The following is a 140,843-nucleotide window of genomic DNA, read 5'->3' as shown; positions in this document are numbered from 1 at the left end:
ACATGAGGTTGGAGTAAGTTCTGATTCCTTTCTTGCCTTAAAGAAGTCCTCTAACCTTCAAAATAAGAAAGAGATGAATTACCACGAGAGGAAAGAATTAGAGTATCAGAGAAATATTCTGTTAAAAAAAAACACTACGTACACCATAGTCTTCTTTTTTTAATTCACCTTTCTGTTAGGTTAAATTTCTCTTAAAGCAAAGTAGTCTAGATCTTAGGAAGGAAAACAAATACACACTAATAATTTTGTTTGTGAGAATTCTTTTTTTAATATAAGTGTTTAAAATTGAATTTAAATATTTAAATGTAATAAATTTTATAACAAATTTTAAGCTCAAGTAAATGTATCTGTATCAAATATTTAGAAGTGTTTTGTTACTTATAGTGTCTTACTCAATTTAAATAAAACTATCTTCAATAAAAAAATATGTGTGATATATATATATATATATATAATATTTTATTAAAATATTAGTTAAATTAAAGATTAAAAACATAATAAAATAAAATTTCATTATTATTAATTACTTAAACAAAAATTTAAATTGGCGTAGATCTTCTTTTTAAAGTTATAATAACAATTATGGAAATTTATTTATTTACTATGTATACGATTTTATTTACAGTAAAACCTATATCAGTTGGCAAAAGGAGTTTTACTACATAATACTTTTATGATATTCAACTTCAATTAATAAAAAAAATCAAATAAGCTCAGTTATTTATTTGATCTTTATATTTTCGCTAGAAGTAATGACAAGGGCTTATGTTTCATGATATCCTTGCTCTTAAAATTATAAGGACTCGTGTTTCATAGGAGGTAGGTAAGATTGTAAATTGTTGCTGATTGCTAAAAATTACCGGTGAAATCCAAATTTGGCATTTACTTGAATTTTGTTGAATCCAAGCATATATATATATCATCTACAATTATATTATAATTTTCTTGCCATTTTAAATGCATAAACATTGTTATTTGACAAAAAAAAAGGTCAAGATTTTACATTAGAAATGCAATCTAAACATATTCCTGAAGATAATAATGATTCCTGTTAACATTCAAAAATGGAATTATTATAATACAAGTAGGTAAAAAAAAATACTCATTCTAATTTATTGATAATAAATTTTATATTTTTCTCTTCTAACTTTTTTCTTTTTCTTTCTCAGCTCTTCCCAATTCTTAGTCTTTAGTCCTGTTCTTTTTCTTTCAGTTTCATGCATTTCCTCCTATTTTCTCATTCTTTATTCATTTTTATTTTTTTATAATATTTTTTAAAATGTTTAATTTTTATTTAAATAAAAATAAATTTGACTGTTTAATTTTCATGCATATCAATAAATCTGACTAAAGTTAGTTGTTGATCATCATAAGATTAATTAGTGTTCACAAGAGTACTAAGTTTAATTATTAAAAAAAAGAGGTATAAGTATTTCATAGAATAATTTTCAATTGTCATCTCTTTTTTTTTTAAATCTTATTAATTATTAAATAAAGAAGATATTAACTATGTTTTATATTCTAAAAAATAAATAATTTTTTTATTTAATAATATTTATAAAAATAAAAATATTTAAAAATAAATAAGAGAATATATCAAAACTCATTATTATAAAATATTCCTATCACTTGTACATTTATTTAGCCACGATAAAAAATATTTTTTAATGATTTAAATACAAAATTTATAAAGGTGTCAAATTCAAGTTAACAGCCAACTAGTTAAACCCACTAAAAATAGTAAGTTAAGCTAAATATTTTGTACCTCTAACTTGCTTAACATGTTATATTTTAGTTTACCAAAATATGGTTAATGGTAGGATGACTCATCATGTCAAACCTTTATTTTTATGTGTGTGTGTGTATTTCCTTCAATTGGCAAGGCAATAGTTTGATTACATGCATTAAAATGAAAATGAAATATATGATTGCATAGCTACTGAGTAAAAACTATGCATTTAGTGTTGTGCGGTTGCTTCTCGCCTAAGTAAGATCTCTTCTTGCTTGAATGAGAAAATAGTTAGAACAGTCTTATTTTATCTTGCTTGAGCGAGATCGCTCTAAAATGCCCAATTCAGCACAATTTAGTCTCACTTGAGCAAGAAACCTTACAGTAGAAACCTCATTTTTTCCAAAATAAAGGCAATACAAATCATCTGCTATAATCCCTATGTTAGCACACATAGAAAATGAAACATGTGAACTGTATAGCTGCTTAGTAAGAATTGTGCATTTAGTACTATGTGGTTGCTTTGTTTTATGTAATTAACGAGGGGGTTGTGATCAATCATTAGGTGTTTTCTACATGTGCTAACATAGGGATTATAGTAGAGGATTTGCACTGCCTTTATTATGGAAAAAATGGGATTTCTACTGCAAGGTTTATTGCTCAAGTAAGATTAAGTCGTGCTAAATTGGGTATTCTGGAACGATCTCGCTAAAGCAAAATAAGATAAGATTATTCTAACTGTCCTCTCGTCTAAGCAAGAAGCAACCTTGCTCAGGTGAGAAGTCGCAAGAAAAATAAAGAACTCTCTAAACTCATTCTTGCCCAGACGAGAATGTTTCTTACTCAAGTGAGAATAGCAAAAATCTGGGTAGACGCTACTGTCTAGTTTTCTTGCCTAGGCAAGGATGGTCTCACTCAGGCGAGAGTAGAGCTTGCTCAAGTGAGAATGCACGGATCTAAAGGAGTATTTAAGGAATCTCAACATAGAAAACATCAATTTCTCACCAAACAACTTTCCTCTTTCATTTTTTCTCTATCCTCTCACCTTCTACCCTTAGGGAAAACCTTCTCAAAGTCAAACTCCTTCCCAATTTAAGTATGAACGTTTATTTTATCAAGATCTATGTGAGTTTCTAGAGCTCAACTCTCTGTCTTCACTACTTGTTTCTTGATTTCTTTTCTTAAGAGTTTTCTATTTTGTAATAATAAGGAGATCTGAGTTTTTTGGGTGTTGTATATCTCTTTAGGACTCATAAAGAGTAAGATTTGAAGAAAACATAGTTCAAGGTAAGGAGAGTTTACCCTATATAACCGTTATTATTTATTTGGACAAATCTTAAGGTAGAACCCAGAGTATGCATGATTTGTGGGATTATCTATTATTTGTAAATGATATAAAAATCTTGCTTGAGATGAATGTTTGGAATGTTGTGATAGAACATAACATGTTGAGTGTCATGATATAATGTGCTGAAAAGATTTAATATATACTGCAAATCTATAATGCTGAGGTAAGCTGATAAATATTACAAAGTATATATATGACTGTCATGCATTATGCTAATTTGCATCATTCTAGAGTTGAGTTACATGTTAAGTGATTAGACGTATAACAATAAGAAAATGTTGACCTATGTTGTGTTGTGTCTAAATCTAGATATCAGATAGGTCGCTCTAAGACCAGAAAATTGTAGGTTACTTTTAGATTATTTGAGTTATAAAAGCAGTTAAAACTAAGGTATTGCATTATATTAGATGGACTGAGAATAGGTTAAATATACTGCATTGATTTACTAAAAAAAATTTATATATTAAGTTATATAAATAATTATATTATATTTTACATATAATGACTATGATTATTTGTTGAGTAAACTCACTTTTACATTTATTTATGTTGACGTGTGTGCTACAATATTTTAAATTTTCTTTTCTTTTCTTTTTTCTTTTCTTTCTTACCTATTCTGCTATCTTACTTTAGTTCGGGTAATTTGTCATTTTTTCTCAAAATAAAATTATCTTATCGATTTGTCATGTCATTTCAAGTTTTTATATTATTCAAATCACAACCAACCAGTATTACAAGATCAGGTAAAATGACCCTTACCATAGTAAGTACAACCAATGCCATATCCAAAACATGATTGATGGGTTGTGTCAAATCTTTTGAAATGGTTCACGTGTTTCGCGTTGGAAATAAACTTGCTAAATTGATTGCTAAAGTTGAAATTCTTTTAAATAAATAGAGGTTTTGTTGTTAAGATATTAGCTTGCTGTCATTTTCTTGTATAAGTTTTTGTTAATTTCCTTTGTCGTTGATTTTTAATTTTTCTCTCACCCAAAGAAAAAAATACGGCAATAAAAGTTTTTGTTTTCCAAAATTTAGGTTAACAAAACATGCAGTACAAAGTTGAAACTAACTAAAACCTTAAAAATATTCAGCACACTAATTCTCTTTTGTTGCTGCTCACCGTTCCCCAATTTATCAGGAGGAAAAACATTAATCCATGCCTACAACATAGCAACAGACAATGACGCATGATTCCCACTACAAGAGAGTCTATCCACCTTTACCACAATTAGATCACACAGCACAGTAAACACAAAGGGACAGTTGTCATGGAAGAGAACCCATTCCGTCTATTCCCCTTGTTCTTTCACATATACATAAAAAAAAAAAAAAGCAATTCTCTTTTCTTTCACGTCAGAGCTTACCTGCTGGCCTCAATATCAAGATGAATGTGTTTGAGCAGCACTGGAATAACGATATCCGGCGAGCTTAATTGCGGTAAATGACCATCAGTTGTCATGACCTCTACGATGGACTCAGCACCAAGGTGTTGGTGCAGGTACTCGGAGATCACCACTGGAACCGCCATGTCTTTCTTAGCTTGTATGATATGGCAGGGGACAGTGACAAAGCCCAAAATCTGCCTCATATCGCTTTGAAAAATAGTCCGTGACACAGTTAGCGCTATGTCTGGTCTCATGTTGAACAAAGTTCGACTAAACTCTTGCACTGCAATTGATTCCATGTCCCCACCCACAGCCAGTGGAGCAAACCCAGAGCACCATGCTTTGTAATTTGCTGCCATTGCATCGAATAACTGGTTCAGATCTTCCTGCTCAAACCCTCCATAGTAATCCACGTCGTTCAAATACCTTGCGCAGAGGAAATTCGGGTCAGTTGTTTGCTTCTAATTATCATTAATAGAAGTCGAAGTCATTACAATAACAGTTTAGAAGTTATAGCTTGAATTAGTTAATTAATTTTTACCTGGGGGAAGCGGAGACCATAATGAGCTTGGTGAATAGATCAGGGCGAGAGATAGAAGCAATAGCACCAATCATTGCGGAAACAGAGTGGCCAACAAATATGCAAGATTCAATATTAAGCTCTTCCAAAATGGCAAGCAAATCGGATGCATAGCCTTCTAAGCTTGAGTGGCGTTCGAAATCGAAATAGTCAGGGTTGGTGGTTCCAGCGCCCATGTTATCGTAAAGAATGACACGAAAATCATCGATGAGATATGGTACAAAGTGTTTCCACACGGATTGGTCCGTGCCAAATCCGTGAGCCAGAACTATATACTCAGTGCCTGACCCCAAAATTTTCACGTTATGAGCTTCGGCTGCTATCCCCATTTTGTGACTAGCTAGTTCAATTTCCTCCTTTCTCTTCCGATTTTTTGCACTGTGAAATAATGCCACCTCTCTATCTATATCTTTAATTTTTGCTTCAACTACCATCGCTGTGTGAAAGCGTGACTTTCAGGCATAGAGGCCCCGCCGTTATATTTGGACTTGCATAAAGCCACGGGGAACAAATAGAACCACACCCAGAGAGATATATAATATAATAATAATACAAAAACTCGACCAAGAATAGAGATAGTGCAATTTCATTGGTCACCAAAAAGAGATTTAGGAATTAGGATTCTTTGTTGTTCGTTGGATAAAATATGACTCCCTAGTTAAAAACTCGTGAAGGCCACCCCAATAATGGTAACTTGGCATTATCCTTGCAAATTGCAATGAACATACCATAGGCATCAAACTTTAACGGAGACTCGAAGGCAACTGGTCAAGGCCAACTGCTTATAAACAAAAAATAGTTATCAATGATGGGGCCGGGAGCAATCGTACGTACTGAAACCGGGCTGTGATTTTGATTCAACTGATCGCGACCAAAGACAAAATGACGACATGGAAAACTAGGCAAGAAAATGAAACATTGGGGGTGAACTTCGGGAGAGAAAGTAAATTGAATTTTTATTTTATTTATTTAAAATATAATACTATTTTGTTTTCACACTACTTTTTAATTAAAGGAATTTTTATATTTTTGAAAAAGAGAAATTTAAATAAAGAAAGATTAAAAAATTATGAAACAAAATGAATGATGCGATAAAATGAACTAAAATAAACATTAGAAAAATTTAAAGTATGAACAATATTATTTTTGTAATAAATAAAGATACTTTTTACTTGAGAAAATATTTTTTATATGCTTGAAAATATCGTTGATTAAAAATTATATAAGAAAGTTGAATTGAAATACCTAGCGACCACGGCATCCCTGGTCCCCTTCCCTGACCTTTGTCGGAATATAGATTTTTTTTTTCTTTTTGAGAAAGTAGAGTGGACATTTTGTAGTTTAACTATTATATTTTTACATTTTTTACATTTATTTTTTTATCATTTTATTTTATATATATATATATATTATCTCTCTTTCTTTGTGCCTATATGATAATTAGGTGAAAAAAATAATTTTTCATCTCTCAGGCAGCCTTTTATTTAAAGGATGACAGAAAAGGAAATAACTTTTAATAGAAAAAAATATTTCCTTTAGTTTATAAAAAAATAAAAAAATAAAATAAATAACTTTAGTGTTGTATATATATTTAAGATCTATTCAAAAAGAGCTTATAAATACTTTATAATAATTATTTTTAGTTTATTTTAATAAATTGAATGTGTTTATGATTACTTTTAAAATTTTGTTTGAGTTTGGAGGGAAAAAGAGAAGAGATTAAAAAGTTTGAAGAAGAGAAGAAGAGAAAGAAAGGAAAAAAAATGTTAACAATTATTTTTTAATTTATAAAAACTTAAAAATATATATTTTTTAAAAGTTTTGAAATATTTAATCAAAATTATCTCTCATATTTACAAATTTTTAAATAAATATTATTATTAATAAATCTTTTTCTTCTTTCTCTTTCCACCCTCCATTTAACTCTAAATAAAAATTAAATATTTTTATTACTTTCTTTTTAAATTAATTTTGTCTAAAATATCATTTTCTCTCTCTTAAAATCGTATGAATAAAAAAAATATTTTACATAAAAATAAATTGAAGTGACAATAAATATATTAGTGCAATAGATATTCCTATAATTTTTTTGGTATAACTTATCAAAATAAATTATTTTTTATTTTAATAATTTTTATTTTTAAATTTATAGTATAAATCATTATTTAAAAATAATTTATTAAATTAATGTTTAAATAAAATTTATATTTAAATGCAACTGTAAGTTTATCAAATTTAAAATAATTTTAAGTATTAACATAAAAAAAATTTCTTTAATTTTTTTAAACTTTGAAGGATAGATAATATATTTAAGAATTTTTGGCTCATCTTTCCTAAAAGAAAATGAAAATTTCATCTTCTCTCTCTTCTCTTTTATTTTGTTCTAATCCAACACTGAGTGTATTTAATACAAATTTATCATTGATCTAGAAGATTATAATTTATTTTTTATTAATAAATTAACAAATTTATTTACTAATTACAAAATAAAAAATATATAATTTTTAAAAAATAACTTTTGAAAAACTTGTTAAAATAGCATTCAACTTATAACTACTAATATTTTCATCTCATCTTTATTCTTATGGTTTTAAATAAATTATATGTTGGTACAAATTTTAAATTATTCTTTTCTCATTTAATTATATTATTATATATTTTATAATTATTTATTTAATATATTTTAGTTAGTTTACTAAACAGCTCTAATATAATCAACTAATTATAAATTCTTAACTAATTTTATCAAATAAATATATAGTAAATTTACATTAAAAATAAATAAGCAAGAGAAAAATTAATAAAGAGAACAGATAATTAGTAGGGAGCAGAGACTTGATGTCATATTCTTCTGTCGTTCCGCTTTAAAAAAAATAGTTTAATATATATTATTTGTCATTTAATTTTAAAATTTTAAAATTTTAATTTTAATATTTTATACTTATCTTTTAATATTCTATTGAGTAAAATGGAGTATAAATATAATAAGAAAAATATTTTTATTAATCTATTTAAAATAATTTTGTTCTAAATTACATATATTTTGTTTACTTAAACTTAAAATTACAAATTAAGTTGAAATAACTTCTTATTAATTGATTTATAAGCTCAATAATAAATAATAATTATTTGAAAATATAACTAAAAATATTTAACATTGTTAATTTTAAAATATATTTTTTAACTATATATTATCTCTTGTTACAATGAAACTCTACCAACCAAATTACATTGTCTCAAGTAAAGTTGGGCTAATGAGTTTCATTTCATAAATCAGTTTGTAAAATATGCAACTAGCTTGATCTTATTTTATTTTAGAGATGGCAATGGGTAGAGCACTGTAGCACAAATCTCCACACTCGTATTTTAAAAAAATACACTTACTTAAACCCATACTCGTGTGGTTATGAACATTAATCCCGTACCTGTACCCTTTGGACACTTATATATCTATCTTGTATTCATTACCTGCACTTGTTTGAGAAAAAAAAATATTTACAAAGAAAAATATGTTTATATAACTTCACATAAATAACATAATAATACAAAAATTTAATAAGTAGTTGTCGAACAAGGTACAAACATAGATGAAAAAATAAATATTCAAATATCACAAGTGTTAATTGTATCTTAATACAATAATTTTCTAAACTAAAATTCTTAAAAAAAGTAAACAAAACTAAACACACAAAATATTTGTCAGCAATGACCCTATCTTGTGTGAGATTCGATCGATAGGCAACATTATAGCTATAACGAAATAGATCTGTATAATGAATGGCCCTTCGTGTGGGATCACTTGATGACCTCTTGTGGCGACATTGACAACTAACTCTAATGAATAATGTTTCATAGTTGCTAAGTTTTAATGAAGTAAACATTAAGAATGAGAATAGAGTTAGAGCAGAGAAGTTCAAGTACTGAACGACAATAAAAAGTGGATACATAAAATATTTTTTTAATTTTTGAATTTAAAATTGTAAGAAAAATAACGGATTTAATTAAAATAATATATATATATATATATATATATTAATACTAGTATTTTTAACTATAAATTTTTGAAAATTTGTTTTAATAAATTAAATATTTATAATGTATATAAATTTTAAAAGAAAGAATTCGAATAAAAGATAAATGGTCACAATAAAATTTTATAATAAGAAATATACGTGTATATAAAAAAAAATTATACTTTTTTATCTGAAGAAAAAATTAATAATATTTTTTTATATTTTATATCTTTTCAAAAACTTCTTTGAACGTAAGTAAATGGTAAAAATAATATTATTTAGATTCAATAGATTATAGTTGTACTTGTAATGTACATGTTGCATAGAAAAATATTATTTTAAATTGAAATATAAAATAAAATTTAAATATTATCAATAAATAATAAGCTTACGATAATAATAAGTGATTGTAAAATTTATAAAATATTTACAATATGTTTATTATTTATCATTCACTTTATGATTTAAATATCAATATGATTTATTAATAAAAATATTTGTGTGAAAAATATTTTATATGTGTGTTATATATAAATAATATTTTAAAATAAAGTCAATCTCATATCAAATATATAATAATTAAATTGTATTAACTTAATTAAACCTTATAAAATAATTAATAATTTTTTTATTAAAAATATAAACTAAAATAATTTTTTTGATTTACTTTATTATTAAATATATTTTTATATTAATTTTATATAACTATAATAATATAAAAATTTAATATATAGTTATAAAATAAAGTTGAAGCATATATATGTCTAATGAATAAATATCTTATTCATTGTAAAAAAAATTTGTGGATGTCCATAAGGCACTTTTCTGACCATCGTCATCCCAATTCCATTTAGATGTGAGCTTATGCTAAACGAGTTTGGTTTCCAAACCTGCACACCAACCTACAAACTGATCACTTTAAATGTTCAAAAAATTAATCCAAATAAAGAATAAAGGGGATAACTCATAAACCCCAGTTAGCAGTTACCCTCATTAATTATTTGCTTTAGTCCTTCTTGGTCAATCACTCCACTCACAAAGTCCCCCACCATCCTACCATTTTTTTTTTCTCTTCTTGCCATGTATAATAGTGATAGAAATAGAATGCCACCCACCAACACATTCTTCTCCCTCATTTCTCCACACCTTGACGCCCATTTCATAGGTCGTTGTCATCGCACGAAATGATATATTGCAACCCAGTGATACAACACAACTTCTCGTTAAAGTCCTAAGGAGCATCATCTATTACCTATGCTTTTGGACTTTTAGTAATTCTCGTTGACATCGTCGTTGGATGCATGCCTCTCATTCCAACCTTTGCCCCAAAAATACTCCCGCTTATCCTAATGAACATGGCACACCTTGTTGATACATTATTTTTAGTTTTAAGTTGTTTTTAAAATATTTTTCGAGTCATTTGCAAGTCTAAGAAGAAGAAAATGTAAGATTGTGAAAATTTTGTTTCATTGAACATGATAACATTGTTAGAATAGAGTTTGGTATTTGACAGTGGAGTTGCAATATATATAGCTTGATATTAGGTAATGGGGTTGGAATAGGATTTGTGAAAAAATTGTTCCATTGTATATATGTCGCATAAATTGTTTAATTTAAAATCATATGCAAGCTTAAGCGCAAAATAGACCTTTTATAGTTAGTTTGATTGTCTGCGAGCCTACACGAACTACGTCTACGAGAGATGATGCAAACTTAACTATAAGTGGAACCTTGTCCTTAGATATAGATTAAGTGAGGTAAACATGAATGAGGTCAATTTAGGAATTTGGATCTTCTATACTTTTGGCGAGAAGTGGAATCCGGAGTCTAAATTCACTTAAGGCTATGTTTGTATATTAGGAGAGGGAAAGGAATGAATTAGTGAAGTTTAACTTCTATTTGAACTTTAATTAACCGGGAGAGAAATGGTGATGGGTCTTCCTAAACCTCTAAAAAATCCTATTAACTTTAGTTTTTTGAGTTTTATTATAGGGATTTTTTTCTCTCCTACTCTCTAGTGTTTGTTTATGATTAAAATTTTATTTTTATTCAAAATATATTGATTTTTAAAGTAAGAAGTTTTTAAAAAAATTATAAAATAATAATAATAATTTTTAGAGAAATAAAATTATTTAATTTAAAAAAAAAATATGAATAAAAGATATAAAAGATAATAACATTATTTATGATTAAATCCTTTGTTACCCTTTCCTCTCAATATTAAATATTCAAACAAAATAGGATTTAACCTCTCTTCCTCTCCTCTTTTTCCTCTTTCAAACTCTTTCCTTCTCTTTTTCTTTACATCTAAACAAAGTCTAAAAAAAATAATTTGCTTAAATAAATTTAACGAAAAAGTAATTTTGGTTTAAGAAAAATATTTGCTTAAATTAATTTAGTAAAAAATTAATTTTAACTTAAGTTAAAATTGTGAAAAATTCAAAACTCCATCTCTTCTTATATAAACTACAGATAATTTGAAGAACCTTTGTGAGGTATAAATGACTTCATTTTTAAAGAGTCTGCTTAGTAAATGAAACGTAACAAAAACACAAGTATAATAAGAATTTATTAAGATTATATTTGGAAATTGTGTTTAGGAGAGGAGGGGAGGGGAAGGAGGGGGTTAGAAGAGATTAATTATTGTTTGAGAGTTGCTTAATTAGGAGAGAAAAGTTTTGAGAGTTTCTCTAAACCCTCATAATCCTTATTTGTTGAGTTCTTCTATTTTGAGGATTCTCACTCTCTAATACTCTTTCACAAATAGAATTCCAACTTAAAAAAAGTGTTAATTTTTCAAGTGATAATTTTTTAAAAAATTATAAAAAATAAAAATAGTAAATTTAAAAATATTAATTTTAGAGAAAGAAAAATATTTATTTTTTATTTTTTGTAAAAAAAATATAAATAAAAGATATAAAATATAATATCATTTAATATAATTAAACTCCTTATCACCCTCCTCTTTCAATATTAAACATCCAATAAGGTAGAGATTTAACCTCCTTCACATTCCCTTCCTTTCCCCTCTTTCTCCTTTCAAACCCTTCACCTCCTTTCCCCTCCAAACTCTCAAACAAAACTTAATACTCCTAGTTTCATTATATCTTAAAAAAAAATAAAATTCGTCAAAGTAAAAATTATCATATTACAAAGACATAAGAATCCAAGATCGTGTAATACTATAACAGTTTTTCAACTCATTTTTCAAAGTCATCATCCTTATAATTATTATCATCTTTCTTAACTATTTAACTCAATTCTAAATGGTTATATCTTACCAATGCTTAATACAAGTAGCATAATAGACAATATATTTAAAATATTTTGTGGAATAACATGTACAAAGATCTTTGATAATTAGATAGTTATTGACAAGAAATAAAAGTTTATTAAAAAATTTTGTAATTAAAAAAATAAATTTTAAAATTTTTCACAATTTTAACTTAAATAAAAATTATTTTTTTTGTTAAATTCGTGTAAATAAATTTAAACTGTAAAATACAATTTTTACCAAAACTGAAGAAAACTCAAATTAAAAAGGGAATGAATAAAAATTCTATGAACCTTTTTTCTTCAAAGACTTTCTCAATGAGTTAAAAAATAATTATTGCTCTTTTTAAAAAAACTAATACTCATGCAATATGAAGTATGATTTTCAAAAGCGTTCTCTCTTCACTGAGAAAGAGAGAAGTGAAGTAGCTGATTAAATATATTTTCTATTTTTATAAAAATTTAATAATATTCTTAACTTGATTGCTCTTCTCTATTTTGATTGATGCGCTATTTACTGACTTTAGTCGCTCTATATTGGTTTGACTGAATTAATCACACTTTTCCAGTCACTGTAATAAAGTCTGTTTTTCAATTTTTCGCAAACCAAAATCCTCAAGTCATCACATCTTATATTTAAAACAACTATAAACTAAATTGATTAAATTATCTTTATAACACTGACGAATTAAAACATCATATTTTACTTAAAAGCAGAAAAAATTCAAATTTCATCTCTTTTAAAAAAAAATCACAATATCACTTTTTATTAAAAAAATCCCTCAAAATATATAAATATTTTACAACCAATTTATTATAAAATTTTTGAACCATTCAAAATTTCTTTATCATTCTAAATTCATCCTAAATTCTCAATTCTTTGAATAAAATGAAGATTGTTTGGTAAAAATAATAAGAAAACTTGACTGAAGTGTTTTAAAAGAATTAAATATAACATAATAGAAAAACTGAAAGAATGCATTAATCGGCACAAATAAAAAAAATAATTAAGTCAAATTCCTGTAAATAAACTATAACCAATTTATAAAATAAACTAATTAACAAAAAAGACTAAAAAGAGGTTGAAAACGAAAATAACAAAGTATTATATGACTAATGATAACTATTTTTCTAAAATTTATGTATTTATTATTGTAATTATATAAAATTAATGGATCAGATCCCCTCATTTTTTAGTGTGAATATGACATTAATATGAGAGTCATGTTATTGGAGAGAATCCTGATTTAAGATTGACTCGATAAATATGTGAAATTCAAAGCTTAAGCAGACTAACTTTATTCGAATCCATAAGTTTTTATTTTTCTTTCAATTGTGAGTTATATATAGGTGTGATTAAACGATATTAAATGTTAAATTTAATTAAATATTTTTTATTAGTTAAATCATTAAATTTAAGGTTCTCATCAATCTCATGGCAAACATGAAGTATATAAAATCAATTCAATTACCTTATATTTTTCTTTTGTTTGTTATAAAAACAAATTAAAAAAATTCTATAGATGCAATTTTTCTTGTGTGTAAGGTTGGTACCAATGCTTCGTGCTCAATTGCCCGGCCCTATGCCTAAACGCGTTGCAAGAAGTTTGAAGTTTAGGTTGTCTCCAGCCTCTCCAATCATAATTTTTTTTCATTCAAAATCTCAACCATACACAAGACATTGTTTCTCATTTTTAGCCTAAAAGTATTATCATCACCAATTTAAGGGTCATGATTGTATTTCTTTATGAAGGAATATATTTTTGTACTTCTAAAATATCCAACCACAGCCACCACCATGTTAATAATACTGACTTTGGATATTTTCAATTTATCCTCGTATTCTTTCGTCCAACTATTAAAATTATTATAATATAAATTTTATTTTAAAATCATTAATACATTCAAAACTTTCAATGAACAGAATTTTATCAATTTTCCTTGAGAAATGAAAAGGATACCATCAATATAAAAGATGACCACTCTTTTACAGCACCACATTGTCAGCATCGTTAATCAGCAATTGCCAATTTACATCACATTTACAACCTCTTCGATCCGGCCACGCTGATTACTATCATTTTATATTTGACCAATTTCTAGGTAAAAAGAAGTCAAGACTCTAGTGCTAGTAGCTTATTGAGTTCACCGGTCAGTTTCATCTGATTTCAGCGAGAAGACATCGACAGGAGTATCAATGCAACCATGGACTCCTTGATGGCTTGACCTCCCCTTCAGAGATTCTTGTGAATGATCCAGGTATAGAACGATCACTGTAATATCATCATGAAAATGACGCCTTAGACCTTTCTCAACTTTCTTTAAATCCTCATATCTCATTTCTCTTTTCTTTGCAGCCTCTTCCAATGCAGCTCTCACCAACCGTTTTGCTATTCCCTACAATGGAATTTCACACCTTTTAATATCAATCGAATCTCTAGGTCAGGAATACATGTCCAACTAATGGGAGGGAGGGGCATTAAAGCTGGCTCCAAAATTCAGGTACTAAACGCCTATTAGCACAAAAAAAAATCTATTTACTAAGAGTAAAAAATGTAAGCATTAAAATTATATTTTTTAATATATTTTTTATTAACAGAAATTTTATTAATAATTGATATATTAGAAAATTATAAGAAGAGTATGATACATTATAGTCATACATTTTTATTAAAAATTGATGTATTAATAATATATATTAACAAAGTAATATTATATTTTGTACAATATCTTTTTATTAATTCACTTTTTTTTTTAAAAAAAAAACGTAATTACTATATTGAAAACAAAAAATTTTAGATATCTTTTTTTTTTCATTTAATAAATGAGAAGATAAGATGTCATAAGAAGATTTGAAAGTATTCGTATCAATAATCTATATCAATGGACTCATAATATAGTATATCATATTATCAGTAAAGCTTAACAATTTATTATTTGTTTAAAAAATATTATATCACCAGAGATCAATCCGTTAATATATGTTATATGGCTATTTTTTTAGTGTAGGGATGTACATATGTAATATTAGTAAAAAAAATTTTGCATGGATGCTTACTGTTCTGGGACTTCTGAATATTATTTCAACAGCTGCTTCATCAGTTAAATGCTCCCAAAGTCCGTCTGATGCAAAGATCAAAAACAGATCTTCTGCCTTCAATTTTCGCGTCAATATCGATGGTTCTGCTGTCATTACAGGTCTCTTCAAAGATAGCGGACATACAAATTGTTGGAACAGAGGATTGTTGTCAAACTCTGGTTTTTTTAGGTAAACATCTCCAATGGATCTTGAGACCTATAAGGCAAAAGCAGTTAAAGAATTTACCACTTTTATATTATCTAAAATATATTTAATATTTTTTATTTAATAATTAAGAAATTTTGTAAGAATAAATGTAAGAGTATTTAGATTTATTCTAATTTAAAATGTAACATACGGTTTGGAAATTTTAGCTCCCTGAAAAAGGTCAAGCTGGCAAAACATGCGAAAGTTGATGACCATCCATCATAAAAGAATGCATATCAATTTTACACCACGAGTTTGACCACCAAAGATTCACAAATGATGATCCATTCTACATTTCGTACTCACCGACTGCGGAGAAATGCTGTACGATTTTTTTTTTCAAAGTATAATTCTTCAAAAATACAGCGTGATTACTGGTTACAGAATCAGACCACGAAGGTCCATTGAGAAACCAATAACACGCTCCACTCAGAATTGTCCTAAAATGCAGACATATTTAATATCAAGATAAGATCAGGAACAGTAACTCAGCATAAAATCACATCATTGATTCACGCAACACATCATGCCACGAAAACAGAAGATGAAAGCATGTGACATGACTCAAAACACGGAAGGGAGAAGAAATATTGAGCATAACACTCACTTTTAAGAACATTTGCTTCCTTAGGCGGAATCGTTTAGGACGAAAGCTAAAACAACGCACTCCTTATCTCTCAAAATCATAATCACATTAAATGAAGAACAGAGATTAAACTAAGTAAGAATTTATGTTTATTTCCCAATCCAAAAGAGAAAAAGTTCTTTTGATTTGTCTTGAAGGTATATGTTATAGAGAAAAGAAAATCACATCCATTTAATTGTGTACCCCTGTTTAGTGAGATAAAGCTAAGAAACAAGCTAAAAGAAGGAGCAAAATAAATACAAGCTTAAATTTCGCCCCCATTTATTGATTTCTAACGTCAGAGTTGAATATAATGCGTGGTAAAGTTGAATTGCCTAATGACCTTACCGAATGGCAAGGTATACTATAATTCCAAGAAGCTCAAACACGCCAAATTGAAACTAGAAATTATTTTAAAAAATTACATGAAGAAGATAAGCAAACTTCTAAAGAGAAATCACTTAAATAGTGCTAATGAAGCTGAAGTTAGCTGATCTTGTTTATTCCCGTCACTCACTAAGCTCATTTATAAAGAGAAAACAGAGACTGACAATTATTTTAAGTAAATTGATTTGCAAACACTAAGCAACTGAACAGAATACCGAAGGAGGAAGAATAAAATTTTTGAAAGAAGTTCAATCAATTAATATTTATACCTGAATAATGCCCTTGATTCGCCAAACTCCACGAGTGCAAACCACAATGTGTGCATCGTCAGGGTGAAGAGCCTCAACCTCCTTTCTGACCTCTTCCACTCCAACATTATGATCAGTGGACAAACGCTCTGCCACCACAGGACCACAATTCACCTTTCCTTTCAATGCTTTACGACCCAAAACCGCTCTCGAATCCCCCAAATTAGCAACGTAAAGAACGTTATTCGAAATCGCTCCCAGAAGGCAACACGAACCCACTGAAGCAATCTGTGGCCGTGCAATCCACGATTGCCTCACTAAACGCAAAAACGCCTCTTCAGTTGCCTCGAAAGCCTTCTTTATCACTTCCTCCGACAAACCACCTTCCTCTGTCGCAAACTCTGCCAGGAAGAATAATCACTTTCAGCATTTTATGTCAAAAATTTAAAATTATATGGTTATGAGGACAACCCTAAACCACTAATAGATAGAAAAAAAAAAAAATATATATATATATATATATATATATTTATTTATTTATTTATTTATTTATTTATTTATTTATTTATTTATTTATTTACTGCTAAGGAAGTTGAAAAGATGGTTGGTGATGAAACGCGAAGCTTCGGGTCCACCGTGGCCGTCGTATACGCCAACATAGGTTGCGGAGGGAGAGGTAAAGACTTGGGCTTGGTCTTCCAAGGAGGAATTGGCTTGAACCACTGCAATTGAATAGTCCCTTGAAGCATGGGGCTTTGACTCGTTGTGCCAGAGGAGATCATCGTCGTTGCCTTCACCACCAAAGCACATCTCAAGTTGCCTGCGGCACAGCTCCAACATCTTTTTTTCTCTCTGTTTCTCTGTGTCGTTGGGTGTGGTCACTGTGGTCCACGGTACTTGAACAAACGAGGAAGTGAGATTTGGGTTGGGGAAGAAACTATGATTTCTTGACCGATGGAGAGAGAAAATGGAAGAGAAGAACGTGTGAATTCCGCGTTTAAATGTAGAAATATATGCAGACGATACTGTGGGGTGATAGACTGAAATTCTTAATGGGGCAATTCTTGGTGACTAAGAATTTTCGTATTATTTTTTATTATTTTATTTTCCTCTTTCTTTTTTATAAGATTGCTGCTGCTTTTTTTATGTGTAGAGGTAGTCATAAAGTATGAAAAGGGTTAGTCTTGGGTTTTTTTAATCTGAAAATATTCTGTGGTCTCTTACTTTAAACAAAAAAAATGCATGTTTTATCACATATCTCTTTGAACTTTTATTTACACCATGATATTTAACTAGATAGAAATGGGAAAAAAAAAAGAGAATTAAAAAAATACATCATTTTATATTTTCTTTAAAGTTTTTAAAAAAAATATTATTTATTTTAGTTTTCTTCCATAAAATATAAAAAATTAAAAGCTAATAAAACTTTTTAAATTGAGTAAGAAAATTTATTTTTAATTTAATAATTTTATTTAATCATCTTAAATATATAATAAAATTTTAATTTTTTTCTTTTTTCTTTGATTAAAGTCTTTTTCTTTGTTCCTTTAAATTAAACAATGCATTACTTATGAAATTTCTGTAAAGAAAATTACTTTTTTTTGGTCAAAAGTAAATAAAAGGCTACCCCGCCCTAAGGAGACCAAGAGTAATGGGTGGGCCCCTTATTAAAATTAACTGAAAGTAATAGGTGATAAGTGATAAGTGAGGTAGTCCATGGCCGTATTGCATGTTGGCGTGATAAGTGATAAGGTTAGAAGTCAAAAGAGAGATAACGGTGCTAGAATTTATATATATTTTTTGGGAGTGCATTATTGTAAAATTGGTATAGTACATTTAGTAATTATTTATAACGAGTATTAGTGTTAAATATTATACAAACAACTATGTACGAATAATGTTATTAAACTTTATCGGACAACATATTTTATACACCGTTTTCTTATACATTTTTTCGTATAATTAGTTCAAGTCCAAATATATCCAAAACTATTAAAGATCCGATGGAAGACTTTTTCTAAGAACCAGTCGGAAACGTAGATAATGTGATAACAGTATGGTTAGAAATTAACCGTTTTTTAGATTACTTAATGACAGAAAAATATTATGTATTGAACCTGTTGGTCAAATTTTCCTTGCTAAAACAATTTTTAAGTCATTCAAGTGTGAGCATTGCATTACTTAAAACAATTTTTAACAATATTGTTTGCTTGTCCTTTAATTTAAACAAAATGGTAGTTTTTTATGTGCTTCTTAGACAAAAATTATTTAACCGAAAATTCTAGGATGAATGTGGCTGGATATTTGGATATATCCTGAGAAAATAAAAGGATATAGTATGCCCAAATAGTTTACATCAAGGGGCTAGGCACTGTGATGCAAGTTCTCTGCGCGGGGTTTAGGTGTTTAGCACGTTTTGGAACATGTATCTGATGGCAACGTATAATGTCATCCATAACACTTGTTTTGGAATTTGGATAATCAGTACCCCCATATATATTATGGCTACATAATAAATGGATATCTGTAATTAATTTAGTTTTACTATTATATACCCATTTTGTAAGAAAGTGAGAAACTTGTACTGAAACAAGCACTGAGCAATATAAAATGTATTTACGTCATGTTTATAATAATAATTAAATATTAAAATCTTATTTTATATTAGACTTACAGTGTAGTAATAATATTAAATAAATAGTGTCATCGTAAAAACTTGTGAAAAATAATTTTGAAATGTACTGTGTTATAATAATAGTTATTTGACAAGATATTAAAATAATTCTCATTAAAAAAAAACTATTAATAATTGTAATTTTTTTTGCCTTTTCTATTTAACTAAATAACTGAAAATAAAAGTAAACTATATTTCTTTTTTTCTTCTTCTTTTTTTTTTTGTTTCCCTCAATCTAAATAACCAAAAAAAATTAGTTATACATTTTATCTTTCCTCATACTTTTATTTTTAATTTCTTCTTACCTTAAAATTAAACACAAAAGCTTGTCGACAAATCTATGACTGTGATTTGAAATTATTGTTTTCTGCTCATTATACTTGACAAACTCCTATTTTTCTTGGTGAACTCTTTTTGTCAACATGACTTGATAAACTTGATAAATATGTTTTCCCCAAATTGTTCGATCTTTCACTTCCAGTTAATTTTTTGTATCCTTTTAGGCCCTCCAATGTTTTTGTCAACTGGCCCTCCAACGTATGTATCCCGGAAAGTTATCCTGAACCCTTGATATTTGGGCTGGGCTTCAGTGAATAAGACTTGAGCTGACCTCCCATTCCAACCGGGAGTTACCTTCTGTATTTTTTTTCCCCTTTTCATATTCCTATTAAAAATATAAAAATTTTCTCTTCAAAATACCCTCAGACAACAAAAAATATTCTCAAATAAGTTTTGACATATTTAGATCAATTTTCATAATTATAAATTATTTTCGGAAATATATAGCATTAAAATTTTATAATTGCAGAAATAAGTTTTTAAAATTAAAATTTTACACTTCCAAAAATATAGAATCTTAATTCTTAAAATTTATTTTTGGAAATTTTTAATTTTTATGAAAGTGAATATTTAAATGTGTAAATATTTAATTCCAAAAATGTATTTTTAAAAGTGTAAAATTATAATTTCAAAATATATTTTTAAAATGATTAATAATTTTGAAAATTAATTTTTTAAAATATAAAAACCTAATTTTGCAAACTTGGTTTTAGAATTATATAATGTTAATTTAAAAAGTTCAGTGTTCATAGTCGATAATAAACATGTCATTTTTTATAATAAACCAAACTTTTAATATTATATTCAAAATAATGGATGTATGTAATAAGTAACTCAGCTTTAAATACACTTGAAAAAAGTAATAATAGAAGAATAATGAAACTTAAAATAGTAAACAAATAAAAATAAAATGTCAATAAAAATGAAAGGTAGAATTTCAAAAGAGAATAATACTAGTTAGTTAACAAATAAATTTAATTTAAATTTATTAAAGATAAAAAACGAAATTAAAAATAAAATGAGAAGGTAACTCATCCCAACCTTTCTGTCGTACATCAGCTGCCACACTGGCGGATGAAATCTTCTTGGCTTTGCTATCTTGCAATCTATGAACTTTGAAAAAAAAAAAAAAACTATCTGGCAAATTGTCTAAAATAATAATAATAATTTGATTTATAAAGTGTTTAGCTATGCGTCACATTCGTCTGCAAGTTATAAATCACATTAAAATTTAGTTTAACGTGATTTTAAGTGGATTTGAAATATACACTTACTAGGTGTACTAAATTCAGATATTTGTAATTAGTTTGGAACAAAAATTTTAAAAAACAATTAAAGTAATAATGACATATACTTTTAGAGTGAGAATTTAGTACGAATAGAATTATGAATAAAAAATTAAATAAAATAAAAAATATTTTTTAATTAAGTTATTTAAATTTGTTTATTTTATGTAAAAATATTTATTTAAAATTTCGTATTATTTTAAAATTATTTTTTTATTGTCAAAATATATGAGTTCACCACTTTAGCCTTTTAATCTTTTGGACCTTTATTTATCGAAAAATGTGATCGGTTGAAAAAAATATATACTTGTGCATCATTATAATTGGGATTGTAAACGTTTTGGTCGTTACGAATACCAATTGTAAATATTACTATTGTTTTAAAATAAATTTATGAGACAATTTGCATATATTTTTTTAAAAAATATTTACGCATAAAATATTTAATTTATCGGAATTATAATTATTCAAGATTAAAATAAAGTATTGAAATGTTTTTTATTATTAAAAAATAAAAAGGAATAAACTTTTAAATATGTAAATATTTTTTATTTATATTTTTAATACATATGCAAAGATACATAATAATATTTATAAAATAAATTTTAGAAAATTATACAATATCATCAAATTTAATATATTAATAATATTATTTATTATATTTTTTATAAAAATTTTATCATTTTTTTAACATACATTAAAAAATTCGATCATTATTTCACGTCATAAAGCATCGAAGTTCCTTCAATCATGACAAGCACAAGCAACAAACTGTCACCGCTTATGCGTGGCCTTATCACTCGCTAAAGATGTCACCCGACCAATCATCGTCAGTCATAAAGGGAAATGAAAAGGGAAATCTATCATTCTCACGAGAGTAAGAAATTTTGATTACAGTCTCCACAACGATATTATAATTTAATTAAAAATAAAGGAAACAAAAGACAGCGGCTATAAAGGCAATCTAATCTAAAATCAAAACTAAATTACAAGCATGCGACCAACCACACTATTCAAGGGTTAGATAACAAAGCCTCCTCATCGGAATAGCTTGCATGCGAAAGCTCCTTTACCCATTCAAATGTTCTACGACGTGACATGGTCCCCTTTTCTTGCTTTTGTCTGTGTTTCTGCCTCTTCAATTCGAGCACTTTTTCTTTCATGGCGTGCGTTGTGCTTTCTGCCTTGTTTGCGCTTTTAATATCACTCTTAATCATGACTATGTTCGATTGCACTGTTTCAACAGAACACTTGCAGCCACTCCATAAACCACTACCTTTGCCAACAAACTGTTTGAAAACATGATTTATCTTACCTCTGTGATTAGTGTTATAACTCATTTTGACGCTTTTAGCATTGATATTTGCATCTATATTATTATTATTATTATTGCGGCTGCCGTTACTACTAGTACGACGAACCTTAAGACCTTGCAATCCTATCTCGGGTGCAGGCGCCACACCCAGACGGAAAAATTCCCATGCTGATGATTTTCTTCCACCGAAGTTTGATTGTCTTGGAACGGTTACCTTCAGTTGAGGTTGGGGATTTGGATGCGTGTGAATTCTGAGTTTGGAAATTCTTGGGTTTGTAGTGGCGGTGGAGCAGCTGCTACTAGACGAATTCTGACTTCTGAGGCTGCTGCTTCTGCTGCTATTGCTTCGAAACTCACTCGCTGAAACAGAACCGTTGTAAAATGATTCGCATCGCTTAAATTGCTGGCTATCACGTTGGAAGGAAGGGGTTGTTAGTGAAAGACGCAAGGGAAGAATTTGGCCTTGAAAGAAAACTTCATCTGCAACACACATTTCGGATTCTTTGGAGCAGGGGCCACCCCATGAAGGAAAATCGAATTCTTCTTGGGTTTCAATGAGCTGAGAAGCTGGTTTTGATTTTGAATGATCCTCGTGGGCTGTTAGATTAACAGGAAGATCGCAAAGTGACAATGCTTCTTCTTCTTCCTCTTCCTCCTCTTCTCTTAGGTGTTCTAGTTTTTCTTCGGCACTATTATTTGTGGCCATTGTGAGAAAGGTACGGGTTGGGTTAAAACTGTTGTGAATGGGAGGGGAAGGGGTAAGATATAAGATTAGGATATGTAGTGAGAATGTAAGTGGAGATATTTGAAGAGTGAGTGGATAATGGGATGTGTGAGAGAGTTGAGTGACAGAGGGAGTTTGGAATATAAAGGGCAATAAAGCGGAGTATTGACGTGCACTAAAGTGGGGAATGGTGTTTGGTTTAGAGAAGTGAAGTAATCGGTGAAGTGCAGTGCAGGCGACCTAAGATAATGTCTTTTACTTGTTGGAGGGTGAAGAAAGGAAGTGTGTCTGTGTGTGATGTTTTGGGCCACTACCAGGGACAAGGCGTCTCTACAGTCGCTTTTGATGTTAATGTTGTGGATGATGCCTCACGGGGTGGGGTCCAGTGGGGTATTTTAAAGCGAATATCGATGTGGACAAAGCGTTAGCATGGAACATTTGTGTCAGTTTGCTTTGGGCCCAAAGGGTGGTGCCCGAGCCTAATGATTTTGTAATTGTACACTGAGGATGTTTGTTTGGGTATAAAATAAGGCTCTTAAATGTTCAAGAGAAGATTGACATAAAAAAAAAAAAAAGGAGCAGTAAAAGAAGAACATAAAATTAAATGATTATTTAGCTTGATAAATTCAATTTTTACTCTTATGTATTTTCAAGTACAATAAATAAGTTAAAGTCAGTTTTTAAAAATGGATTTGTAAAAGCTATAGAAAGTATCTTTTATTAAAAAAAATAATTTTAACTTTAACATTTCAGAAATATTTTTGTCCTTGTGAAAGGACTAATTTAAAGGATGTATGATGAAATATTATTTGAAAATATTGATTTTGAATTTGGGGTAAAAAAATAATATTTCATTTTTGCAAAATATTAGTTTTTAATTTTGAGAAATACATTTTTAAATATTATTTTTAAAAATATTAAATTTAAAATAGAAAAAAATTTATTCCTAATATTATTTTAAATTAAAAATTATGAAGAGTTTTGATTCTTAAATTTCAAGAAATAAAATTTTTATTTTTAAAAATTTGCATATAATATTTTTTTTATTAAAAATCATATAATCTAGCATATCTACTACATTTAATATTATATATATATTATTACCAAATAAATATTATATTTTTTATAAAAAATATTATTTAATGATTTATTATTGCATACGTCATGAAAAAATTCCATAATTTCAACGAAATTTGTTTTTTTTGTTGGATTAATTTATTTTTAAAGCAAGAAAAACTTTTGATCAGATCAAATTAGTTTGGAATGTGAGATACAGAAATTCTATTCTATTATATTTAACTCTAACATTCGTTTTATTTTGTTAATTAAACAAAGGTAAAATTTCTAATGATATATTTAAGTTTAATTTGTTTTTTTTTAAGAAACTGAAGTGTGTCTCCTACTTTTTCTTCCCTCCACTCAGTATGGAGAAAGTATATAGGAAAGAGAGAAAACAAAATGTTTTTTAATATTTTTTCTTCTACAAAGACATTATCAACGGTAAAAGTAATTTTTAATTTTTTATATTTCTGTTATCAATTCAAATAATAATAAATTATATTTTGTTTTCAAAATTTAATATTTTTTTCTGTTAATTTCCTTGCATTTTTCTTTTTTGCTCTTATTTGCAAGCCAAACAGTGTTGATGACAATTATAGTGTGATTTTTGGTTTGAAATGGTGAAATAAATAAACATCTTACCTTTAACATATTTACAATACTTTTAGTTTATTGTCCACAAAACAGTTTAGTGTAAAAATATATTCCAAATTAAATAAAATTTCCGCTACAAACCTTTATGATCGTAATCACAGTAAGCTTACATACAGAATTTCACAGTTATACGGGTACGAATAATTCAGCCAAAAAAAAAACAACATACCAAAGACCCCAAACATGGGAAGAAAACATATATATATATATATATATATATATATATATATATATATATATATATATATTATTTGTTATCTCATATGTAAATTTGAGAAAATATTTTATTTTTTTAAATTAATCGGCATACTTCTTTATTATTTAAAAATTAAAAAATTATATTTTTTAAATAGATCATTAACTTTTCACTTCTATTATACATATTTAATATAAAATTAATAATAATGATTAATACACAGGTAAAAAAATAAAATATCTTCATTATAAAGATCCGGTAGAAATTAATTATATTTTTGTCTTTTTACTGAAAAGGAATACGTATTTCTGACTTGTTGTAAACTAAAATAAACCAGGAAACACCGAAATCTACCCATTTCAACCATGAAAAGAAACATATCTATCTGTGTTTTTCTGGTTTTTGTCAACACATCTGTTTAGGTAAATGAAAACAAGACAGCGCAGACTCATAAAGCCCAACAACTTTCGGCAAGATAACAAAGATTCATAAAGCCCAAGGGAAATCGACCGATACTGAGGGGCTAGGATTGCTTGGCTCCTTAAATAAGTTTCTTATAACCCGACCAAGAACTAAGAAGTAAAGTTTCTTATAAGAATTAAACCCGGATTTTTTAAAAATAAAATAAAAAATAATTTTATCGTTAATTATTTTAATTATTATTTTAATATTAAAGTTATTCTCACTGTTTAAGTAATAATTTTTTTAATATTTTTCTGAATACATTATTTATTTTATATTAAACATCTCACATTTTGTTATTCTTTTCAAATACTATTATTTAAATTCAATTTCTGATTTATCTAGTTATTAATTAAATATTTCTATATATGAATTTCTAATTATTATGACAAATAATATTATTTTAATAATTGATTCATACGATTATTTTCTCTCTTTATTTTTATATTATTGAATAAATCCTTTATCTGTAGCTATAAAGTGTTTTTAATTTATAATTCTTTCCTTATTAATTTGTATATAACGATGATATTTTCCATTTATAATTTTGTAACACACTTTTAAATTCAAAAAATTCCCTCTTATTTAAAAACTTAAATTGGTTACAGTTTTTACAGCAACAGTCAAAGATGGGTACGTTCAAGAGTTGACTGCGTTGTACACTCGTAATTAACAGATGCGATGCAAAGATGATGATGATTCCACGGTGCTTTGTTGTTTGGTTTGTACAAGTTTGATTCGATGACTACTTCTAAGTTCTAACTACAAATATGTTTATGGCTCAGTGAAGCTTTTGGTTACGGATATATATATACACACATATATTTAGAGGAGCGATAAAATTTTAAACAAATTAAATAAAATCATTTTTAACTTAACTGGTATAATGTAATAATCTTAAATATATAATAGTCCCTTATTTACTTCTTTTCCTATTTTCTTATCTACCAAACAGTAGTCTATAAAAAAAGACAAGTAAAAATGACATGTACTCTTAATTATGATACTTTGTAGCTTAATTTTATTATTTGAATTACTAAATAATAACATCATGTATAATTATTTTTATCTCTTATTTTTTAAATACACACATTCTAAAAAAAATTCTAAAACTAATAAAACGTTTATAAGGGTCTCTGTCAAAGTATTCCAACATTGTTTTTCCTTGCTGCTTTGGGCTGGGGCTTGCGGCTCGGATTGACATAGAAATTAATAAATCGAATTAAATAAACTTTCTATCTGTATGTATATAGAGTCAAACTCTGTTTTATAGAACTGAAAAAATCCACTTTAAAAAAAATACATTGTAAATACTAAATTGTATTTCTGTATTGAAAAGTGTTTACTTTTCGTCAACAATGTTAAACAAATTAACTCTTTAACGTGCACTTACAAATTTTTAACGCATCCAAATAAATGATTTAAGTTAAATTAATTCGATACTACTTAGTAAATATCGAAATTGAATATTTATATTTGTAAAAAAAATTTAGTAATAAATCTGAATTAAATCAGATAGAAAATAAAAAAAATAATTAAAATAATAACTAAAAATTAAATTAATATTTTAATTTTTTTAATTTTAATTTGATATTTTTATTCTTTATTTTAATCTTCTATTTTATTTGTTTATTAATTGGAATGATTTTAAGGATCATTAAAACCAATTCCTTAGATAAAAAGGACAAACCTAACAAGAGATGAATGATTAAAATATCGATAATAAATAAAATATAAATGAATATAAAATATAGAAATATAACTTTTCTTAATTTTTCAAAATATTTTGTTTCATCTATGAATGTACGAACAACTAAGACACTCGGGTATAAAGACCTGTCAATGGTAACTGTTTTAACTTAACTCGATCTTGAATTCCAATTCTGAAAATAGTCAAAAGTGCATTGGTATTATGCCACGTCAGCACTCTTACCCCAACTCGAATTTGAATGTTTTGGGTAAAAAATTATTGTAATTCTTTTTTAAAATGCTAATTTTAATACCTGTAATTAATTTTAAATATCGAATAATATTATTATTTTATTATATAGAATATAAAAGTATAACAAATATTTTATTTATTAATAAAAAACACGATCTTATATGTTTAAAATCATTATTTTGGATTGGTATTAATTTTATATTTTCAATTATTCAATTCTTAATAAATGTCTCTCTTAAAATATGTGTATTTATCTTTAAAAAATTTAAAATATTGAATTTTTAATACTTATTATATACTTTCTTTTATTTGTTTAAAATTTTTAAATATTAAATGATTCTTTAAAATATCTTGTTTTTATTTGAATTATTTACCATTTGATATTATATGTAAAAAAAGAACGTAAGATATTGTTATTTTTATTTGTCAATAAAAATACTATATACGTTATATGTTTAAGATAATTATTAAGACTTGATATTAGTTTAATATTTTAAATTCTTGAAACCCTAATAAATGTCTTGTTGAAAATATGAATAAATGTCTTAAAAAAATTTAAATATTAACTGCTATAAAATTTCTTAGTTTTTTTTTTATGTGAAAGGCTTCTTTAAAATCTCTTATCGTTATTTGAATTATTAAATACTGACGTTATATATAAAACAATTTTCTAAAAGCATTTTCCGAAAATAAATAAAACTTCTCTTCCAAAATATACAAACTTTGCTTTGCTGTTTATCACTGTTTGGTTGGGGCTTGCAGCACGGATTGAAATAGAGATTAATAAGTACAAAATAAAACAAACTTTCTATCTGTTGTATACAAAATAAAATTATATTTTACAGAATTTAAAAAATATAATCATAAATTGTATTTTATATTTAAAAATATATAATATTCGTTAACAATATTATACAGATATATTGGCCCTTCTACGTACACTCACGTTCTCAATAATTTCAATTCTAAAATAGTCAAAGTACAGTCGTACTGTGTCATCTCACCCTAACTCAAAATTTGAATATTACGGGTAAAAAATTACCTGTAATTATTTATATTTTAAACAAATATTAGCGTTAAAATTTTAATTTTATTATAAAAATTTAATAATTTTAAAATAAAATTATTTATTGTATAAAAATATTAGAGTAGAATACATATTTTTTAATAAAATTTTATTGTTTTATACATTTGAAATCACTATTAAGATTTATATTAATTTAATATTTTTAATTTTTGAATCCCCAATAAATGCCTTGTTGAAAATATTAAAAAATTAATATTATTATGTTCAATATTGCATATAATAAAAATTTATATATGATAAATTTTTATTAAAAAAAAGTATTTAATAGTGTTAATATATTAAATTTTGTAATTTTTAATAAAATTTATATATATAGAAGAATGATCTTTAAAATTTTTTACACATTTATTTAACTTATATCTAACGATTAATAAAATAATAAATTATAATTTATTATGTGTAAGTTAAATAAAAGATTTATATTAATTGTAAGAATTTTTAGATTTATTGTGATAAAATTCTTCTCATATATATATATATATATATATATGATTTATTATTTATTATATGTGTTATATTGCATAAGTTTTAAAAAAATTCTTATTTTCTTTAAAAATCTTAAATATTAAATGCTTTTTTGAAAACTCTTAAATACTTTATTTTTTTTATTCAAAGACACTTGAAATAAATCCCCAAGAGATGAGCGTAGTCAACAGTAACGCTCACCCTAGGCAAGCAAATCTGGTTTTGTATGCTGCATGAGAAGAGAAGGGTGCAACGTGCACTGAATTGCTTGCTTTACTCCCCGATTCTACGCTGTTCCTTTACTCTATTTTTGTCTCAAATGTAACAACTCAATTAACCAGGCCAGACAAGTGACAACTACCACCCACTTTCTTTGTTCTCTTCTCATTTTTCCTCCACACTTGGCTTGCAACAGTTTCATACTCTGCATTAAACAACCTCTTTATTAAGCCAACCTTACTATTACATTGCTCTCATAGTCTCGCTCAGTCAAAGCTGGTTAGCATGGAGACGTTAAACAAACACCTCGTTGCAATTCTTTGTCTTTTGTTTCTGCTTCTCTCCGACGTATCCCTGGCGACGTTGAAGGAGGATAATGGTCCTTACATAGTCTATGTTGCCAAATCAGAAATGCCAGCAGTCTTTAACCACCATTCATTCTGGTATAAATCGATTCTGCAATCGGTATCCAACTCAGCAGAAATGCTCTACATCTATGACAACATCCATGGATTCTCAACAACCCTAACATCTAAAGAAGCTAGATTACTGGAAACCCGAACGGGGGTTCTAAAGGTGCAGCCAGAGCAAACGTTCGTGAAACACACAACTCGAACGCCGCACTTTCTCGGACTCGATAAAATCTCTGATATGTTCGTTGACGACTCAAACGCTGGAAGTGACGTTGTTATTGGACTCCTCGACACTGGGGTTTGGCCCGAAAGCAAGAGCTTCGACGATACAGGACTGGGACCCATCCCCAGCACTTGGAAGGGGGAGTGTGAATCAGGTGCCAATTTCACTGCCGCAAACTGCAATAAGAAATTGATAGGAGCCAGGTACTTCCTAAAGGGCTACGAAAAATCCGTGGGTGTTATCAACCAACAGTCAAAATCGCCGCGAGACGATGACGGCCACGGCACCCACACTGCGAGCACAGCCGCAGGGTCACCAGTGGATGGCGCGAGCCTTTTCGGCTTCGCCTCCGGAACGGCACGTGGCATGGCCTCGCACGCTAGAGTCGCTGTCTACAAGGTTTGCTGGAGCGAGGCTTGTGCTATGTCTGATATAATTGCAGCAATGGACAAGGCCATCTCAGACAACGTCAATGTCATTTCAATATCACTCGGAGGTGGATTACCCGCTTACGACCAAGACGGTCTCGCAATTGGAGCCTTTGTGGCAATGGAAAAAGGGATTATAGTTTCTGCATCCGCAGGAAACTCGGGTCCTGATCTCGGTTCTGTTTTGAACCAAGCACCATGGATGATCAACGTGGGAGCTGGCACACTGGATCGCCGTTTCCCGTCGTACATTACACTTGGGGATGGAAAAAAATATTCCGGAGAGTCAATTTTTAGCAGCAATGATTTGCCCAATACCCCTTTGTCGTTTATATACGGAGGGGAACTAGGATCGAGCGAGTGTCAACCGGGTAGCTTGGATCCGAAAAAGGTTAAGGGGAAGATCGTGCTGTGTGATCGCGGTTTGGGTTCTAGAACCGATAAAGGATTTGCGGTGAAATCCGCTGGTGGTGCGGCCATGGTGTTGGCTAACTCGGAAGCCAACGGAGAGGACTTGATTGTTGATGCTCATCTTTTGCCCACAATTGTGGTGGGTTTCCAGGCAGGAAAAGCCCTCAAGAAGTACTTGTTGTCCGATCCAAAACCGACGGCTACGATTGTGTTTCAGGGAACTCAGGTTGGGTTCCAGCCGTCACCGGTTGTTGCGGCGTTCAGCTCGCGGGGCCCAAGTCTTCTCGTACCAGAGATACTGAAGCCTGATGTCATTGCACCAGGTGTCAACATCTTAGCGGCATGGTCGAAGCTTGTGGGTCCTACTGACGTAGAGGAAGATACTAGGCGCGTGGACTTCAACATCCTCTCTGGCACGTCCATGTCATGCCCTCACGTGAGTGGGATAGCGGCTCTGATTAAGTCGGCTCGTCCAGCCTGGAGCCCAGCCGCGATTCGATCCGCGCTGATGACCACGGCTTATACGGCTTACAGCAACGGTAAGAAGTTACTGGACGGTGCCACAGGTAAACCGGCTACACTGTTTGAGCTTGGCGCTGGACATGTGAACCCCGCCGCCGCGCTTAATCCAGGACTTATCTATGATTTGACGGTGGATGATTACCTAAACTTCCTCTGTGCGTTGAACTACACACCCGAAAGGATCGAAACCGTGACGAAGAGAAAGGTCAAGTGCGACCCAGCCAAACACTACAGGGTATCAGACCTAAATTACCCTTCATTTGGTGCGGTGTTTCAACCAGCAGCAGCACGTGGGTCCGCTGCACCGGTTGTTAAACACACGCGGACTCTGACTAATGTGGGAGCTGCATCAACGTACAAGGCGTCGGTTACGTCGGAAATCTCGTCCGTTAAGATCACGGTTGAGCCAGACGTGTTGAGCTTCAAGGAAAATGAGAAAAAATCGTTTACGTTGACGATCACGGCATCAAGTTCAAAACCGACGAATCGATTTGGTTTTGGACGATTAGAATGGTCGAATGGAAAGACCATTGTTGGAAGTCCTATCGCACTTTTGTGGAACACCACCACAGGGAATGACTGATCCAAGAAGGTTGACCAAAGTCTCTTCACTAACTCCAAAAGGATCGTCTAGATTGCCTAAGGTTATTTATGGTTTATAAGTAGATTTGAATGTAGCAAAATATTGTATTTGTATTGGCATAGTTGGAGACTGATGAAAGCAGTGAAGGGAATTAGATTGGCTTATATTGCATCCTTCTATCGTATATGTGCATTGTTAGCTATAACTTCTGTTATTATATTGCGCCGCATTTTATTTTTCAAGGAATTAAATTTTGACTTGATATCTATTACTAATTATAAATCACAATGATAAATATAAGTTTTATGAAATACACTCATGTTAATGGATCCTTACACAATTCGTATTTCTTTTTAAATGATACAATTATATGGATTCATGAGTTATGATAAGTATATTTACTTTTATACTATTAAATATTCACTCCATTTTAAAGTAAGAGTCATTTTTAGAAAAATATTTTTTATATTAAGTGACTTTTTAAATTCATTAAAATGTTTTTTATTTTAACTTTATCTCAAATAAATAATGAATATTAAGTGTTGTGTAAGCTATTCTTTAATAATAATAATAATAATAATAATAAAAATCAGTTGATAAATTATATTATTAATTAAGGTATTTATTAATCAGTTTAAAACAAAGGGAGAAATTTTTCCGTGAAAAAAGTAAAATTTATATTAAAATATCAAATTAAAATTCTCTTCAATTTTGAAAAAACATGCTTTCGAAGTCTAAATTAGTTTAAAAGAATTTCCTCTCTTTGGCAAGTACTTCCTTCCTTTTCTCACTTGTAGATTTCCCTTTTTAAATGAATTTATAGATGAATTAGGAATATTCAACAAGTCTAATTTTATAAACTCAATCCATAACTAATGTCAAATTAGATTTAAAAATCTAGATTCATATTAAATTAATTTTTTATTTATATTTGTGTAACAAGTTTAGTTTCTAAATCTATTTTTTAAAACTTCTTTTAGTTATTCAAATCTATATATATAAAGCAATCTTATATATTTATTTATTAAATTTCAGCATTACATTAGTTTACAAAATTTTATTATAATTATAATTTACCACTGTTTTTTTATTAATCTTAATTCTTATAATTAAAATTAAATATTTAAAATAATTAAATTATTAAAATATAACAAATATTTTTAAATTAATTACTACTTTTATTTTTATATTTATGTTTTTTTTAATTTTTAAATATTATAACAAAAAAATTTATCATTTATATTATTAATTTTTATTTTTATAGATTTTAATTTAAATTTTTACTATAAACTTTGTTTATTAAAAATCAGTTAAAAATAATATTAAATATTTTATATACTTCGATAAAATATAAGATAGTAATAAATATTGTTAAAATCTTTATGAAATATACTAATTTAATGTAATATTTTATATCATAAATTTGTTTTATCTTAAAAATATAATTAAAAAATATATTAAAAATTAATTTTGTGTTAAAAATTAAATTTAAAATTAGATTTAAAACTAATACAACATAAAACTAAATTTAAAATTGATTTTAAACTAAATTTAAATTTGAAAACTATTTTTAAATCGATTAAACAAATAAATAAAATAATTTAAAATTTAACTCATATAATTAATTTGTGTGAAATATCTAAATATTTATTACTTTAATAAAAAATAAAAAAAAAATATTATTAATAAATTAAAATATACATAAATATTTTTTGGACATAATGTAATAAACTAGAGTATTCCTTGTATTCATATTTTATCTTTAATAAATATTGATATTTAATAAATATATATATAATGTTATATTATTTATTATAAAATTTAAATATTTTTAATATAATAATTTAATAATAATTAAACAAATTATAGTATATTTTTACTATATGTAAAAACAGTTTAAAACTGATTTTAAACTAAATTCAAATTTTAAAACTAAATTTAAACTAATTTAAAAAAAATTAAAATAAATTAGTTTATAATCTAATCTATATAATTAGATTTTAAATAAATTTAAATTAATTTTTTAAAAATTTAATCTATGAACACTCCTAATAATAATCATTTTTGTGACGAAATAGATATTATAGACCTATCAGCAAAGTAAGTGGCATAAATAAAAGGAAGAATTTCAGCAAATTCATGCACCGTCCCTGCTCTGCAGTAAATTTGTATAAGATTATTAATTAAATATTTCTAGATATGAATTTCTAATTATTATGATAAATAATATTATTTTAATAATTGATTCATACGATTATTTTCTCTCTTTATTTTTATATTATTGAATAAATCCTTTATCTGTAGCTATAAAGTGTTTTTAATTTATAATTCTTTCCTTATTAATTTGTATATAACAATGATATTTTCCATTTAAAATTTTGTAACACACTTTTAAATTCAAAAAATACCCTCTTATTTAAAAACTTAAATTGGTTACGGTTTTTACAGAAAGAGGCAAAGACAGGGGTACGTTCGGGAGTTGACTGGGTTGTATACTCGTAATTAACAGATGCGATGCAAAGATGATGATGATTCCACGGTGTTTTGTTGTTTGGTTTGTACAAGTTTGATTCGATGGCAACTTCTAAGTTCTAATTACACATATGTTTATGGCTCAGTGAAGCTTTTGGTTTCTTATGATAATGTTTATGAGAGATCAATAAAAGTTTTACGGGTCCCCTTTTAGTTCCTCAATTTTATACTTATAAATATAGGAAAATGTTTAAAATGAATTTTATATATTCTGCTTTTGTCATTGGGTTACAGTAGTATAAATATACAAATTGATTATGTAAATTTGAAAGAGTCACAGAAACAAACTCTACCAGTTTAACACTAACAGTTAGCCTAAATAAAGGAAAAACAGATATGCAAAAGCTGGCTAATAAAAACTAATTATTATAATTGATATCCTCCCGCAAGTTGGATGATCTGGAAGAGAGACACAACTTGGACAGTAAGGAATCAAATCGAGGGCGAAGCAGAGGCTTTGTGAGTATATCAGCAAGCTGATCATCAGTAGACACAAAAGACACTCGAAACTTGCCTTTTTGAACATTTTCACGAACAAAATGATAGGCTAAGGCTATATGTTTCATCCGAGAGTGGAAAATAGGATTAGCGCTGAGAGTTGTGGCACCAAGATTGTCACAATAGATAACCAGATTGGCTGTGGGCAGGTGACCAAGTTCAGTGAACAAGGATAGGACCCATAGAAGCTCAGTGGCTGTGTCAGCCAAGGCTTTGTATTCTACTTCGGTTGAGGAACGAGCAACAGAGCGTTGTTTCCGGGAGCTCCAAGAGATGGGAGTGCTACCGAGATACAACAAGTAACCAGTGGTGGAGATATAATCATCCTTATCACCCGCCCAATCTGCATCTGAGTAAGCATGAAGGGTTAGCGGAGTAGTTGTTGAGATGAAGATGCCTTTGTCGCAAGAGCTCGCCAAATAACGAAGCACCCGTTTGAGGGCAGACCAATGGGCCGTTCTGGGGTGGTGCATGAACTGCACAAGTTTGTTGGTGTTGAAGGCGATGTCCGGGTGAGTAATACTTAAGTATTGAAGACTTCCCACAAGTGCGCGATACTCAGTTGGGGACGGTAGGAGATCACCGGAATCCTTGAGTAATTGAGCACTGGCGGACAAGGGAGTGGATGCTGATTTGGTGTTAGCCATGCCTGATTTATGTAGTAGATCAGTGATGTATTTCCTTTGTGAAAGAAAGAGTCTTGTAGCGGAAGGAATTACTTCGACGCCCAAGAAATAGGTAAGACATCTAAGGTCTTTCAGTGAAAATCGAGCAACGAGTGTGGAAATAAGGTTGGACAGCTCTGTAGAGGAACTCCTAGTGACAATGATATCATCAACATATACTAATAAATATAGTGTGGAACCTGATTTTTGGTAGATGAAGAGAGAGGCATCTGCAGTTGAATTGACAAAGCCAAGAGAAAGGAGAAACGCGCGAAGCTCCGTATACCAGGCGCGGGTGCTTGCTTTAGCCCATAGATTGCCTTTTTGAGGCGGCAAACATGATCAGGGAAACTTTTGTTGACAAAACCAGGGGCCTGGAGCATGAATACAGCCTCTTTAAGCGTCCCTTGAAGAAAGGCATTGTTGACATTAAGTTGGCGGATGGACCATCCTTGATGACTGCAAGTGTGAGGACAATGCGAATGGTGACCGGTTTAACAACCGGACTGAATGTCTCTGTATAGTCCTAACCAGGGCGTTGGTGAAAACCTTTGGCGACTAGTCGAGCCTTGTACCGACCAATCGAGCCATCCAGGTGGCGTTTGATTCAAAAAACCCATTTGCAGCCAACCAAGTTTTGAGCAGAGGACTGACTGACAAGTTCCCAAGTGCTGTTGCGGTGTAAGGCGTCAAACTCAGCTTGCATAGCTGAGCGCCAATCAGGGTCGCGAAGAGCTTGGGTGATGGTGCTGGGTTCAAGTGGAAGAGAGGGTTGGACATGGAGGTTAAGCTTCTTGAGGGTTTTGACAATGTTGTTTTTAGACCGGGTGATGATGCCACCCCCATTGGGTTGGGGTTGCCTGTGAAGGTTGACAGCGGGTTGAGATGGTGGCACAGAACATTGTGGGAATGGTGAGGGAGGCGACTCGGAGTGGCCAGTGGAGGGTGGGGCCAAGGTCGGGGAGGGTGGGGCTGAGACCTCCTCCGGTGGGTTTAGAGTGGTACTGACCATGGGTTGGTTTATGGGATGGAGTATGGAGAGCTGAAGTGGGCCTTGTTGTTGCTCTGCACTCAGACTGGCTTGAGGGACTAGGGAGCTGTACGGAAATTCAGATTCAACGAACTTGACATGGTGAGAGGTGTAGATCCTTCTAGTGGTTGGATCGAGACACAATTATGCATGTTGATCAGCCGAGTAACCTACAAAAACACACATAGCAGACTTTGGTGCAAGTTTATAGTTAGCATATGGTTTAATCCAGGGAAAACACAAACAACCAAAACACTTTAACTTATGATAATCCGGACTGATTTTAAGTAATTTGGAATAGGGTGACTGGTACCCAAGAATTGGTGTTGGGAGCCGATTGATGAGATAGGCGGCTGTTGTCATGGCGTGAGGCCAATATATGAGGGGCAAACCCAAGTGATGGAGAAGAGAGAGACCGGTTTCAGCAATGTGCCGATTCTGGCGTTCAGAAATTCCGTTGTGTTCAGGTGTATGAGGTGGGGTGGTGTGATGACTTATGCCATGAGTACTTAAAAAGGGACGAAGACCAATATATTCACCACCATTATCCGTGTAAAGAATTTGATGTTGTGATGAAAGAAATTTTCAACAAGGGATTTAAATTTCGAGAACAGAGTTTGCACATTATATTTGCGTTTTATCGGATATAGCCAAGTATAGCGAGTAAAATGATCAACAAACATACAATAGTAGTGAAGACCATCAATTGATAAAACAGGGGAAGTCCATACATCAGAGAAAATTATTTCCAAAGGATAAGATGATTTGAGAGTGGATTCACGGAAAGGAAGTTTATGACTTTTGCTAATTTGACATGAGTTACAATCTGATTGCTGGAATTTATTTGAACCCAAAAAAAAAAATGCTGCTGAATAAATGTGAAGATAGAAGAGGAGGGATGCCCAAGTTTATGGTGCCATGAAGCAGAGGAGTCTGTGCGGGCAGAGTGGACAGACGGAGAGTTAGCTGGCCAGAGATAGAGTCCATCCACACATGAGCCTTTATGGGTTGTTTGACTCGTCTGCAAGTTCTTCACATGAAAAGAGGTTGGCAAGAAAACAACAGCAGAGTTAGTTTGTTTGGTAAGCTGAGAGACAGAAAGAATTTTCTGTTGCATGGAAGGAACGTACAAAGTATTTGAGAGGGATAAATCATTAAGTAAAGGTGTTCCAGAATGAGAGATGTTTAAACTTGAACCGTTACCCATAAACAGTGAGTCTGGACCCGTGTACGGATGATGAAGAGCTAGATTGGCAAGATCATTGGTGACGTGATGCGTCGCGCCACTGTCAACCGAAAAATTAGGTTGGGATGTGCCAGCAGTTGTAGTATGGACCTGAACCTGTCCAGGGTTAGCAGAAGAGTAACGAGGAGGTGGCGGGACACCAGGGTGCTGCTGCTTGAAGGTGTGACAATAAGACAGAACATGACCCTTGACATTGCACCACTGACAGCGGCCAAGAAACGGTTTGCGATTGCTAGGGCGTGAAGTGAATGATGCAGAAAATTGCCCAGACCAAGTTTTGTCAGAGTGGTTGGGTCGAGCCTGTGCATTCAAGGCTGTCATGGGAGCAGGAACCTGCCGTTGAGCAACAACAAGGGAGAGTTCTTGAATGAGAAGCTTCTCGAGGAGGTCATAAAAAAGAATGGCAGTGTCTCTTGCATTGACGCTGTCAATGACAGCTCTGTAGCCGTCGTCGAGGCCACGCAAGACATGGTCAGTCATGTCTTCAACGGAGACAGGAGAGCCAAGTGAGGCAAGGAGATCTGCAGTTTGCTTCAGAGAATGCATGTAGGTGGTGATGGATTGGGTACCTTTGGACGCCGTGTGGAGACGCTCCTTTAACTGCTTGAGGTGGCTACGGGGATGCCTTGGCATAGGTGCACTGGAGAAGAGTCCAGAGATCATGTGATGTCTTTGTTTGAGACACCAGGGATGCCACTTCAAGGGAGAGTGTGGTGAGGAGAGCACCGTATATAAGACGGTCCTGTCGACGCTAGGTTTGATAAGCAAGATTTGGAGTTGTCACCGAAGGTTCAGTGGTGGAGACCGTTGTCACCAGCGCAGGAAAGGATCCATTTGGATATTTGAGAAGATCATAGCCATCGAGGAGAGCTTCAACTTGAAGTTTCCAGGTGAGGTAGTTAGAAGGAAGAAGCTTGGTGACACTGTTGAGGGTGATGCAAGTGAAGGGTTTTGATGGCTCATGAGGGTTACTAATAGAGGAAGAGTTATCGTTGGCCATGGGAGGCAAAAAAAGAAAGGAAGGAGCAGCGTCCTGTGTTGAAAAAAAAAAGGAGAAGAGGATCGTGTATTAGGCTGATACCATATAGGAAAATGTTTAAAATGAATTTTATATATTCTGCTCAGGGTGATGCAAGTGAAGGGTTTTGATGGCTCATGAGGGTTACTAATAGAGGAAGAGTTATCATTGGCCATGGGAGGCAAAAAAAGAAAGGAAAGAGCGGCGTCCTATGTTGGAAAAAAAAGGAGAAGAGGATTGTGTATTAGGCTGATACCATATAGGAAAATGTTTAAAATGAATTTTATATATTCTGCTTTTGTCATTGAGTTATAGTAGTATAAATATACAAATTGATAACGTAAATTGGAAAGAGTCACAGAAATAAACTCCACCAGTTTAGCACTAACAGTTAGCCTAAATAAAGGGAAAATAGATATGCAAAAGCTGGGTAATAAAAACTAATTATTATAATTGATAATAAATGTATAATATATATATATATATATAATTTTATTTTTTCAGCTTAGGTTTCCTTTAACAATGAAGGAAAAATTTTAGAGGAGTGATAAAATTTTAAACAAATTAAATAAAATCATTTTTAACTTAACTGGTATAATGTAATAATATTAAGTATATAATAGTCCATTATCTACTTCTGTTCCTATTTCCTTACCTACCAAACAGTAGTCTATAAAAAAAGACAAGTAAAAATGACATGTACTCTTAATTATGATACTTTGTAGCTTAATTTTATTTTTTGAATCACTAAATAATAACATAATGTATAATTATTTTTATCTCTTATTTTTTAAATAGACGCATTCTAAAACTAATTAAACGTTTATAAGTGTCTCTGTTAGAGTACTCCAACATTGTTTTCCCTTGCTGCTTATCACTGTCAGTGTTGGGCTGGAGCTTGCGGCTCGTCTTGACACAGAAATTAATAAATCGAATTAAATAAACTTTCTATCTGTTTGTATAGAGTCAAACTCTGTTTTGAACTGAAAAAATCCACTTGAAAAAATTATATATTGTAAATACTAAATTGTATTTCTGTGTTGAAAAGTGTTTATTTTTCGTTAACAGTGTTAAACAAATTAACTCTTTAATGTACACTTACAAATTTTTATGACATTTAAATAAATAATTTAAGTTAAATTAACTCAGTATTGTTTAAGTAAATTTTAAATTTAAATTTTTATATATATAAAAAAATTTTAAGTGATAAATTAACCTATCACATTCAGGAGTCATATTGAATTCTAATTAAAATAAATAGAAAACTAAAAAAATAAATAATTTAAGTTAAAATAATAACTAAAAATTAAATTAATACTTTAATTTTTTAATTTTAATTTGATATTTTTATTCTTTATTTTAATCTTCTATTTTTTATTTTATTTGTTTATTAATTGGAATGATTTTAATGATCATTAAAACCAATTCCTTAGATAAAAGGACAAACCTAACAAGAGATGAATGATTAAAAGATCGATAACAAATAAAACATAAATGAATATAAAATATAGAAATATAACTTTTCTTAATTTTTTAAAATAATTTGTTTCATCTATGAATGTACGAACTACGAAGACACTCGGGTATAAAGACCTGTCAATGGTAACTGTTTTAACTTAAATACGATCTTGAATTCCAATTCTGAAAGTAGTCAAAAGTGCATTGGTATTATGCCGTGTCAGCACTCTTACCCCAACTCGAATTTGAATGTTTTGGGTAAAAAATTGTTGTAATTCTTTTTTAAAATGCTAATTTTAATACCTGTAATTAATTTTAAATATCGAATAATATTATTATTTTATTATATAGAATATAAAAGTATAACAAATATTTTATTTTTTAATAAAAACCACGATCTTATATGTTTAAAATCATTATTTAGGATTGGTATTAATTTTATATTTTCAATTATTCAATTCTTAATAAATGTCTCGCTTAAAATATGTGTATTTATCTTTAAAAAATTTAAAATATTGAATTTTTAATACTTATTATATATTTTTCTTTTATTTGTTTAAAATTTTTAAATATTAAATGATTCTTTAAAATGTCTTGTTTTTATTTGAATTATTTACCATTTGATATTATATGTAAAAAAATAACGTAAGATATTGTTGTTTTTATTTGTCAATAAAAATACTATATACGTTATATGTTTAAGATAATTATTAAGACTTGATATTAGTTTAATATTTTAAATTCTTGAAACCCTAATAAATGTCTTGTTGAAAATATGAATAAATGTCTTAAAAAAAATTTAAATATTAACTGCTATAAAATTTCTTAGTTTTTTTTTTAATGTGAAAGGCTTTTTAAAAATCTCTTATCGTTATTTGAATTATTAAATACTGACGTTATATATAAAACAATTTTCTAAAAACATTTTCCGAAAATAAATAAAACTTCTCTCCCAAAATATACAAACTTTGCTTTGCTGTTTATCACTGTTTGGTTGGGGCTTGCAGCACGGATTGAAATAGAGATTAATAAGTACAAAATAAAACAAACTTTCTATCTGTTGTATACAAAATAAAATTATATTTTACAGAATTTTAAAAATATAATCATAAATTGTATTTTTGTATTTAAAAATATATAATATTCGTTAACAATATTATACAGATATATAGGCCTTTTTACGTACACTAACGTTCTCAATAATTCCAATTCTAAAATAAGTCAAAGTACAGTCGTACTGTGTCATCTCACCCTAACTCAAAATTTGAATATTACGGGTAAAAAATTATCTGTAATTATTTATATTTTAAACAAATATTAGCGTTAAAATTTTAATTTTATTATACAAATTTAATAATTTTAAAATAAAATTATTTATTGTATAAAAATATAAGAGTAGAATACATATATTTTTAATAAAATTTTATTGTTTTATACATTTAAAATCACTATTAAGATTTATATCAATTTAATATTTTTAATTTTTGAGTCTCGAATAAATGCTTGTTGAAAATATTAAAAATTAATATTATTATGTGCAACATTGCATATAATAAATTTTTATAAAAAAAAATTTAGTATTTAATAGTGTTAATACATTAAATTTTGTAATTTTTAATAAAATTTATATATATAGGAGAATGAGAAACTTATACATTTTTATCAAGCTTCTATATTTAACGGTTAATAAAATAATAAATTCTAATTTATTATATATAAATTAAATAAAAAATTCATGTCAATTGTATGAATTTTATGAATTTTTAGATTTATTGTAATAAGATTCTTCTCGTATATATATATATATAATTTATTATTTATTATGTGTTACTTTGCATAAGTTTTAAAAAAATTCTTATTTTCTTTAAAAATCTTAAATATTAAATACTTCTTTTTGAAAATTCTTAAATCCTTTATTTTTTTTATTCAAAGACACTTTAAATAACTCACCTAGAGAAGAGCGTAGTCAACAGTAACGCTCACCCTAGGCAAGCAAATCTGGTTTTGTATGCTGCATGAGAAGAGAAGGGTGCAACGTGCACTGAACTGCTTGCTTTACTCCCCGATTCTACTCTGTTCCTTTATTTTTTTCTCAAATGTAACAACTCAATTAACCAGGCCAGACAAGTGACAACTACCACCCACTTTCTTTGTTCTCTTCTCATTTTTCCTCCACACTTGGCTTGCAACAGTTTCATACTCTGCATTAAACAACCTCTTTATTAAGCCAACCTTACTATTACATTGCTCTCATAGTCTCGCTCAGTCAAAGCTGGTTAGCATGGAGACGTTAAACAAACACCTCGTTGCAATTCTTTGTCTTTTGTTTCTGCTTCTCTCCGACGTATCCCTGGCGACGTTGAAGGAGGATAATGGTCCTTACATAGTCTATGTTGCCAAATCAGAAATGCCAGCAGTCTTTAACCACCATTCATTCTGGTATAAATCGATTCTGCAATCGGTATCCAACTCAGCAGAAATGCTCTACATCTATGACAACATCCATGGATTCTCAACAACCCTAACATCTAAAGAAGCTAGATTACTGGAAACCCGAACGGGGGTTCTAAAGGTGCAGCCAGAGCAAACGTTCGTGAAACACACAACTCGAACGCCGCACTTTCTCGGACTCGATAAAATCTCTGATATGTTCGTTGACGACTCAAACGCTGGAAGTGACGTTGTTATTGGACTCCTCGACACTGGGGTTTGGCCCGAAAGCAAGAGCTTCGACGATACAGGACTGGGACCCATCCCCAGCACTTGGAAGGGGGAGTGTGAATCAGGTGCCAATTTCACTGCCGCAAACTGCAATAAGAAATTGATAGGAGCCAGGTACTTCCTAAAGGGCTACGAAAAATCCGTGGGTGTTATCAACCAACAGTCAAAATCGCCGCGAGACGATGACGGCCACGGCACCCACACTGCGAGCACAGCCGCAGGGTCACCAGTGGATGGCGCGAGCCTTTTCGGCTTCGCCTCCGGAACGGCACGTGGCATGGCCTCGCACGCTAGAGTCGCTGTCTACAAGGTTTGCTGGAGCGAGGCTTGTGCTATGTCTGATATAATTGCAGCAATGGACAAGGCCATCTCAGACAACGTCAATGTCATTTCAATATCACTCGGAGGTGGATTACCCGCTTACGACCAAGACGGTCTCGCAATTGGAGCCTTTGTGGCAATGGAAAAAGGGATTATAGTTTCTGCATCCGCAGGAAACTCGGGTCCTGATCTCGGTTCTGTTTTGAACCAAGCACCATGGATGATCAACGTGGGAGCTGGCACACTGGATCGCCGTTTCCCGTCGTACATTACACTTGGGGATGGAAAAAAATATTCCGGAGAGTCAATTTTTAGCAGCAATGATTTGCCCAATACCCCTTTGTCGTTTATATACGGAGGGGAACTAGGATCGAGCGAGTGTCAACCGGGTAGCTTGGATCCGAAAAAGGTTAAGGGGAAGATCGTGCTGTGTGATCGCGGTTTGGGTTCTAGAACCGATAAAGGATTTGCGGTGAAATCCGCTGGTGGTGCGGCCATGGTGTTGGCTAACTCGGAAGCCAACGGAGAGGACTTGATTGTTGATGCTCATCTTTTGCCCACAATTGTGGTGGGTTTCCAGGCAGGAAAAGCCCTCAAGAAGTACTTGTTGTCCGATCCAAAACCGACGGCTACGATTGTGTTTCAGGGAACTCAGGTTGGGTTCCAGCCGTCACCGGTTGTTGCGGCGTTCAGCTCGCGGGGCCCAAGTCTTCTCGTACCAGAGATACTGAAGCCTGATGTCATTGCACCAGGTGTCAACATCTTAGCGGCATGGTCGAAGCTTGTGGGTCCTACTGACGTAGAGGAAGATACTAGGCGCGTGGACTTCAACATCCTCTCTGGCACGTCCATGTCATGCCCTCACGTGAGTGGGATAGCGGCTCTGATTAAGTCGGCTCGTCCAGCCTGGAGCCCAGCCGCGATTCGATCCGCGCTGATGACCACGGCTTATACGGCTTACAGCAACGGTAAGAAGTTACTGGACGGTGCCACAGGTAAACCGGCTACACTGTTTGAGCTTGGCGCTGGACATGTGAACCCCGCCGCCGCGCTTAATCCAGGACTTATCTATGATTTGACGGTGGATGATTACCTAAACTTCCTCTGTGCGTTGAACTACACACCCGAAAGGATCGAAACCGTGACGAAGAGAAAGGTCAAGTGCGACCCAGCCAAACACTACAGGGTATCAGACCTAAATTACCCTTCATTTGGTGCGGTGTTTCAACCAGCAGCAGCACGTGGGTCCGCTGCACCGGTTGTTAAACACACGCGGACTCTGACTAATGTGGGAGCTGCATCAACGTACAAGGCGTCGGTTACGTCGGAAATCTCGTCCGTTAAGATCACGGTTGAGCCAGACGTGTTGAGCTTCAAGGAAAATGAGAAAAAATCGTTTACGTTGACGATCACGGCATCAAGTTCAAAACCGACGAATCGATTTGGTTTTGGACGATTAGAATGGTCGAATGGAAAGACCATTGTTGGAAGTCCTATCGCACTTTTGTGGAACACCACCACAGGGAATGACTGATCCAAGAAGGTTGACCAAAGTCTCTTCACTAACTCCAAAAGGATCGTCTAGATTGCCTAAGGTTATTTATGGTTTATAAGTAGATTTGAATGTAGCAAAATATTGTATTTGTATTGGCATAGTTGGAGACTGATGAAAGCAGTGAAGGGAATTAGATTGGCTTATATTGCATCCTTCTATCGTATATGTGCATTGTTAGCTATAACTTCTGTTATTATATTGCGCCGCATTTTATTTTTCAAGGAATTAAATTTTGACTTGATATCTATTACTAATTATAAATCACAATGATAAATATAAGTTTTATGAAATACACTCATGTTAATGGATCCTTACACAATTCGTATTTCTTTTTAAATGATACAATTATATGGATTCATGAGTTATGATAAGTATATTTACTTTTATACTATTAAATATTCACTCCATTTTAAAGTAAGAGTCATTTTTAGAAAAATATTTTTTATATTAAGTGACTTTTTAAATTCATTAAAATGTTTTTTATTTTAACTTTATCTCAAATAAATAATGAATATTAAGTGTTGTGTAAGCTATTCTTTAATAATCAAAAAACAAATAATAGAAATCAGTTGATAAATTATATTATTAATTAAGGTATTTATTAATCAATTTAAAATAAAGGGAGAAATTTTTCCGTGAAAAAAGTAAAATATATATTAAAATATCAAATTAAAATCCTCTTTAATTTTGAGACAAGATGCCTGCAAAGTCTAAAAGAATTTCATCTCTTTGGCAAGTACTTCCTTGCTTTTCTCACTTGTAGTTAAGTGAATTTATACAGGAATCATGTTTGCGATGAAATAGATATCATAGACCTATCAGCAAAGTAAGTGGCAGAAATAAAAGGAGGAATTTCAGCAAATTCATGCACCCCCCTGCTATGCAGTACAATTTGGGCCCATCTCAGCCTACATATCGGCTACATTATCAAATTTTCTTTTAATTACAATAGATTAATATTTAGAAGAAAAAAAAAACTCCCAATTTTCGTAATAGTTTATAAAAACTTCACCGCCAAACTAATTTCATAAAAATTGTTAATATATTTATTTTTACAGGACAATAAAATAAGGATAATATTTGAGATATTAACATGAAAATTTATCATTTTCAAGGAACTAAATGAAAAAAAAAATGCTATATTAAGAAGTTAAAAATAATTTAATAAAAAATATTATATTACTTTCATTTGAATTAATTCTTAAAATTTACCTTCTCACATAAAAATTTCATAATTTTTTTTTCATCTCAATTGTTCTTTTGTTTTTTATTTTAAAATTTAATTTTATCCCAATTAAGTAAAAATTTATTTATTTTTACAAAAATACCTTTAATTAAGTTGAAGTTAAATTATAAACGTAGAAGAAATTAAAATAATTTATTTATTTTATTCAAAGATCTATCATTCTTTAATGTTTTTAATTATAATTCATTTTTCAAACATTAAAATATAATATTCTTAATTCAAGAAAGACAGAGTAAAAACAATAAAAGAATTTTCCAAACTTTGTTAATTTTTTATGTTTATAAAAAACATTTTATAAAAAATTAAATGCTTAAAATTTAAGATAGTTAATTTTTAAAAATAATTTTCCATTAGTAATTTAACCTAAAATTAACTAAATGGACTATTTGAAAAAAAGAAGAAGAGAAATACAAGGATTAATTAAAATTTAAAGTTGTTGTTTGTAAAAATAAGATTTAATGAAAATTTCAGATAATATCAAGGTTTAAAATATTTAGTTATAATAACAAATTTTAAAATGAATTGAAACAAACATAAAATTCAAAACATTTAGGTACGAAAATGAATAAATTAAGTTTAAGAATTTGATAACATTTTTCCATAATTTTACAGTGGTTATATCGAAAGGATCTTTCCTACCAACAGGTAGAACATGTATACGTTCTTCATATAGCGTAACAGTTATTTATCCGCTCGTCGCGGGTGCTGTTTTTGTAAGGTGATTCTGCAATTACGTATTCTTTTTCCACTCACAGCTTTAACACAGAAAAGAGGGGGAAAATTATGATTTATCTAGTCGGTGCCGGATACAGCACAGTCGTTGGAATCATTCACCGGAGGCCAATTTTTTTTATCTCAATTATTCCAAACAACACCAATTCAACGCTCTACGTCGTCGTATCTCTGTGTCGGAATTGCAGACAGCACGGCTTCAGTAGCGCTTCTGAATCAGCTTGGACAGATTTTCCAGTAGAGAACGCGTACGAGCTGTTAGAAGTGTCGGAGACCAGCTCCTCCGCTGAGATCAAAGCGTCGTTTCACAAATTGGCCAAAGAAACTCACCCGGATCTCGCTGAGTCAAGGAAGGATTCCACTGCGTCACGACGATTTGTGCAAATCCTGGCCGCATACGAGGTTCGTGCAAACCGTGTTCAGGTTTATGATTGTTGAGCCTCAGTGTCAGAAGTGTAGGGGTAATTTTATTCCTGACCAAGATTTTTGAGATAGCTTAAATTATAACTTGAATGAAAATGATATCAACGAAGTTTCGCTCATTTAAGAATGCTCTAAAATTATGCTTAGGGGATATTTTCTTTACGATTGTGTTTAATAGACTGATAATTGGTTTTCCATGAATATTCAGGGTACGACGAATTTATATTGAAGTCGATAATTAAATGGCTATAAAATGGAGAAATAACGCGTTCAAGAGTCATAACAACTTTCGATAGACTATTTTGTTTCTCCATTGAGTAACGTGTTTATTTAGCTCTTAATCACAGAAAATTTGTCAAATTGATGCAATGAGTTCGAAGAAGCTCCCCTGGAGATTAATATTAGTAATGTGAAAAGCTTTTTATTGCCCTTGAAGGATATTCCGCACCCAATAGTTCGATTAAAAGAAAAACTAGATTGGAGGTTTCTTAATAGCTGTCCGGTTCATTTTTGATAGTTTGTATTGCCCAAAGTGTGAATGAATAGCGTCATTCTGATAAATTTGCATCTGCCGATTGATTTTGGTACTGTTTGCATTGGTGGCTTTATTGGAACACCAAACATGTATTAAGGTAGTGGTGGGGACAAACTGATTATCCATGGAATTTATGCTGTACATGGTCTAATAAATATTCTTTTGGCTTGGTGTTTTCTGCTGATGTATTGGCTATATTCGTCCTATTAATTCATTCATGACTTAAACTGTTGGAAGCATGGAGTCTGTGCGGGTAACTAGAATGAGGTTTTACCTTGGTTTACAGGGAATATTGACTTAACAGAATAATTCATAATGCATTGCAGATTCTTTCAGATTCTCAAAAGAGAGCCCATTATGACATGTACCTGTTGGCTCAGAAAAAGCTTATGCAACATTATCCTGGGCAGGGTTCAAAATTGCATATTTACAAATCACAAGCTACAACGTTCAGGGAAATGGAGGTTGTTGAATGGTTAAAGTGGTACAGATTAGCTATAAATAACATTTTGTCAGAGAAGAAGGTGGTGGTTGGAACAGGCTATTTTGATGTACTTGAAAGAGATTTTTATTCAGCTATTCATGCAGCATACTATGGTCCTGAAATTGATTCTGTGCCCATGGAACTTCTTCCTGACTGCTTTGAGGCTGAGGAGAGGTCCTCTTACGAAACTCCTGAGGTTTTGCATTTGGTTTCAGGACGTGATCTTTTTGGAATGGTTTGCCTAGTCAACAAGGTTCCAGAGATATCAACTACTAACAATGAAAAAATAACTGCTTTTAGATCCTTCCATTCTGGCTTGTGTCAATCTTTAACAAATGTGAACGTCCACAATGCAGAAAGACCAGATGATTTTGAAACTGACCAAGTTCACAGTTCTAAAACTTCAAGTATTGTATCAGATGCATATGGAGATCTAGAATTGCATATCTCTGGAAGAGTGGTTGCTACGGCATCTAGGGCCCAACGAAAACGCTATTCTGGTGTGGTGCAGACAGAAGATGCTGATGATCACATTCACGTGTTCCTTAACGTAGATGAAGATCCCAAACATATCAGCGGTGGTTTTTGGAATGATTACTTTGCAAATGGTGCAGTTGAAAGAAGAATTCGTTTGGGAACCATATCTGGACTTGGGAGCAGTCCAGATGAAGGTTGTTGTTATGTCTATAATGACAAGGGTACAAAGACCCATGTGCTTATGAAGCATAGAACATTGATGGTATGTAAAATGCTCTTCCATGGTCTTGCTGGTTTAACAATTAGAACTAAAAGGGGTTTTTACTTCTGCATCAGTACTAGATTTCGTTTGCTTCCAATTTTCATATTTTTAAATGAGAAGAAATATGGTCTGGGTTTTGGGATCTTGTTAGAAATTCGGTTTTATATATAACTTTAAATAGCTAAATGCTTATAATTATGTAATGTTATTATGATAAAATTTTCAGGTGAAGCATATGCACTGGTATCACGTAGGTGAGAAGGTTTCAGTTTGTGAGTGTAGATGCACTAGAGCACGTTTACCCCCAAGCAAGTAAATCTCTGACATCTCTCTATAATAGTATTAATGTTTGAGTTAGCACAACAATCTCTTTGGGGTCATTAATGCATATGTCCTGCTGCTGCCTTCTCTGTTATCGTTATATAACTTACTAGTGTATTTTTTTTTAACTTTTTTGGTGAATGTTGTATCGTTTCCTAGTAAGTAAGCAAACAAATTCTGTGTTAATCTCTTCCTTTGTTAGAACTTGTTGTGGTCATATTGTACATACCAATCTTCTCTTTCTATGTTTGCTCATCCCTTCTTTCGGTGTTGATGTTATTGGCTAGTCAGTGGTTCTATTAAAGGTTAAAAGAATGTGGTCATTGGGTTAATTTACTTATGTTAAACTTTCAGTTATCTGGAAGATGGTGTTGCTACACCTTCACGGGTAAGAATCAGAATGATGGAATAATATTGTTTTTTGAGGATTTATTGCTCAGAACTCTTGATTAACTGTAGTGCTTCTAACTGAAAAATGGACTTATTGCTGTATTCTCAAATTTATGTGAATTTATTATGGTACCACAACTTGTTATTTATTAAGATCATCTGTTGCTCCCTCATTGCTGTTTGTAATACTTACATTTTAATTCTTTAATTATACAGATTTTGGCTATTTGAGCCTCGTTGTGGCTTCCATGACATTGGGGGTTGGTATGTTGAAACATATGGCAAAAATAAGAATGGTCGTACAATGCCATCACATAGGTTCTGGGATGGCATGGATTATAGGGAGCAAGCTGACAAGTAAGTACTTATGTTAGTTGTTATTTCTTGTCTTCTTTTAACTTTGTGAAAAACTATTTAATGTTAGCAACATAATTTTTTCTTTCAAAAAAGTATGGTATAAAATGGTTATTATAGACTGGTGTATAACTAATACTGTGGATCTTGGGTGAAACTATGTATTTTTCACAGAAATCAAAAGTTAAAATCGGTATTTTGGAATTTGTACTTCATCAGTATTTTGTTTGATCTTTTGTTGAAATTATTGAACTCTGTTTGACAGTCGTATCGGCTTGGTAAACCGCAAACAGGACCCAGCCACATATAATGTGTTTTTTAACAAGAGTTATCTGATTGGCTCTTAATTGTAAAATTGTGTGGAATAATTTATATAAAAGATAAGTAGTTCAGAATTATAAACCTGCTACATAACAACTTGATCTTAGCTCTGTTTACAGAGTTCTGAAACGTTCTGGCTAATTTTTTCTGTCAGTAAGAAACAAAAATCTCATTTTGAGCTGAAGTTTGTTTCATCTTGGACATTTAAAAGCAGTTAAAGTTAATTGATATTTTAGAAATTATCTCCCAAAGATCCAACCCAAGTAATTACTTTGTGGAGTATACTGACAGTCTCAGTTCTGCAATCTGCAGAAGACTTCATCCAGCAATGTATCTGTTTGCTCTTGCATATCGGACACTTGATCTTGAATATGCCAAAGCAAGAAAGAAATCATTTAGGAATGTTGTTGGAGCACAAATGTTTCGAATTCTGCACTGGTGCAGGAAACTTGTTCAATAAGTATATCCGTTGGGCTTATGACGCTGTCACCGAATTTTTGTATCATTGGTAGAACAATTTGGACAGACCAACAGATTCTTTACTAATTTCTATTTAGTAATTTTAGAAGATTTTCCCTGTCCATTTACATTGCAAAATGACTTTTGGGAGGAATGACCTGTAAGTACTGAAAGGAAAACTCATTAGAAGCTGTTTTATTTACTTGGCGAGAGCAAATTCAACTTTTGATCTGCCCGGTGATGGATTATAGGCCAAATACTGAATTCACGTCACTTAAGGAACCACGATCATGCCTGAGCTGATTTGCCTCTGTATTGATTTGTCAAAAATATTCTGTTGTGCTACTTGTATCAAAGTTGTCGTGCAACCAGAATGTTTACGGATATACATCTATCGATTTCTGTGTGTGGAACATACCTCTGCAGTTGCCTATCTGTCATTGAAACAATATTCTTTATTTTGGTCAGTATTATGGAAGCTAGTTGTTTCACTGCACAAGGAGTTTTGTCCCCTTACTGGAAAGATCATGGAGCTAAAGACTTCCTGTAATTTACTTGATCATCATAACTAATGGAACATCACATACAACTTCTGCTTGCATAGACTTTCCCCATGGGCATGTGAGTCTTACATGTGTCCACTTGTGTATAGTATATATCAATATATTTAATCCTGTTTTTCTTATTCACATTTCCCCCCTCTTAAACATGTTACTCTTCCTTCTGCATTTATATGCAAATAGTAATATGACATGTAGTTTCATACTGTCAAGTCATTGTCAGATTTGATCTTTTCTTTTTGTTTCTTCACCGTCTATTTCAGGCTTTGCTTTTGCTTTGAATGAGTTAAACAGTTTTCTTAACTAACGGAATATGGCCTTGGGTCAGTCATACAGTCACCACAAATCACAAACTACATTTAGAAAATGAAATTGATTTACTCATGCCTCTTTTTCATCCTTCATTTGAGCAGATCTTCCCATTTGCAGTACTGCCCTCCAGCTAATGCTCGATAAAACCTATCCCTACAGTATACAGGTCTTCCATCAGCAGCCTCAGCAGCAGCTGCTGCTAAATCATCATCAGTTATCACCTCCACAGGCAATTTAAGCAACTCCTCCTTTCTGCAACATGCATTATAAAATTGCAATGACTTGGTGGAAAAACTCTGGAAGATAGTCAATAATTTTTTTGTCTATTCTTACCTTAGGTTGAACTTTGTGTTAACCTTGGGAGCTTGAACAATTGACTTACTTTCTTCTGTGGTAAAGGTGGTTCGAAGAAAATTCTCCACTGGTGTAGCAAAGATAAATAGCATAACCCCTGTAACAAGTAATGCTCCTGTTCCAACTAGAGTTTGCTTCAGCAGTTTAACTACTGGTTTAACCTGCAGACATGGAATATACATGAATGGTGCTGCAAAGAAAATTTAACGTATTGCTTGTATCCAAAATCTTTCTTCATAGTGAATTCATGCAATGCTGTGATACTTTGCAATGTCCGGTACCTTGTAAGAGCCCAACAACCTATCACGAGCTAGGATCTGCAAAGAAACTAAGTTTTCAGTTTATATTGCCTGAAGTGAGAGAAATGAATCATGTCATTGGTTCTTTTAGTAGAAGTAACATTCGTTAGCACATTTCAACTACACTTGATTCCATTTCTTTCAGTTTCACTAATTCTGAACAGACTGCTTGTTGCTTAATCAGTAAGTATCCTTTATAATTTGAAAGGCAATAACAGTTGCTAACCTATTATCTGTTCTCCTTTAGGCTGACTAATCTTTTGCCTCTCAATTTAGCCTTTACCATGACCCTGTCTTTCGCTAAAAAGGCCAGTAGTGGATATTATCCAAGTAAACAGAGGCAAATTGCAAGCAACGTCAAATTGGCTACTTTTCCATTTATCAAGGGCGGCATATTTTACTGTCAAAATATCCCGCTGTTGATGGAATCATAAACTTATCAGTTATATATATCTTATGGCCCACATAATATACCGCCTTCAATATGATTTTACACGTGATGTCTTCAGGGGTACTTTGTTCTGTTCTCTATGTAAGGAAGAATGTGTAAGAGGCTAACCTCGGGCGGCTTGACCCACATCTGTCCGTCATACCATCCACTTTCTTCATAAGGAATGACCGCTGATAGAAGTCTATCACCAACATAACTCCAACCCTGCAGTATAATTCAATTACCTTATCTGCAACAGTTATTTATGTGTGAAGGTGCAGCCACAGTTCAGCCTCTTGATCATTGGACAGACGCATAGTTCATGTGAACGACAAACAGATAACATGCAATTGAAAAACTCTGTGCACTTTGGCAACAATATAAACAGTATGCATGACTACGAAAGGGAGTTTGGACTGAACTCCTAATCCTTGTTCGACAAATGCAATACGGTTTTTATTTTTTTAATTCAAGATATGCTACACCAGGACAAATTTGTCTTGCATTCTCTGCCTTACCCCATCTTCCCCCGTCCCCAGTAATGAAATAAGTCAATAACTGTGTCACGAAGAACAAAAAAGATCATTAGAACGCACCAGATAAATCCTCAAGACAATCAAAGACACAATGAAGAGTGTTCCTGTTCCAGCAGCTAGTATAAATCTTAGAGGCTCCTGCAATGCTGTGAACATTAACGCAGGCCGAAGGATTTTTTAAATTTTATTAGCCACTTTATAAATGTTTTGTTTGTGTGTAGCTTGGACGTATTCTTCTGTGTGCATCAAAATTTCTAGTTGATTACTTGATTAGATGACCCAATAATCATGTAAATATACTTTTAAATTCTTCCTTACTCTAGAAGGATTAAAGCTTGCAGCTGCAATTGGAGCTCCAAGAACCGTAAACACTGCCAACCAGAGACCTCCAAGGCGAAGGAAGAACGACCCCGGACCCAGTTCACCCCATGAATACAACATTCCATTCTTCAAAGATGAATACTCATTTACCTATTACACCGTGAGAGAGTTGGGATTAGCTAAAATGAAAAGTGAGAAGTGAAACAGGTTGTTGTAGTGGAACAATCCTGATAAGAACAACTAATTATCAATTTTAATCCCCCTTGTTCCAGTTTATATATGTGGGTGCAGGGATACGAAATTCACTAGCTGGCACCGCAATTTCTGATGGCTGGGTTCATCCCAGAAATTCATACACTAATATTACATCATGCAACATCATGTTGATTTCGAAAATCATCCAAGGAAAACAGTTATTACCACAGTTGCTAAGTTGTTTTTACACGTACCGGCCTCTGCTCAAAAGGGACCTCAATTTCCAACCCAGGATCCCAGCTACGTCCTGAAGATCCGCTTGTTTCTCCGTTCATCTCGTCTTTTATAGCCTTAACTTTGATGGAAATCCGATGAGAAAAATTTGAGGCTTTGAAATTACGGACGATCAGTGAGCCATAGTTGCTGCTTGGTCTGGCTTGTCGTGCACTTGCAGTGGGAATTGGTGAGCAATAGACATTTAATCTAATCATTTAATTGTTGAATTTAAACTATCACCAACACAGAAAAGTTGCCTATGGTTTTAAATTCCGGTTCAATTTTTGACTTGGAAGGAAGAAGGATATGATATTTTGCTAGCTGATTAAATTGCAAACAATGGTTTTTGTGTCTTCGTTTCAGGGACCATATATTATTTACGTGGAGGAGGACAAGAAGCAAATAATGTTTGTGGACAAGCTTTCTGTCCACGTGGGCTTCTTATGCACCGTCTATCTCATGCACTTAATGCCAACAGGACGCAGATTATCCGAACCAAATGCACTTTGTGCTTTTATATTTTTGTGGTCTGAGAGCTGCTGATGGAGCAACGTGGCAGCTGTTCCCTTGCACGCATATTGGAATCTATTTCTGTTGCCTGCACGCAGTGGGAACGAGCATGATCAGTTGGCGAAGTAAAGGAGGAGTTCCGTGCTGTCCATTTACATTTGTTTTATTTTATTTAGATTGTTTTTTATATTACTTCACGAATGAACCTGGCCATATTTGTCACCAAGGCTAGTAGCCAACCAGGCAACCACGGGATAAGCTAGCTAAACAGTGCCCACATGGGATGGCCTTGAACTTCCGAAAGTGATTATTTAACCTTAACATGAGTAAATTATATGGATATTTGTTATTTATCTAAGTGATAAGAATTTATTTAAAAGTTTATTTTTATCCATTCAAACGATATATATATATATATATATATATACACACACAATTTCCTATTAAAAAATGTTACAGCAAATTCTTTTATGATTGTTATAAATATTTTTAGCACAATTTACTTGTTTTTTTTTACTGATTTGAAAAAGTAAATAGTTTATTATTTGTTATATTTTTACTCATTGAAATATTTTTTTATTTGTATTTTATTTCTCACTCTACTTAATTTTTTTCTACTTTACAAGGAAAGTAATATATATATATATAAAATCTAAAAAAATATGAAAAAAATTCAATGGTTTCTTTATTTAGTATATTGAAAGTTTTTAAAGGTGTAGGATGATTTAAAATTATTACTATGTATATCAGTTATAGTTACTCATCTTTGTATTAGATTTTTTTTTTCTGGTTATATTTATAAGAAATCATTATCACTTTTTTAAATATAAAAAATAAATATTCATTTTCAAATACATTAATTGTTAAATTATTTTATATACAATTATTTTATTGTGTTATATTGATATACATTCATTACCACATATATATATATATATATATATATATATATATTCATTTAATGTATGAATTACTAAATTGACCATTTGTTATTATTGATATTTTAAAAATATACTACAAAATTAATAATATATAATTATTTTTTATTTATATTAATAAATTTAATATTTATTATTTATAAAAAGAATCGAAAGAATAAATTATAATCTTCATTCTCAAATGAGAATATTTTTATTTTCATTAAGTCACATATTTTTTTAAAAATATTTATTATGGTGCATTATATTAAAATGAAATAATAATATTTTTAAGTAAATTTTTTTTTTAAATTTATTATAATTTTAATAAATCTGAAATTTTTTCTAAAAGGTTAATATACTATATCAATAAAAATTTTATGTCCTAATTTTTATATTTAATTTTATATTTTTATCTCTCTAATTTATGAACATTTAATCTAATCATGTATTTCTATAAACAACAAAAAACATTTATTATTCTATTTATTTCATGCATCATACGAATTTTTTAAAAACAAACTCTATCATGTGTCTATGGATATATTATAAGAATTTAAATTAGAAAAAATATTTCTCGTATAAAAAATAAAAGTATTTTATATTTGTTACTTAAATAATTTAACATATTTGACATGCTGTATTTGAATTTTTTGCATCACATATTTACATATACACAATGGGTAATACTTTTATCATAAAATATGAAAAATATAAATTTCAAAAATTAAAATTTATTTTATTAGTGAGAAAAATAACATTAAAATTTATAATTTAAAAAATTTAAAAAATATTCTGGTTAATATAATATTATTTTAATAATAGTTATAAATATTTCATTATATTTAACCTTAATAGAAGAAATTTGAATATTAATAAAAATACAAATTCCTTTAATTAAAATGAAAATTATTAATATAAATTTCATTATATATATATATATATATATATATATATATGTATGTGTATATATATATATGAATGTAAAATAAATAGATAACATAAATTAATGAAAAAATTTATAAAAATAATTATATCTTTAAAGATGAATATTCGATTTTACAGTACATTGTGAATGCTAATAATGATTTTTATTTTTATTTTTTCTTTTTACATATTTCGTACATATGTCTGGCTATACATTAATTGCGGTATCTTATATATCTAATATATAAAACTATAACTCTTAATAAGTATTGGATTTGCATCGCAAGTTCGAATAAGCGGGCGCACACAGACAAGATGAACGAGCTGGAAATCCGTTAGAAAAAGGCTAATCCACTACGAGAGACGCATTAGTCAACTTCTTTAAATTCAGAGTTGCTTGGCACTTAGCAGTTGATCCGAAACTTGAAGAACGAAAAACAGAAAAAAAAAAAAAAAAACATTCTGCACAATCTAAATGAAAACCAAAGCGGTTAAGGGAAATTGGAGTTTGAGGACGAACAAGTTCGGCTTACCTTCTGTCTTCCTTTTTTGCATCTTCTTCTTTCTCGCTGGATTCTTTGTTTCCACTCTCTTCTCTCACTCTCAGGTTTTCCTTCTCAATAATCCTAATCATGTTCTTCCGTATTTTCAACTTGTTTTTCGTTGATTTTTGTTTTCTTTCACTGGAAAATATTCTAAGTAACGGATCGGTGAGAATTTGCAGGAACATGAATATGACCTGAGGCTGATGGCGAGACCGAGAGCGAGATTACTTGAAAAATCGACGAAGGAGCAGACAGAGTACGATTTGTTGCAAACTGGAGATTCCGGTGACGATTTTATTACATTGATTCCTTTCCAGGTGCACGATTTCGTTTCTTCAAGCTTTCGCAAATTTTCGCTGAAATGTTCTGCTCGGTTAGTTAAAATCAGCTTTTCATCTGTACAGATGATCGTGACTTTTTACGATTCCTTTCCTGTTTGAAATATTGCAATATTTACGAATTAGTTTATTTCACGGAACTTGCGTTGGTGTTTTGATTTCATATATGTTAATAAGAAGGATTTCATATAGTTTATTACTAATCTCTAATTTTTTATGTCATTGTTACTTGAATATGAACAATTATCGATGTTAAGCATGCGGTACTATTGGAAGATTGACTTGAGTTTTGACTCTTGGTTAAATGTATCTTTGATTTGTGTCCTTTAGGTTTTGAGCTGGTACCCTCGCGCTCTGTATTTTCCTAATTTTGCAAGCACGGAACAATGTGAACGCATAGTTGATATGGCAAAGAGAGGACTCAAACCATCAACTTTGGCGTTACGCAAGGGAGAAACGGAAGAGAATACGAAGGGAATCAGAACAAGGTAGCGTATACGTTAATATGAGTCTGTGCAATAATTAACTGTCTGGCGTTGTTATAAACTGCACAAAGTAGAATGTTGACTGTTATTTTAACACAAACTGGGAGAAAAGGTCATTAAGACTTACATGCTTAAATCAAATGTCAGAAGAAATAATTTATTGTTGGAATGAATAAGATAACAAACTAATAAATGCATGGTGGGTTCTGATTGGGCTTATGGTGAACCAGACAAAGATTTTCAGCAACTGAGAAATTAAGATGCAGTCTATTTGATTCCTTTATGTTTTCTCTTCTATTCCTTGATTCTAACCTAAACAGTGAACTTTTTGACCAAGACATTTACACATCTTGTTTGACTTCCTGATTTGTGACCTCTTTTCTTCTAGAATTGAAGTTGCCATAGCTGCTTGATGACAGAATTGAAAGCATCATGCAGACATGTTCTTAGATGACAGGCTTTGGAAAATTCTTTTAACTAAATTTCCTGAAAAAAAAAAATTTGTCCTCAAGTAATCCATAGGAGTTTCAATTCCTGTGGTTTTGATGATATGATGCTATTTTCTACACCTTTGTATGGTGCATATACAACCCAAGATAAATGTTCTGGTCCATGGGAGTATTAGTGATTAACTAATTATGGTTATGAGGACCTTCTCATAAAATCTGAAGGTGCACATTCTGTCACACAAAGTCATATTGCAAGCTTATATTTACACCTTTTTTGAACAGCTCTGGTGTGTTCATAAGTGCTTCTGAGGATAAAACAGGAGTTTTAGATGCCATTGAGGAGAAAATTGCCAAAGCAACAAAAATTCCGAGTACTCATGGAGAGGTAATATCTCTACTAAACTATCTTGCTCTTTCTATAGAATGGGTATTTTGGAAGAGCTTGTCAATTTGATTTGCTAAAAACATTTCTTTTTTGTTTTTGCTTTAGTTAGTTGATTATTCGAATTTGTATCTGCAATAGAGAGTAAAAATTGTTTACAGTTTCTTCACAGTTTTTTCCTTTCTAGTGAAACTAGCATTATGTTCATTACTTATGCATTGCACTTAGGAAAAAGGAAAGGGCTTTTACCATAAGTGGCAAATGGAAGAACCGAAGAAGTTGTCTTACTTTATGAAGGGATAGGATTAGATGTTAAATCTTAGTCAGTTTTTGTTGTTTGATGCAGAACACATCTATTTAACAGGGAACTTATTATGTGATTCAGATTTTCCCCAATGATAATATTTTTATCTGTCTTTTCAATACTAAGAGGTCACTTTAATATCATAGATTCCCGTGCAAGGAAGACCTGTCTGTTAATGGAAATGGTGCATGAAAATAAACACATTGGTGAGGATGGGCTAATTGAAATCAGAAAATCATTTTGAACAGTGAATTTGTTCCTCATGATTGGCAAGAAATTTTATTGTCTGATATTTAATGGCTGTGATGTTTGATTTCTTACATTGTACAAAGGAATCTTCCATGGTTCAATTTACGCACTTGTGCTGTGATATGAACACACTAAAATTCCTTGAATTCGAGGTCAAGGTTCCTCCAAACAAAACAAATAAACTGAAATTTCTCTTTTCTCTCCTCTCATTTATTACTTTGCTTGCCTAGGCTCAATACAGCAAGAGAAATCTGCAAAAACAAAAAATGCAAATAACAGATGTGGCAAAACAAACTAATAAAAATGTAATTCCTATTCTGAATGAAAATCTTCAATCCCTATAGTGAATGGTCTTAACAATTGTTCTTTTGGACCTACTTTCAACTGCATTCAAGTTAACTTTCACTTGTGTATTCTTTTCTTTATCATGCTGCCACTAACATGATATGAGATGGTGCCTTCCTTCCTTCTCTAACAGAGTAATAGTCCTCATGTTTCTCATGAGCTTGGACTATTTTCTACGTTGTCTTCCATATTTTCAGGGCCCAAACCACCAGTTGACATTGGTATTGAGATAAAAATAATACGGCCGCCGATGCTGAGAAAATAATGTCGCCTACTATGTTTTTTGCTAATTTAATCTTCGATTTTGATTCTGATAAGTGAAATCAAATCTTCCATCTAGGATAAAAATTTTGTTTAGAGCACTTGCCTTCCCCTTTTACTAACCATAATTAATTTTTAACTACAACGAAGAAAGGTGAAAATGAATATAGACACCCTTAAAATCAATGCTATTGTACGCTAAGACTATGAATTATATTAGCTTCCCTTGCTGAGCTTTATATTCTCTGCAATTCTGGTGCCTCGATCTTGTTGAATTTGTAAATCTCTTATTTTTCTGGATTTTTTTAAAAAATCATCTGAGTAATAATCATGTTTCAGGCATTTAATATCCTCCGCTATGAGGTTGGACAGAGATACAATTCTCATTATGATGCATTCAATCCTACTGAATATGGCCCACAAAAGAGTCAAAGGGTACGTATAAAGTAAAACTCGCACATTCTCGGTTGCTAGTTGTTCTGATCATGGAATTGGTGGATAGTGGTAAAGCAAATAGTTTTTGTGCTCTAGCACCGTCAACAACAGCCTGGATGCTTATTGGATTTATTTTTGTTTTCTTTCATTATGTAGTCGAAGTGGGAGTTTTTAATCAACATTATGCTTATGCTTAGATAAAATATGTCCTTCACTGCATCCCTAATTAACTCCATGCCATATTTTAGTATTTCTAGTCGCTTTTTTTCTTTACATTTTTAGATCTTGAACTCGCTAAGTTGTTTAAGTTTGATGAGTTTGATTCTTGACTCAGTTTTAATTAACCATGCAGTTGGCTTCCTTTTTGCTGTATTTAACTGATGTTCCGGAAGGTGGGAAGACCATGTTTCCGTTTGAGGTAAACCAAGTTTGACAATACATCTTGATTCACGCAGTTCCCATTTTCTAATCTATTTAGGTAATTAGCGCATTAATAATTTATTACTCCGCAGAATGGCTTGAACATGGACGGTAGCTATGGTTACGAGGACTGTATTGGTTTGAGAGTAAGGCCACGCAAGGGGGATGGACTTCTATTTTATTCATTATTCCCTAATGGTACAATTGATCCGGTTAGTATTTTTTTCTTATCATCTATCAGTTTTTCAAACATCCATTAACAACACGTTTTTGTTTTTGTTTTTTAAGAAAACTTTTAAAAATTAATGATTTTTTTAAAAAAAATCCTTTCCAGGCATGCACTAAATTTACCACAACTAGATTTTTTTTTTACCAAAGTGTTTTAAGTCATGGATGTTTTATAAATAACTTTTGTACTGGATTGATTAACAAACGGGCGAACACATGAGTATAAAGGAAGACAAGGGAATAATCAAATTATATCGTTTGTAACTTTTTATTGAACAATTTAATTTTAAAATTAATCATTAGATTAAAATTTTTAATCATGTAAATTATTTATGTAAGATTTTAAACTATTAAAAGATGTTTGGTGTAATTTACTCTCTTTTTCTCTATATATAGAGAGAGTTGAATTTAAATACTAACATTATTTAATAATTTTTTTAATAAAATGTAAAATTAATCAATATATTTTCTTTAAATGTTATATCATTGTTATGATGTTTAATTTTATATAATTTAGACATTTAAAAGTATGTTATTTAAAGTTTTATATTTTAAAAAAATATTATTTGTCAAAATAAAGTAATTTAATCAAGTACTTATTAATTTTATTTTGTATAAGATTTTACAAAGTTAATAAACTTGATAAAAACTTTTTTGCATTTTACATAAAGTTATTAAGTAGTATAAGTGTTTAAATTTAATCTCTAGTATTAACAGATCTTGACTCATTTATTTTTCTCAACATACATGGTTGAATAAGTATAAATTACGTTAAGATATATTTGAATAAATTTAATTAAGTACTTATTTAATATTCTTATGAAAGTTTAGGGTATAAGTTTTACATAAGTGTTTGTTATGATACTTGCAAACTTAAAATGACATTGTATATTCTCTTTATTTTAATGGTTAAGAATCTGTTAATATCTTAAAAAATTAGAAATATTTATATCTTTTTTAAAATAAACTACTAACTATATATAAAATATTTTCTTGATTTATAAGTCATTGTAGAAATTATCTTTAAATAATTATTAAAATAAGTTTTAAAAAATCTTGAAAATCATAAGTTAATTTATAAGCTTCTCACAAACTTTTTCAAATACTCCCTGTAGATTATAAATTGTAGAATATAGAATGGGCCTCAAGACCAAACCCTATAACGAGAGAATACCGGTCCACGAATGGACCACTTAACAAAGGTTGTAATCTTATATTTTCACGTTAATTACTCTATGTCAAATGTGAATTTAATTTATCTGATTATCTTGATAAATTTTACGCCGGCATTAATTTTGATGATTATTGTGCTAAATTTTCAAGATATACTTCTGAACTCGATGTGCCCATTATGTGATTCTTCCTGTGTATTCTTTGTTAGACATCGCTCCACGGAAGCTGCCCCGTGCTAAAAGGGGAGAAGTGGGTGGCTACAAAGTGGATAAGGGATCAAGTACAGAACGATTAGATAAATGTTACCAGCAATTTATTTTCAAATTCTTACAACGACAATAGTATTTATGCCATTTTAGTGGTCATTAAGAATTTTGTGGTACAGTAGATGTACATCGTCAGGTGAATAATCCGGGCTAAACTTTGATGAGTTGCAGAAATTTTAAAGCAAGATTGCATATTGCACGTTAAGAAAGTATGCCATTCAATCACAATCAATAAACATTTTAACGAGTGCCGTCATCCATAAGTCAATTGGCAAAAATAATTTCGACTAAATGTTTTAACACCATCTTAATCTCTAAAACCCATCTTTGCATTTCAAAATAAAAATGGGTTTTCAATGCTGTACATTGATTTCATCTATAGAAAAATGCTCACAATACTGACTCTAACATTGTTCCACTAAATGATAAATGAGATTTATTGAATAAGAAAGACGCCTATCCTTTAAAAGGTTCCACGTTGCATGAATTTTATCTGATAGTAAAGTGTATTGAAAGAATGCAATTCTCTTCATGAGGTAAATAATTTGTTCAGCTTAAATTCCAGTTAGATAGCAAGTCTTTGTGATTATGATGCGATAAATTTAAAACCTTTTAAAGGTTTTTAATTTTTAATTTTTGACTACTCATTCTTCCTTGTGAATAATGAAACACAAAAGCAGCTTTAAGGGATGGTCATATTGGTTTCAAGATTGGACGAAAGTTGGAGCATTGGCCAATAAGATAAATTTTGTCCACATTTCGGACAATATGATGATAGTGAAAATTTTGTGGGATGGAGCCAATTGAGACTTCATAAGAATGGCTACACTAATACCTGATCAAGTGGGCCGCATTATATCGAATTTGTTAAGACCTATAGGAGGTGAAGATACGTGGACCTGGACGAGTAGCACAAACAAAGCTTATATAGCTTGTGGGGGCTATACGTGGTTGAGATGGCAGCAGGGTGCCGAGCTTAATAGCAATGAATGGAAAGCTCTTTAGCAAGCAGGATACCGAGCTTAATAGCAACGAATGGAAAGCTCTTTGGAAGTTGTCAATTGAGAAAAAGGTGAAGTACTTCTTATGGTTAGTTCATTGGAAAGCTCTTCCAACTAATTATCTACGTTGGATTAGAGGGCTTAGTGACATCAATCATTGTCTTAAAAATTGTCCATTGACAATGAAAGTTTGGTTAAGGATTGGGATTTTGAACTTTATTCTATTCTTTCAAGCTAACTTTATTGGTTGGATCACGCTCTTATTCAAAGAAGAGATGCTATCCACTATTGTGCTATTATGTGGAATTTGTGGTTGTGGCACAATAATCTTGTCTTTGAGAATGAAATTTAGAGTATCCAACACGTACTTGATCGCATTCATAATGCCAAAGATAGTTGGTCTCACCTAGACTTTAATAATATGCATGGGCGTTTCGTCTTGTTTCATATGATCAAATGGGAGCCCACATATTTGAGATAAGCAAGAAGATTAGTTAGTTAGTTTTTCGTCTTGAGAGGGGCATGAAGAGCCACACTTAGCAGAGTTATATGCCATTTAGAGAGGAATCCAACTAGCTCATGAGGAGGGATATCAATGTGTTATCCTTGAATCATACTGCCAAAATATGATCAGTTATGGGGAATTACAATCAAACCGGCACGTTAGAAGAGAGAATTAAGAGGTGCATTCACAATCTTTTACCTATGTTCAACCATGTGCTTCTTTGTCATACTAACAAGGAATCCAATACTATTGTGGACAGGCTTACTGCCCTTGCACTGTCAAAACTCCAGGTTATGCAGGTCAGAAGGTCCTGTCCTTCTGAGGAGCACCGTTTGTTCCTAGTTGATAAGTTAACTAGTAGTTAGTCTTTCTTATTTTATTTCTTGTGCACCAAAAAAAAAAAAAAAAAACACAAAAGCAGCTTTATTTTACATAGTTTTAGCTTCTTTTTCCCAAAAAAACAATTATCTGAAATTTTTTCAGGCATACATTTTAATTTAAAAAAATCCCTAAAAAAAGAAAAAGAGAGGCCCTATGTTGCATAAGAATAAGTAAACTAACTTATTACTAACTGAATTGTGTCTCGATCAAATTGATAAAAATAACATTACCAGAGCTTCGATTATTTCGTCGGGGCTTCGTAAAAACCTTCTTAGCATGTTCGAGGTTGGTCATATGTTATGGTTTATGCTAATAAAATTGGTATGAACTATCCATCCCAGCCCGTAACACATGACTAAACATGATACGCTTAACAAAAGCAAAATGATAAGAATCAATTTTCACCTCATGATCTTTCGGTGCTTTTTTTCGGGAGAAACTGGCATATGTCACCCCATACAGATTCTGATAGCAGCTAACAAAGCTTGTACGGTCGAATATATCTTCCAAGCTACAATAATATAAGGAGAATTAGAAACCTGTTAGTCCTGCGTACTTAAAATGACTGACACACTCAAATGATAAGAGAATTTGGTCTCGCCGACTAATAATTTAAAGAAAGAATTGAACTTTTAAGTTTCCTTATTCAGTCTCTTTGTCCTTACATAAAAACCCCAATGTCAGTCCAGCTCAGCGCCCACTAGTAGTTGATGTTCATATTTTTTTGAAATTTATTTCCCCTTGCCTGCATTGACATCATCTAAGTTCTTCATCTCTTTACTCCTTGTTGCATTCAATAAAAGAGACAAACATCCACCACTAACAAAGCCTGCAAAAAGGGATTATGCATTCACTGTTTATGCCAGTTGTTATATGGTTGCTTCCCCCATTGCTTCAGGGCATGCATGCAACCAGCTCCTAGCAATAAACCAATCACACCAAATGCCATTAATGCTGCATTGTCAACATTCCGATAATAGCCACCCTGCAACAATAGAGGGAGTCAAGATATATACAACAGCAAATACACATGAACCAGTTGAACGCAAGAAACACACAATTTGTCTTTCATCAAAATCATTTTAGACGGAAGTCGATGCATTGAGAATATTGCAAAGAAACATTTAAATGTAGCAAATTACATCAGTACCTATCATTTTTTAAAGGGTACCAATACCAAAGATGCACTATCAAACATTTGTTTGCTGATTACATTTAATAGTTTCAAGCTTAAATAACTAAACGGACAACCACTACATGCTAGACAACTCACCTCAGTTATAATACCTCGCAGGGTACCATACATAGCCACTCCCTCAAAAGGTATATTACATCCAAAATATTGTATTCCATTAATTTAACCCGTCTCCATGAGTTGTATGAGCAAGCAATGTCACCCTACCTTGACAATCAACTACAAGGACTACTTATGGCAGTCAAGAAGGTAAATCCATATTCAAAAAGTTGTGTCTATTTTCAATGCAGTGGCAGCTTTTAAGCAAGTTGACAAGCACAAACAGAATGAAAACAAGGATTTGTATCTACTACTTTAGTACAACCGTGGAGGAATTTAAAGCACTAACAAGAACACAGACACTCTTGAATAGCAATTTTTTATGCCACCCTCCATGATTACAGTATTGTAACTTCAAAACTTCACACAAAAAAAAAATTCTTTCATCACATGGTTCATGTTAACTCATGTTAATAATGCTTTATTTTGCTAATTATATTCTTTTCTTCCCACGATTTTAGATAACTTCACACAACAAAAATTATCTTTCATCAAATGGTTCATGTTAACAATGCTTCCCACAACTTTAGATACATGCACAAATACATACTTGCACCAAAGAAAGCAGAATTATGGCATTTGCAGGGGCAAGAGAGAGGCCCACCATCCCTCCACGCAATTCATTAGGAACATACCTGCAAGCAAAGTAAATAAAACTATTAAATCCAAGATTGAGCAAATGAATAAGTACAACTCTTGTTAACAAGATTACATGGTCCTCAATCTGGCAAGTGATGGTAAAATGAAACCAACGCAAGCGTGGAACAAGCAAAATAGTGTCACCAGAACCCCAATTTCCTGCACATGATAAGTAATGAGAGCAGACTCAAGACTTCCAGCACAAATATCTAACCAAAAGTATATTTGAGTCTGTCTAAATATAAAAATAACTGCACCTGATAGTCATAGGCCACAATAGACAGGAGAAGAGCCAGTATGGTGTATGCAAATACTAGGCAGTCCTCAGTCCTAAATGATGATGGCCCACTAGTAAGACATGGAAATGCAGTGCTCCCTAGCATCCTTGAGCCCAGAAAGCATGGATATATTAATCCCAGTTGCACTTCTCGCCCATCAGCCTAAAATGACATGCGTTATGAATATATATGAGACTTAGACTGATAATATAACAGATTCATAACTTAAAAGCCTCTTTCATACTGACTCGTCCATGGAGAGAGACATTTTCCCATGGACCGAAACAAAATTCTTTCTAAATTTGTTCAATTAAGTCCATTTCTAGATTCACCAATACAGAGAAGCCTGAAGAAGAAGAGGAAACCAATAACACATCTATTTAATGCAATATGGTCATAATGTTTTAAATATTCTTCATATACATTGATGTCTCAGCATATAATAAGCTGTGCTCTAAATTTTGACGTCATACCACTACTGTAGGTGCCCAAAGGATCCAAAAAATTCCAATGGAGAAGTGAAGGCAAGTTTGTGCCCATGCCAACAGCCATACCCTTTTATCTGGGGATTATAAAATTACAATCAGTACATAATCAGAATGTTACTTAAAATTTTCATTACATTGATGTAAAATTGAATAATGCATTTCTCTCCTACCAACTCCTAACGACATCTAACCTAAGAAAATATAATATCATGACAGACTGAACCTAGAGCTTGACTTTACCATGCATAGCTTTGGCCTAACATGTCATGAGAGTGAAACTAAAATAAAAGTAGATCAAACTATTGACATGGGATGTATAAAAAGATTACAAGTAGATCAAGTTGTTAATCATCAGAAACTTAGAAATTTTTAAAAAATAATCAATAGCAACTTGATATGAGCAACTGCGAATTTCATTATATATTTTCCTGCTGCCAGAGAAGTCAATTCTCAAAGCATGAGATCCAAACTTAATACAGTTAAGCCTCTGCATGTGTATTATTTCCTCTCTTACTGTATTTTCATTAAATTCTTTTTGTAGTTTATCTTGCAAGAAAGGAATAAATGCTGGATCATTTATTTATGAAAAAAAGTAATGCAAAAAATGTCACAAAAAGGATATTACATATGTAGTGCCCATTAAAGAAAGGGAATGGGCCAGCTATAAAAGTAAAGGAAATCAACAAGAAAAGCAAAGTCTAGGCATATAGGAGGAAAATAAAAAGAAAGGAACTCTTAAAAGTAGTTTCATCCTGAGTTAGTCATGGTAGTAGAAGGGTGCACATATTCTGAGGACAAGATAGCAACTATTATCTATTAGAAATATAATAAAAGGGACTAGTTGTCTTTGAAATTCCAGAAAGTCTAAGCTTATTACTAAGTTATCTGATTGCCAAACAAATGTTAAGTACTGCATTCTTAATAGCATTGTTGATCATAAAATGAAGAAAAAAAAAAAAAGTAAAGAAAAACAAGAAAAGCATGTGAACTTACCACCAAAAATATATGCATAGAAGGACAGACTATACTCCTTAAGAGATGCTGCTCCTGGAGTTTCTGTCCATCCTCTGGAGATAAAAGTAAAACATATGGTTGCAAAGAAGATAATTGCTGATGAAGGAGCAGTGCTTTTTTCCATATTATTATTACCAATCAGCCAATTTGCAAAAATTTGGCTGGCAATAAAACATGCAGACTCAAAGAAAGTCATTAACCAATATGTATCATTAAGTGAATCTAGCCTGTGCCCTTGCTGCAAACAAAAAACAAAATTTCAAATTAACATTAAATTCTAAATATTTTACGCATCCTTGTGCTCTTTCCTAGGCAGCCACATACTTTCCATATAAAGGTGAAAAGAAAAGAAAATCTGGGCAAGTTATTCAACTGGGAAGAAATAAACTCCTGTAGTTTCATTTTCCTGTGGCTATGTGGAAATCAAGATAAGGATATTCAGATTGAAATCTGGGTCTAGGTGGAAATCAAGATAAAAGGATAAGACTTTTGAATTACCTTTTCATGTTGAGTGATCATCCAAGTCTCAAAACTGACTGAATATATTGTATTGGCCACAGAGAGACATATGCTGGTCATGAACATGTTTGGTTGCTCTGCAATCTTCTTCCACACGCCAACAAATAAGTGTAGGATGCAAAAGATTAAGCTAACTTTCTTGTGACCTCTATACCAATAACAAATTGTAAGTTAGGTTAATATAATGACTAATCATCTGAAACTTCAATACAAAAAAAAAAAAATATGTCTCGATCTTGAGTATGCATAGTTTAGCAGTAATGCTTCTGAAATACCCAAGATGCTTCATATAATCATATCTAACATAGCACACCCTGCCTCACAGTTGAAATCACACGTAGAAAGATATCATGACCAAATCGACATAAATATTGAAGAGTAGTGCAATACACTGGAAAATGGGATTGACAACTCAAAATATATAAGTTCAAAGATTGATCATATTCTTCCTCAACATTTGAAAATGCAAAGGTCTTGGAAGGATACATTTGAAAAAAACAAAAATTCACTCCTAATATTATCTAAAATAGCAACTAACCAACAGAAAATACTTAGTAAGTTGCAAACATCATAAATCACTCAGAGGATTATTAATTCTTCCACGTGGAAGGAATTTCATGCTATACTTTGGATGATGTACATTATTGCAACATAAATAATTAAATAAGCAAAACATATCTACTGTGACAAATTTCATAATATGGTGTCACTTCAACATCAAAATTGCATAGACTGGTTATTCTATACTTAATGTTGAATTACTAAAACTTAATAAGCTTTAAACAAGTTAAGCTAGAGGCTCACATCAAATCTGAAAGCACACCAACGAAAGGAGCCGCAAAGAGAGCTGTTGTATATCCATAACAGAGAGACGTTACCATATTTTCCCTCCCAATTCCATAGGAAGCTAACTCATACTCCCCGAACGCTGACCACATACCTTCCATTACTGAGAAGACGAAAGTCACAATAAACGAAATCATCATTCACGATTGCACTTCACCGATCTAAAGCTCAATTGACTTAACCAATCATTACAAACAAAAAACGAGTTTCGGAATTTAGTTTAAAAAACAGAACAGATTAAAAAAATAAATATATAAATATATTTTCATGACAAAAATTAAGATCGCAATGAATGTTCAGCTAAAGTTACTCAGAGACGTTTTCTGCTTTCTTTAGGTTTCAATTCTGCCTTCATAAACTAAAAAACTTCGTAGTTTCAAAGGCTGATCGCGCGCATTTTCTAGGAAATCGAACAGTCTTATAATGAATAAGAAAATGTAGTGAGAGCCAACCTGATGCGAAAGAATAGATGAAGAGGAAGTTCCGCTGGAAACGAAGAAATGAAGAAGAGATTCCATGGTCGAAGATTGTGCAAGTTCTGTTGAGATTAGAGGCATGAGGGAAAATAAAGATCGAGAAGCAGCAACAGATAAAGAGGAAGATGTATATGGATGGATTCGGTTCCCAAACGGAACTCTCAATGACTACTCCCATTGCCTTTTTATAATTTCGGTTTGAAGACACAGAAAAAGAAAATGCAGGAAACTTCACGTTCCGTTCGAATCTAAGGTCAACCCTAGATCGTTGTTCGCGACAATATATGAGAGCACGTGAAGACACAAGCAGATACTGAGACTGAGGGAGGAGAGATAGTTTTAATCGACGACGGATGATTCGGTTATTGTTATGGAGTCCGGTGGCTTTTAAGGGTGGATGGAACTAACAAGTGAAAACGAAGAGTGAAACGACGTCGCCTACGCTGAAATATGTTTCCTTTGTATTGTTGTAAGAAGAGGAGAGGACATTCTTCCTGTTATTATAAATACTAATAATATAAATGATAAAATTATAATGCTGAATTACATTATGTGTCTATGTTATAGAGTGGTTTTGAAAAGCTAATAATTTCGACTTGAATATTTTTAACTTTTAATTATTTTAATTAAATCTTTTAGTTTTTCCCCGTAAATTTTTAAACTTTTATTAAAAAAAAACTTGATAAGTTAAATGATTAAATTGTTTCATTTAATTTCAATAATTAAGATTTTAATTACTGAACCATTGGAATAATTTCTTATACTAAAGTCTCAAATTCTTAATTCTATAAGTATAAATAATCTGAGTTTTTTTTAAATTTCAAATTAAACTTATTAAATAAATTTCCAAACTTATTTTGTAATTAAATAAATATGCTTAAATATAAACTTAAGTTTAATTATTTAAATGAGTTAAATTTAAATTTTATAAACTTAATATTAATAGCTTGAAAATAAATCACATATATGTTAATAAAAAATTCAAATTGTATTTACTATATTTACTTAAAAATCATAACTTTATTATATATATATATATATTCTCTAATTTTTAATTCATATTTTAAAGAATGATCATACTCTTTTTAAAAAAACATTTTTAATATTATTAATTTTATTTATAATATTCATCGTTATGAATACAAATTTATATATTATTAAAAAAATAAAATAAAAATAAGTAAATTATAAATAAACTAATGAATGAAATTCAAGCCGTAAATAAGCCATCTCAAGTTTAATCTTGCAACAAGATCTTGAAGTTAATTTTAGCGGGACGCATTTAATATTTGTTCATGTAAATGAAATTGTGGAAAGTAGTGAATATGACATAGATTTTATGGTCGAGACATAATTCATACTGCGTCCGAATTTTAGTCGCGGTTCTTTGTTTATGCAAGTCAAAGATTTTGTGAAATAATTTCCTTCTATAAACAATCGTTCCCACGCAGCTTCACACATGCGTACAGGACACAAAAATCTTGCCCTACGCCAGCGGAAATTTAATGGGAGTAGACATTATATTGCATTATCGTATACGACTAATTCCTTAACTGGGGAAGATACAGAATTACTTGATAACGTGGCCTACAAGTCTACAACTACAAATCAATAATCATAATTTCACGCGTGAAATTTGCACCTTCAATTACTCAATCTCAGGGATCTGTAGTGATATCAAATAAGGTATCATTGTGCAGGTAACAAAATGCAGAGCGCACACGGTTACGCTTTATAATGTTCAGCTCTTTTTTTTGTTATAGTAGCTACGCCTTAAAATCATGTAGTTAATTTGCAGAAGCTGCCCTAGCGTTATCCTGTAATAAAGGGAAACACGAAAATTTAACCACGGTCGGATCCGTAGATAGTTAGCATAATTATAAAGCCTAAAGGCTCTATCTGATAGATCTAATAAATAAATTATTTATCCACCAAATTTGGGGGGCTTAAGGGAACTAAGGAAAGTACGGGCTTCCTTCCAGTATACATAGGACGATTGAGAAAATGGATAAAACTGGCCAAGAAGGAACCAAATATACGCAATATCTTATTGTTTATAGAAAAGGGGAACAAAATAGTATTGTAAAACCATATACTTACATAAGGGTAATCTGCCATCCAATTGGGAATGTTTTCTGAAAGAAGGGCGATATACTGCTCCATGGCCAGCTCTGGACTCATAATCCCAAGTTGTCGCCTTGCAATCCTTGCGCAAAATAATCAAGTTAAATGCATCTAAGAATCTAATAAAACAGCTGAATTTCTAAGCAACTCGAACAAAAATTAGCTAGAGGGAAAAAAAAGTTCTAAAATTTTAAAATATTGGGATAGAATAAATAAGCAGGGTTAATCAACTACCACTTAGCTCGAGCAGAGAAGTTCAGTGCCATTGGCTGAGGTTCCTGGCATGGACCATGGGTAGCAATTCTGTGATAACCATGAAGCTTCATCTTCACATCATTACAAAGATTCGCTACTAGATTAGCGTTGCTTTTAGAACCGACAAATACCACTGCAGCACCAAAACGCTGCTCCAACTCGCTACTTTCTATACCCTCCCAATCATCTTCATCCACCACCATTGCCTTGTTTTCACCAACTTCCTCGCTCCTACTAAATTCATCAATCTCGTTATAATTTCTTTCGCACTGAGAGATCTCAATCTCTTCAACTTTTTCTACCTCTAATTCGTTAATTTTATTAATACCTTGATTACTCTCATTTTTCACAACAGGATCCTCCACGAAATCCACGAGTTTAATTTCATTGTAAACTCTGTTCTCATCAGTGTTCCCTGAATTGCGTATCTTGGGCGATCCACAACTCACATCCACGATTTCTGGGACCATTAATTTTCCCAGTATCGGTTTCTCTCTAAATTCGTCAATTTCCCCCACAATTCGAACAACTTCCTCTGTTTCCCATCCCTGGGAATCAGATTTGACACCACGATCACGATCACGATCACGATCACGCCCAATAACAGCTACTTTCTCATTTGCTTCGAAGTTTGGGGTCACGGACAAGAGCTTAAGGAAAACCAATGGAAGTAGAAGAGAAAGAGCTATGGTGAGGGCAAGCTCCCATAAGAGCTCCATGTGTTGCTATTAGTGAGAGAATTTATGAGTTTGTGTGTATATGGGTCTGTGAGGAGTGTTTTGTGATGATAACGTTACCAATAGGAAGAAAGTGGATTTAGCATTTGAAGAGGAAGGTATATTTTCCTTTGCATATCATACTTACGTTAGGTGTAACAACATGTACATCTTTTACTCAAGCGATAAACAAGTCGGTGTTGGAAAATGACTACTCCACTACCCCGAATACACACTGGGGCGAGGAACTTTGAAGAGAAAATACAGTTTTGAAAACGATTTAGATATTATCAAATTAGTTAATCTCAATGCACAACGGCGAAGGCCTATTTCTATTCCTGATTTTGACTTGAATAAAAAAAATTTAGCCCTGATGTTGAAACAAAAATATAGTTTTAGCTCTATTACCATTTATTGGATCAAATGCCTAACACTACATAAATATAATATTTAGTGCGTACTTTTCATTCTAGGGATAATTAATAGTTAAGATGTAACTTTTTTTTTATTGGCAGTCCAAGTGCCATAGATAATAACTTACTTATAGTTTTAATTTTGTTGCCATCTTAATAAGTTCACCGATTACCAAGTGAACCTTTTTTCATGGGTATAATTATAGCAGTAAAGTTTAAATTTATAACTCTGTTCAAGCTAGAATTTTTTACAGAAAAAATATTAAAAAATAAAAAAAATACACAAATAGACCTAACAATAAAATATTTACCAAAATAATCATGATTACTGTAGTAAGAATGCTCAGCCAGAATTCGGTTTATTCGGACTGAATTTTTTATTTTTTTCATTTTCAAATTTTGTTTTATATTTTTATATAATAAAATAAATATTATTATTTAAATTATATTTATATATTTATATTTTGTTAAAATGAATATTTATAATATGTTATTCTAATAAATATTTATTTATTTTGAGATATTAATCTTTATTAAAATTTATACATAATTATTTATTTAAAAAAATATGTTATTAATATTAATAAACATTATTAAATAATATTATGTAGATATATATAATTATATATTTAATATAAATTACAAATACTAAAAATTTATAAGTTGTAATGATATTCATAAAATTAAAAATGATATTAAGAAAATTTGAAAGTAATAACAACATAAATCAATGGCGGGAACTAGAAGCTTGAGCGATATTTGAATATGTCTTCCTTGTGTGACAAGGAGTGTGACAATAAGAACAATTTTTTGTCTGACTTTGTCGTTCTCTAATGTTCATCTCTGTTTTTATCCTACTGGATTTAGGTCAACCCTTTGAAGTTCTTTTCAGTTATGGATTTGGACACAAAGTTGGGCCTGTGTAAGTTGGCCAATAGTCTTCATGTCTGAGTTCTTCAAATTGACCTTCGTATACCTTAAAAACTTGTTGTAAGGTATACACGAGAGATATGTAGATGTCAAAGTTGTGGTGTGTGTGTAAGTATGGAATGTGAACTTTTTGAAACTTGCCACAATCACACCACATTTTATTTAATCATACTATAAATCTTCTTACGGGTCGAATTTTTGTCAAATGTTGCGTTTCTTCAACTAAAAATCTAGTGCTTGTTCTGTCAAAAGTGATGACTCTATGAGTGTTCGCATTTGAGTGTGCATCTTGAATTGCTTTAGTTGCAACCTCTGATTACATATGTCCAGCATTAATCATTGCATCTACTTTCTTGCCTCTCTCACTGAAGAACTTATTGTAACGAGTATATGTTGCCATGACCATAGAGCAAATTAGCAGGTTTCTGATTTATTTCAAGACCGAATTGATTGACTTCGCTAGGGTTATTGTCATGTCCTTAGCGTCGTCTGTTGTCCCATGCCAGCATCCATTTTTCCCTTAAGATGTTGTCCAACCATTGTGCAGCTTCAGAATTATTATCTTTTACTATGTTGTAATAGTAAAATAATCTCGATTTAGTCATCCCATATGCTAGAAAAAAAGATTATAAATTAAATTAATATAACTAGTTAAACAATTATATAAAATATTAATGATAATATAGAGTACGTAAAAAATTAAAATGACCCATATTGATGACATCTTTCTTCAGTGCAACATTTTCGAATCGTTGAAAAAAGTTTTGTGCAATGGGTCTAATGCAATAGGCATAGACAGAATTGTTTTCTGTCCAACCACTTCCATTTCTGAAATACGTACTTCTTATGACCTCATAACGATCCGAAATGAGGCACAACCCCTCTTGCGGTGTTACGTACCTCCTTAAGTTTCTAAAAAAAAGGAATCACTGCATTGCTTGTTTTACCTTCAACCACAACAAAGGCAATGGGAGACCCACAACAACATGTTCTTTGATTGAGAGACCCGCAACAGTATGTTCTTTGTTTGGCTAATTCTAAGGTGAACGTGACTCCTTCATTAGGATATTGGTTAATGGCACCATCAGAGTGAACAACGACATAGCTTGAAGACATTTTTAGATTACCGAAAGTGAATAATGAATAAGTTTAGAAGGAGAAGGTTCACAAGAATAAGAAACAAGCTTAGAAGGTTGAATGAAGAAAATAAACATGAATATGACTATTTATAATGGTAATATTGGATTCTCAGTCATTTAATGTTTCACCACTTTTTACGAGTGGTGGTGATCTCTCCATGATACCATTATATATTTTACAATAAAAATGTCTTCTGACACTCATGTAGACCAAGAAATAGTGACTTCTCAGTCACACCGAGTATTGGATTCTTTTCTCATTCAAGCCATCCCATATACTACCAAATAAGCTTTATCTCCTTCCAAACAAAGATGCTTTCTAACATTCACGTAGACCAAGAAATACAAAGATGTCTTTTGATATTCACGTAGACCAAGAGATAGTGACTTTTCAAGAATCCAATGCTACTTTGATGTACCAAAGTTTATCTATAAATATGTCCATCTAAGGCCCCATGTTTTTATTCAAACTTGCATCCATCTTTATTCTTTGTTTCTCTTTATCTTTGCTCTCATTACTAAAAATGTTGTTGTAGAAGCAAAACAAATACAAGTTTGCCTTTATTGGAAGAACGGTAGGTTTTACACATTACTATTATTTATTGAATATGTAAATTAATATCTACGTATAATGTTACTAATTTGTTAATAACTGCAAGAAACTGAAAACATGATTTCATCTTTCTGTCATTCAATGCCAGAACCTAGTCCTCTAATTGTTCCTATACTTGAACAACTTAGTTTTGCTGGAGTAGTAAAGTTAAGGCATCTTAAGGTGAATCACCCATTGATAATAGCTTTGGTCAAGAGGTAGAGACATGAAACTCACACATTCTATTTTTCAATAGGAGAGTGCACCATAACCCTGGAGGATGTTACACTTCAACTCGGGCTAAGAGTTGATGGATTACTAGTCATTGCTCCAACAATGTTTGACTGAGATAAAATGTGTGACACATATCTTGGTATGGTGCCAATCAAGAGAGAGTCACTTATTGGCTTTATGCTGAAACTGAAGTGGCTGAACGACAACATGTTGTCATTACCAGAAGAACCATTTGAAACAGAAGTTCAAGTTCATTGTAGGGCTTATATACTAGGTTTAATTGGAGTTGTTTTAATGCCTGACAAAACAGGCAACAAAGTACATCTTATAGATTTAGCTTTATTAACTAATCTTAGAAGAACAAGATGATATAGTTGGGGTTCTATTTGTTTAGCTATGTTGTACAGAGAAATGTGCAGAACCACAGAAGTTGGTAGCAAAACAATGGGTGGTTACTCATCACTGTTAATGTCCTGAGCATAGTATCGCATGCCATATATTGCGCCATTTTCTAATAATCTACCAATATACCCTCTTGTGTGCTTATGGAGCATGGGTAGAGTACTAAACTTTCGAAATAAATCTCACAATGATGTTGTGGGGTACAGATCAATGTTTAATCACATTCAAGCTAATCAAGTAACTCTTCATAACAAAAATTTGAATTCATATTTATTCTCTTATCTTTTACACATCATCTTAAGTAACAAATTTAAATTTATTTGTAGTTTTTATGGGCGCCATATTAAGACTTGCAAACATCAATACCTATGAAAGCATATAGAGATGTTCAATTGTGAACTTCATGTACTGCCATCATTTGTTTTGTAATTGTTGAATGACACCAAATAAATAGAGTCAAATTACAGTTTTGTCTCTTCCAAGAAGTTTCTTCTTCATTGAATAATTTGAATAACTTCCACAAAATTGACATGAGAGAAAGACAGAATAAAAATTGGGCTACAAAACATGCTCAATGGATCAAGATATAGAGCAACAGACGTGAACTAACAATAACGGGCCATTCAATGCAATGCCCATTGTGTCACACACAAGAATACATGGAATGGTACATTGCCAATTCCATTTATTTTCATCTGTTCCACCACTACTACAAGATCCAAAGAGGAGCCACCAACAACTAAGGACTACCAACACATTTGAAATCGGTACAACTTCCACACCGTCGTACCACGAGACTACATCAATTCTTCCGAATATTACGTCAAAAGCAAATATAATTAACACAAGATATTTGTTTGCAACAACATCGGAATATTTTTTTACAAACTTATTTGGAGTTGATTTTACAACTCCATCGTTAGCACAAACTTACATGCAGTCTCTTTACCAATCGAATTTTGCTAATGAACCTGGTCATTCATCAACTGCATTCCAACAACTAGACCTTCATAATGATCCAAATCCTCCATAAGTTCATCCTAAAATATCAGAGCAACAACCACAACGACAAAACTCAGTACCCCAAAGACATCGCCCTTGTTGTAGAAGTAGCCACAATTACGTAGATAGTTAATTATTAATGTTGTTATGAATTTGTTATGATTTTTACCAATGTACTCTGTCTTCATCAATATTACCTTATGAAAACGTTAATTTTAAAATATTTGTCTGAAGTATAAATAATTAACTTATAATTTATTTTTTAATTTATTTTTTAAAAATAAATTTTTATTCTCAAATAAATTTTATTAAAAATTATTTTAGAATAGGTTTAGGGTATTAAACATTGGGTATTATGATTTATGGTTTAGGGTATAAAAAATTATAATATTAAATAATGTAATTTAAAAAAAGTAATTTAATTAAAATAAATTTTTATTCAAAATATCATTTTATCATACTAATATTTAAAAATATTAACTCAAAATTACATATTTAAATAAATAAATAAACAGAATAATATTTATTTAATTTTTAAAATATTATTATTATTTTTTAAGTATAAATAATTTAAGCATTAACATTACTATATAAAATAATATACTTATTATTTAAATATTTTAATTAGTTTTTAAAAAATACCTAAAATAATATACTTATTATTTAATTATTTTAATTAGTTTTTAAAAATATAATTATTGTTGTTATCTAAAAATATTATTTATTATCATAAATATGTAAAATAGAATTTAATAAACATATAAAATAAATATTATTTATTATTTTTATTCATTTTCACAATATAAACATAATTTAAATAATAAAACTTATTTTATTATATATAATTAACACAATATTTATAAATATTTATTAAAATAATATATTATAAATATTTATTTTAAAAAATATAAATATATAAATATAATTTAAATAATAACATTTATTTTATTATATAAAAATATAAAATAAAATTTGAAAATAAAAAATTCAGTCTAAAATTCGGTTCCCAGAAACTGAATTTCATTGGGCATTCTTGCTACAGTAATTAGGTTCATTTTAGTAAATATTTAATTGTTGAGTCTATTTGTGTATTTCTTTATTTTTTAAATATTTTTTCTGTAAAAAATTTGTTCAAGTTACTCAAATGTTTTACCGTCAATATAATCTTTAACTAATTAGAAATGGTCATAAGTAAAATTATATTGAATTTGACTGAAAAGAAATCTCATTTAATAATAATGACATAAAGGTCACAATTGCTTGAAAGAATGGTGGAGGCGGGATATTAATCACCGGTAATGACAGTCACATTAGTTATGATAATAGAAGTAATAATGAATTAGCGCTAAAAAAATAGCAATAAATATTAGTATAAATAATAATAATAATAATAATAATATTGAATCTTATAACATTAGAAATAATATAGTAAAAATAATAATAAAAGCGATATAAATATGAGGTTAGCAGTTTTAATTTAGAGGATTTAAATTTTTAAAAAAACAATTTTGATTATATTAAAATTTTATAAAATAAGACTAACAAATTATAATTATAATTTTTAATATTTTAATATCTTTAATTATAATATGAAAATATAATTCTATTTTTAAATTTTAATTTTATATCAAATTTCATAAATATATCCAAGAAAATAAAAACTATTAACTAAAAAAGAATACTAATTATAAAAAATACATATAATTTTAACTTCACAGAACATAAATTAAGATTTTAGAAAATTAAATTTTAAAATTATAATTTTAACTTTAAAAAAATCCAATATATATAATATCAACTGGCAGATTTTTTCTAACTTAACCTCCAGATCGAGTAAATATAGCTGTATTAAGTAGTAGTGGTAATATAAGATTATCTTTAATAAATAATACGATTGGTGTAGTCTAAAAAAATTGAATGTTTAATTCTATATATAAATTTTAATTTTATATCTAATTTTATAAGTATATCTCGAGAAACTAAAAACTATTAATTAAAAAAAATTGTTATACAAGATATTCCATTCAAGCCCACAAATCATAAATTACTGAACACCCCCCCCCCCCCAAAAAAAAAAAAGAAATAAAATTGGGAGAACTTGGTGCGACCAAATAATTAGCGAGGAGCCTCGGGCCTTGACTCTTAGCCATAAATCGCCATTCGAGTTTTCCTTCAGCTCTTGCTCCCGTGACCCGAGAAAAAATTAGTGTGGTGGGTTTCATCCTGTGCGGTATCAGACATGGGAGGAGGCAATGGGCAAAAATCAAAGATGGCTCGTGAGAAGAATCTCGAGAAGAATAAGGCCGCAAAGGGTAAGCTTTCCGTTCGCCCCTTTCTCCAACTAATCATTTTCCATTCGTCTTTTTTTTTTTGGCTCAATCATTCATCGTCTATTTAATTGACGACGATGGTTGGGCATTACAATCCATACTAAAGCCTTCAATTGTTTATGCTGAAAAAGAAAACACTTGTGAAAGAAAAAAAAGATAGATTCTGAAAATCGTGACGGTGTGTGCTAGATCTGGCTTCGTTTCGTATTTTTGTAATTTTTTTTATATGCGCAGGAAGCCAGCTGGAATCAAACAAGAAAGCAATGACGATCCAGGTAATATGGTGTTTGTAATCTCAACCCAGCTTGTGATTCTCCTTACTCCGCTCCTTTTATTTTTCTTCGCATATGTTGAATTTCTTGCACGGTTTCTTGTATAGAATAATGAAGTTCGATAATTAATATTGCTGTGCATTGTTTTGGATGGAAATTGCTGTATAGATTTATTAATTGAGCAGGATTTCTGTTATGACTAAAATTGTTCATTGTTTTGCGTTTGCCATTCATCTTTTGCGGCTAGTGCTCGTTGTTTGGTTTTTTCTTCATTTCTGGGATTTCTTCTGCATTTACATTTCATGCTCATGGAAAAGGGGGTAAAATGCTATTACTAGGTTGGAGTAGAGAATAGTGAAAGTGTGATTGCTTCATACCAGGCCAATTCTCGCCAGTTCTAAATACGAGGGAAATTGTTAAATATCACTTCAATTTCATGAATTTTGTTTTGTCTGAACTTAAATACTAAAACTAATTAGAACAAAAAGGAAAACCTAACAAGGAAAAGACCAAGACTGTAACTATTAGTTCAATTTTTTTTGTTAATATACGCATTTTGGTCCTTATAGTTAACACTCATTTGCCAATTAGTTTTTATACCTAAGAAATTTAGGTTTTGTCTTTGTATAGGTGTTTCATTATATTTTGGTCTTTGCCATTTTAATACTGTTAGAAAAATGTTGACGTAACTTGATAATTTTAACTTATTAAACAGTAACTTTTTCCAACGATATTAAATTAGTAGGGAGATTAAAAGATAATGAATCATTCATATAGGGACTAATTTGTAAATGAGTATCAACTATTTAATTCGTAAATGTGTACTTTATTTGCATCAAAGCCATGGTTTATTTTTGGGCTTGGGGGGATGACATGTTCTAGTCTTACTCTGTACCACATGATTGAAGCAGTATGATGCTGAGTTTGGTTTTTTAATTTGCTATGTCATATAAACTCTTCTGTGTACGCATTCAATGTGTTCACTTATGTTCTCCTTGTAAGATTATTGAAATATACACGTTGCTGACGATGTTACATCACAGATTTAAAATCTTTACAAACTTTGCAGGTTTGATTTTGATAAGTGATATCCTATTTTACTGATCAACTTGAATCCCCTATAAGCTGTGGATGGCATGAATACCTTTAATTGGAGAGAAACAAAAAGTGAACCCTACTTTTATTATCTTGTTCTCTCTCTAACTGCTTTGCTGTAGTGACTGCAACAGAATTGCAAGTCTTTACTGATCATCGATAATGTTGTGATTGATGAATGCAGTGCAAGGTGTGCATGCAAACATTTATGTGCACCACATCGGAAGTGAAGTGTAGGGAGCATGCTGGAGCCAAACATCCTAAATCTGATGTTACTGCTTGTTTTCCGCATCTTAAAAAGTGAACATATTGGGGAGTGCAAGTGGACAAAACTTGATATCATCATGGCCTCTTCCTTAAACCATTTCACAGGGATCTTCCTCAACTTCTATTTAAATCAAATGTGTCTTTCTGTGTTTGTGCCTTGGGAATTGGGAGGGACAATGAGGGGAGCGTGTATATTATGATTTTCCCCTTGATACGAGAGGGGAAGAAACTGTGGTGCTTTCTCTTTTTGTCTAGCTGTAATTGGTTAATGATCGTTTGTGTTAATATAAAAGTGCGTTACAGAAGTATTTGACTATCAATAATGGCCTTCAGAAATCTGGAAGCAAAGTGGAATTTTTGGTGTCATAAGCTCAAGAATACTTGAGTACGTAGGTGCCTCCGTTCGACCGGCGTGGATTCGATGTATCCCTAACGAATACCAGTAAAATATGACTATTAATTTTAATTTCTGCACCCCAAGTCCTTGTTGAGAGGAAGGAAAATATTGAGGACGACTTTATTTTTGTTTGTTTAAGGAGAAAATAAAAGTGTTTTTTTTCTTAAGTTTTTTTCAAATTTATTTTTACACACACTTTCCTCTTAAATTACTAGAGGGTAAGAGTGCAAGCATTTTTTCAACTCGTAAGTGGCCTTTTTTTGGGGTAAGATTCCAGTTTTGAAGGCTCAAAAGGTAGAATTATATTTTAACTTATTTTGGTTTTTTATACATTTTAAAAAGTTTAGTTAAATTAAATATACTATTTGATTAAAAAGTGTCGGGACTGATGTCAGTATACTTTGGATATTGTCTCGAGAAGAATTTTAAAATTGAAGAATTCTTTTAAACTTTCTTGAATTGAATAAGCAACCATTATTTTCTTTTATTTATTTATTTATTATCCTATCTTCGACATTTGCAGTGTATGTGCCTTGCTTGGCGTGGTGAGACATCACAATAGTATATAAATATTAACTAACGAGGGAGGAGAGGGGAACATCTGCCGGCTGCCACTATTCGTGCTCATTCCCTCTAGGAGTATCCCAAGATCTCAAATCATTTATTTGCAATTAGAACCCCACCACAACAGAAATAATAGACATAAAATTAAAGCCGGTATGCACAAGTTCTTTTGCAAACGAACCCGTCAACCCTACCAGAGAATACATAATTAAGGATCCAGATTGTTTTCACTTTGTCTTTCAAAAAACATTGGACTCTGAGTGTCTGCTCTTTTGAGCATGAGCGCATCTACTCTGTGCCCTCATTTAAACTATTTAAAGCTCTTATAAAAGACTCTGCACCATCATCCAAAGGTCATAGAAGCCATCCAGAGTATTGAAATTGTTGAGGGAAATGGTAACCCCAGAACCATCAAGAAGCTCACTGTTGTTGAAGCAAAGTTGAAGCAACCGATGAATTAACTTGGATACAACTATAGCACAATTGGAGGAACTGGATTAGAGGAAATTTTTAAAAAGGTAGAACTCGAGACCAATATATTGGCGGGGCCCAATGGTGGATCCTTGGCAAAGGCTAGCGTCAAATACCATCCAAAGGTGACACACCGGTTTCGGACAAGCTACGTAGGAATACAAAGGCAAAGGGAATTAGACTCTTCAACGTGGTTGAGGACTATGTTTTCACAAATCCTGATTACAAGACTCATACAATTAAGGGGACTTACTATTTATTATGCTAATAAATAAGTTGTTTGTTAGTTCCTAAACCGTGTTCCACCCCTTTATGAATACATGTAGCAGCTTGAGTACCATGTCTTTTAAATTCGCTTATGCGATGTTTTAAGTAATTTTTTTTTCTTAAACCATTTAAAATTGTTTAAGGAAAAAAAAAAAAACAGAACTGAATATCCAGTCTCCACACAATTGAAGGTGAGTAGAATAACGGCAGATGAGGGTAGGGGTGGGGTGGTGGGGTTGACATCCCAAGTTAATTAAGCACAAATATAATCACAATTTTCATAAACTTACAATAACATTATTTCTCAACTGAAACATATAAATATCGATACACTCCACAAGAATATTCAACTCTATTATAATAAACAGAAGGTAACCAAAGTGCACGTTAGGGTATTATAAAGCAATAAGTTTATCGATCCACATGTGATCTAGTTACTGTGTCCTCATTCTGCTACTCTCTGCTGCCCTTACCTGAGAGAAATATGGATGTGCCTGCGGGATATACACCAAGATGACAGCAAAAAGTTAGCGCATCCAAAAGCAGCTAAACAAAAACACGAAAAATAATACCACTACAATCTCAGGTCTTCTAAATTTAATTTAGATTTTGGTTTAGTCTTTTATTTTTTTTTTATTTAGTTTTTAGCCCTTTACGTTTTTGTTTCTGTTTGTCAATATTTTCCCTTAACTTTTTTAATTCGGTCTAATATCTTAAGTGATTTTTTCGTGTCAACTTTTGGTGCTTAATATGGATACAAGTTCACAATGAAGATAGTTAATGGTGGTGGTAGTTAATTTAAATTTAAATATTTAAATTATATTGATTGTTGGATGTCTAAAATGGAGAACAAAATAAGGATAGGGTGGCTGGATAGGTTTCTGATGGCAGTTGGAGTTTTGGATGGTGGTTGAACATTGAAGTGCTGAAGAAGAAACTTCAATAAAAAAAAAGTTAGGGGACTAAACTAAAAGCCAAATGCAACTTAGAGGACAAAAATTATGATTTTGTAAAAAAATAAATTTGTTAAACCAAAAGATTATAAAGTATACGCAACATAAGAAACATGTTACAGCAAATTAAAAAAAAAAAAAAAACTACACATTAATGAGCTCTTTTATCATTACCATAGCTTCTCTAGCTGTTAGCCTGTCCTGGTGATCATATCGAAGGAGCTTATCAAGAAAATCAATTGCCTGCATGACATCCAAGAATTGTTAAATTGCAGTACAAACGGGAGGTAATGCAGGATAGAAAAATTGCGTAAGTCACCTCGGGAGACACAAGATGCTGATTATCTGGATTGACAAATTTAGACCAGGGCTTTCGACTGTGCCTGCAAAAGAAAATATCAATACATAATAAATAGACATGTTAGGTCAATAATACCCCTTCATTTATTTACCAAGAGAAAATAAAGTCAAAATAAAAGCAGTATAATTCTAGGAGACCTTGGAGAGGAATTAGTAATGTTACATCCCTATGGAAGATATTTATCATAAACAGTTGATAATAACTAAATGAATCTGGCTATGAAATATGTGGAAATTTAAATGGAAGATGATACCTTCCAACAAGTGCATCAAGTTGAGGATCAAGTTCCAGATGATACTTGTTAAGATATGCATTCAGTTCATCAGTCCCAAGCACCTGCAGATGACAAATAAGTAACTAATATAATAATGATAACTTTTTTAAAAAGTAATTGTTTTAACATGCTAAGCAATGATCAATGATTTTATACTTAGACAACCGACATTAATTTGTACGGCATCAGCAAAATAATCAAGAATTTATAAATAATACCAAATACAGTCGATGTTACCTTAGCTATTTTGACAAGCTGATCATGGTTGTCATGACCATAAAAGAAAGGTTCTTTGCGAAATATCTACACAACGAACAATGAACAAATCATAACAAGAATTACACGGTTTTAATCATGGGTGGTCAAATTTAGACTATCTGCATAAATGACGTCAAGTGTATGCAATATATATAACCAGTAACTCGTAGCTATAATTCACACCATTCCAGCAAACATGCAACCAAGGCTCCACATGTCTAATGAGTAGTCATAATCTTGCAAATCAACTAGAAGTTCAGGCCCCTTAAAGTATCTGAGAGACAAAAGGAGAGCACGTAATAATATTTTTTGGTCAGTGACATTTAAATGTAAATATTAGAAAATTTAGATCATCGTTTTTCCTTGTCAAGTTTTATGACTATAAAAAAAAATTTTAAGAAATGAAAACAAAAAATCAAATAAAGGAAGCTGTGACAGCAATAATAGAATGCTTGACAAGAAATAAGCTAGCCATTGTCTTTTGATTTGACTACAAACCAATGGAAGATTACAAACTTTCAATATGTTTCCAATAGTGTTAATAGAAGTTTAGAGGGTGGAGTTTGGGATTGAGTCACCATACAAAAGGACAGGAGTTAGTTTCAGCTAGAAAAGACAAAAAAGAGGGAGGGTAGCACAATACAACTACGCTCACATCAAACCCTCAGTTAATTTAACATTACTTAGGAAACATTGTAGGACCGTTAGTTATAAGAAGCTAGAAAACCACAGAATAAAAGCCTAGGGAAAAGGACCATAAAACAATCAATGGTGCTTTATAAGCCAGGAGAATTTGTAAGATGTATATAACATTTATCTTGCATAAATTGGAGAAAGTAGTTTACCATATAACCTTTTTTGTGAGTCTTTTGTGCCACTATGTTAGTAGCAAGAAAGGTCACATCTCAATTAACCAAAAATCCCTTCTAGAACAGTACTGGTTCAAAATTTTGTATATGTGATGCACTCTCTGTTCATGCTTCCACAACTTCAAAATTACTTTTGTGGCTACACCAAACTTGGCACAAAAATGATTTAGACAATTTTCCAGCAATTTTTCCATTTTAAAAAACTAAGCTTGAGTCAGTTGTTAGCTGGTTTCAATTTATGTAACATATTAAAACACTCATTTAGGCTGTTCTATACCATGTCTGCACTTTGAAACTATGGTCTATTGGTCAGAGAACAGTACCTTGAAGCCACACGAACATTATATTCCTTTCCTGGATGATAAAATTCAGCAAGGCCCCAATCTATCAATCGAAGTTTCCTTAACTCATGATCTATCATTACATTATGAGGCTTGACATCTCTATGCATTATGCCTTGAGAGTGGCAATAATCCAAGGCCTGTAATACAAAACTAAAGCATTTGGGTAACAAGGAAGGGTTCTCAACACATTTGCTCAAATATTTAGGAATAATTTTCATGATAAATAAGTACAAGCCTATAGGCCTTATATACACATAAACCAAGTGCAGAAATCATGTAATGGAGCCTTACTTGAGGTGATACTTCTTAAGAAAAAATGATATGTTGATTATGGAGAGGACACAAATAATGGCAGTCCCAAGTATAATATAGGAGATGAAGGATACATTACCTTAAGGAGCTCATATATGTAGTAGCGTATGTCATAATCAGTCAAGGTTGGATACAAAATTTTGAAATCTGTACTGTTGACATACTCAAATATCAAGCTAGGAGTTTTTGAATGTTGATCTCTAACAATATCAAGAAGCTTGACGATATTAGGGCCTCCACAAAGATTCTGAAGTATTTTTATCTCTCTTTTAATCTGCAAAATGATGTTCAAGAGCTCAAAAGGTAAGAAAAAAAATCTCAGAAGAATCGAATTGGCATAGTACATGAAACAAAATAAAATTTAAAAACAAACAAGAATTAAAGCTGGAAAGTGTATTATAAAATTAAAAAATATGGAGATGCTCTCCCTGGCCAAAAAAGGGGAACCAAAGTTGTCTTTGTTCTTAGCTTAAATGATTAACATCATAAGGTGGACTACTGGTTTGACCAGAGCAGTTCTAAGGATTCACAGAATGGGATTTGCAGAACCATGTTGCAGGTGCAGCAGAGAGGGATCAACTAACATCAGTGTATGACTTGACATTCTTATACCACTCAATAACTTGAAAAAAAAACATTATTTTTATCAGTGTAACCACCATGGGAATTATAACTATCCATTACCTTAATTATTTATGTCAAACCTTGTAAAAATTGAACAAAAATAAAAATATAATCAAATGATTTTAATTTTCACATATTTCAAAAGTATGTATTATGCTAATCTTGATGTGTAATAGTACATTAATGAATTAAAAAACAATTTTGGATTAATGAAAAAATATATAAATATGATCTATATGTTATGATTTTTCAATGTAATGGTGGATTTTGTAGTAAAATGATCCAGTAAGAACTTGCTTAATGGTGTAATAGTGATTTTGATCTACATTTGTGTGTGTATAGAATAAGTTGGTCCTCTGGATATTTTACAATGGCACTTTCCTTTTTTCAAGAAAAATTATCGAGCTTGAAGCTCCAATTCTCACCTGAAACGCTATATGGCAGTCTCTGCAGCCATGCAATATAATTAAATTATTACCCTATCAATGTTGTCGCATATCATGCCATTATCCCACACAAAAATGATTGTCGTACAATACAGAGCAACAATGATCAATACCACACAAAATTCATCACAAGAAGTGTGTGAGAAATTTGTTAGTGTAAATAACATTATTCATTATGCAGAAGATTTTAGGAGAATAGTTTTGATAAAGCATCCCTAGCTGGCTTGATTCATAGCTGCAGGTTCCCAAGTAAGGATAAAAGCAGGACAAACAAAAACAGGAGCACCTTTTTTTTCTTGACAGGCTTCAGAATCTTGATTATACAGCGCTCATTGCTATTAACATTTATGCCTTCAAAAACTTCACTATATTTCCCCCTTCCCACTTTTCGCACAACCTCATAATCATCTTGATCACTGAAAAAAAGAAGGCATATGGCAAATTTATAATTATTATTGGAACGAAAAATGTAAAAAGAAGGAGGGTTTAGAGGGTACTTAGACATTGGCCTCATATGGATAAACATTGAGAAGAATTCATTAAAAGGTCCCAAAACCACCCATTCCATTTAAACAAAATAATGAGCCAAGAACTAATACATCTAATGCAGGCAAACCTTGGTAAATTAAAAAAAATGGTATAAGAATTATAGAGAACAAATTCGATCAATCAACTCTGCTGTACAAGGTGATTCTCGATCAGCTTCCGTCACTGGTGCTAAAACAAAAGCTAACCAAAAGCACGGGATTGAATCAAAAGCATATCATTGCAACATAAATGGCATAATCCCACGTCCATAAAAAAATGCGAGATAAAAGTGTTGAAACTACTCGATTTCACGAGGAATGGGGAAGAATACAACAAAACAGCATATAAGAAACTATGCACACACTCTAACGTCATACCACAACAAAATTCTCCTTCATTGGGGATTACACTCCTTGGAATCAGAAACAATAACACAGAAACAGAGATATTAGGGTTCGAAACATTACCCCCATTGAAGGGCGAGAGACTCGTAATCCCAATACTCTTTGGGGCGAAGAACATTGACATCGGTGTAGACACGCGCCTTGGACATGGCTTGGCGCGTGGAATCTGAGATCCCGAGTTTGGAGTGAGTGTTTTGGGTGCGACGGTGGTGATGTAAGTTTCGATACGCACGGTAGGAGGTTGAGGACCCTAACCAGCAAGTAGCGGAGCTGTAGTATTAGTAGTGTGATTTGTTTGCATATCTCTATGTGCCCATGTCATCCTCTGCTTATCTACGCTTCGCAACAAATGCAATAAGACTGCGTTTGGTCTGGTGTTCGTTTAAAATATCCCCAAATGGGGGATTCTTCTGTATTATTCTTGGACCAATCCTGCAGGTCCGCGTCAAGAATCCATCGACGTGGCAATTAGTGACTTGTCTCCAAAATATCTTTCAGCAACCCAATTAGAGTCCGTTACAAAGATTCTTACACTTTTTAGCAAGAATTATAATTTCAGGTATTATGTCTGGACAATTTCTAAACTAAATGAAAATTATACTTTTATAACTATTTGTTAAAATAATTAATATAACAAAATTATGTTCACAGTGTATTTTAAATGATTGGTAGTACGCAAAATTTTATACAAATAGTGTGCAAGCTTAGGGGTGTCCATTGGATCAGATAAACCAATAAACTCAATAATCCAAACTGATCTAAACTAAAAAAAATCCAAACCAATGCTTAACGGGTCTGATCCGAACCAAACCGATCAAATCCGACGTGGTTTGGTTTGAATAACGGGTATTACTATATCAACCCGATAACCCCGAGCAAATTCACTTTGAAGAGCGGTTCAATTTCAACCGCTCTCAGAAGTGATCATTGGAGAGCGGTTCAATCCGAACCGCTCTCAGAAGTGAACTTTGGAGAGCGGTTCCAATATAACCGCTCTCCGAAGTGACCTTTGGAGAGTGGTTACATTGGAACCGCTCTGCAAACGTTGCACCCCTTAACCTAGTTACGCCGCTGGTGAGGACAACCGTCATTAACCTGTTTTGTTGTTCCGCTACAGCTCAACTTGGATTTCTCTCGCTTCCGCATCTCAAATCTAAATCAAAGTGAGTATATGTCTAATTTTTTCTCTACTTTTTCTATTTTTAATTTTTACTCTGCTCTGAAATCTGTTTATGCTTATGATTTTGCAGCCCACAAATGGCAAATAACAGTGAAACTGCTGAGAATACCCCAACAAGCTCAAGTGGCATGGAACTACAGCAAGGTGATGTAGACACTCCATTGCTGCAAGAGACTCCTACACAGGGACAAGAGACTCCTACGCAAACTCAAGGACTCAAGGTATTAAAAAGAAAACCTAGTCGACCGCCATCCAATGCTTGGGAACATTTCACTAGACAAAATGATAAGGCTATTTGTAACTATTGCCAAAAGTTATATGCATCTAATAGTTCTACCCATGGAACCACAAACTTGAATAAGCATATTTTGTGTTGTCCGAAAAACCCAAATAGGATAGTTAATAAGAGACAAAAAACACTTGCACTTGGAAAGGAGAGTGAGGATGCCTCTACTGTTAGTTTTAAACTTGTTGATTTTAATCAAGATCGAACCCGGGCAGCACTTGTTAGGATGATAATTATGGATGAGCAACCTTTTAAGTTTGTTGAGGGTCTCGGATTTAGAAAATTTATGCTTGAGGCTCAACCGAGATTCAAAATTCCTTCTCAACAAACTATTGCTAGAGAGTGCATGCTACTGTTTGAATCAGAAAAGGAGAAGTTGAAAGCTATAATGTCTAAAAATGATCAAATGGTTTCACTTACGACTAATTGTTGGACTTCAATTCAAAACATGAATTATATTTGTGTGACTGCTCATTATATTGATGCTGGGTGGGAATTGAATAAAAGGATATTAAGCTTTGGGTTGATTACTGACCACAAAGGTGACACCATAGGTAAATACCTAGAGAAATGCTTGAAAGATTGGGGGATTTCAAAGATTTGTTGTATAACTGTTGATAATGCAAGTGCTAACAACTTGGCTATTTCATATTTAATTAGGGGCATGAGTGATTGGAATGGTAGAACTTTATTAAATGGAGAGTACATGCATATGAGATGTTGTGCCCATATTTTGAACTTAATTGTTGGTGATGGTTTGAAGGAAATTGATATCTCAATTGCTAGAATTAGAGCTGCATGTAAGTTTGTTAAGGGATCTCCGCTTAGATTGGCCACTTTTAAAAGGTGTGCTCAAGAGGCAAATATACCTAGTCAAGCATTGTTAATTGTTGATTGTCCCACTAGGTGGAACTCCACTTATTTAATGTTAGAAGTTGCTGAAAAATATGAGAAAGCATTTAGTCGTCTTGAGTATGATGATCCTGCCTATTTAATAAATCTTGAGAGTGAAGGGGGTGTCCTAATAGCGATGATTGGACTCGTGCACGCATGTTTGTGAAGTTTCTGAAAATTTTCTTTGATGCAATTCTTTCCTTTTCTGGATCATTGCATGTTATATCTAATACTTTCTTCCATAAGTTGAAAGATATTAAAAAAACATTGAATAAGTGGAGGCAAAGTAATGATATTGTATTACAAAGGATGACAAAAAATATGCAAGTCAAGTTTAGCAAATATTGGGAGAATGACACTATAAATTATCTCCTATTTGTGGCTGTTTTCCTTGATCCTCGCTATAAGCTTGAGTACCTTGAGTTTTGTTTTAAGCAGATGTATTGTGTAGAAAAATGCAATGAATTGATGAAAAAGTTGAAGGACCTCATCAATAAATTGGTTGAACTTTATATGACACAGTATCCTATTGATGAATTTAGTAGTGTTGCCTCTCAGTCTAATCTTGATATTAGCAATGATGGTAATGATGATGATGATGCATGGGAGGATGAATTTAGAATGAATGTGAAAAAAAAGCAAGGTCAAGTGAAAAGGAATGAGATAGAAAGGTACTTGGAGGATGATGTTGAAGACAATGCTCCCGAATTTGATATTTTGCAATGGTGGAAATCAAAGTCCTCAACGAAATATTATGTTCTTTCTCATATGGCTAGAGATATATTGGCTATTCCAGTGTCCACTGTATCCTCTGAGTCAACATTTAGCACAGGAGGTCGAGTTCTTGACCCATTTCGTAGTTGTTTAAGTCTCACAACTGTTGAAGCTTTAATTTGTACCCAAAATTGGATAAAAGCTAGCAAGAAGGTTGATTTACAGGCTGAAATGGATCAACTTACGATGCTTGGAGAAGGTATTGAACTTGTTAATTTTTTAATCTATATCTTCAAAGTTCTATATTTATTTTGTTTTGAACTAATTTTTTTTCCCTTTTTATGTTTCTGTTTGAATTATTTTGGCTTCAGAGATGGCTGAGGCTGAAGCATTTACAGATGTTCAAGTTCAACCCAATATATCCACTTCTTGAATTTAATTTTTTTGTTTTGATTGAGACTTATTTTGAATTTATATATTTGTATTAGAATGTTGTGTAATTGTGTTAAATTTATGTGTAAAAAATTATTCAAATGAAAAATATTGATATTTTTCTATTTTTTTTATACATATTTTATTTTAGTTTATTTAATCGGACAACCCGATGATCCAAACCGAACCAACCCGTTCGTGTTTGGTTCGGTTTGGTTCGGATTTTCAATTTTTTTTTACAAATCCAAACCAAACCAAACCAATCAATTTTTGATCGGTTCGGATTTTTTTTTCTCCTAAACCCGAACCAAACCGATCCGTGGACACCCCTATGCAAGCTTGTCTCTCCATAAATAAAAGTTTCATTTCTTAATAAATGAGAAAAAAAAAGTGATATACTCGTTAGTCATTTGGATAAAAACTAAAACCTCTATCTTTTAAGATAAAATAATAAAGGTAAGTTAATAAATTAACTCTAGATCTTTACAAATACATAGATGAATATGTGATTCAAAGCAATAGTCTAAAAGAAGTGTCCGTTAATGTTATTTGGTCAATATATATACTGCATAATTTAATAGTTTTTAACAAAAGAGAGTTTTTAGTCTTCTCAATTCAATAAAAATCAGGAGTTGAATTTAGTTTTTACGTAAATCTCTCCAACCAGGTGCTCTAACTCATATTAGTGCTGTGCAACATTACTTGTATGCAATTAAACTCTTAATTAACATCCGTGTGTGTGTGTCATTTTTTGTTGGAGTACCTCTTGTACTCACTCCTCAATAAAATCCTTTTCTCGAGTAAAAAGGAGAAGAGTAAAGGAAACAGTCAACGAGCTAGAGAAACCCGTTTTTGCTAAACCCTTCTGCCGATGGACTCCTGCTTGTAAGCCTAGCTTGGTTCATCGCGAAAACAGAAACCTATCAAATAATCATAACAACCCGTAGAATTATCTGTCAATTATAAATGAAAATTATGTAGATGATCAGTGTTTTCTCAAACTCTACTTTAAAATGAATTTGGAGTGCGGGCTATTCTTGGTTTTCTCATATACGTTGTGAAAATCTCAAGTCTAATTACCAAATAATCATACCAACGTCGCATTTTGATCGTCATGCTTTTGTTCTATGGTCTAAGTCAAGGAGAAGAACAAGTAATCATATATGTATCCTCATCTTTGCACTTGGGGTTGTCTACGGCGCACAGTATCAAAACAATAAAATACATCGAATATATACAAGCGCAACTTCCGAAGAATTTGCAAATCGCCTACAACATGCTGGATCAAATCATAATCATAATATGAGAAGAAAGCCCAAATCAACGGGTAGAAAAGAAAAACCAAAGAGATAAAAATGAAAAACGAATGTGCTCTCTATCGTTGTGTCGCTATTGTCTTCATATTTAGACTTCTTTAGGCTGGATTTGCTCAAAGTCAAAAACCTCAAACATTAGACGTCTCACATCACGTTTCCCATAAACAAGATAGGAAAGCCCATGAAGGGCTTGTTGAACAGCTGTTGTGGCCGGGTTTCTCTTTCTTCGGTTGTGCTCATAAGTGTCTTGAACCCTGTCATCATATATAATAACCCGGTGGAGATGTTTGGCCCTCAAATATCTTCCACAATACTTGTTCATAAGAAGGCCACGGTGCCTCTGTTGTAGCCACAATCCTGGAGCATCTAAATGCTTCATCAATAATCTTTCAGCCATCACCAAATCCTAAAGAAAATAGTATATAAAAATTATACATTATCCAATGGTGAAGAAAATCTGCGATTCTAAATAAGCTTTGAGTAAGGAGCCTTTCCATAACTGCAGTCAAATGGTCCTATGGATAGCAGGCAGAACAGTACCTGTATCTTTTGGCCAATGTATTCTAATCTCTCATAGCAAAATCGAGGATGCTCAAATTTGTACTTTGAGGGATGCATGAAACATAGCTGCAAATAGATAAGACATTCCACATCAGAACTTACAACAGAAGCCCACTTTCAAACTTATGACTACCAACTTACATCTTCCATGAAAGTGTCTAACAGAACGAACCAAGTTGACCTAATAAAACAAATACATTGACTTTTTCCAACCTGAACTATTAAAATGCTTACTATTTGGGAGGTTTTAAGGCTGGACTTTGTTGTTATCATGCGAAATGTGCATAGATGAGCAAAACACAGTAAGGCGATACCTAAAACAGGTAAAAATAAAATGGTCTAAAGCAAAAATAGTTATCAACAATTGTGTAGCCAGCCCTCATCATTTCTGCTTCTTTTAAATTTACCTTACTAATTTCTACATTAAAACTAAAAAGCATCACTGATGTAAATAGCTCTGCAACTCTTACAAACAAACCTTCAAGGCTTTAAACCCTCACTATCACTAGACATATTTGATGCCATCTAATGCGAAACCCAAGAAGAGATAAGTAGAAGAATTAATATTCATTTGTTCACTTGTTCAGTCAAAGGTATAACCAGTCCTACCCGAACAAATCAAGCCAGATCTGTACTTTGATAGCCTGATAGAGCTAAAAGAAAGTAGAATGAGAGGCAAGAGGAGAGCTACCTGCAATCCAAGTCCAAGCTCTATGTTCCTGGCTTCAGTAATTTCTGGAATTCTGTCTGTCATTTCTAATGGATATCCAAGAGTGTTCATAACTTGGGATCTGCTGTCATAATCCCATATATTTCCTCTGAACCGATGCATGCCTGGGGGAACACAAGCTCTGAACAGCCTTGGATGAGCAAACAGAGCATCTGCAGGAGGCTGAATGAAGAACAGTAAACTTCATTTCCATGTCTCCATCTATAAATAAAGTATTCTATTGTAGGGAAGGCATTTTGCATCAGAATTAATCAAGTGGTGCAGAAAACACAGTTGAATTTCTAATCAAAATAGATTATGTCTCAGCTACAAGCATGATATGTAGATTTTTATTGACTAACATATTTTAAATAAACAATACTTTAGCAGAAGATATGCGTAGCTTGCCTTGTATGCAACAATATCTTGCCAGCTTAGCTTGCCTTCAAACTCAGCACATACATAATCCACATCTTGAAGTTGTCTGCGCAATTTAGGCTGGCAATCCTCTTCATCTGGATCCATTCCAAAGACTTCAAAAAGAACACGGTACACTTCTGGCATACCAAAACAAAGATAGATAGCCCCAAGCAAAGCCCAAAATACTGACCTGGCAGAGTAATGAAATCAATTGAGCCTAACTTACTTCCAAAAGTTAATTGAAAGAAGTAAAAGTGGCCAAGTCTTACAAGGAGTATTCTCACCATATTTTTAGCCAATATAGGATATTTTAACACGGTGAACAAGTCATTTCAGAAATAGATGACCAACTCCATTGATTAAAACAGTTCCACCACACATAAATAACCCTAAGGCAATAAAAATATCATCCAGAAAGGTAAATCTTCAAGATTTTGTCTTTTCTTTCCTAGATCCTTTTAGACATTTAGCTACCCAAGCATCTTATTATTTTGATTCATCAATCACCAAACTTTGACCAGAAAAGAAAATGGCACCTAAGCTTACAAGGATTTACATCACTCCACATTTCCGTGTAGCCAGTCCCACGAAATGATCATATAGAGTAGACATCATGTTGCTTTCTAATATTTATTTAGATGCTTTAGTACACATAATGTGAGTAAATGCAATTCTAGCTAAGAGACGGAAATAACACTATTCCACAAGAAAATGCAGAATCCAAACCACATCACAGAAACAAGATTTCGCAGGAAACTAAGAACTCACTTTACAGGCCCCTCCTTTTCCCTCCTCGGCATCTTATCCATATCATCATATGGAAACACCAAATTCTGCAAGCTAGCAGCTTTAATCCACCTGGGCAAGCTCTTCTTCCCTATCAAACCAAACACTCTCTCCCTCATTGGACCCGGCGACTCCCTCGGATACCTCTGCAAGAAGAACTCAGCTAGGGCCAATTCAATCACATACTGCCCCAGAAAAGACAGCCTCGAATGCCCCGATCTCACGTGTCGTGCTTTCGTTCTCTCACACGACGGGTGTTGAAACGCTAAGTACAACAATGCATCGAATTGCTTTGCCGGGTTATCGTCCCCGAGAGTTTCCGAGGGCTCAAGAGAGTACCCCAAAGCTTGCTTCGCTTCCAGCAAGTACTCATCCATCCACGTCTTATCGGCATTGTTGAGCCTCGACGAGGGTAAGCAGGAACTCAACAGAGGGAACGATTTCAGAGACAATTGGGGGCTATTGAGGAACCTTTCTGCTAATTTGTTATCATCTATTGGGGGCCTTAAGATGAACCTTCTTGGGGGTCCCTTTTTCGGAGAAGTCACCTTTTTGCGTTCCGCGAGTTCCTTGAGAAGTCTCTGAGGACTGTTTCCGGGGAGTTCCCGTTGCGGTTCTAAGGCAACCGCGAAAATACGGAAGCTTTGGGACGTGGGGTTTCGGGATTTGAAATTTCTGATGAAAACTTGAATGGGAAACGGAGAGAGGGAGCATGAGAAAGAGAAGTTAGGTGGTGAGGACGAACATGGTTTTGGGGGGAGTAAAAAGGAGGAAGAAAGTTCCATTAGCGTAGATGAGGATAAGTGTGGACGGAAATGTTCTTTGTAGAAGGTGGGCGATGAACATTAAGATGGTTGGTTCAGTGGTTGGTGGGGGTTTTGTATGGGTTTTGACACCATAGATGACAGGGTTTGGGGCGTTGTGTTGCAGGGGTTTTAGTTGGATAAGGTCAAGCAACGCGCCACACCCTTCGTTTAGCGATACTTTTTAGTAGATATTTCAGATTTCAGATTCAACTTCTGCTAGTAGAAGCGCAGCCATACTCTGGGCCTCTGAACGACACGTCGTTCGTGTTCTTTCTTCTTTTTCCCTTTTTTCAGTAAATTACAACTCTATTACAAACTGTAGCCTGCCCGATTAAGTAAAAATGTAAAAATGAACTACTTGCAATTAGTTATTGCATCCTGATGATTTTTAAAATTTGAATTATACGTACAAGATGTGAGTTCAACCTAATTTTTAAATCAAATATTGAATTTAATCCATCCATTTGATGTATGCCTTTTCTTAACGTCTAGCTTTAACTTTTTAAAATTCTATTTCATTTAAAAATTTATTAAAACGTCTATTTTATAATAATATTTTTAAATAAGCTTAAAATTTTATCTAAATCAATTAATAAAACTTATATCCAAATAAATTAATATGTCTTTAAATAAATTAACGAATATATAATATCCAAATATGATAGAAAAATTTAAATATTTTCTAATATTATTTATTATTATTGCTTATTATTTACAAGTCAGTTTATTAAACTTAAAAATAAATTTTAAATGACTTTTTTTAATTCAATAATTTTTTAAAGTATAGTTCATTATTAAATTCACGCGTTTAACTTACTCAAACTTGACTCTAGGTATAAGTCATATTTTTTCAATAAACAGTTCTAACATAATATTTATTGGTCATGATTTAGAATTATATTATATTATATATATATATATATATATATATATAATTTATTTATTGGTCATAGTTTTAATCACAAATTTTTTTATATTAGTGTAAGTTTAAAAAAATTTATATTTAATTTAAATTTTTTATTTAACTTAAATTTAACAAGTTATAATTTATTACTTCACTAATTATTAGATTTAAATTAAATAAAAGACTCAGATTGAGCTGGTGTAAGAAAATTCTTTTCTTATGTAAAAATATAGTATTTTAAAATAATTATAAAATTATAAATTTTTAAAATTTTAATTTATAATTTTTATAGAGACAAGAATTCAAAAGTAAAAAAGTAATAAAATTTTAAAAATAACTAATGATAATTTTTTTTAAAAAATAAAACTTGTCGATAATAATTTTTAAAATAATAATAAAATATTTAAATGTATCAAAAATTACCACTGAAAAAATTTTAAAAATATATATATATATATTTCTATAGTTTTACCAAAAAAATTATATTTTTATAATTAAAAAATTCTATATCCATTAGCAAAGAAGTTGTGAGCTCAAACCTACGCACCCCAATCAAAGCCCAACCAACGTAAGGTCCACGACGTTGCTATTGCCGTTGAGCCCAACAATAGAAATCAGCTGGTGATTGACAAAGCCGTAGAGAATGGCTGGACCCCTTATAGACTTATAGTTTGGGTACTGACCATCTCAATGTACATAATTTGTGGTTGGCTTCTACTACAGTAATGTGGGACATCCATGGTGGCGAAGGAAGTGTGGAGTGAAGGAGTTGGGATAATAATGTCTCATGTTACAAAATGAAAACACGTAGGGAGTGCAGTCTTGACAAAAATCAATGTAGGCCATCTCAACTGTGACCAATGCATAGTACTAATAATTTGTTTCGTCCACAGCGTTGGTGTAGGTCATCTGATCAAGGACTTGATACAATTGTCATTTTCATTTTAGCAAGGAATATGTTGCCAAATTTATTCAATATTTCACCGACACACACAATTAAGGAGGTTTATGTTAATATTGGAATTACACATGCTACTTACATTTAATTTAATGAGTATTTAGTTCAACTTAATTTTATTAATTTGTTAAGAGATTTAAAATATTTTTTTTTTCAAATTTAAACTGTGTCAAACACATATTAGTCAGATTCTCAGTAAAAAATGCCCTTTAAGAAAAAATGTTGAGAAGAATAAATACATTTTTCATATAAAAATCTTAAATAAAACCAATTGCTTAAAACTCATTTTTAATTTCCATTATTATCTTGTTTAAACATGTAGAATATTTCACTATCCTTTGAGAGAGTGAGAGAGAGAGGTGAGAAAAAGAGTGAATGAAAAAGAAATTATTTTCATCAGCAGCTATATGATGTGCATTGAAGTATTTTAATTAACTTAAAGCTCATTTTTCATTAAGTAAATACTTTATGAAATTTACAGAAGGTGTGCACTGTAATTCATTTGTCGTTGTGTCTGAATCAAAATTTTCATCAACACCCTGTGTGACCGGGTTAACTGATGAGAAAGAAAATGGAATAAACCTGTTTGAATCAATCAAACATATGAATGCAATTTATCTTTTCCACGACTTTCTCTTCTGTTTGTCGTTTCCATTTGTGCTCAAACTTCAACAATTTGCTTGCGTCCCACGTGCCATGGGGACAGTTTTTCATGTCTCTCACGACCATTTTCTTTAAAAAAAAAACAGAAAAGAAAAAACATTAAGTGAACTGCTCTAGATTAATATAAAAGAATTCTGAATTCTGGAGAAAGGGCATCAAATTTTATCATGTTTTTTAAAATTATGCGACCAAATTAGGGAGTAAAATATACATCTGATGATTTGACATGAATATATCATCACATCTATAGTGCTAGCTGGTTGGCAAACATGATTGCTCATAGGGTTTATAGCGCCTTTGTCTTTCAACTCTATAAAAAGCCATATCAAAGGGAATCAAATGTTAAGTTTGGATTAGTCGAAATAGATAAAATGAAAAAGAATGAAACGAACTGTCATACGCCAATTTGGATCTACATGTACCTACCATAAAGGGTAAGCTCCTCGATAATGAATATCACTTTAAGCCATGCTTTCAAGTTATAAATGTTTGATTTAGGTTTGTTGGAAAGTGGTTGCTGAAGTATTAGAGGGCATGGATTGATTGAAAACGAAAGCATATTGCAATGGGGTAGCCTCTTATTGACGGATGGCCATAAAATTTTTGTCCTGAAATATTCGTAATTTTAATCCAATTGATCAAATAACGTAGGGGTCAGATAGAGAAACTGATATTATATGTATAAATCATGTTTCTGATGATTAGTCTATATTCTAAAAGGGACCCTTACCATGCATGATGTGAAAACACGAACCTGAATTATGGCTATGATGTCTACGAAAGCAAATTTCTTATTATTAAAGAGGGCACCAATTATTGTAGACTACATCCTAGCACCAGCACTGCACCTCCGGAAATTAACCCAGTATCAAGTATAATCAACAAAAAGCAATAGCCGTTGCCGTTGCCGTTTCTTGTGGAAAGGAGGTGTTTGCATTTGGGACTCGGGATTTACAATCCTCCCAAGTTAATTGCTATGGCGATTACATATTTGCCAGCATGTAAATTTTCTGGATCAATTATCACACATACCCTACCCTTTTTTTCATCTGGTTGGTTCATTAGTTATAAAAAAAAGATTACCTGTACAAAAAGATTTTTATACTTATTACGACACCTATTTATCAATTTTTATTGTGTTAGTATATTTTTTGAAATAAATAACTTTTTAAAACAGTACTAATATATTTGTAACTAGATGAAGGGTTGAAACATTGAATTGAGTTTAATCATTGAAACTTGGTCAGCAAAGACTTTCTTAAAGTAATTGCAACGGTAGATGTCTAGATTTCTTTCAGTACAACTGGCTAAACTAAAGTTAAATGAAAACAATTTATATCAGTAGCCTTGGTGACAGGATTTTTTGCCAATGAAAATTAGCGAGAATCAAGTCCAATTGATGATTGTAAATTTCCTAGACTACAATCATGTACATAATAGTAAGTAAGAAATCTAGGATTCAATTTATTTATTTTATTTTATTTTTTGTATCACTGATGGCATCCTCTTAATTTGTGCATTTATAGCTTAATTTGTAGTTGATTTAGATTAAAGAAATATAATACCTTTTCTACATGGTATCAGAGCGTACAATCCGATCAAAACGTAACTTCCTTTGATATTATCCATGACTGACAAAGTCATTCATCCAAAATCTAAGGCAAGGGAAGGACACACCTATGTTCCAAACATGACCGAACCAATCATCCTACCTATTATTGACTATAAACTAAATGGCTAGAATTACACCCAATAGACTAGATTTATTTGAATTTGCCTTCAATGGAAGGGAAAGGAGCAATATATTACTGATGAATCATAGGAACTAACAAAAGATGATCCTAGCTACCAGAAGTGAAAACTCAAGAACAGCCTTGTAATGTCATGGCTACCAACGAAACTAGGGAAAACTTCATGCACCATGATACAACCCATGAAATATGGAGTGCTGCCTTAGAGACTTATTCTAATGTTGATGAAACATCAACAACATTTTGAGATCAAAAGCATCCTCCATGATTTGGAGACTTTACAGCTAAGTTGCATGGATACGGGGTATATCACGGGTACCGGGACAGATATGAATAGGAAGGTATATTAATTATTCAAAAACTAGGATACAAGTATGTCTGTGTATAATAAAATAAAATAAAATTTAATATGAACATAATTAAATAATATAAAATTATTTAACAATCAATTAAAAGTGTCATAACAAAGTGAATCACATTCTTCAACAAATAAGATTCTAACGAAAAAATAAATTTATAAATTATTCTACAATTAACAACAAAAAAAGTTAAGTATTCACACTCTAATAGTGTTAATTTCATCATTCCCTTCTTCATCATCACTAAAAAAACATTGCCTATAAATCTAGTTCATCAAGGGAAAGAGTAGTAACTTTAAGAATATCAGCCCCTACAAATGGATTCTACTCATCACTATCAGTATCTTACATTTTAGTTTCACCCTTATAATAATTCTTACTTTTTCTTGAAAGCAATCGAAGATTTGTATGTATAAAAACTAAATATTTAGTCGTATTAGGGTTTAACCTATTTCTTTTCATAGAATGAATGAAAGGATAGGTACTCTAATTTTGCTCACAACAAGAAGAAGAGGATGGTTGTGAAAGGACCATTAAGGCAATGATTTGAAGTTTAGGAAATGCGACACCAAATATGAACTACCATTTTTTTTGGCTTCAAGTTCCACCTATCTTGTAAACAATCAAATTGGCCAATCTCTTTTCCACCACTTAAGAATTTAACAAACTCCTAGATTGCCTCTAATCTTTCCCTTGGATCCAAAAAGTAGCTTCTAAAACATTTGTTTCTCCTTGTACAAATCTCATTGTTCCTATGTGGAGGTACTCAATTTGGTACTTTGTAAGACATTGCCTACAATAATATCTATCAATAACTTAAAGTTAGTTCACTATAACTCAACAAGTAAAATAAATTAAAAATTACAAATTAATTTACTTTACTTAGGATTTAGTGAATAAGTCAGGCAATGAAGTGGTGTGTTACTTTTAGTCCACCTATCAATCAAAGTGCTATACATCTCTTCATAAAAGGGTGAATCTTCATTTAACTCCTTGCACTCATATTGATATATTGTAGATTTCAATTGCTCAATCATGAGATCCTATTTTTCATAAACCAAATGAAGAGTTGGTTCATTGGTATCACAAGAATGAAGCATTTCATATATAGAGTTCGTGAAGCTCAAGATATAATCAATTTTATCCCAAAAACTGTCATTTAGAACTGTTTTTTTCACAAAGGTAGTTCTTGGAACATCATCTTCTTTATAATGAGAGCATTGCTCACTAATCACCATAGATTGAAGACCATGCTTAATGGTTTTCAACCTTTTAAACATGATTGTGGTTGATGCAAATCGTCTCAGCAATGGCAAGCAAATTATTAAATTGATTGAACATGGCAAGTCACATAAAATGAGTGATTCATAGTGAAATTTCTTATGAAGTATGCGTCATCAGTAAGTTAAGAGATACAATTATACTTATTATAAGTAACCTCATTGGCCAGTGTATTTTTGGAAGACAAATACCTTTGAGAGCAAGATTTTGTGTATGCACAATACAAGGTGTCCAAAAAATATGAGGATGTACAGGTTCCACAATAAATCCAACAGTCTTGCAAGTTGGTGCATTATTTGTGATTATTTGGATAATATTTTGTGCTCCAACCTTGTCAATGATAGATAGAATGACGTTTACTATATAGTTCTTATCCTTGTATTCATCGGATCCATCAATTGCTTTCAAAAACATAGGATCGAAATCACATGTTGCTATGAAGTTAATTAGTAGTCTTCTTTATGCATCAGTCCAACTGTCACTAACTATGCTTACACTTTTTAGAATTCAAATTCAGATTTACATATAAAATATATTTTTAAAAAGAGTTGATTTTTCCTTGCAACACCACTGAGAATAAGATCATAAAATAGAACATTCTTCATTTAAATTCTTAAATATATAACTGTAAGGGTGAATATTCACCATCTCACTAAATCTCTTGTTTTATAAATGAACAAGTAATACAGAAACATCATTAAATACAAGATACATCAAAATAATATTAGTTTGCATAGTATATTAATAAATTTACAGCAAATCAAACATTATAACAATCACACCATTAATATTTCAAAACATACAATTAGACCATATCATTTCATACATTTATACATCAATTGATATGTCATAATATATGTGTTCTAATCATATTAATTAATACATTACAATACATGCATTATAATAACACCCATCGATATATTACAATACATATATTACAATTACACTATCAATTTAGTATAACACATATATTATTATTATAAGATCATTATGCTATAACACATATAATATAATTTCACATTCATTGCCTCTAAGATCCTTTGAATTCTTCCCTAAGTATAACTAGTTGTTGGTTAGCTGGAACAACACAGATATAGTGTGTGCCCATACAGCCTCTTTTAACAAAGGTATAGTTAGAAGTTTAGTTGAGAAACAAGTATAAGGTCTATGATGTTATCGTTTTTAGTAATTCATGTGCACCAACTACAAACAACATTCACTACCATCATTTATCTTAGATTTCTCAAATCGTCTCTGAACTCTATACTCCAGTATATCTTTGTAATTATTCATACTTAATCTCATCAGTTTTTTATAACACACCATTTTCTCAACAATTTTTTTTTTATGATTTTCTTTCTTCTTCAATCATTTTCACACTTTTTTAACAGTTCAAACAACACTTTATACAAATACATGCAATATGCCAAAGGGTCGGCTATCTCCAAACTCAACCCAAATCATATAATTTCAAAAGTTATATTTCTACTCCCTTTAGATAATACTCAAATATATAAATTTTTAAACAACAATACACAATCATAATAATATTTCATTGAATTACAATTAAACTATCAAACAATTTTGCCAGAGGTCAAACACATCTGGACTCAGCTTCAATTGTACAGTTAAAACTCATTAAAATTAAATTATATACTACAGTTACATTACTAGATATTACACTCTCTTGGTTTTTAATAAAAATCATCTATTCTAAAGTTTAGCCTTCTTCTCAATACATATTGTTGAAGATAATAATTCACAATATTAATTACACATACATAATAATAAATAGCAAAATCGTAGAAACTTCTTAAAATAGGTTTTATTCATAATTTTAGTATAAAATTTTAGTTAGGTAGTTCCAAAGACAAATCATAAGTTTTTTATGCCCAAAAAAAACATTTTTAACACTGTATTTTTTTTAAAAATATTAGAGTTCTACTATCTAAAATAGGAAAACTTAAGTTTTAAACAAAAACATATAAATAGGAGTTAGAGTTTGGGATTAACTTTCTTTACCTGAAAATAAATTTCTCAAAATCAAAGAGATAAGAGACAATGTCTCTAAGGCTAAGTTCTCTTCGAGATTCAAAAAAAAAGTGCAACATTTTGGTGAAAGATATTGTTCAAAGACCAAGATCTTCCTATATATTTGAAGTTAAACACTTTTGAAAAGAGACAAAATGGAGAAATATAAGTGAAATGAGAAGATTGAACTCTAAGAAACTTATTTGAGATCAAGAGAAAAAGATATTCAAGCTCATATTCAAAGGAGGTTTAAAGAGTAATGAAGTTTTCTAGTTGGAGAATGGAGTGAGAGAACAAAGAGTGAGATGAGAAATAATTATTTATTTTAAAAATTATGTTTTTAGAATGCCCAAAATTAATTAAATACCTCTTTTTTCTCAAAAATTTTCGCTTGACTGAGGGTATTCTCACTTTAGTAAAAAAATCATACTAATTCTGCTGCACATTCACTGATATTTTTGCTTGAACAAAAATATACTCGAGAGTTCCATTTCTGACATCCGTTCTTGTCTAAGGGAAATTACGATTGAGAAATTTTGATATATTTTTATTTGAACGAGAAAATTTTGCTTGAGCTAAAAATAATATTTTTTATTATTTTTTTATAGAAAATCTTCTATTTTGAAAATAAAAAATATAATTAAAAAAATTAGAGTGTTATAAAGAAAGTGTTGGTGATCAGATTCTTTGCTAAGATTATCAAGAATCAAGTCTTATTGATGATAAAATTCCTTCTCTTTTATGCGATAATCAAATTCTATTTTAGAGTAGTATTACTAATTTAATACCTATTTTTATAACTAGATTATAATTTTTTAGAATAGAATCATTTACATAATAGTAAGTAGAAAATTTAAGATTTAATTTATTTTTATTTTATTTTTATATCACTAAAGACATCCTCTTAATCTATATATTTATAATTTTTGTTGTAGATGTTCAAATTAAGAAAATACAATATCTTTTCTACAGATAATTTAATGTTTATTCTAAGATTTTAGCGTGTTAAAGAGTAACATGAAATTTACAAATTGGGAATTTAAGTATAAAAAATTAAATTACAACTTAAATTTCTACTTTGGGATATTTTGCAGTAAAATCTTTGTATAGCCTTAATGCTACATTTGGGAGAAAAAACAAAGGGAAAAATGTAAGAGAATTTTGAAATCTTTTCAAATTTTAAAATGTTAAATATCTAATATTTTTATCTATTATCTTATTTTCGTCACCCAAAAATATTTTGATTTTTTTTTTAGTATTTATATCATAATGTGATATTCATCCATGCCTTTTAGTGTTCGTTTTGATTGGTCTTTTTTCACAATGTTATGCCAGTAATGGTCATGATTATTCAAATTGAAACTATTCACAAATATTCAGTTGATTTCAATTCACAAAATAGATCGATCAGCTGATGGTTTACTGATGTTTAAATTTAAATGTGAAATTAATGGTTAAGTTAAAATTATATAGTGTACGACATACAATAAAATTTGAAATTTGAAATATATTCTTTCACATAAAACATATTTTTGAATTTGATCTTTATAAAAAAAATTATTTTCAATTTTCAATTTAATCATTGGTCCCCCGCGGGATCGGCTAATTGACTTGGACCAGCGTCCTAGGATATCATACCACGAGACCAAGCCAAAAGTTGAGTGTTTTTTTTTTTTTGGGGAGGGGGAGAGGGGGAAGCGATGGATAGAGGAGTATATTTTTATTTATTCTTAGTATAACATTGTAAAAGACAAAATTAATATAATTAAAATTTTATTTATTTCTATATATCATATAATTTTTTAATTTATTTAAAAATCATAATCTTTTAATTTGTTTTAAATTTAACAACTTGACCTATTTAAACAAATGTAACTAATATAATATTATTATTTTATATTATTTTTTTATTATAATATTTTAGAATTATATACTTATTAACTGTTTTAAGACATTCATTAGCGCATATGTAAGACAGTCTAAGTCTATTATTCTATTTAGAAGTATATTTATAATTTTATTCAATAATTTTTAGTATAAAGTAGGATTTTAAATAAATTTTTAGATCATATTAATTTAAAAAAAAGTTAGGCCAACTCATAAAATAAGGTCTATATAAAAAATTATTTTACCAAATTAAAAAATGGACCAGGGACCTTTGCAGTTTGTGGACGGGAATAAGAAAGAAATTCAACTTCCCACGTGGACGTGGAAACAAACGGCGTTAGACGCCAATCAACATGCAACGATCTCATCCTTTCCACACAAACTCTCTAAGCACACACCACATACCATAAAGTACATCTTCATGCTTGTGTTTTGCCCTTCTTCCTTTTTCATAATGTCCATACTACCACTCATATTCCTTCCTTTACCCTCCATACACTTTCTTTTCTTACTCACAACAAAACCTTGTTTTGGGAATTCACTATTTGTTGGGTTAACGTTGCTTGGAAACTAATATGAGGTTCAGGTTCTAACTCTATCCTTATTATTCCACAATATATGTTTTTCAGTTCAGCATTGAACTTTCTTACTTGGAAAGAGAAAAAAAGTTTCAAAGCATGAAAAATTATTCTTCTCTCTCCTTCACTCCATGTCCTGAGGAAAATGTGCAAGGAATCTACAAATATAAAAGATGACCTTGAGCCTATACTATCATTCACTCAATCTGTTAACTTCATCATCAACTTTAAGATAGAGAAATTTTAGTGAGCTGGAAATCTGTCTCTGCCATGGTGGATCGTGGTCAAGAGAAAACCGTACCTGATGGTTGCGACATGTCTCTGAAGAAGAAGGAGCTTCTTTCTAGTGCCATGAAGAGAACAAGCGAATGGTATATATATGCTTCTTGTCTTATACAACTAAGATGTATTTAATTAACCTGCTTCTCTCGTGTGCTTTGGTTATTATCTTCTGTTGGATAGAATGACCAAAACCATGAATTGACCTACTTAATTACAGGATTTTTTCTCAGGAGATTCCAAGTGATGTCAAAGTTCAAGTTGGAGAAGCTTCCTTTTCGTTACACAAGGTAGTGAACCAATTCAAACACCGACTCTTTGATGCATGTATCTAACTTATTGGACTGAGAATAATTCAAGCACAGGGTACCCATTTTTCACTCTTGTTTGTTGTCAATCAACTATTTACTAGTTACATACGTGCCTTGTTTATTTTTGTATCCCATTTTTTTGTTGCTTGTCAAAAAGTAGAATTTGAGTCAGGAAGCAAGTAGTATGTAGACGCAACATTGTAGTGTGTCGAATTGTTATCATGTTGGCCATCAATTAATTTTAATATTGAATTCTCTTACACTGTAATTGCAGTTTCCATTAGTCTCCAAGTGTGGATACGTTAGGAAACTGGTATCAGAATCTAATGATGCTGACGTTTCAGTCATTGAACTCTCTGATGTTCCTGGTGGAGCAGAAGCATTTGAACTGGCAGCAAAGTTCTGCTACGGGATAAATTTTGAAATAGACATTGAAAACATTGCTATGCTGCGGTGTGTGGCTGAGTATCTTGAGATGACAGAGGAGTATTCAGTTGGAAACTTGGTGGGAAGGACTGATGCATACTTGAATGAAGTGGCATTAAAGACCATTGCAGGGGCTGTGTCTATTTTACACATGTCAGAGAACCTCCTTCCCATAGCAGAGAGAGCAAAATTGGTGAGCCGATGCATAGATGCAATTGCATATATAGCTTGCAAGGAAAGCCAATTTTGTGCATCTGTAAGAAGTGACAGTGGCTCTGATGGAGTGGCATCTTCCATTGCATCAAACCAGAGGCCAGTAGTTGACTGGTGGGCTGAAGATCTTACTGTACTTAGAATTGACATTTTCCAGAGAGTTATAATAGCAATGATGGCAAGAGGGTTTAAACAGTATGCTATTGGTCCCATTTTAATGCTCTATGCACAGAAATCTCTACGAGGTTTGGTGAGATCACTCACTAAAAAGATGAAAAATGTTAAAAGCAAATATGATTTTACTGATTCAGTCCTTAACTCGTTGTTTTTGCTTTTTCTGAGGAACAGGATATATTTGGAAAGGGAAGGAAGAAGATTGAGCCACGACAAGAGCATGAAAAGAGGGTTGTTTTAGAGACAATAGTGAGCCTTTTGCCAAGGGAGAGGAATGCAATGTCAGTAAGCTTTCTTTCTATGCTGCTTCGGGCAGCAATATATCTTGAGACAACAGTTGCTTGCAGGCTTGATTTGGAGAAGAGAATGGCCATGCAATTAGGACAGGCTGTTTTAGATGATCTTCTCATTCCTTCCTATTCTTTGACTGGGGACACATTGTTTGATGTGGATACAGTGCAGAGGATCATGACTAATTACCTAGAATCGAAAATGGGAACCCACTTTGTCTACAGTACGGATGATGAATACTTTTCTCCTCCACAAACTGACACAGAGCGAGTTGGAAAGCTAATGGAAAACTACCTTGCTGAAATAGCCACCGACCGAAATTTACGAGTACCAAAGTTCATTTGTCTGGCAGAATTAATTCCAGAACAATCAAGGCCAACAGAAGATGGAATGTATAGAGCCGTAGACATCTATCTGAAGGTGCATACCGCAACCCTTTTTCTATATCAAATTAATATACCTCTGATTTGTGAGGAACTTAAAGTATATTTTATTTACTTAATCAAAATGAACTGGCTTTGGTCCTAAATTCTAATCTTATCATAGTTTATCTGCTGCATTACACAATAGGATTTACAACAGTGTTGTCATCAAATTCAAGGACTTCTGTTTTATTATTTTGCTATAGAATGCTTTACATGTAAGTTTATTATGAATTACTGCTGATAAAGTTGGATTTAACCATTCTCAGGCTCATCATGCTCTTAGTGACATGGAGAGAAAGAAAGTTTGCAGTGTGATGGACTGTCAGAAGTTATCACGAGAGGCGTGTGCACATGCTGCTCAAAATGATCGACTACCTGTCCAAACTGTGGTTCAAGTTCTCTACTATGAACAGCAAAGACTTCGTGATGCCATGAATGGCAGTGCAAGTGGGGAATCTCCTTCAGCTAATTCCAAGCTGAATGTATACTCCGCTGATCTTCAATTTCATCCAGTTTCAAACGAGCTCTCGAGCTTACGAAGAGAAAATGAAGACCTGAAATTAGAGCTAGTGAAGTTGAAAATGAAACTAAAAGAGATTGAGAATTGCACACTTAAATCAGCAGTTAATAGTCCTGTGGTAAATGCTTCGCCTTCTGCCAATAAGCCTCCTTTGCCCCGAAGATCATTCATAAGCTCAGTGTCCAAAAAACTTGGGCGGCTTTCTCCTTTTATGCGTGCTGACGGTGCCACACCTTTTGCCATAGGTCGATCAAAACCAAATAAGAATCGACGCCACTCCATTTCCTGAGGCCATTGATAGTTCCTGGTTCCCACTGGATATTGTGCAGACTAAAGGTTCTTCCTTAGTTTCGTGGGCTTGAAAATACAGGGTTAGTCTTTCCAAGTTTTTGCTTTATCTGTGTGATACCAAGTAGATTGTATGATTCTGATCTTTCAGTGTGAACTATATTGTAAAGGATGGTGAAAACCGAAAAATAAAATATAATTCTTGAGTTGGATCGCAGTCCAGCTGGTGAGTTACAATAATAATGGTGTAAACAAGAATAATAAACTAAATTTAACATTGGTAGTCCATGCGAGATTGGTGATTCTTCCTATCAGTCACGCATAAGTCAGATAACAATCCCAGATACCAGCATCTTCTTTGTTTGCAATACATAAAGGCATATATTGGACAAGTCAGGGGATTTATTTATCTTTTCATGTTTTCAAGTGTCATGGCACGTTGCTGACAATAATTCATACGAAGTTATAATAACGGTCATATAAAATTAATCATGTAAAATTATCTGTGATCAAGAAGAAGGAAGGATAGCAACGATACCATCGGCATTTCACACAATCTTAACAATGAATCACGATTATTAGAAACAGAAAGGAAAAACTAAATCATGAATCGAGGGTGTGAAAATCACCCAGGCACTTTCACATTTATATGTGGGATAAAAACATTAGGTGGGTCAAGTTGCTTCTCGCAGCGACATCGTGTCTTCATAAAGTTAAATGGACCATAAAATCACTGGAAGAATACAAAATCTGATAACAGCGGTTGGTGGGGTCTATGCATAAATTATTAAGTCCTTTCAGATAAAAAGCTTCCGGAAAGGGAATAATAGACTAATAGTTCAAGTGACAGCCTTGCAGTGTCGGTGTTGATGTCTAAAGCCTAATCATAATGAAAAGAAAGATATCATGGTTCTGTTTCAATTCATGAATATTCTAAAGGCGTGAAATGTAGTAAGTTAAACATCTTTTAGGACAGACTTTACCTGAACTTGTTAAAAGATGTTTGTTTGGAAGAGAATATGCTGTCCATCTGATGGTAGACAGGAAGTGGATCTCCAACTTCTTGTTGGCTTCTAAGTTCATGAATAGTGGGTGGAAAATAAAATTAGATTAATGAGAGAAGAAAATTTGCGTACCTACCTAATGTTTCTGGAAGCAACAATAATATTATCAGATGTCTCCTATTTGGAATGACCCCTCACCCACAACTTCAGTTGTTTTTTCAACCATCTGCATATGAAACCCATACAATTGGGGCAAGGATGAGCTGAAGGAACCTTGAAAGGATTTTCTCCACTTCACATTGGCAGAAGCATCCTCTATCATAAGGATAGACAAATTTTGTTATATTATGGAAAGATTACTGTCCAGAGTTGCTCTTTTGAAAGGTAGAATTTCAAGGTGGGGACGTAATTAAATAATTTGATACACAACGGAGGATGGCATATAAGTTTTCTTCCTGCACAGGGCTAACAAGGGATTTAATAACCTCATAGACATGGCTCCATGTTTTATGGTTTCAGAGGCAAAGAGTATGATGTAAATTTGAGTAGTAACAAGACCAAGAAAATATCGTACATGTGATTCTTGAATTATAATTGGTTTGTTTAACCATGAAAACAAGTAACCTTTATACAAGACATCATCAAACCCCCACCACACTTGAAAATTGCACAGAAACATCATTCACAAAGTTAGTTTTAAACAGTAATAAAATACATAGCACATCGACCTTGGAATATTTTTAGGTCGTGTTCAGACTCAATACTTGAAAAAAACCAAGATGGGGATGTTTTGATCTCTCTTGCCTTGATTGTTCTTCAATATCATAACTGTTTCTAATTCCACTATGGCACCCTGAGGTTGAATGAGGCACCTGAACAAAACCTATCATGCCTCCACTTAATTCTTCTCTAGTTGCATGACTGCTATGATGGGTCTTGCATCTTGTTTTGTTTATAAGGCTGAATCCAGTAGAAGAACACAAACCATGTCTTCTATCTGAAGTTAGTGCTGTCTCCACTTTCTTACGGTTGTAACTTGAAGGACCTAGTGTTAGCTCAATCTCAGTCTCATTCATAAACTCCATAATGCCATCATCGCTGTCTGATTCTGTCATGTCCTCCATAGCAGGTCTTTCAAGATCAAAGTTCACTCTAGGATTCTTCTGTGCACCTTTATAATAACCATTTTGAGTCAAACCAATCGCATTCTTGAAGTTCCACCCTCGTTGGTTTACTTCCATATTTTTCATCAATATCTTCTGAATCCGATACAAACGGTGAAGTTCATGCACCTGTAAAAACATTCTCAGGGTACTCGAGGCTTTATTGAAACTGATTAAAGACAAATATCTCAAAGGAACAGAAAGAGCCAAAGAGTAGTAGTACCTGCTCTTTGAAAGTGTCTTCGTGTTTTAGCATGGTCATCTTCAGGTATTCTTTGTCGCAAGGCCTAATAAGCTTCTCCATGTGAGATCTGTTCAGCTGCTGTGGTAAAGTAAAGTCCTTTTGTTGGAATGTTCACAAATGCATTTTTATGGTATTCCTCCACCTTCGTATCAGTTATCAATGTTCAGCTGAAATGAGGAAAAATCTAACTTAAAGAGTAGTTGATCAATGAAAAATTTGTTTTTGTGTAGAATAGGTTGGTGGCAGGAAAATACTACAATAAATTTATTAGCCAGCGTAAAAAATATATATACTTTTATATCTATTTCCTCTTATAATAATTACATTAATTCATTCTCTCTCTTTTTTGTGTTTTTTTATCTGTTTTTCAGAACATCATATTTTACTTTCTTTCTCTTCATTTTTTAGGTGTTTTCTTCCGCTTATTTTACACCCACTAATAATTATTTTGCACCAAAGATGAGGACATCAAATTTTTGGACCACAATTGAATGAAATAAAGTCTCAACAAAAAAAATATCTTCGGATACCTTTATGTGTCGAATTTTCCTACCATAATAACTTCCTCCTCTGTATATATTAATAATATATGGAGACATGATGTCATTATCCACGCTATCCTTCCAATTGCTGCGATATTTAAATCCATTAATCAATGCAATGTTTTCTCTTCTTTTCATATGCCTAGTCTAAAAATGCTTAATGTAATATCATTAAAGTTATGGCCATACAGAAACCTATGAACTTGACATTTCAGACCCTGCATTTCATTTATCTTGGTATTTGTTAAAATCGTTAATATTTCATACTTGAACGTTTTCGTTTCCAAAAGTTTAAAAGAAGCAAGTAATTTCGGAAATTCTTTGTTGCATTTTTCACCATGAATTCATAGTTTGTGCCTCTCATCATGCCAAACCATATTCATCATGTATGAGACAGCATACTTTCACCTTTAAGAGACTTTTTATCAGACGCTTGTTATATACCCACGCTCCAATCTAACGTTACTAACGTGACAACCTGACTTTATATTATCACTGCAATGACATGATATAAGTTCCAGTCAAACAAATTAAAGGTTACTTGGTTTTAGGAAAAAAATTTAATTACAAAATAGTGGACTCTTTGTTTATATGGAAAATAATGAAAAAATTACCAAATTATGATATTTTGGACAAAATTACAAAAATATGATAATTTTTTAAAAATTACCGGTGACGTTTTTTGGTACTTTTAAATTTTATTATTATTTTTAAAAATTCGTTACTGACATTTTTTTTTTTTTTATTTTATTTTTTAAAAAAATTGTCACTGGTGAGTTTTAATTTTTTATAATTTTTAGTATTTTTTTTAAAAAATTATCACCGACAATTTTTAAAATTTTACGACTTTTCGTTGTTGTAGTTATCACTACCTACACTAATTTGCGATTTCTTATCATATTTTCGTTATTTTTTTATAATAATATTTTAGTATATATAATTTATAAATTCCATATATAAAAAAATAAATCTAAAATAGTTACTTTATTGTTATTTTATTTTTAAATATTTTTGTATGAAAAATATTACAAATAAATTTTTTCTATTATAAATTTTTCACGATAAAAATCTTTAAAAATAAAAATAAGATAACATTTTTATAATTAAATTTAAAATAGAAAGTATTTCTTAAATAAAATAGCCACTAAAGCTCGTTGATGTTATGCAAATAGCAAAAAATCAATGACTCGTGAGGCCCAAACCAAAAATTTTGCAGGCCTGGGGGAACGAAAGAGAGGTGTATGAGCTTCAAACTGGTGGTGGAATTAAATTTTAAAAAGCATATGAAACATAACTGCTACGATGAACATTGGATTAATTTTATGAGAGCCTTCTCCTAACCAAAGGAAGGTTAACACAAATTCACTAAGCAAAAAGTAGTAAGAAATAGAATGTAGCTTCTGACCTGTGAGAATGAACCGAGGATTACCTTAACTTTATGTCCTGTCTAAGAAGACAACAAAAAGAGCTCTCTCAAGGCAAGAAGCTCCTAATTTCACCACAACTTGAGGGACAACCTTGTTTATTTGAGAAAGACTCTGCTAGTCTGCTCTCACAGTGTTGGAGATTAAATACTATAATACTAAAGAACCATTGTGGGATTTAAGATCCTCTCTCAAAGTCACTCACGGAAATCAAAGTACTATTGCATGAGGGTTGAGGCATGCCAAACAAATCCCAGTGTCTTGACCAATGCCATTCAAGTTTTGTGGAGGAGATGCCTGAGACAGGTCCAGCAATGCAGTCATATTAAATTAACTTTCAAGAAAAGAAGAAACGATGTATTATATTATTATTGTAATAGTTTTTATAATTGTCGAGGATCACAAGGCCTTGGTATTACTCCAGACAAATCATCGTTCATCAACATAACAGCTTAATGTGCTGAGGTGAATCACATGCATCTAAGTTTCTGCATAACAGATCTCAGTTGTAATAAAATAATAAGAATAAACAAATTGCAATTGAAGCATGCTGTCTATACGAAGGAACTTGGGTTGCCTCTCATTAGACACTGACAAGTAGATCCTGACCGTACGATAAATGGGTACCTATTGTGACTGTTCAAACAAGGAACTACCACGCGATCTCGAATTTAAAAGGGGACTAAAAATAATAGGTTCATCGCATCATTAATTCATTCTATGCTATTTCATTGCATTGATTGAGCAAGAGAGAATTATCAATTATGGATGCTTGTACCTGCATCATATAAGATATGTGCAATATACTGTTTGATGTGTATGTGCTAATCAATAATACACCAAGTGTCCTTTATATAAAACAACTTACAAGCGTACCATGCGAATATATAGGTACAATGGAAATAAAAAATAAACATTAGATGCATGTATGTTCGCCCTTGTCAAGATGACCACACGCTTATTAGGTTGCGCTTCTTCATTTTTAGAATGTGAAATATACAGTACACGAAGGTTAAAATTAAATTTTTTAAAAAAAGTAGAGGAAATTGAAAAAGATGGACATGGAATGGAAGCACGCGTTGCCGGGGCAGAAAGGTGCATTCGTATGGGGCAGTGGGTCCTTTGGTAAGTAAAAAGGCTGAGCTACGCGGGCTTATGCTGTCAATTTGGTCCCACTTGAATTGGATATTCTATGACCATAGTCCCCACAAGGAACTCAGAAAGTTTATAAAGAAAAATAACTCTTAATGTGATTAAAAGAGAGAGCCAAATCAACGTGGGGAAAATATTTTATAAACTATATTATCTATATCAAATTGTTTTTTTGTTATCAGAAATATTTTGTTAATAAATGTCTTTAAATTATTAGTTAATAATTTAATAAATAAAAAAAATCACTTAAAACTGTGATAAAACGTATGAATAACACTTTAAAAAAATGAGGGATGGCGTTATCGTTATTGTAATTCAATTTCTATTTAAGAAATTATGGATATCAAATGAACAATTATTACCTTTTTATGTTAAACTAAATTGAAAGTTGTGTCTCAACCAGTATAATTTCTAAACTAAAAGGAGTGGGTAGCAAAGCTGGAATAATCCCAGTCGCTTAATTTAAACGTGCTAAGTGGTACCTTTTTTTTTTTTAATGAATCTCATTTATTTTTTGTTCATTTAAGAAAATAAGAAACAAATTATAAAATATAGTAATGTTTTTAAATATCAATTGGTATCTTGATTAAAAGTAAAATATTTTTTATCAAAATGTGTAATAATTTGTTCCAACATATTTTCTAATATTTTTTATTCATTAATTTTTTAATTAATGTGGCTCGTGTTAAAAAATTAATTTATTAATACGACCTTTGTTATTTTTTCTCTCTTGTCTATAATAAATACATAAAGTATTTAAATATTAAGCACAAATAAATATATAATAAAAAAAGTGATATTTAATAGTATCTTAGAAAAATACATTAAAAAAATCAAAGGTAGGCAGATAATAAACAAACTTTTTAATGCAATCTCATTGACTTTTTATCTTAAAGAAATTTTACGAAACTTTGTTTTATTCTCGTTTGTTATCATAATATATTTTTATAATAAATTAAATGTTATATGTATATATTGTCTTAAAATATAAAAAATAATAATATTATCTCTATTTAATAATTAGAAAAAACTAAAAAATCAAATTTACCTATTTAGCCTCTAATTTTGGAAGCAGGGAAACATGTTCTTCTAACTAGAACAACGCGGGGAGCATGCCTGCACTACTTTTGCTCGATCGCCTGTCACTGTCGTAGTTTATTTCGAGGAAACCGCAGAAAGCACCAATATACTTAAAACGAGCTTGTGAATGCAGTGTTTGTGCGTGTGTGGCAGAGTTCGTGAATGTAGTATTGTTTTTTAGTGATATTGCTTGAATTTTTTTATTGAAAAATGATAAAAGTAAACGACTTTAAAGTTATGCAATTTTTTTAAAGATTTTATTATTAAAAAACAAGGTCACTAAATATTTATTTAAGCTATTTTCGATATTTTTGTACTTTATCATACATAAACCTCCTTTAATTAATTAATTAGTCAAGAGAAACTTGTGTTAAAATCAGGAAAGATTGATATAAATGAAAGAAGTATATAGTATTATGTTATTATATAAAATTTTAAATGTGACCACAGGTAAAAATAATAAAAATTGTCAAATATAATTCAACCAAAAGTTCTTCCATCACAGTTACAGTTGTTAATATAGATTCGCAAAGAAAGGCATATAAATTAGTTAAATAAAAATAAATTTTTTCATATTTTTTACATTTTATTTAAATATCATATCCTTTTTATTAACAATTAAATTAGTGATATATTGTATTCAACATAATGTTGTTATTAAATATTATAAAATATTTATAAATGATAAATCTAATTTAAATAATTAAAAATATATAAATTAAATATGAGTGATTGAAATTTAAAGAACTAAAATCATTCATAAATTAAATTATGAGAATCAAAAGATCAGTGAAGAATCAAGTGTTTAAACAAAATTAAAAAAAATTATTTTTGTAATTAAATAAATATTCGTCGAAAGACTCAAAACCTCCTATTAAGTGAATTTATGCCAATAATTTATAATTAAATTTCAAAGTACTTTACAAAATAAGTTCCACTAAACCAGAATTCAATTTTCAAGTACTCAAAGTCACATTTGGCTTAATTTAAATAACTTATTATCATAAATAGTTCGTCAATCAAGCCGTAATCGAAGAGCCAATTGCTGTTTTTTGAATTCAATTTGACTAAAACCCTAAACCCTGCCTACGAAGAGATTTGGGGTATTTATCCGGTGTTTCCCCCGTTGTGGTGAAAAAAGAAACGTCGATGCCTTCCACGAGTTGGATTCTGTGTTGAAAACTTGGAAGAGGTTTGCAGGTAGTGGTTGTCTACGAATACTTTTTCGGTGAAGGCTTCTACAAGTGCTTCATCCAAGGAGAATACAATGGTGGAACGGAGGTCTAGAGGAAGGGGTAAATTTGGTGGACATCTTGGAAAAGTTCTCAACAATTCCACATCGTACTTTTTTACAAATTTTCCACTTGTTACTGGTGTTTCAGCCTTGTGACGAATATTTCAACGGTGGGGAAGGTGGTTGATGTTTTCATACCTCAAAAGAGTGATAAACTAGGACGTCGCTTTGGTTTTGTGTGTTTTGTGGATGTGGCGGAAGCTAAGAGTTTGGAGGCTAAACTTAGATCTATTGTCATTGGCAGAATGCGCTTGTCTATCAATTTGACAAGGCATGCAAGGGAAAAAACTGTGGGAACAAAGGTGTCTGCGAAGGGCAGTGAAACGAGACACTCCTTTGTCATAGGAGCTACAAAGACGTCAGGGAATACGTATGCGGAAAAGCTTAAAGCACCCCGTCTAATTGAGACACACATAGGGAAGAAGTGTGTGGAAAAGAAGAAACCTTGGGCTCACCTTGAGTTTGAGGTGGATGAAGGGCGAATTGAGGAGTGTAGAGGTGCTATGGTTGGACGCCTTCATAGAAAACAGGATTTAAAAAATATGCGCGGGGCTCTTCTGCGAGAAGGTATGTTGGATATTAATCTCACAACCATGGGAGATGATATAGTGTTGGTGGAATCTGATGCGGGGGTAGATTTAGTGGATACAGTATCGCTCAACAAATTGTGGTGGGAGAAATGGTTCTATGATCTACGAGAGTGGCACCCAAGTATGGTAGCTGTGCGGAGGGTGACTTGGGTACGTTGTTATGGGGTCCCTTTGCATGCTTGGGGTGAATTATTCTTCCGTAAGTTGGTTTCTTCGCTTGGTGATTTTATCCAGATAGACCAAGTCACGGCAGAAAGACGACGATTGGATTATGGGAGGATACAATTAGGTACTACCATTGCTGAGCTTATCAAGCAAAACATTACAGTGAAAATTAATGACCGTTTTTACTCAATAGTCATGCTTGAAGAGCATGCCTGTGATGTATTAGCCGCAACAGAGGAAGGCGTGGCTAACTCTTCTGAGGACGGTAATAACTCTTCTGAGGTTGGTTCAATGGAGTTGGAAGCGTTGATAACTATTCTAGTGAGGAGGAGGGTGTGCTGGAAGGTGATATCAGAAGTAAGGGTCGTGTGGTTGGTTCTGTGATTAGGGGTGAAGTGTCAGCAAAAGGGTGTTTGGTGGATGAGGGTTTGGGGGCTAGTGGTGTGGATGCTACGGGTCCGACGGTGGCTATTTGTGATGCTGTAAATGAGCCTTCTGAAAATGTGGAGAGAGGAGTCCAAATAGTAAGAGATGGATTGAATTTGTCAGACCCGTTTGGATTAGATGCATTGATTTGAAAAAATCCAAAAACACGGGATATGAAGACAATTGGGACAACGCAAGTCGATCCCGTTCAATCCAAAAATGAGAAAGAGAGGGTCAATGTGCGTGAATCCCTTCAGAAGGCACGCTCTGTGAAAGGTAGTCGAGGTAATGAAGGCGGGAAGAGACATAAGAGCGCAGTTTTCATAGAACCTTCTCAAAAAAACCCTAAGAATCATAATAAAGAAGCGTCAATGCCATCGCAACTTAGAGGACAGGTATTGCTAACTGATGAAATCTCAGCTAATGCTTCCAAGAGCTTCGACAACTCGCATCCTTCCAATCCTTCAGTGGAGGTGGGGGAGCGAATTGTTGCTACAGATTGTGATGATGAGGTAATGGCATCGAAGTTACTAGACATTGGCAAGAAGGTTGGTTTGGTTGTACATGGGAATGATGAGCAGGTTCGAGAGAAATTGATTGAGATGGAGGTACGTGATAGAACGATTGCGAAAGAATATGGGGTTCGCTTTGATACTAAATGAAGATTGGCTCATTTAATTGTAGAGGGCTGGGGAGTGCGGTAAAGCAAAAGAAGGTGTGTGAGATTGTTCGCTCTGAAGGTCTGGAGTTCTTGGCGATTCAGGAAACAAAACTTGAAATATGTAATAGTAATTTATGTACGCGTTTGTGGGGTTCTGTGAATTTTGATTGGTGTGCCTTGCCTTCCATTGGCAGAAGTGGGGGTATGCTTTCACTTTAGGATACTTCCAAATGTAAAATACTTTTCTCCTTTTCTGGCACTGGATTCCTGGGTGTTTGCTTGCAGGTATTGGCTACTGAAAACCTATGTGTTGTGGTGAATGTCTATGCATCGTGTAGACTAAGTGAGAAGAGAAAGTTATGGGATGATTTGCTCATGACAAGAAGGGGTCTTGGCAAATTTATGTGGTGTATATTGGGTGACTTCAATGCTGTGAGACAAGTGACAGAGAGGAAGGGTTGTCAGGCAGACTATGGTATCTCTGAAATGGAGGGCTTCAATTCTTTCATTCAGGAAATGGAACTTGTGGATCTTCCACTTGTGGGTAAAAAATTTACATAGATAAAAGGGGATGCTTCTATGATGAGCAGGCTGGATAGAGTCTTTGTTTCTAGTTCCTGGCTTGATTACTGGGGAGATGGTTTTATTCAGGTTCTGAGCAGAGATGTGTCTGATCATTGTCCCATTATTCTTAAGCACAAAGTGGTTAACTGGGGTCCGAAGTCGTTTCGATTTAATAATTGTTGGCTGACTCATAAAGAAGTTGTGGAGGTGGTGGAGGAAGCGTGGAAAAGAGATATTACCCTCCCATGAGCTGCCCAGAGAGCTAGCCAGAGGTTAAGGAATGTTAAGATTGCATTAAAAAAATGGAATATTGAGGTATTTGGAAATGTTGATAAGGTGATCTCTGATTTGACAACTGAGTTGAGCTTGATTGATGATAAAAATTCAGTGGTAGAACTTTTTGATGTGGAGAAGAAGCGTCAACAAATGTTAGTGGGTGATATTTGGAAGGCTAGGAAGAATAGAGAGAGTCTCATAGCCCAAAAAGCTCGGGTGAGATGGGAGAAAGAGGGTGATTTAAATACAAAGTTCTTTCATTTATGTGTTAATGGGAGGCGGCGACGAAATAATATACATGCACTCCAAATTGGAGAGAGATGTGTTGAAGAGGTTAATGAGATTAAAACAGGTGTGGTGTCCTATTTTGCGGCTCATTTTAGTAGTAGAAGTTGACTTCGACCTACTATTGATATTAACAATTTACCAAGAGTCTCTGTTCTACAGAATGAGGAGCTTGTTAATGCTTTTTCGGAGGAGGAAGTGGGAAAGATGATTTTGGAGTGTGAGGGTGATAAAAGTCTGGGGCCTGATGGTTTCAATTTTGTGTTCCTTAAGAGGTTTTGGGGAGTGATCAAGGAAGAAGTGATGGGTATGCTTACTAAATTTTGTAGAAATGGGAAGCTACCTAAGTCTTTATTATCTTATTTTGTAGCACTTGTGCCAAAAGTGTCTTGCCCACAACAGATATCTGATTTTCGGCCTATCTCATTATTAAGTTGTCTTTATAAGATTGTTTCCAAGCTTTTGGCAAATAGGTTGAAAGGAGTTTTGAATTCAATAATTTCAGAAGAACAATCAGCCTTTATCCCGGGAAGGAACATGTTAGATAGTGTACTTGTGGCTAATGAAGCAGTTGATTATGTGCGGAGGTATAATAAGAGGTGTTTTGTGTTAAAGCTTGATTATGAGAAGGCGTATGATTCGCTAGAGTGGGGATATCTTTTGTTTATGTTACGTAGCTTTGGATTTTCAGACAAATGGGTCAGTTGGATGGAAGCTTGTGTGTGGGGGGGAAGCCTATCAGCTTTGATTAATGGTTGTCCTACATTGGAGGTTCATATTGAGCGGGGCCTAAAACAGGGAGATCCTCTTGCCCCTTTTCTTTTTCTTGTGGCAGCGGAAGGGTTAGGAGTTCTTATGCGGAAGGCGGTGACTTGTGGGTTGTTCTCTGGTGTGACGATTGGGGAAGGGGGACCAGATATTTCTTTGTTGCAGTTTGCGGATGACACATTGATTATGGGAGAGGCTTCGGTGCAGAATTTGTGGACTTTGAAAGCAGTATTGCGTAGCTTTGAATTAATGTCAGGTATGAAAATTAACTTCCATAAATCTTTTGTAGTGGGGATTAACACTGGTGATGACTTTGAAAACTTGGCTGCGGAGTTCCTACATTGTAAGATTGGTAGTTTCCCATTAAAGTATCTCGGGTTACAGTTAGGTATTAACCCGAGAAAGCCTAGTGCATGGAAGGGTGTGTTAGAGGCTCTTAAAAAGCGGTTAGCGTCATGGAAGCATAGGTATTTATCGATTGGAGGTAGGGTGACTTTGATTAATGCCGTTCTTAATTCTATGCCATTGCACTCGTTATCCTTTTTTAAGGTGCCGAAGTCGGTAATAAAGGAAATTGTCACTATCCAACGGAATTTTTTATGGAAGGGTGTTAAGGATGGATCTAAAATCTCCTGGGTGAAATGGAAAACTGTATGTAGACCGCAGAAGAATGGTGGCTTGGGCATTAGGAATGTGCAGTGGTTTAATTGGGCGCTTCTTGGTAAATGGTTGTGGCGAGGTGTTAACTGTTCTAGTTCATTGTGGGTGCGGGTGTTGGAATCTAGATATGGAAGATTAGCTTCTTCACTTCAGCGTTCATCAGTTCACAACAGATGTTCTTTGTGGTGGCGTGATTTGCTAGAGGTTATTCATCAAGGGAATTCATGGCTGGATGAGAAGTTTGATAGAAGTGTGAGAGTTAGTTTACACACTCTTTTTTGGAGAGATAAGTGGGTAGGAAGGGTGCGATTGTGTGAAGCATTTCCGCGATTATTTGCAGTGGCGAGAAATGCTGAATCACGTGTATTGGAGAATGGTTTTCATGATGGCACTAGATGGGTTTGGAATGTTAGTTGACGAAGAGGACTCTTTCAACATGAGATCTCGAGCTTTAATCTTTTGTTGGAGCTTGTGAATGGAGTTTCTATTAAGTTACTACAAGAAGATAAATGGGTATGGAGGGCAGATTCTTCAGGTTGTTATTCAGTGCAATCTGCGTATTCATGGCTATTTGAACTTTTTGGTGGTCCTAATAGTGTAGATCAGTGTACGGCAGATGCCTTGCAAAGGCTATGGAGAGGGAAGGTCCCTTTTAAGTGTCTGGTTTTTTCTTGGCAATTGTTGTTGAATGTACTTCCTTGTAAAGGTTTATTGATTGACCGTGGTATTCAAATTGATGATATAACTTGTTGTTTCTGTCATAGTTTGGAGGAACTTCTAACTCATTTATTTTTAACGTGCTCAGTTTCATCTCAAATCTGGTACTTTACTGCGCGTTGGCTTGGATTCTCACTGGTTTTGCCTTCAGATTTATCGACTCACTTGCTTTCTTGGGTTGGTGTTGGCTGTAGTAAAAAAGAAGGAATATGCTTATTAATTATTTGGGTAAGTACAGTATGGTCTTTGTGGTTGCATAGAAATAGAATTATATTTTCCAATAGTGTTTTGGATGAGAGGAAAGTCCTAGATTCTATTATTCTGAGATCCTGGAAATGGTTATCACTTGTTAGTAAGGGAGAAGCTATTATGTTAGCTGATTGGTATTTGAACCCACGAAATTGCATCTGTCTTAATTTTGCATAAGTATATTTTTGCTTTTTATTTCTCTGAGTTAGTAATTTTTTGTGTATATGAGTTTTGAGTTCCCCTTGAACTCTTTTTAATAAGATTTGTTTTGCCTATCAAAAAAAAAAAATAGTTCTCATTCTTTACATTTTTATTTCTTCATTATGTTTTTTATAAGATTTACTTCGATTTAAAAATACAAATATGATGTTAGCAAAAAACTTATTAACGTGTGAAACAGTTAAAAACACTCACTTAAAGTAGATGGTCACAAGTTTCATCTCTCTTTCATGAATCTTACACAAAAGAAAATACTGCTGAACCAAACGTCAATTGTCATTTTGACGTAAACTATATAGATCAAGAAATATAAAATTAGGTTTTAGTTATGATTTTCTTACTAAACCATCTTTTTTTAACTTTTAGAAACAAAGTGCTGTATTTTATTCTATTATCTTATCTATTGAAGCACGAGTATAGATCTAAAATGTTAGTTAATATTTTATTGATATGTGAGAACATTACTTGTAATTGATTTTTTTAAAAATTCCAATTTACACTTAAAAATGAAAATGAAAGGGAAAAAGACTTTTTATTATTTTTTGGTCAACAGTGAGAGATCTACCATAACAAACTTTTCCATATAAGTGATTATTCAATTTGCATGGGTCGTTGAATCAAAAACGAAATCCAATTGGGCCCATTTTCAGTCACAAAACAGAAAATAGCTAAGGGTCCAGACGTTCAGTCGCAAACCCGTGAAAGAGAAGCATTGTATACTGAGGAGGACCATCTCTCTGGGGTACAATTTCCTCTTATTTTTATTTTATTTTATTATGTTTCGGGTATATTACTTTTTTATTATTTTTTATAAAATAAAATTGTCATTATTAAATAAATTAAATAGACTCATTATCTCACATATACAAAATAAATATTAAAAACAAAATAAGATTAAAAGAAAAAAAAGAATCGTATCACGTCTACAATTGTTTTATTACCCATCACTTTTAAGTTCTATCCACTGGTCCAATCCCGTCACTTTATTCTCCCCTTTTTAGTTTTTATCCCGTCACCTGATTTGAAGTTTTTAACAGTAAATGCTTAAATATTTAAAAGGAAGATACATAAATAATAAAAAATATAAGAACAGAATAAATGTTAATTTATTTTTTTTTTGTCATCTTTTAATTAGATAATCGTTAAAAACATGTTTTGTTCATGTGAGTTGAATCGTAAATATCATACGTAGTAAGGTATAGAATTATATATATTATTGAAGAAACTAAAACGTGGGGCATTAAACACACTCCTATAACCGACGATTATACGTAATTAAAATATCTGTTTTCCGTTGAAAAATAACTTGTTTTTATTTATCATTTAAACAATCTAAAATACTTTTTTTTATCAATTATAATTGTTGATGCTAAAGATATATTCGTTTATTTTTTTCTATCGCCAGTTTCTAACTCTACCTTTTCTTATTTTCATGATTAAAGATAAATACCTGCAACGACACTTCAACGATTAAATAAATATTCAGTATAAAGTAATAAATGTTATTTAATATTTTTGAGTCAACTCACTTTACTTGTTTTTATTTTTTTTATATAAATAATATATTAAACTTAATGGGTTTGATAAGTCAGTCTTAAATTAACTATATAATAATTTAAATAATTAGTTTCTTCTTTATTAGTTATTTATCTTAATCATAATGTTAATTTATTTTAAGGTAGTCAAAGAGGTGGTTGATACCTTTCATCTTAAATCAAGATCGAAGAGATTATTGACACTTCTTATCTAAGAGTGAAGTTGAGACACCCTTTATCTAATGGTAAGATCAAATGGATGGTTGACACCCTTCGTCCAATATTGAGACAAAGGCATATTTATACCTTTTGTCATATGATAAAATTGAAATAATACTCAATTTTTTTTAAATTTGAGAGTGATTGAATAGGAACTTATTTGATACAATATCTTTATTTCAAAGAAAAGAAAAAATAAATAATGATATATGCAACATTGTAATGTCAATTATCTATTACTTTTTTTAATTAAAAATGATTTTGAAACAAATAAAAATAATTATTTGTATTTTTTAATTTATAGACTATAATGTCAAACTACTAAAAAATATACGAAGATAATATATTAAATTTGCATTTGCACGTCAATTTAATGGAAATCACTGTTATAAGTGTCTTTTTAAGCCTATTCTTCAATTAAATTAACTTCTTGTTTTAATAACAGGGGTCGACTTTTAATAAAATTTATTATACATATTACTCAAATGGGACTAATTTTAGATATGCAATTCACTTTATTTTTCATAGAGACCCTGGGTTGTCTACATCGATGGGATAAATAAAACATTATAGCTGGCACATTTCCATATTTCTCGTTTCTTCGTAACTCATGATTGATACATTTCCTTTTAAAAAGAAAAATAAAAGAAGGGGGGGGGGGGGGGGGGGGGGACTCTAGGACATGCAAAATTGCAAATACATCACCTCACGTTGTAAAAGTGTGTTACATAATTTATATAAAGTAAAAAAAAATTGTTTAATTGTTTTTTGTTTTTTATTTAAATTTAATTATAATATATTAACAGTATATTGAACTGTTTTAAAATTATGTATAATTTAATTTTTAAAATTTTGGTTGTGAATTTAATTTTTATTATTAAAATTTAGTAAATTTGATGTGTCGTCAATTTTTCCCCCTATAATTTTTAGATATGTTTTTTTTAAGTCCTTACAAGGCAAAATGATTAAATTATATTTTAATGATTTTTTCTCAAAAAAAAAAAAAACCTCTTCAAAGTTCTACTCCCCTGTCTCAAGGAATCGTTCAAAATTTATAAATTTTTTACTAGTTTTTTCCTTTTTTAAAAAATAAATTATTGAATATTTTAATTCTATTACAAATACCTGAAAATTTTGGATAAAAATACGAGGATTTTAAGTTAAAAAAACTAACTATATTTAGTAAAATTTTAAATATAAAACCTTATTTGGCTTGAAAATATTTGAAATACCAAAACTATACATGTTTTATACTAAAATAATTAAAAGTGCGATTAAGTAATAAAATTTATTGTATTAAAATAGTAAAACTATAAATATAAGATGATATGTGCATAATTTTGAAGAAAAAAGTTATAAGTGTATATATGCTTAGGTAAGTGCATCTTTCGAGGATAAATATGTATAAGTTTTATTTACCACATATATCATTCACATGTCCATTTAAGTGGATAAAAGTTTAACGAATCTTAATTGATTTATATATTTGGTGATAAATATGTTGCAAGTGCAATTAAGTTATTATAAAACTTTATTTAAAAAAAAAGTTTCTTCAAATTTTAATTTTTCACCTTAAAAATTTGTTCAAACTATAACAATTTTTACTAATTTTTTTATTTCTAAAATTTTATAAATTGTTTCATACTTTGATTTTAACTCTAATTCTCCCACTTCTCCGAAATTTTAGATAGAACAAAAAAAAAAAAAAACTTAAGAATTGTAAGAACTTAAATTTTTAAGTATATATAAGAACTTAAATGCCTCATAAAGAACTCAGGAAACTAAATCTGCATACGGTTCAAACTAACGAAATTGAAAATAATTTACATATATAAGATTTTCACTCTCTTATTTACACTTTAACTTTTATAATTATTTTTATTATAATTTCATTACAAATCTCTCAACTTTTTGGACAAAAGTAAAAAAGTAAGATGTTTAAGCAAAAGAAAATTAACAAAGGAACTAAATCTACTAATTTTTTAAAATATAGAAATTTAATAAACTTCTAAAAAACTTGTATGGCTAAAATTACATATAGTTTAAAATTTTTAAAAAGTTCAATTAAATTATTAAAGTTATTATAATTGAATTATATAAATAGAAAATGATACGTAGGAAAATTAAAAGTAAATTAACATTTTATAAGTGTATAAATATTTAGATGAGCGTATCTTTTGAGATGCAGCACAAAGGAAAATATTTGATGTACTGTTAAAAGTAAATTTTTTAAAGTATCTCTTTATGTATTGGTGCATGTTTAAAACATGCATGTATAAAAAAGATAAAAACAAAATATCATATTACATATAATAATTAATTTTGAGTAATTTAAATAATGGAATTCATAAAAAAAAAATCAGTTAAAACATCTATACATATATTGTACAATATTTATTTAATATTGTATAAATTATTACTTTTTTTCAGAATGTTTCGTAAAAGAAAAATTAACTAATAAATGTTTCACCAATGTGTGTTGAACCGTGTACAAAAAAAAAAAAAGTTCACTAACATATAATATCGAAATTCATTTGAAAAGTTATGTGCATATAGAATATAGAGTGGTAAGAATTTTTTTTTTTTTGAATTATTTTGTACAAGAAAAAATATAAAAAAGAAAAAAATTATTATAAAAATATTTCTTTATCTAAAAAAATTATTTTTATAAAAAATAAAGAATGTAATTTTAATAAATAAGGACAAGGAGGAGAAAAAACGTTGCTTTCATTTTTCTCAATACAAAACAAATTTTTTCTCATTTATTTTTTTAATATTTTAAATAAGTAAACTTTATTTATTTACTTTGACAAATTTTACGTAACAAACAACTACATTTTTTTATTCTGCTTTTTACTTATATATATATATATATATATATATATATATGATTTTTTTAAAAATGATCATCTCTTACATTTTTATATATTTTTGTAAATAAAAATTCATAAATGATTGAGATAACTACTTTCTCTGATCAATAAGCCAAAACTAAGAATCAGTTGGGTGCACAGTCAGAAAGAAAAGTCCAAACTCCCTGCGAGACCTTTCCATCCATCTGTCTTCTGTACTATCTTTACCTCAATCATCACTCAATTAAAAAGTGTTAATGCGGTTATTTAGCAAGTCAGTGAAAGTCACTCCCGTGCTCACTCTTTCACGTGCAGTTAATTTCCAAGAGTTTTTCTCAAATGGAGACGGATCAGCTTCATGACCAGGCCTTTCACTTACATGAATAATCCCTTTAAAAATTATCAGAGAAGTTACATAAAAAAAAAGTATTGTTAAGAGTGAATGTTAAAACATTTAAACATATTAATTTGTTATTGAGTTGTTAATAATGTTTATCAAAGGCAAATAGCTGTTTATTAATATTGTTTAAAAAAATTTCAATTAATTAATTGTTCTTCAACGTGATGAAAAACTTGAATGATAAAACAAGACATGAAAAAATATACATATTACGAGAAAGAATGATAGTATAAAATTTAGCAAAACCATGAACAAAGCCCTTGTGCTGAGATTAAAATGTATTTAGTTTTTTAATATAAAAACTATAAGCGAAGCATGTTATTGTAGGGGACTTGGGGAGTGTCTTTTCGTAACCAAGACGAATAATTTGTTGCTGTAAGGCAGCGACAATTAAAAGAGATGAAAGCACTACCAAAAAATTCCAAGAAACCGAAAAATTAGATGTTGATACCGGCAAAAGTTGCCCCACAATTGACAAGAACTAGACACCAAACGACAGAATCCACTTAAGCTGCCATGTTAGAGAGGGGAAAAGGAAGAAAAAGAAGTGGAAAAGTCATAAACTGATTTAAGAATAAGATTACGAGTATTAGCACCCAACAATCATGTAGGTAGGTGCTTAGGAGGGAGCAAAGCCATGATAATTTAATTGCGCTGTGCGTTTCCAATCGTTATTACCATAACCAATGAGAAAATTTACGGAATAGGACATTATTTTAATAGGTCATGTTCTATATGCATCGCACTAACATCCTTTACTCAACTTTTAGTTTTATATTTGTTTTAAATTTCAGAATATCTTTATAGGATAATTTTTTGCTTGGTAGTGTGATTGCCATGTGCAATGTTTTCCAGCTTGCCATCGTCCACAGTTTTGAATCATAAGCCCAATCATGGCCGTGTCAAACGGCTAGAAAAATCAAAACCACGCACACATGGTTTTATGACAGGAATAACCGACAGGTGTTACCGACCATAATTTAATCACTTTTTTTTTTAATCACAGTACAATTTTTGAATATATAACCACCCTAGTTATTCAAACTTCACTTTAATTACCCTGTCCTAATGTTTAATCAGAGGTTAACCATTTTTTTTTGCCGTTTAAACAAATACTACCTTCATTAAGAGTGTGTACGTTTAATTTTCTGTAGTGAGTTTAATTGATTTAATCTTTCTTTCCTTAAAATTTAGAGTAAATCTCCCGCTAAACTAATGGTTTTATTATCCTTAATCATTGGAACTAAATTAGTAACCAATAATATTTTTTATTAAAAATATTTTTTTATATCTTTAATATAATATTACCTTTTTAATTTTAATTCTTTAACATTAACTCTAAAATTTGAGATTACTATTTTTCTATTAAGATCATTTTACTAAAACTTTTATTTCACAATGCCAAGAAAACATTTATTGAAGCTATAAATTATTTATTATTTTTAAAATATCATTTAATGTAGTTATAAAAATCTTTTAAATATTTTTGTTGATCTCAATGTAAGAAAAAAAAGTTGAATTGTTATATAAAAAATGTTTCAGCAATACTATTGAGGACACTCAAGTCTGTTTAACGATTTTAATAAATTGTTTGGAAAAAAATGAGATGATCAAATCTTGACCACTAAAAATCATTGTCAATAAAAAGCTTTTTCAAAAATAGTTTCTAAAGTTCACAACTTGGCTCTAGTAAGTTAAACAATATAAAGTGATAAAGAGTAAGAAAAAAAGAAAGGAATTATCTTAATTCATTTTACCTTAATTAATTAGGACCACATCCAATGCGTAATTAACAACCAATATTTTTCACTATAACACTAGGATCCTTACAATTGATAATCTGCATAACTTAGAAAAAAATGACGAACCTTTTCACGTTACAATCGTTTTTTTTTTCTTACGAACCTCTTCAAGTTCTACCCATCCAAATTTGAAGGTTGAAAACGGATTTAAGTTTTCACTCAAGATCTTAATTAAAGAACAAATAATTAACAAAAAATGTCTCTTAATAAATTATCTAACTATATAAAATAATAAAATAATTGACTGCAGCTTTAAGTGTAATGTATGTATGAGTTGTTTAATCTAGCATTCAAGTTTTTATTTCCAAATAGTTAGATATATGTTGTAGACATTTTGTGTATATATATATATTCTCAAATGTTTTTTGAGCGTTGAAACATGCAAATGTGTTTAATTAATGCAAATAGTCGCCATTTTAACAATTCATGTGAAAAAATTTAAGATCTTCAAGATTTGTAAAAAAGTTAGCATATCAGTCACTTTAGCTTGAACTTATTCTTTTGAAATTAAATATTTAGCACAACAGTAAAAGTTGATCCCTTGAGGGCATAGAAGAAGCTTGTAGGTAAAATTATTTAAAGTTAATTAGCGTGTATTTGGTGTTATGTTTTTTTAGTGGATTGAAGAGAGTAAGACGAATATTAAATGTGTTTGGACAATTATGCTTACCTAAATTGCCTCAACGAGCGAATATGGGTAGCCTATGAATTAGGAATGACAATGGGTAAAGTACCCGATGGACACTCGTAAAATTTATTCATAATGGATAGGGTATTTATCCGCTATATAGGTACGGGTATCTAAGTACCTACCTCGTCTCATACCTGCATATATATGCTCGAACTTTATTCTACAATTATGTATTGAATTTTTATATTATTCTATTACTTATGTAAAGTTATATAAGATTAATATAAAAATATATTTAATAATAAAGTAAACCAAAAAATTTATTTTGGTTTATATTTTTAATAGAAAAATTTATTTACTATTTTATATCATTTAATTAGTCTAATACAATTTAATTATTACATAGTTAATATGAGATTGACTTTTTTTTAAATATTATTTATATATGACACACATGAAATATTTTTCACACAAATATTTTTGTTAATAAAATTATATTGATGTTTAAATCATAAAGTGAATGATAAATAATAAATATATTGTAAATATTTTATAAATTTTATAATCACCTACTATTACTGTAAATTTATTATTTATTAATAATATTTAAATTTTATTTTTTATATTTTAATTTAAAATAATATTTTTCTATGCAACATATGTATTACAAGCACAACTATAATCTATTGAATCTAAATAATATTATTCTTACTATTTATTCACGTTCAAAAAAGTTTTTGAAAAGATATAAATATAAAAAATTACTGTTACTTTTTATTTGTTAATTTTTTTCAGAGAAAAAGTATAATTTTTTTTAATATGCACGTATATTTCTTTATTATAAAATTTTATTGTGAGCATTTATCTTTTATTCAAATTCTTTCTTTTAAAATTTATATACATTATAAATATTTAATTTATTAAAATAATTTTTCAAAAATTTATATTTTTGATAAAATACTTTCGTATAATATATGAGTTAAAAATACTAGTATTAATATATATATATATATATATATATATTAATTATATTATATTATTTTAATTAAATCTATTATTTTTCTTACAATTTCAAATTCAAAAGTCAAAAAAAATATTTTATGTATCCACTTTCTATTGTAGTATTGAACTTCTCTACTCTAACTCTATTCTCATTCTCAATGTCTGTTTCATTAAAACTTAACAACTATAAAACGTTATTCATTAGAGTTAGTTGTCAATGTTATCATAAGAAGTCATCAAGTGATCTCACACGAAGGGACAACCATTGTGCAAATCTATTTCGTTGTCACTCTGACATTACCAATCGATCAAATCTCATACAAGATAAGGTTATCACTGACAAATAACTTGTGTGTTTAGTTTCGCTTATTGTTTCTAAAAATTTTAGTTTAGAAAATTATTATATTAAGATACATTTAGCATTTATGATATTTGAATATTTATTTATTTTTATCTATGTTTATACCTTGTTCAACAACTACATATTGAATTTTTGAATTATTATGCTACTTATGTGAAGTTATATAAACATATTTTTCTTTATAAATAATTTTTTCTCAAACAAGCAGGTAATGGGTACAAGATAGGTATGCAGGTACCCAGAAGGTAAGAGTACAAATATTAATGTTCATACCTACACGAGTATGGGGCCGGATACGAGTATTTTTTTAAAACGCGGGTATGAAGATGAATACTATAATACTCTACCCATACCCTACTATGAATTCATCCAAATCGATTTCCTTCTTGATATGTTATCCATGTCTTATTTTATCTCTCACCAAATGAAAATGAGGTTGGCCTTGTAGCAGTCTTACACACACACACCCAAACGATTTAATGTGTCGCCATCCATATTCGCATGGTACTTGTTCTACTGACTCCAATTTTTTTGTGTATAAATACTCAAGAATAGCATTCATCGTGAAGTCAGAAAGGACCAACATTTTTTTTAAGAATTAAAAAAATGCTGAAAATTAAAAAATTTGAATTAAAAAATTTAGTGTTACTATTTATTTTTGTTTGTTAATGTATACATCAAAATAGTTATGACATAAAAATAATTTAATTATACATAGATATTAAAGTATAATTTGGTAATCACACATCCTAAATGGTAATTTTGAGCAAAAATGCTTGTCAAAACAACTTTTTTAATGCATGTTATCTATATAAAAATTTATATTGATTTCAAATTCAATTATACAGACGCGTATCCACGATATTTGGATGAAGCTTCATTAATATAGTGTTTAGATAATTATGCTTTTATACTATATCTTTTTGCATAAAATGGGACCTTTTATAAGACTATATTTATCTTTTATAAAAATTATGTAATCCTTTAATTAATAATATTCTACATTTAGTTAGCTTTTATCAACTTTATTTTTATTTATTATGTTATACTTATAGTTGTGATATAGTATCACTCTGAAGAGCCTAACTAGGTGAGTTTAATGTGGTTAACAAATAAGCTACTACTATACTAATGAGGGGGAGGTTGAAAATGATGAGGGAATGTACCTACAAAGAACTATAACATCTAAATGAGTGTTAGTACTAATAAATAACGATGGGAAATGGATTGCATATTACATGTGATAAGAGTTGATTAGAAGTGCGGGTGACACAAAATAAAAAACTGCAACAAAACTTTACCATATGTGTTGGCATGAAATAATTATAGAAAGTTCTCAATTCTTAGAATAACTTACGTGATCCTTTGACTATAATCCCTTACGATGAGCATATATTAAGTGATGGGTGTGTAAGCACACATAATTTAATATAGGCCTCAAAGATAATGTTTAACCCAATTTAGATATTAAGTTATCAGCGTCTTAGTGGTACCAATGAAAATTTTAATCCCTTTTAAGTTGCCTCATATCAGTTTATTTTTATATAAAAAAAAATAACTCATAAAATGATTTTATATTCAATAACAATGAATAATAGTGTAATTATCGAGTTATTAATCAATAATTAGTCAAATCAGTTGATCATATTATTATTAATGTTATAACTAAATAAGATGTAAAGAAGCAACTTTGAATTTAATTTGGTTTCGGCTCAACAATGAGAATCAAGTTATATCCTGCACTCGAGGTAATTTCCATGTAGCAAATGACAACATGAGTAAATAAATGTGGAACCAAACAAAGCATTGGCAATTAGGCATCTAGGACCGCTAAGCAACCAAATTGGCAAGTACACTTTATTCCTGTTACCTAGGGGAGGCTAAGGAAAGTAAGCTTAACGTGCATGTCACTCCACATTCTTGTTGTGCTAAATTGTTAGCAACCCCTTGCTCTCTCACTTTTCTCACTATAGATGTTCACCAACCTGGTCCACAAATTTTTGGAATTTGGGAATTTGATATTCAAAACAGGCCCCTACCCAGTCCTTATGCAAAACATTTTATATCTTGGACATAATTAGATCAGCTATATAATTGAAACAAAGGAAGACACAGAACCACACCCTCACTAGGGTCGGTCTATTTCTTTTTGTCCATCAATTAGTAGTGTCCCTTTCAAAGTGTATCATTCTTCTATTATTATTCAAAGTTCACTTTCTTGCTGTAAAAATAGTTTAAAAGATTATAATACAACTGGCCCGTGATCTCAACAACTTCATAGCTTGTATAGTAACAAGTAATAAGTAATATACTATATATGCCCTTTTCCCCAACCCTTTTCAGCTTAAGCCATCATTCACTCGCACTCTGCATTTTACAGTTTCCTCCTTAACCTTACACTGCTAAAACAGCAAATGGCTCAGCTTAACCTCATACTTGTCTGGTTACTCTTCATAAGTCTGTGCCTTTATTCATGTCCTACTTCGGCCCAGCTAAGTCGACACCACTATGCGAAAACATGCCCCAATGTTGAAAACATTGTGAGAGCAGCAGTCAAAAAGAAATTTCATCAAACATTTGTCACAGTTCCTGCTACCATTCGTCTCTTCTTCCATGATTGCTTTGTGCAGGTAATCTAATCAAATGCATGCATTCGATTCACAATACAAATGTTGCTGAACTAATAAAATTGGATTTATAATGTGTCTGCAATTCTACAGGGTTGCGATGCTTCGGTTTTGGTAGCATCCAAGGGAAACAACAAAGCAGAGAAGGATCACCCTGATAATCTTTCACTAGCCGGAGATGGGTTTGACACAGTGATCAAAGCAAAAGCCGCAGTAGATGCTGTTCCTTTGTGCAGGAATAAAGTTTCATGTGCTGATATTCTAGCCATGGCAACCCGGGATGTTATTGCACTGGTTTGTGACTTTGTTCATTAATGTCCTGTGAAAAGCATTTGATTCATGTGCCTAATTAGGAGCTTCATTGAATTAATGCAATTGAATCTTCAGGCTGGTGGACCTTTCTACGAGGTTGAATTGGGAAGATTTGATGGGTTGAGATCTAAGGCTTCTGATGTAAATGGGAGGCTTCCGCAGCCAGGCTTCAACCTGAACCAGCTTAATTCCCTGTTTGCGGCCAACGGGCTTACTCAAACTGAAATGATAGCACTTTCAGGTAATGCGCGTGATTTACACTTTCCAATCTAAGGCTGTCGGTCAAATAATTATAAACATTGGACATGATCTCTGTTCCCCAGTTAATTCCAATATTTTATTTGGGTTCTCCAGTGATTAGCATAGTTAAGGTAATATTTTGAATTTAAATTTCATCCATGTTGTTTTAGCTATCACTGAATCACGTGGTCTTGTTATGCAATTTAGAAAAATCAGACTGAACATAAGCATAATTAAATATGTGCGTTAATTATTAAACATTCAATGATTTTAATGTAAGTTGTAACTAAAGAAAACGTCGGCTAATATAATCTAACATTATCAAGAAATTTTATCCTCGGTGCCGACAATGGGTAAAAAGTAACCTATTCAAAGATGTTTAATATTTTTTAATTGTTTTTTTTATCAATTAGGAATGCAAAGGAAATCTACTTTGAATTATTTTATTGATTCATTGGCTCCCTAGGTGCTCACACCGTTGGATTCTCTCATTGCAACAAATTCTTCAACAGAGTGTATAATTTCAATGGTAAAAGTAGAGTGGACCCTACATTGAACTTGAAATATGCAGCAGAGCTAAAATCAATGTGCCCAAGGAATGTGGATCCAAGAATTGCCATTGATATGGACCCAACCACTCCACGGGCATTCGACAACGTTTACTTCAAGAATCTTCAGCAGGGAAAGGGCCTGTTCAGCTCAGACCAAGTGCTCTTCACGGACTCAAGGTCCAAGGCCACGGTAAATGCCTTTGCCAGTAACAGCAAAATCTTCCATGCTAACTTCGCCGCTGCCATGACCAAATTGGGCCGAGTTGGGGTCAAGAATGCACAGAATGGTAACATTCGAACCGATTGTTCGGTTATTTAATTTACGACAAACAGCCCAAGTTGTTGTAATGTTTAAGGATGAGAGTATTATCAACTTATGGGAATACATTATGTATATTTGTTTTCCTTTATGTTTAAAATCGTAAGTACTGAAAGTAGCTAATTTCTCAGCTGGCATGATTTTTTTGGGGGAAGTCAATTTGTTTGTGTGGGTGTGGGTGTGTGTTTTTATACAAATGTTCGCTTGTGATAATGGACTTGTTCCGTGACGAATATGGCAGCCTAACAAACAAAGCTGTCTAAGCAGGCATGCCACTATTACATTCGTTGACCCTTAGAGAATAAAGTGGAAGTAGAAGTGGGAACATTAATGTGCAAACAAATAACTCAGTATAAAAAAATAAATTGCACACTAAACAACTTGGTGAATGACATCAATTACCTTGAAAGTAATCCTTATAATCAAGAAAAACTCAATAATCTCCAAATATATCCAAAGATTAGGTGGATAAACTATTTGGGCAAGGTTACCCATCCGTAGTAGAGGTGCTGCTCATTTGAGTGTCTGACATCCATCTCATGGGCTCAATTCACGGTATGGTGAAAAGGATTATTAAAAAAAGGTATTCTTCTCAATGAAATTTGATTAAAAGTCAACAATATTTAAATCCAGTGTGTTTTGAGTTCTGCACCGCATAGAGAGACGGTTGCTCCTCACCTTACCAAAGAAAATGCTAAAATTTTTATTCACCATCAGATTCTAATTAACAAAGATGGTAGTCACAGGTGCTTCTGCATGGTCTTTTCTTATATTGGCTCACTGATTCTTGTAAACAAATTTACTGCTCCACCTGCATTGTGTGATTTTGTATGACTCGTGAAACATACATCACAGTCCATCGTACCCAAGCACCAAAATTTAAATAAAAAAATCTCAAGTTAATCCTCAAGATGATATGAATGGAACGTTTTAGTCCTTAAAAATTTTAAAACCATTATTCCTGATTTTGTAAAAAGTCATTCATTTAATCCTATTTTATTTTATTTTCATTTTATGCTAAAATGAACTATAAGTAATTTTTTTTTCCGGAGTCAATGGCTAAAAAAGGTTTTTTAAAATTTTGAAAACTAAAATGTTTAACCTATACAATCTCGATGACTAATTCAAGTGTTTATTCAAAATAACATTATAAATAAAATGTGTCAAGGACTTAATCAAACAAAAATTCATGATCAAAACTTACAACATTCTTATATGGACATCATTCAAATCCCTAAATCCCTTGAGCAATAAAAGATAAAATCACAATATTGGTCATAAGTGGTTTCATATAAACTTTGACAGAAAAAAAAAACTACTCTGATTTTCCTCTCACTGGTGATACCCAGAAGACAAAGGAACCTAACCCTGGATGATTGAAGATAATAAGCTCTATTAAAAAGGATAAATAAAGTGAAAAAATATCTAAAGATACCAACCATGGAGTTCCCCAGCAATTCAGCAAAGTGAATCTTTTTATGTGCTAATATTTTTATGATTTAACAGGTAAAAAATTCCCAAACTAAAATAGTCATCCTTGAAACCTATACAAGATATGGTCACCAAATTCAAATGTGTAGCAGTTTCCACCCTTGAAGCCCTAGTGCGAAGTGACGAATTAGAAATGTAATAAAGCCAATTATGATCCATCATCTTGATTGAGTAGAAAGAGTTTAAACCTATATACTGTTGATGCTTCAAGTCCAAGCACGTTAAAGATATAAAAACCAATTTTGTGCCCATATACTGCTTAAATTTGTAAGAGAATTGGTCATTCACAAAAACATCCCATATTTTGCGATTACATGTATGTCAATAATGCTTATAAGTGCAATATCAAAATCAGTGTAGACTTAATCTATTCTGATAAATCGAATCGTTAGGAAAACCCAATTTATAGCTTTGGTCAGTCCAATTGCAACCTGTTTTAGCTCATTCTTCTAATGCATGTAGGCAAATCTTCTCCAAATGGATTGGCCAATCTTCCCCTAGTATAATAGGATTCAACTCTACTGCTGCTCGAAAGTCTGAAATAGATGCAGAAACAGATCCAACTGGGTTTGGCATATACCTACTCATGAGCAATCCCTTCAGACCAGGATGAATTGGACCACTAAATTTGCCTACAGATTTTGAAACAACCAAATCCAAACATGATTTTATCAATTCTTTTAGGTAAACATCAAGTGCATTATTTAATAAGTTGGCGGAATCCGCTGAGACTTTAAATCCTCCTATTTCACACTTCTGCTCCAACCTTGTCATCAGAGAACATGTATCAGGTAGTTGACCAATGCTTTGACAGGTATTAGTGAAATTAATAGATGCTGATCCTTTACATAAACAATTTTTTTCTCTTTTAGTAGTGATGGGAATTCCAAGAGGTGCTTTAACAGGACTCCTACTATAAATGCTTGGGCTTCCAAAATCCTGATCAACCTCCTCCCCATCTTCCACAGAGAGAGGTGGCCTGCTAACTAGAGAATGTTGGTCTGTAGTGTTTTTCTGTTCATGACTTTTTGGGACTGAATCCTCATATGCAATGCGGAATCTGCGGTCACGTAAATTTGGAGTCCTACCTCTACGAGGAGATTGAGGAAAATCTTTGCAGAGCAACTGAAAATTGCTCTTATGATAACCATTTGGTGTTTTCACACAAAAAGAACCTTCTAGTTTGCCTTTTCTTGGCGAGGGTATCATAGAGAGGCAAGCTTTTTTTAAGATTGACCTGATGAAATGGTTATGAAGATGGACATTGTCTCTCCCAACAGTTGCTATGCAAAGCCTGTCAAATTCATGTTTACTAATTTTAAGACTCAGAAATCTTGTGATAAGATCAAAGTAATTGCATGCTTTCACACTTTCAAGCCTGGCTTCAATCCGTAATTTTTGCTCTAACGTGTCTATTAGAGGAAAATACCGAGCCGCTGGCATACTGCTTCCCCAAATTGCCACACTATAATCAGAACCGTCCAGTTAAAGAGAGACGTTTTGACACCTTGATATCTGAAAATTCATAATTCAATTTGGGAGCTCAAAACCGAAGGGCAAGCCCTGGTTTGGATGCATTAATTTCAGTATCAAAAGTCAACCATGCCAAATGATATAATCTGAGAGGTTACCAAATGGTGAAGACAGAAACACAGACTGAGAAGACAGAACCAGATAAACGAATTCCTATTACTCGTTTTTCTACTCTCCGTTATTCAATGGCATAATTCATCCGGTCAATCAAAGAATAATTTAGATAAAGACATATACCAGAGTAATAGCAAAGTAACCAATTTAACAGAAAGAATAAAGGTAAGCAACAAAAAATAGCAATTTTCCAAATTCACATTGACAATTGTAGCAATAGAACAACCTAAGCTCGCAAAATTGATCAAGAACAGGAAACGGACAACACAACACGCAACGACTTTGAGAGAAGAACGCGAAGTGAAAGAAGAGAATGCCAAACCTGAAAATACGAAATAGCTTCGGAATTAGACTATTTGATTGTCCGGTCACTAGAACTAAATTTGCTTCGAAAGTGCGACCAAGGTTAGGGCTTTGTTACCGGCCAGAAGAGGGAACCACCTTAACCCTTCCGAAGTGTCTGAAATTCGCAAGCGAAGGTCAAAGTCATGTGCGTTATACAATGTGTAATGTAAGCGCGACTTGCTGCGAATAATGGTGTGCCAATGATATAACAAGACCACATTGGTAGTTTAGTTTTGTAGCACCAAAAGAGTTCACATGACACAAGTCACGCACACGTATCCAACAGCTATGCCTACGCATGCCACATATTTGGTTTGTCAGGGAAAATTTTCCCGTAACAACTGTCGATTCGTGTCAAACTTGAGTATACAAGTCTGGAAATGTTTCTGCATACCCAGCACGCAAAATTCCCAGGACTTTCGACGGTGAACAGAGAAAAAAAAATACAAATAAAAAATGTGTTCAAATTTGTGAGTTTACTAGAAAGATTACGTATATAATATTACAGTTAAAAATATAAGTATTTTTAAATTAACAATATTTATTAGATGAAGTAGTTCAAAATAAAAAGAAGAAATGGAAAAACTGAAAAAATAAGAACACATTGTTATCGCTTGCATATTTTATCGTAGTTAATTTATATTTAATTATGATTAACTATTAATATTAATAAATAATAATGATCTGTCAATATTTAATTAATTAATGTAAATAATTTATGGACTTTAAAATTACGATTAGGAGAGAATTTTTGAGGAAAAATAAAAAGAAGACATATTTTTAATTTTTAATTAAAAAATTATACATTTATTATAATAAATACATTAAATTTATGTTAATATATTATTTTATATT

The 140,843-nt window shown here is 31.6% G+C and overlaps 18 protein-coding genes across 28 annotated transcripts in view; 8 read left to right on the top strand and 10 right to left on the bottom strand.

The window, feature by feature from the left end:
* LOC113869195 (probable esterase KAI2) overlaps positions 1-5,489 on the bottom strand; it is a 5,640-nt gene extending 151 nt beyond the window's left edge. Inside the window, exons 1-4 of one of the 3 annotated variants that reach the window (XM_027505405.1) lie at positions 5,007-5,470; positions 4,445-4,891; positions 4,157-4,240; positions 1-55 (exon numbers count right to left, since the gene is read on the bottom strand). The exon at positions 1-55 is cut by the window's left edge and continues 21 nt beyond it. In XM_027505405.1, coding sequence (XP_027361206.1) covers positions 4,168-4,240; positions 4,445-4,891; positions 5,007-5,374 — 888 coding nt within the window. In that variant the 5' untranslated portion in view covers positions 5,375-5,470 and the 3' untranslated portion in view covers positions 1-55; positions 4,157-4,167. Of the gene's footprint in view, positions 56-3,687; positions 4,892-5,006 lie in introns of those variants that run through there. The other 2 variants (XM_027505404.1, XM_027505406.1) reach the window with 2 other exon arrangements.
* Positions 5,490-14,251: 8,762 nt separating this feature from the next.
* On the bottom strand, positions 14,252-17,787 carry LOC113869485 (probable protein phosphatase 2C 63). The gene is made up of 4 exons (XM_027505816.1): positions 17,459-17,787; positions 16,899-17,278; positions 15,390-15,626; positions 14,252-14,728 (listed from the first exon to the last, which is right to left on the bottom strand). The coding sequence occupies exons 1-4, from the start codon at positions 17,715-17,717 to the stop codon at positions 14,477-14,479; spliced, it is 1,128 nt and encodes a 375-aa protein (XP_027361617.1). The 5' UTR covers positions 17,718-17,787; the 3' UTR covers positions 14,252-14,476.
* A 4,402-nt stretch (positions 17,788-22,189) lies between these two features.
* On the bottom strand, positions 22,190-23,197 carry LOC113870250. Its single transcript, XM_027506843.1, has one exon. The coding sequence runs from the start codon at positions 23,195-23,197 to the stop codon at positions 22,190-22,192; it is 1,008 nt and encodes a 335-aa protein (XP_027362644.1).
* A 266-nt stretch (positions 23,198-23,463) lies between these two features.
* Positions 23,464-31,879, top strand: LOC113870249 (subtilisin-like protease SBT1.7). Its single transcript, XM_027506842.1, has 2 exons — positions 23,464-23,605; positions 29,496-31,879. The coding sequence occupies exons 1-2, from the start codon at positions 23,464-23,466 to the stop codon at positions 31,877-31,879; spliced, it is 2,526 nt and encodes an 841-aa protein (XP_027362643.1).
* Positions 31,880-40,426: 8,547 nt separating this feature from the next.
* Positions 40,427-44,902, top strand: LOC113870248 (subtilisin-like protease SBT1.7). Its single transcript, XM_027506841.1, has 2 exons — positions 40,427-40,470; positions 42,583-44,902. Exons 1-2 carry the CDS (start codon positions 40,427-40,429, stop codon positions 44,900-44,902), a joined length of 2,364 nt encoding a protein of 787 aa, XP_027362642.1.
* A 1,962-nt stretch (positions 44,903-46,864) lies between these two features.
* LOC113868497 lies at positions 46,865-51,609 on the top strand. Its single transcript, XM_027504127.1, has 5 exons — positions 46,865-47,303; positions 48,186-49,082; positions 49,309-49,394; positions 50,010-50,150; positions 50,781-51,609. The coding sequence occupies exons 1-5, from the start codon at positions 46,953-46,955 to the stop codon at positions 50,926-50,928; spliced, it is 1,623 nt and encodes a 540-aa protein (XP_027359928.1). The 5' UTR covers positions 46,865-46,952; the 3' UTR covers positions 50,929-51,609.
* Positions 51,458-54,876, bottom strand: LOC113868498 (protein CONSERVED IN THE GREEN LINEAGE AND DIATOMS 27, chloroplastic). 2 transcript variants are annotated; one of them, XM_027504128.1, is made up of 7 exons: positions 54,189-54,876; positions 53,737-53,889; positions 53,479-53,556; positions 53,012-53,107; positions 52,435-52,470; positions 52,133-52,314; positions 51,458-52,051 (listed from the first exon to the last, which is right to left on the bottom strand). In XM_027504128.1, the coding sequence occupies exons 1-7, from the start codon at positions 54,423-54,425 to the stop codon at positions 51,889-51,891; spliced, it is 945 nt and encodes a 314-aa protein (XP_027359929.1). In that variant the 5' UTR covers positions 54,426-54,876; the 3' UTR covers positions 51,458-51,888. The 2 variants fall into 2 exon arrangements, with proteins under 2 accessions (XP_027359929.1, XP_027359930.1); XM_027504129.1 differs by lacking the exon at positions 53,479-53,556 and having other exon boundaries at positions 54,189-54,563.
* A 1,956-nt stretch (positions 54,877-56,832) lies between these two features.
* Positions 56,833-64,338, top strand: LOC113869008 (probable prolyl 4-hydroxylase 9). 3 transcript variants are annotated; one of them, XR_003505452.1, is made up of 9 exons: positions 56,836-57,171; positions 57,289-57,426; positions 57,778-57,935; positions 58,664-58,766; positions 60,262-60,357; positions 60,710-60,775; positions 60,870-60,989; positions 62,121-62,207; positions 62,387-62,671. XR_003505452.1 is itself a non-coding variant. In XM_027505087.1 (8 exons), exons 1-8 carry the CDS (start codon positions 57,040-57,042, stop codon positions 62,471-62,473), a joined length of 900 nt encoding a protein of 299 aa, XP_027360888.1. In that variant the 5' UTR covers positions 56,833-57,039; the 3' UTR covers positions 62,474-64,338. The 3 variants fall into 3 exon arrangements, 2 of the variants coding, with proteins under 2 accessions (XP_027360888.1, XP_027360889.1); XM_027505087.1 differs by lacking the exon at positions 62,121-62,207 and having other exon boundaries at positions 56,833-57,171; positions 62,387-64,338; XM_027505088.1 differs by lacking the exons at positions 60,262-60,357; positions 62,121-62,207 and having other exon boundaries at positions 57,011-57,171.
* Positions 64,339-64,763: 425 nt separating this feature from the next.
* On the bottom strand, positions 64,764-70,338 carry LOC113869318. Its single transcript, XM_027505585.1, has 10 exons — positions 69,862-70,338; positions 69,368-69,512; positions 68,543-68,711; positions 68,024-68,282; positions 67,016-67,104; positions 66,522-66,704; positions 66,338-66,423; positions 66,176-66,260; positions 64,997-65,316; positions 64,764-64,842 (listed from the first exon to the last, which is right to left on the bottom strand). The coding sequence occupies exons 1-9, from the start codon at positions 70,061-70,063 to the stop codon at positions 65,182-65,184; spliced, it is 1,353 nt and encodes a 450-aa protein (XP_027361386.1). The 5' UTR covers positions 70,064-70,338; the 3' UTR covers positions 64,764-64,842; positions 64,997-65,181.
* A 961-nt stretch (positions 70,339-71,299) lies between these two features.
* LOC113869661 (acyl-CoA-binding domain-containing protein 3-like) lies at positions 71,300-73,122 on the bottom strand. 3 transcript variants are annotated; one of them, XM_027506106.1, is made up of 3 exons: positions 72,244-73,122; positions 71,986-72,091; positions 71,300-71,702 (listed from the first exon to the last, which is right to left on the bottom strand). In XM_027506106.1, exons 1-3 carry the CDS (start codon positions 72,981-72,983, stop codon positions 71,673-71,675), a joined length of 876 nt encoding a protein of 291 aa, XP_027361907.1. In that variant the 5' UTR covers positions 72,984-73,122; the 3' UTR covers positions 71,300-71,672. The 3 variants fall into 3 exon arrangements, 2 of the variants coding, with proteins under 2 accessions (XP_027361907.1, XP_027361906.1); XR_003505488.1 differs by having other exon boundaries at positions 71,636-71,702; positions 71,986-72,056; positions 72,244-73,087; XM_027506105.1 differs by having other exon boundaries at positions 71,300-72,091; positions 72,244-73,087.
* Positions 73,123-79,805: 6,683 nt separating this feature from the next.
* LOC113869525 (uncharacterized protein At2g23090-like) lies at positions 79,806-81,948 on the top strand. The gene is made up of 3 exons (XM_027505884.1): positions 79,806-80,004; positions 80,257-80,297; positions 81,574-81,948. The coding sequence occupies exons 1-3, from the start codon at positions 79,932-79,934 to the stop codon at positions 81,691-81,693; spliced, it is 234 nt and encodes a 77-aa protein (XP_027361685.1). The 5' UTR covers positions 79,806-79,931; the 3' UTR covers positions 81,694-81,948.
* A 1,632-nt stretch (positions 81,949-83,580) lies between these two features.
* On the bottom strand, positions 83,581-89,252 carry LOC113869667 (casein kinase II subunit alpha-2). The gene is made up of 10 exons (XM_027506111.1): positions 88,792-89,252; positions 88,083-88,212; positions 86,806-87,000; positions 86,394-86,551; positions 85,385-85,475; positions 85,181-85,246; positions 84,923-85,005; positions 84,628-84,691; positions 84,483-84,551; positions 83,581-83,849 (listed from the first exon to the last, which is right to left on the bottom strand). Exons 1-10 carry the CDS (start codon positions 88,875-88,877, stop codon positions 83,790-83,792), a joined length of 1,002 nt encoding a protein of 333 aa, XP_027361912.1. The 5' UTR covers positions 88,878-89,252; the 3' UTR covers positions 83,581-83,789.
* Positions 89,253-93,262: 4,010 nt separating this feature from the next.
* LOC113868639 (ribonuclease III domain-containing protein RNC1, chloroplastic) lies at positions 93,263-96,996 on the bottom strand. 3 transcript variants are annotated; one of them, XM_027504409.1, is made up of 5 exons: positions 96,009-96,996; positions 95,229-95,430; positions 94,803-95,003; positions 94,091-94,177; positions 93,263-93,956 (listed from the first exon to the last, which is right to left on the bottom strand). In XM_027504409.1, exons 1-5 carry the CDS (start codon positions 96,809-96,811, stop codon positions 93,639-93,641), a joined length of 1,611 nt encoding a protein of 536 aa, XP_027360210.1. In that variant the 5' UTR covers positions 96,812-96,996; the 3' UTR covers positions 93,263-93,638. The 3 variants fall into 3 exon arrangements, with proteins under 3 accessions (XP_027360210.1, XP_027360209.1, XP_027360211.1); XM_027504408.1 differs by having other exon boundaries at positions 93,350-93,956; positions 94,091-94,225; positions 96,009-96,990; XM_027504410.1 differs by lacking the exons at positions 94,803-95,003; positions 95,229-95,430; positions 96,009-96,996 and adding an exon at positions 94,371-94,441 and having other exon boundaries at positions 93,350-93,956; positions 94,091-94,208.
* Positions 96,997-107,231: 10,235 nt separating this feature from the next.
* Positions 107,232-110,456, top strand: LOC113868661 (BTB/POZ domain-containing protein SR1IP1). Its single transcript, XM_027504457.1, has 5 exons — positions 107,232-107,615; positions 107,744-107,813; positions 108,109-108,723; positions 108,822-109,358; positions 109,630-110,456. The coding sequence occupies exons 1-5, from the start codon at positions 107,515-107,517 to the stop codon at positions 110,170-110,172; spliced, it is 1,866 nt and encodes a 621-aa protein (XP_027360258.1). The 5' UTR covers positions 107,232-107,514; the 3' UTR covers positions 110,173-110,456.
* A 1,282-nt stretch (positions 110,457-111,738) lies between these two features.
* Positions 111,739-112,904, bottom strand: LOC113869469. The gene is made up of 2 exons (XM_027505793.1): positions 112,562-112,904; positions 111,739-112,467 (listed from the first exon to the last, which is right to left on the bottom strand). Exons 1-2 carry the CDS (start codon positions 112,640-112,642, stop codon positions 111,916-111,918), a joined length of 633 nt encoding a protein of 210 aa, XP_027361594.1. The 5' UTR covers positions 112,643-112,904; the 3' UTR covers positions 111,739-111,915.
* A 5,143-nt stretch (positions 112,905-118,047) lies between these two features.
* LOC113870247 lies at positions 118,048-119,407 on the top strand. The gene is made up of 3 exons (XM_027506839.1): positions 118,048-118,121; positions 118,163-119,111; positions 119,162-119,407. Exons 1-3 carry the CDS (start codon positions 118,048-118,050, stop codon positions 119,405-119,407), a joined length of 1,269 nt encoding a protein of 422 aa, XP_027362640.1.
* Positions 119,408-134,454: 15,047 nt separating this feature from the next.
* Positions 134,455-136,667, top strand: LOC113869101 (peroxidase 51). 2 transcript variants are annotated; one of them, XM_027505246.1, is made up of 5 exons: positions 134,455-134,589; positions 134,837-135,086; positions 135,177-135,377; positions 135,471-135,636; positions 136,102-136,667. In XM_027505246.1, the coding sequence occupies exons 2-5, from the start codon at positions 134,871-134,873 to the stop codon at positions 136,503-136,505; spliced, it is 987 nt and encodes a 328-aa protein (XP_027361047.1). In that variant the 5' UTR covers positions 134,455-134,589; positions 134,837-134,870; the 3' UTR covers positions 136,506-136,667. The 2 variants fall into 2 exon arrangements, with proteins under 2 accessions (XP_027361047.1, XP_027361046.1); XM_027505245.1 differs by lacking the exon at positions 134,455-134,589 and having other exon boundaries at positions 134,750-135,086.
* A 1,140-nt stretch (positions 136,668-137,807) lies between these two features.
* Positions 137,808-140,162, bottom strand: LOC113869962. Its single transcript, XM_027506533.1, has 2 exons — positions 140,065-140,162; positions 137,808-139,965 (listed from the first exon to the last, which is right to left on the bottom strand). The coding sequence occupies exon 2, from the start codon at positions 139,437-139,439 to the stop codon at positions 138,438-138,440; it is 1,002 nt and encodes a 333-aa protein (XP_027362334.1). The 5' UTR covers positions 139,440-139,965; positions 140,065-140,162; the 3' UTR covers positions 137,808-138,437.
* Between the last annotated feature and the right edge of the window lie 681 nt (positions 140,163-140,843).

Source organism: Abrus precatorius, unplaced genomic scaffold (genome assembly GCF_003935025.1).
Source record: "Abrus precatorius isolate BTA unplaced genomic scaffold, Abrus_2018 Scaffold6, whole genome shotgun sequence".
Taxonomy (NCBI): domain Eukaryota; kingdom Viridiplantae; phylum Streptophyta; class Magnoliopsida; order Fabales; family Fabaceae; genus Abrus; species Abrus precatorius.
This window is presented reverse-complemented; position numbering and strand designations above follow the sequence as displayed.

Excerpts from the sequence above, each read along its gene's own strand:
- LOC113870247 (XM_027506839.1), top strand. The coding sequence starts at position 118,048 with ATGGTGGAACGGAGGTCTAGAGGAAGGGGTAAATTTGGTGGACATCTT. Across the intron at positions 118,122-118,162 it reads GTTCTCAACAATTCCACATC|CCTTGTGACGAATATTTCAA; the intron begins GTACTTTTTTAC and ends CTGGTGTTTCAG. Across the intron at positions 119,112-119,161 it reads ACGGTAATAACTCTTCTGAG|GGTGTGCTGGAAGGTGATAT; the intron begins GTTGGTTCAATG and ends AGTGAGGAGGAG.
- LOC113868661 (XM_027504457.1), top strand. The coding sequence starts at position 107,515 with ATGGTGGATCGTGGTCAAGAGAAAACCGTACCTGATGGTTGCGACATG. Across the intron at positions 107,616-107,743 it reads ATGAAGAGAACAAGCGAATG|GATTTTTTCTCAGGAGATTC; the intron begins GTATATATATGC and ends ACTTAATTACAG. Across the intron at positions 109,359-109,629 it reads CCGTAGACATCTATCTGAAG|GCTCATCATGCTCTTAGTGA; the intron begins GTGCATACCGCA and ends AACCATTCTCAG.
- LOC113869485 (XM_027505816.1), bottom strand. The coding sequence starts at position 17,717 with ATGTTGGAGCTGTGCCGCAGGCAACTTGAGATGTGCTTTGGTGGTGAA. Across the intron at positions 17,279-17,458 it reads TCTTTTCAACTTCCTTAGCA|AGTTTGCGACAGAGGAAGGT; the intron begins GTAAATAAATAA and ends TCTTCCTGGCAG. Across the intron at positions 15,627-16,898 it reads GAATCAAGGGCATTATTCAG|GTCTCAAGATCCATTGGAGA; the intron begins GTATAAATATTA and ends TTTGCCTTATAG.
- LOC113868498 (XM_027504128.1), bottom strand. The coding sequence starts at position 54,425 with ATGATTAGATTAAATGTCTATTGCTCACCAATTCCCACTGCAAGTGCA. Across the intron at positions 53,108-53,478 it reads TTGTCTTGAGGATTTATCTG|GGTTGGAGTTATGTTGGTGA; the intron begins GTGCGTTCTAAT and ends ATTATACTGCAG. Across the intron at positions 52,471-53,011 it reads TGTGGGTCAAGCCGCCCGAG|ATCCTAGCTCGTGATAGGTT; the intron begins GTTAGCCTCTTA and ends GTTTCTTTGCAG.
- LOC113869469 (XM_027505793.1), bottom strand. The coding sequence starts at position 112,642 with ATGGAGAAGCTTATTAGGCCTTGCGACAAAGAATACCTGAAGATGACC. Across the intron at positions 112,468-112,561 it reads AAGACACTTTCAAAGAGCAG|GTGCATGAACTTCACCGTTT; the intron begins GTACTACTACTC and ends ATGTTTTTACAG.
- LOC113869661 (XM_027506105.1), bottom strand. The coding sequence starts at position 72,983 with ATGGAGCTCTTATGGGAGCTTGCCCTCACCATAGCTCTTTCTCTTCTA. Across the intron at positions 72,092-72,243 it reads TTCTCTGCTCGAGCTAAGTG|GATTGCAAGGCGACAACTTG; the intron begins GTAGTTGATTAA and ends ATTTTGCGCAAG.
- LOC113869525 (XM_027505884.1), top strand. The coding sequence starts at position 79,932 with ATGGGAGGAGGCAATGGGCAAAAATCAAAGATGGCTCGTGAGAAGAAT. Across the intron at positions 80,005-80,256 it reads GAAGAATAAGGCCGCAAAGG|GAAGCCAGCTGGAATCAAAC; the intron begins GTAAGCTTTCCG and ends TTATATGCGCAG. Across the intron at positions 80,298-81,573 it reads AGAAAGCAATGACGATCCAG|TGCAAGGTGTGCATGCAAAC; the intron begins GTAATATGGTGT and ends TGATGAATGCAG.
- LOC113869667 (XM_027506111.1), bottom strand. The coding sequence starts at position 88,877 with ATGTCCAAGGCGCGTGTCTACACCGATGTCAATGTTCTTCGCCCCAAA. Across the intron at positions 86,552-86,805 it reads ACATATATGAGCTCCTTAAG|GCCTTGGATTATTGCCACTC; the intron begins GTAATGTATCCT and ends TTTGTATTACAG. Across the intron at positions 84,552-84,627 it reads AGCATCTTGTGTCTCCCGAG|GCAATTGATTTTCTTGATAA; the intron begins GTGACTTACGCA and ends GATGTCATGCAG.
- LOC113869962 (XM_027506533.1), bottom strand. The coding sequence starts at position 139,439 with ATGCCAGCGGCTCGGTATTTTCCTCTAATAGACACGTTAGAGCAAAAA.
- LOC113869008 (XM_027505087.1), top strand. The coding sequence starts at position 57,040 with ATGAAAACCAAAGCGGTTAAGGGAAATTGGAGTTTGAGGACGAACAAG. Across the intron at positions 57,172-57,288 it reads CTCTCTTCTCTCACTCTCAG|GAACATGAATATGACCTGAG; the intron begins GTTTTCCTTCTC and ends GAGAATTTGCAG. Across the intron at positions 57,427-57,777 it reads TTACATTGATTCCTTTCCAG|GTTTTGAGCTGGTACCCTCG; the intron begins GTGCACGATTTC and ends TGTGTCCTTTAG.
- LOC113868497 (XM_027504127.1), top strand. The coding sequence starts at position 46,953 with ATGATTTATCTAGTCGGTGCCGGATACAGCACAGTCGTTGGAATCATT. Across the intron at positions 49,083-49,308 it reads TGAAGCATAGAACATTGATG|GTGAAGCATATGCACTGGTA; the intron begins GTATGTAAAATG and ends TAAAATTTTCAG. Across the intron at positions 49,395-50,009 it reads GCACGTTTACCCCCAAGCAA|ATTTTGGCTATTTGAGCCTC; the intron begins GTAAATCTCTGA and ends TTAATTATACAG.
- LOC113870248 (XM_027506841.1), top strand. The coding sequence starts at position 40,427 with ATGTACGAACTACGAAGACACTCGGGTATAAAGACCTGTCAATG. Across the intron at positions 40,471-42,582 it reads GGTATAAAGACCTGTCAATG|TCTCGCTCAGTCAAAGCTGG; the intron begins GTAACTGTTTTA and ends TTGCTCTCATAG.
- LOC113869318 (XM_027505585.1), bottom strand. The coding sequence starts at position 70,063 with ATGGGAGTAGTCATTGAGAGTTCCGTTTGGGAACCGAATCCATCCATA. Across the intron at positions 68,283-68,542 it reads TGATCACTCAACATGAAAAG|CAAGGGCACAGGCTAGATTC; the intron begins GTAATTCAAAAG and ends TTTTGTTTGCAG. Across the intron at positions 65,317-66,175 it reads TTCTGCTTTCTTTGGTGCAA|GGTGGCTATTATCGGAATGT; the intron begins GTATGTATTTGT and ends CTATTGTTGCAG.
- LOC113870249 (XM_027506842.1), top strand. The coding sequence starts at position 23,464 with ATGTCTTTTACTTGTTGGAGGGTGAAGAAAGGAAGTGTGTCTGTGTGT. Across the intron at positions 23,606-29,495 it reads ACGGGGTGGGGTCCAGTGGG|TTTCATACTCTGCATTAAAC; the intron begins GTATTTTAAAGC and ends GGCTTGCAACAG.
- LOC113869101 (XM_027505246.1), top strand. The coding sequence starts at position 134,871 with ATGGCTCAGCTTAACCTCATACTTGTCTGGTTACTCTTCATAAGTCTG. Across the intron at positions 135,087-135,176 it reads TCCATGATTGCTTTGTGCAG|GGTTGCGATGCTTCGGTTTT; the intron begins GTAATCTAATCA and ends GCAATTCTACAG. Across the intron at positions 135,637-136,101 it reads TGAAATGATAGCACTTTCAG|GTGCTCACACCGTTGGATTC; the intron begins GTAATGCGCGTG and ends TTGGCTCCCTAG.
- LOC113868639 (XM_027504408.1), bottom strand. The coding sequence starts at position 96,811 with ATGGAACTTTCTTCCTCCTTTTTACTCCCCCCAAAACCATGTTCGTCC. Across the intron at positions 95,004-95,228 it reads AAGATATTGTTGCATACAAG|CCTCCTGCAGATGCTCTGTT; the intron begins GCAAGCTACGCA and ends TTCTTCATTCAG. Across the intron at positions 93,957-94,090 it reads ACATTGGCCAAAAGATACAG|GATTTGGTGATGGCTGAAAG; the intron begins GTACTGTTCTGC and ends TATTTTCTTTAG.
- LOC113870250 (XM_027506843.1), bottom strand. The coding sequence starts at position 23,197 with ATGGCCACAAATAATAGTGCCGAAGAAAAACTAGAACACCTAAGAGAA.